The sequence below is a fragment of the Anomalospiza imberbis genome, chromosome 4 (assembly GCF_031753505.1).
Source record: "Anomalospiza imberbis isolate Cuckoo-Finch-1a 21T00152 chromosome 4, ASM3175350v1, whole genome shotgun sequence".
NCBI lineage: Eukaryota > Metazoa > Chordata > Aves > Passeriformes > Viduidae > Anomalospiza > Anomalospiza imberbis.
The window spans coordinates 3,023,809-3,145,704 of NC_089684.1; the positions used below are offsets into that span (position 1 = coordinate 3,023,809).

The 121,896-nt window shown below is 35.6% G+C and overlaps 2 long non-coding RNA genes across 2 annotated transcripts; both read right to left on the bottom strand.

The window, feature by feature from the left end:
• Nucleotides 1-10,397: 10,397 nt before the first annotated feature.
• LOC137473341 (uncharacterized) lies at nucleotides 10,398-20,958 on the bottom strand. The gene is made up of 3 exons (XR_010998695.1): nucleotides 20,768-20,958; nucleotides 16,413-16,531; nucleotides 10,398-11,306 (listed from the first exon to the last, which is right to left on the bottom strand). It is a non-coding gene; the product is annotated as an uncharacterized lncRNA (long non-coding RNA).
• A 35,355-nt stretch (nucleotides 20,959-56,313) lies between these two features.
• Nucleotides 56,314-120,040, bottom strand: LOC137472106 (uncharacterized). Its single transcript, XR_010998021.1, has 4 exons — nucleotides 119,896-120,040; nucleotides 58,158-58,231; nucleotides 56,598-56,652; nucleotides 56,314-56,488 (listed from the first exon to the last, which is right to left on the bottom strand). It is a non-coding gene; the product is annotated as an uncharacterized lncRNA (long non-coding RNA).
• Between the last annotated feature and the right edge of the window lie 1,856 nt (nucleotides 120,041-121,896).

The window sequence follows — 121,896 nt, forward strand, 5'->3', positions numbered from 1 at the left end:
TGGCAATAAAGTACATGTTGAAATATTCACAGATGTGACCAGTTATTATAATTACATGCATATTAATTGCAACACATACTTTGATGTAATTATATATATATGAAATCATATAAAGCAAAAAATATATCACATTCAGAAAGTAAAAGCAAAAACCTATTTTGTATTCAATATTTACTGCTACACCTTATGCACATATCCATGGGTTTGTAAAGTTTTAAAAACAGAGTACTGTCACAGATAATTTTTTACTTCACATCCTCTATATATGAATGGAAAGCAAAACATGCATTAAAAAACTTGAAACTGGAAAATTCTTGCTTTTTTTTTTTTTTATGTAGGTGTGAAATGACACCATTTGTGACAGATAGAAGGCATTTTTAAATGACACAATGAAACAGATATCCAGTCGTTATTTGTGCCTAAATGGACACGATACCTGAACAGAGCTGGCAGGCACAGATGAGGTTTTTGTTGCATGCAATAAACCCTAATTTCCTTAGACACATAAGCAATCTGCACTTGTGATTTAGGAACATGCATATGCGAACAAATGTGTGAACTGAAAAATCTAAAAAGAGCTGGTACTACTAAACCCCACCTACTTGAAGAGAAGGAAACATCATTATAGGTTCTGAGTTTTAAATACTTCTTAAAAATAGAAAATGCAAAGACAGCAATATCTACTAAGAAAAGACAAAAAGTAAAATATGTTGGGACTCAAAGTCCCTTGCAACCTATTCCATTCTATTATGCTACTTTTCTTTCTGCTATAAATTTACATGTATTATTTTTTCTCCCCAACTCCAATCCTGCAGCAGTTTTTCATGGAAGATTTTCATGCATCTATCAGTTAGTGAATAAGGCTTTAGCATATGAGGTGAAGCATGCAGGTAATTGTGGTTTATATAACAAAAATCTGCCCTTATCAAAGTTACTATATCATACAATCTTGTGCAGAGACTGCAATTAATTGTCAATATAAATTCTTTGACCAGAATAAACATGTTCTGTGCTTCTCCAAAGCAATGAGAGCTTCAGCGAATGAGCAGAGACCCAAGACTATATTAAATGATCAAGTAAGGAGTGGTTTCACTGCAGCAGGATTTCAGAGGTGAAGAGGCTCATAGGAATGCTCAGAAACATCAAAGTCTAGCAAGGAGAAGACTAACACAAGACACTGGTGGGTATCATTCTGTAAAATACCCTTCTGGAAACAGAAAATATTTTGGACAGGTGGAAGCCTCCTTTCTCAGCCAAATAGGCTTCTGGGTTTCTGAAGGTAACAGACAGGAAGGTAGAGCCATTAAAAGGAACCAGTTTGGAAATGTCAGGGAGAGTAATGTAATTGTTTTCTCCACCTATATTAATGAAATAGGCAAGAGGAAAAATTTCAGACCCAAAATACACAGTTCTAGAAAACACAACCAATGTCTCTGCTAGCATCTCTGAAGTGTTGCGAGTACCCACACTTGTTCAGGAACACCAATGGATGTACAGTTTCAGAACTTGCTGTAAAAGAAGGATTTTTCAATTTTTCAGGAACTGAGGGCACTCTGGACATAAGCAAAGGGCATGAATTCAGCTCTAAGGAGCCAAGGTGCAGATGATTAAAATGAACAGGGTTGACAGTGAACTTTATGCTGAGTAGTGAGGGCAAGCTGACAGGAAAAAATACACAGGGTTTAAGATAACATTTGTACATATGAATACAAAAAAAATCTTTATTCCCAGAAAAAAGGATAGGTCAGGGGACAGAAATAATCAAATATAGAAACAAGAAGCAAACAGCCATTTTAAAAGAGTGACAACAAATGCAACCAATCAATGGCATGTCTTCCATTTTGTAAATGCTGGAAGCCTAAGAAACAAGATGGAGGAATTGGAATATGTGATCCAAAATAAAATACCAGATTAATATACCATATGTGTTGGAAACTTATGGGAGTCAGACAATTAATCTGTGAGAATCTGCTCTCTGTGTGAGAGCAGAGCATAACATATTCAGGAAAGGTAGAGTAATTTGAGTTATGAGAACAGTAATTCTCTGTCTTAAATTAATTATCAAATCAAATTAACCAACCTGTAAATTAACACAAAATCTGCATGGTATAAAATTCCAAGCCTAAATCTGAACATTAAGATTTGGAGTTTATGTCATCAAAGAGCCATACACCCACACCCAACAAATGCAATATGCTTAGAGAGATAAGTAGGCCACCAAAGGAGGCAAATAATTTCTGCCAGATAATGTCACTGTTGAGGCAGGACGGGAACAGAATGACTCCAATTCAGAAGGTGAAAGAGAACTGATTTATTTCAAATGTACCGCTCTACTTGTAGGGAACATCGTGCAGACCGATTTCATTGGTCTTAGAGTAAAAACATCTCACACCATTGGTGCGCTCTGAATGATGCACGGTGGCAGAACATGTCTGTAAACAATGTGAACAACAAGAGAGATAGATAATTATTTACATTCCTTTCCAACTGTTTCCCAGGCGCAGCCTGGCAGAAACCTCTCTCTTTCTCTCTGACTGAACTGAGAACACCCATAAGGTAATTTCCACTGTTCTGAAAATCTGCACAAACCTCATTTCGGAATACCATCATATAGAGATAATTTCCACTGTTCTGAAAATCTGCACAAACCTCATGTCGGAATACCATCATATAGAGATAAAACTTGTAAATGCTATTGAGTATTGTATCAAGAAAGAGCTAGTTAATGAATCTTAAGGTGGATCTACACGATGTATGAGATTTAAACAAATCTCATAAAACTTTCAAATCTCTTTCAAAAGTGCCAGGTTTTAAACAATGATCACAAAAGCATATATACAGCAGATTCTGGGAAAAAAAGCTGAGCACATTAAATTTCAAAGAGGTAAATAATGGAAAATAAGGAAGTTTATAAAAATTGGGTTTAAGAAGAAAGTAGAATAAAATCGTAAGAAGCAGTGTGGAGGTTACTGCAGACACTACAGAAGTGCACTCCCCTTATTAGAAAAATAAGGATTTATCATTGCTAATCTCCTATATGATGAAGAAATTGTAGTGAAGTTTTCTTTCATTGTTTCTGCTTTTGAACAAAAGAGATCAAGCAGAACAGCTATTTTTGTGCTGTCAAGTTCAAGGTTAAAACTGCACAGCTTTCAGAAGCTGTGTATGATACTCTGACTATTCTCCATGTGATCTGATTACTTACCATTAAATATTACTTTAATACCTCACTGACTTGCAGATAACTGTTCCACAATTCAACTTTTATTGTAATAGTACTTGAGGTTGGTATTTTTATATGTCCATTAACTATCTTTCATTTTCCAGCAACTGGAACTCAGAAACACTACTAAGTTTTATAGCTGAATAAATGTATCTAATGTTTCAGGGATGAGAATAAAGAGAACAGAAGAATTTCTGAGAAGAAATATCAGGAAGATATTGACATTAATTGTAAGAATTGATAAAGATGATGAAATTTCTTATATGGATTTTACGGTAAATAGGGAATTTAACAAAGAATACACGTTCAGTTTCAGGATGCATCTAGCTATTAAAAAGCAATAAAGTATTTAAGATCAATCAGATGTCATAAACATCGAAATCCTAGTGGATTACAGTATATTTTCTGTTACATGAAAGTTAGTAAATGACAGATTAAGTACCCATAATTTAAAAGAGAATAGGATGGAGTCAAGCAGAAATGTTCTAAAATATCATTAGGAACGTAAAACTGTCAGTGATTGCAGTATTGTTTTCGGAGTGAATGGAAACAATGGAATATTACTTAAATATGCAAAGTGGAAGAGATCAATTAGGAAAGCAGCTGAGCCATAAGCAACTGATGATACAAATTTATACATTTATACAGTCTTAGAAGACAAATTAAATTAATTCTTGTAGTCCATATTCACCAGGAAACTTCAAAAAAGAAGTACAAGAAATATAATATGATCTTCAGTGAGCAAAAAACAAAGAAAGCTGAGAGTTATGACAGCAAGAGTCCATTTCCTCTTTACTCTTCACTATTAAAAACTTTATAAGGTCTCCAAGAGGATGGGTTGCACAAGAATCTTAAATAGCTATTAATTCAGCTTCTTCAGGTATTAGAGACCAAGTTTGTTGGGATACAAATCACAGTCTCAGCTACTGAGTGGATGGATGAGCAATACAGGCATGTAGAGGAACATTGTCACTCAACTGCAATAATGTTTCAAATCTGAAAGAATTTAAAGCCAATTAAAAGAGCCATTATTGCCTCAGTCCTTTCATTTTTCTTTTCCTTTTAGTGTAAACAGAACACTAAAACAGGTGTGTATTCCATGGCTCATTAAATGATTTGGCAACAATTTCCAGTGAGATTTTTAGAATTGGCTACCTGTGATAAGCATATTTAATAATAATGTAAGACACTTGGCAAAGGAATTTCTACACTGTTTGAAATGTCATTATATTAAACTAAGAACCACCTTAGATCTCATGGGAATAGTCTGAATTCAAGATAATTATTTTAGACTTAAATATAGAAAAAAAATTGCCTTGGAAGCAAGATGGTGTAGGAATAAATAAGTTTCAGAAATAGTGGGCAACAGCATACCTCAAATCTGAAACAAAAAAGATGTGCTGTCATCTTAGAAAAAAATTACCAAGAGAATCTTGGTAAAACAAGAATATGGGCTTGCATAGACAGCAAACAGGGAACATCTCTGTAACCTGCAACTGCTGCCACATGGGTTACTCTTCCACAGGGCGCAGTCTCTCAAGGACAGGCTGATCCAGCATGGGCCCCTGTCATCTCAGGTCTTCCATGGGATCAAAACCTCCTCTAAGGCATTCACTTGCTCTGGTGTGGGTCTCTCCCACAGAGTGCAAGTGGATCTCTGCATCCCTGTGGATCTTCATGGGCTGTAGGCGCACAGTATGTCTCATCATGGTCTTCACCAGAGACTGCAAGGAAATCTCTGCTGTGAAAACAGAAGCACCTCCTCTCCCTCCTTCTCCACTGACATGGAGTCTGCAGAGCTGTTCCTCTCATTTATTCTCACCCCACCCTTCTCTGGCCACAATTATATCTGTGCAATACTGGTTTTTCTTCTTCTTAAATATGTTATCACAGAGGCATTACCACTGTTTCTAACTGGCCCAGCCTTGACCAGCACATCCATCTTTGGAACTGCCAGGAATTGGCTCTGCTGGACATGGAAGAAGCTTCCAGCAGGGTCTCACAGAAGCCACCCCTGTATTCCGCCCCCTCCACTACCAAAGCTTGGCCATGCAAACCATACAAAATTTATAATCCCAATTTCATCCGCTAATTGACAACTGATTTCAAAAAGAAAAATATCTTGTCCATTGTTTTTTAAAACATTTCAATTCCTCTCAATTTAGCTATGGATTGAACGTATCTAAAAAAAACTAAAATTTGGAAATGAAGCAACTACAATCAAATGGATCAGAATGAAATGAAATAAAGTGTAAAGGACCAAAACTTACCAAAACTAACCCAACTGAAATAGCAAACTCAAGGGAAAAAAATGAAACAAGAATACAGAAAAGACAGGAGAAGAATTGTACAAGACCTACCCAATATAAAAAAAGAAAAAAAATCTTCACTGAAGGGAAAACCATCAAAAGGTGTGGGATGCCATGAAGTTTAGGGACATGGACCATAGCTTGCCAAATTGATCCGCATTAAAATCACAAAATTTCATTTCCTTTCACTCTCAAGCAATACAAATTCTCTAAGCATTTGTATCCTAATATATATACAGGCCTTCAGGAATTCCCTTTATGAACACACAAATAATTATTTCTGTCTTCTGGTCTAGCCAAAACTAGCCTACTGGTAGGTCACTGTCAAAAAGACAAGGCAGTGTGGCAAGTCTGTTTTGGCATTTTTAAAGTCCCTGCACATAGAAAACTATCAGCCACAAGAGAAAAAGCCGAGCAAAGCAAGACTTCATATGAAACACTGAGATGTTCAGGACGCGGTGGTTTATGACATCAGTAATCCAAAAGTAGCATTAGTAAAGTCTGGATTTGACCAAAGGGAGATTAATACCTACCACATCTCTTAATGTTATCCTAGAGATGACCCAAACCTAAAGGAAGGATTTCATTTTGTCATACAGTTTTGATAAAGTCTGACTGTCAGAAATGATCACAAATGTAACAGTTTAAATCTGAAAGTTACTTTCTATTCCTTCTGTAGGGTGATAATTGACACAGGTGGCTAACACTGCAAGGTAGAAAAACCTGTTTGTCATGCTCCCTTCACAACATTCAGTAAATCAGGAGTTCCTCAATGGATCAAGAAGTAACTACAAAGAAAAAAAATATATTTTTGGTAATATAAAAGGGTTGGTTATAGCATTGTTTTGCTTTATAGCCTCAGAATGCCCAGTGCATTACAGACAGCAAGCTCAGCAACCTGCCTACATAATTTTTTGTTCTGGATGTCACAGTTCAGCACGCTGCTTGAACTTATGTGCAAAATATGCTGTGAACTAAAGACTTTTTACTGTTCAGCTTGAAAATTCAATTTGAATAATAGCAGCATTTTTCTTCTGCATCACTGGAAGTTAGACAACATCATTCAGCTTCTACAATTAACTGAAGTGACACTAAGATTTTTGCAGCCATAATGGCAGTGATAGGAATATATTATAGAGGAAATTTACAGATATTCAGTAACACATGGTTCAGGATGCACTGTAATGATTATCATCTGCTACAATTCCAGAACACTGGCAATATAAAACAAAAGACTACAACAGTGCATGGCAGAAAAGGACTAAAATGATTGCATCCTCCAATCTTATTTATTGCTGATGTTTTCTGCAGCAAGTAGGAGTTTTGGTTCATGACAAAATAGAGTTGCAATCGTCCTATTAGACACACCTTTTCCTGACACTTTTACTCAATAATACTTCCTTACTAATATAACAGATGGCTCTGCAATTCATTGATTGAGCTGACATTATTATGATGATAAGGACTATTCAGGTAAGGGAAAAAAGAAAGTAGTCCCATACTTTGTCAGACTGCAGGAATACATTGAACCCTGAAACCCTAACTGATGAGTTTTTTAATTGCCTGCGATTTTTTTTCTTAAATTCACATTAAGTACAAATGATGCATTATTGGATAGATGATATGTGTAGAATTTAAGAAATGAAGAAGGGGAGAACCATTTATTTTTCTCTTATTTTTTGCTGTGTGAAATTCAGACTTCCTCCAAACTAAGCAGAGTATGAAAAACCTCAGGCATTATCACACCAGTAGCTATAATTAAAAGTTTTCAGGTAATTACTGTAACCTCTGGTGTGAAAGTTAAAGTGCAAGGTCTTGCTGAGCTTAACCTCTTTTCTTGTTACTATATGGGTTTCCATACTGATCCAAACCCATGAAAACAACACAAGTTTTTTTTTTTTCCTTGTTCAGTGGACTTGCTTAACAACCTGCAAGTAATGCTTGGTCATTTGCATGACCAGAACAGCAGTTTTAGTCGCATCTCCGACATCAGTGAATGTCAAATACAATCAATGCATTATTTTAAAAGGCATATCATGGTTTAAAATTTGTAATTGGATAACAGCTGTGTCAAAATTGGAGGTATTAATCGCAGCAACCTGCAGTGCTGATTCTAGGGAGGCCTGGAAAAAATATGTTCCCTATCCCTACTATTGCATATTAAACCATTGTGCTTTCCTTTATATAAACTGCAGGACATTCAACTTGTCTAGAGGGTCACAGAGTGCTTGTCTCCTCCATGCCTTACCTAAAGTTGCTTGTAAAACACAAGGAGAACTAAAAAGTTACCCTTGCACTTGGAAAAGATAAGCGTAAGACATGTTACTAAATGAATTTAAATCATCTTTTAAAATACACTTGATACTGGAGAAAATACAGAGATTAGATAAATAAACATGAGGACTGAAAACATCAAACCTAGTATTTTTCCATCCTTCACAGGTATCAAAAGCAATGAGACAACAAACCTTGAAACTTAAGAATCTTGCATGGTTGCCTCAGCTACTGATATCAGTAATTTGTGTTTAACTGAAGTATGACTTGTTCTCAACTGACATGTTCCTTAACAAAAAAATCTGGGTTTGATTAGAATACACCAAATGCAAAAACCAATAATTTATTTGATAGTTTGTACTGCTGCTAGCTCTTTCTTGCATAAAGAGTATCAAGCATAATTGTGAGTGGCTCACCCATTAAAATCCATTTGTTCTACTGACATCTTTCCACAGTGGAGTTAACAGCCCTTTAAAACTCAGTATTATCTTTCTATTGGAAGAAATACATATCTACAGAGATACTTTCTTTAGAGTATAAAACCATATTCTTCAGACTCCTGAAGGAATAGTTTAGTAATAGTTTTTCTATATTTTTCTGTATATCTTTTGGCTGAAAACATGGAAATATTTTTATTCAATAGTATTTTTTGATAATTTCCACACAATATTGTTGAAACTGTTGCACAAATACAAGAAAAATAGTGATACGCTATCAGTCTCACCAGTTAATGACTAATTCTACATCTCTAATTTCCCAGATAATCCAAAACCAACACTCCTATCCATAATAGTTCCTATTCATAATGGAAATTACAGGGGAAAACTGGCAAGGTATTCTATTCTATCGAATTAAAAAATATTAAGAAAAATATAACGGACAAAAGTTCTTCGCATTGTCATCTTCAGATGAACAAGGAAATAAAACCTCTTAACTGAGTTTTGATAAACTCTTAGCAAGCTGTTGCCCTAGAAGAGTCCTGAAAACATACAAGAGGTTTCTACAGACCAGCAATGTAGCAGTCAGAGGCCCTGTGAGGCCTCCCTGGTGGTCACTTGCCTAAGATAAGAAATGCCTAGTCATGATGACTGCACCAAAGAAGCCCCTCTTCCACATTCAGACCCTTGTTATCTCTCTGTAAGACCATAGGTCATGTTCTCCCTGTCCCTGGCCATTGGGCAATTTCCAACACCCCTGTACCCTACATAAACCCCCATTTCTGCCCAGTTCGGCAGAAGAGCTGTCACTGGAGCCCTTCGCAGGAGCTGCCAATAAAGACACCGCTGTGGAACCTCATACAGCCTTCTCCTCTCTCTATCCCCATGCATCTGCCAAGGCACTTAGTGAGCTAAGAGCTGGAATCACCAAGAGCTGAATTCACCAAAGAGCTGATCTCACTTAAGAGCTGCTCGCTAAGTTTGCCTGCGGCTGGGAGCTGCCTGAGGGACCCGGACGGGTTGTGCCAATCAGCCCAGCGCTATCCGGGACACCGATGGCTGCCCGGGGTCAGACGGACCCCTGGGACCCCAGGCTGCATGACTACAACATAGCTTGGAAGATCAAAAAATACTTAGATGCCTCTTGAAGAATTATCTAGTAATGGTAGAAGTGCCAATTAAATAATGATGTTTTCCAAATGAAAAAAATCTGCTAATAAGTATAAAATAATTTGGCAAACCATCGGGTGCAAATGTTAAACTGATAAATACCAGATAAAAGCAAACAATACAAAGTTTCACAACGATGTGCCAGATAAAAGGAACAGAAGAGAAATCCCTTTCAAGCAGTAGAGCAGTTTGAGTTACTCTTGTGGAGGAGAAAGGAGGAGGAATTTTATACATTACAAATGTGAAGGTATTAAGAGCAAAATCTCTTACAGGAATCTCACAATTTCCATTTTCAAGTCACGCCTTGGTATTGTTATCTAAATAGGGTACACAGACCTTACCTTCTGCCTTCAAGGACTTCTGCTTTAAAGAAGATATGGGAAGGAAGAAGATCACTTGAATTTCTTCTTTCAGACAAGGGGAGAGTAGCTATTTTAGCACATTTGAAAGAAAGAAATAACATAAAAATAAAGCTTTCCTTTGATGTCTTTGTAAATAATTTCATTTTATTATGTAGAATTATAAAACTTCTTTTAACAGATAATGGAGTCAGACTAGATCTTCCAAAACCAGAACTGTTGCATATATTTAGAAGTGAAGTTCACACACTGACTGTAAAGCAATTTTCCACTTCAAGGAGCGGTCACATTTCTTTTATTTAGGTCATATAAATTGTGTAATTGTCCTTCTCAGATATAGATGGTCTTGCTTACACCACCTATTCAGCATTATTTCCTGTAAAATCAGCAAAATACAATGGAAGATTGATTCCTTCAATCAGCTGGTACAGCTTTGCAGTTTTAATACCACTTCTAAGTAAAAATCAGTAAAAATACCTTAAAATAATGCTAAAGCTAACACATTGAATTTTCTTTCTTTTCTGCTTGTTCACTTAGTATGCTCTCTGTCTACAGTGAATGATATACAAAGATATACTGTATCTATATTTTACGATAATATGTTGTAAGATAATATCAGTATTAAATACCATCTCCTAAGAAAATCAGGTGTCTGAATCACCCTTGGAAAACTGTTCCTATAGGGACAACAATCTTATTCAGGTTGTTTATATTTTCCCAAGAGAATTCAAATTCTGGGCCCCTGAATATCCTGCCTATATGGTTCTCTACAATATCTCAAGACAAGTTCAGGAAAAAAACCTCAGTCTGACTTTTTCAGCCAAAATCCACAGCTCAGGTAATATCTTGTGAACAGGAGTCCAGTGTGAATAAAGAAACAATTCTGTATCACAGAGCTTTTATATATTCTGATTGTGATTACAGAGCAGGTAATTTTTCAAAATGTCAGACAGTTTCTTATCAAAATGAGAATGACACAAGATGCACTCTGTCTTGTGTGACTTTGAGTCTCAGACTAAGTCACTGAATTAAGTAAATTAAAAGTAAATTGTGGTGGATATATTTTGCAAGACTTATTCCTTCCCTAAAATCTGTGCCTGAGGTTGTCTTCAATGATTTGAAGTAGTGAACTATTAGCAGAATTATTACATGCAGATAAAGGCACCTAAAATTGATCTCTCTCTTCTGCCTGGTCTTTTTAGCACTAATAATTTCTCTTAACCAATAAAAACATCCACGCAAATATAGAGAAAATTTTGCACCACTGAAGTTATGAAATTTCTTGGTCAAATGATGAGTAATTATAGAATTCAGAGCCAGTGCTGACTGTGGCATTTACAAAGTTATCTTTAAATCTTCCTGGGTTCTTGTCCAGTTCACACACTACCCCTAAGAAAATTTGTCGTGTCAGGATGCCATATGTGATGAAGCACAGATTTTAGTTTTAATTTAAAGTTATCCAGAATGCTGCAGTTAGAGGAGAAACACTAGTTGTTCCTCATGGATTGTGACATTCTTGTTAAATTTCTTCAGGCTGTGAACACATCAATGAACATGTCAGACTCAAATACTCCTGTCCGTTCAATAGTACTGGAGGTTGTAGTTTAATTGCAATTACTTGCCACAGCTGTTCAGCTTCAATTAGGCTACTGATAAATATGGAGCAAGTATACTTTCAAAAGCTGCTAACAAAACAAAGTAAATAAAATTTTAAGGTTCAAGAAGAAATCATGCAGTTTAATATTACAGAAAGTCATAAACATTTTGTAATACTGTAAAAAAATAGAATTTACTGTCATACACTACTGTTCTCAGTAGATCTAGGGACCATTATTTTCAACAAAAAATGGGATAATAGAATTCAAGATGGAAATATATAAATTTTTTTCATTTTTTTCATATTAACTAAAAGCAGACTTAACATACACAAATGCTATTCTGAAAATTTAGCTACAAATCCATTAGCAGGTTTACCTCTTATGTCCATAGGATTTGGTCTGCCAAACAATTACACAAATATGTGCATGAATACAGAATGGATTTTCAAGAGGACTTTCATTCAAAGTCTGTTAAAGCACCTAATTTCATATTTCACACATGCATTCTCCTTGGGAGCAAGACAACACAGATAACTAGATTAAAAATAAGAAGATCAAAGACAGAATTATAAAGATAATTTTCTTTAAATTTCCTGTGTGACTCAGAACTGTGACTCTCATCACTTAAAAAAACTTACACCAGTATATTTCACCGTAGCAATATTCTTCATGCACTCAGACACTTACCTCCCTGAGATGCTGAGTGATGTGCATTTCCATTAGACATTTCCTTCCATTATGTACCTTTTGTCTACACTCAACACTTGTTATTCAGCTATTTGTGCAAAGTGTCTCTCCTAGCAAAAATTAGATTAAAATTACTATCTAATCAGGTAACATATTCAAAGCTAATTTAAGTGAATGTCAAAGTGCAAAGCACTGTAAAGCAAAATTAGTTACACTATTGTTACCTGCTAAAGAATTCCTAATTATTCCCAGTAGTAATGAAACATCGGAGGCAGCAGAGAGCAGACTCCAACTTGATCAGAAAGAAATTATTTCATAAATGCATCACTAAAATAAATTAATTAATAATTGATGTCTAATCCAATCAATTAATGAGTTATGAAAAATCAGTTTCTGAGGTTCTAAAGAAAGCCAGTTTTCATTTTAGAGAGAGATTTGCCCAACTCAAAGCTGTATAAGGACTGCAGAAATGGCCTCAATAGATCAGAAATATCATTGGCCCATTTAAGTGATATTTAAATTCTTTATTATTCATTTAATTTCTAATCTTTACTATTGATTAGAATAAAAAAGGAATATAAAATTTGGAGGGTGACATCAAATTTCCACAAATAGTCCATGAAGAGATATTAACATCTTCTGCTACATACTGCGCCAGTACTCAGTTCTGTTCCTGGGGGAAATTTATTCATAAATATAATCTTACAAAAGGGAAAAATTACTTTGTCCACCAAGTCCGTCCCTTTTGGTTTTCTTATCTTAGCTCTCCTGCTTTCATACAATAGTAATTTATCATTTCTTCATTTGAAACTTATCTAGCACTTGGCCTAACTTTCTGCATTCAACATAACAGCTTGATATTTTGCAAAAAATGGGGTTTGTTCATTGCATAACACCGTTTAAATTAAACTTTCTATTCTTCAAAAAGTCATGTATTTTTGTATTGCAACTTACTGTGACCTTGCCTCTGTGAAAAACTTAGCTGATATGGTTCTGTTTCTTTTGTTGTATAAGGAACAGCTGCTTGAAAGAAGAGACAACTGGTTCTCCTTTTAAACCACTGAAGAATAATATGGCCATCACAGTTCAAAACAACAATACTTATGTACCTGAACATGAGACTGAAAGTCACCTAGGCAAGGTCGCTGCAAGCACAGGAAAATTCATACAACATTTCAAATGTGGAAAGGTCAACGGACATCCAAAGAAAATATTTTTCAAATGGAGATTGTAACCGCATATTACCTCAGGGGACGTCTCTCCTGTAATCTTTAATTAGCAACATATGACAGAGCAAATGACATGACAAAAAAAATTGTATTGAAATGTAACACTATTTATTCCCTATAAGTGAGACTAATGCTATTTTAGTATTTATATTGCTTTGAATTTCATGCAGTACTAGGAATTTTAAAGGGCAATATAGCATTAGTTTCCTCACTCCCACTCTCATTTCCCTACCTACTCATCCTGCACTACATGCAGCATAGCCAGTTATTGCAGTCACTGACAGTGGGACAGGAATAAAACAAGTTCCACCTGTCATATATTCAAAAGCTGGAATCAGAGCACCAAATGGGAAACAGGTCTTTAATATCCATTTATACCATTCAACAGGCAGGTTTGAAAAAATCTTTTCATTTCACTTAGGTCAAGGTCTCAGGGTACACATGCGGTTTGTGTAACTGAAACAAACCATTTCAGAACTTTTTAATATAATGTTATACTTTAAGGATATGATTCATTAATATTTGGCTCCTAGCCCAAGCTGTTAAAGACCTTGCCTTAAAAAAAAAAAAACCAAAACAACAAAACCAAACACAGAAACCATAGGTTATTCCACATTAAAAATACCACATATCTTTAGTATTTTTCTCTCTAACTTACTGATATGAGTAACTAATTAATTATCCTCAAACTGATTGAACATGAAAAAGTTTCAAAGAACCAGCAAATTATTCTGTATTCCTGCACTGAAATTTTGCTTTTAACTTATGTCACTGTCAACTAAGATAAAATTTATTTTTACCTCTAATCACTCTATACAGTATTGGTAATGAAATACATTACCCTTAAAGGCATTATTTTTCTCATAGAGTGGGACCCATTAAGAAGGCATCATCTCAAGCATCTAAATAAAATATTTTAAAACCATTTGGTAATTTTTTTATTCCATTTTGACCACACTACATATATTTACAGAGATAAATATTCACCCCAAACAGAAACTGAGTACAGATTTGAAAGATGTAATGGAAATAGACTGCAATGCAAACTTCTCCCTCATAATAGTATTAAAAGTATCCTACAATACAATGAAAATTAACAAGTTGCACATTTTTTGGAGATCTTACTTTTACAACAGTTTCAAAAAAATCCTCAAAAAAAGCATGAAAACCTGCACCTTTCATGGTAAGGTTGCCCACAACTAAATTCCTGCACGTGCCCTGTTAATCACAAGTGGGTGTAGGATTAGGATTGAAGTATCCACAGAGTTTAAACATGGAGCTGAATATCTTCTTTCAAAATGTAAATTAAATAAAACATTTCTTTCAAGTCTGTACAGTTTATGGTTCTGTAATTGTTAAAAATCAAATCCTAAATGTTATCTAAGCTTCCACTGTGAGTTTAAAAGCTCAAAACAATAAGGCTCATTTAGCTGAATACCAAAGTTGTAGAGACAAGGACATCTACACTCCAAACACACAACTATGTCTTTTAAAATTAATTTATTTTATAAATTTTGCATGACAGAATTTTCAAAATTTTTAACTTGTTAATATTTTATGAGTTTTTCTTTCTGTAATAAAAGTTATCTTTTTGCAACAGTAATTTTTGGCATCAATGGGAGCAATCACTGGAAAAAGTCATGAGCATTCCGTTGTCTTAATTTACGCTATTATCTTTAAAATTAAATTATTGTCCTGTTTTCCTTCCACTCCCACTTTTTAACAGGTGCTTAGTTCAAAATCAGATACAATAAATGAAGAGGAAACAGAATTTCATAGGTGAGCTTCATCAAATAATTCAGAAGATAAAGAATTCCACATCAGCAATGAGTTTGTCTCAGAGCCTTGAGGGACGGAAGAGTCAGCCATTTTTTCAGATGTGAGAATGATAGCAAATCACAGTGCCTGCCAGAATGGCACTTTGAACAGAGAGGGGGAGGAGGAAAAAAGCACACCTATTGGCCATCAAGGCAGAAGCATCACTTGTGCTAGTGTGTACTGAGAGAAAGAGTGGTTTATTTCACTGGCCATATTCATAAGCCAACCCCAAGAGAAATACTTTATTGGACCACTATTAAACCTGAGAGCCGCCAAAACTCCAAGAATCATACTGCCCTTCTAACATGAAAAATTAAGACTCTGGATTGTACCTGAAATTTAAATAACAGTGGGGTCTGAAATGAGAGCCTTTTATTTGTCAGATATAAGGAATTATTAACTTCTCTGACAGAATGCTGAGACAGCAAAGCAAATATATACAATGCATTCATTTTCCCACCTACACTGCAACATGCTGGTGACATCTACAGCTCTAAAATTTCTGAGGCAGCATATTATCACCCCTCTCACATACACCCCTCCTTGAAAAAAGTGTTTAATTAAGTAAACTTGTTCTTCCCATCTTTCCAGCTCCAAAAGAGCTAATTCATGCACTTAACCATAAGAACATTAAATTATACATGAATGGATATTTATATCCTTTAAGAAAAACATCAAATATAAAAAAATATCAAATGTACCAGTGTAATTTATCTCTTGGTACCTGCAGAAAAGTAATTCTTCATACAATAACCTTTCCTTGCTCTAAAGAAATTTTTCTCTCAATGTACTAGAATGCTGGTAGATTCTTTAGCTGGTATAACTCAAAATACTTAAATATAGTCCAATAATGCTGCACAATTATGTGGCAATGCAAACTTTCACACATTTGATAATCAAAGTTTAATCCTGTGGTGCTCTGATCTACAAATAGTTCTTGGTACTGTTATTGGTTTCCAAGATTGGTTTGTTAAAAATATAAGAATTTTCACATCAAAATAAACATTATTTCTTTGGAATCGTAGAATCATAAACTTTGGAAAAGACCCCTAATTTCATCAAGTCCAACCTTTGAACACAACAATGTCAACTAAATCATAATACTATATACCAGGGTCAAAGAGATCTTGAGTTTATTGTGGAGCAGATGGAAGAAATGGCTCCCTTTATTTTGTCCATTAGAAAAATCCATTAGAGATATATAATGTTTTCAAAATCCCCTTCCTCTTACACTCTTAAACTGTGGATATTGTTCTTGAGGAACACAGTTCTCCAGCGCTGCCACAGTTAGAGAAGAAAAATCTGTACCTGACCCAGCTGAAGATTATCCCCAGGAAACACTTGAACAGCCCAAAAGGAGAAATATCCAGAGGAGAGAGCGAGGTGGGCAGAGGAACAGCCACGCAGGTGGCTCACAAACCCCTGTCCTGCCAAGAAAAATGGTTGCTGCTTTTCAAAACAGCAGAGCATTTACGACACATCCAGTTTAATTTTAAACCAGATTTTAGTAATCAAACCCGGATGCCTACGGGGTAGGTATCACTTCAACTACATCTAACATCTTATGTGACCCAGCACAATGCACTGCATTCAGACACAGAACACAACTTCGTGTTACATTCCCACCAGTCTCCTTAAATTTGCCTGTAAAAGTTTAGATCATTCATTGCAAGCTTAAGGTTTCCAAAGTGAAACAAGTCTGGAAATAATTTTTAAAAACTTATTTTCCCTAGGAAAATTGAAACAGGAATGGAAAAGGTGGGAGTGATAGGAAATGAAATAATTTTACAGAAAGAAAATACACTCTAAAATGCAGCAGGTACAAGACAGGTACATAAAGTGCTGAACACTGTTCAGCTAAGACAAAAAAATAACTGCAAAGTAGCCATTACAAAAATCTATCCTCTAGCAGCCCTTTTTAGTTGTTCATGAGTGAAATGGTAGTGTGTCCCATTTAAAGAGAGGAAGAAAAATTAAAGTGCAAATTACTTCTAAAAGCTATAGTTAGGGAAGACAGACCTCAGAAGCGGCTTTTGATCAGAAACAAAGCATCTACTGCTACTATCATTCACATTCATCTGGAGTCTGCATTTTTAAAGCTTAGCAATTTTAAAACTTTTTTTCCTCTTTCTGCTATTGTAAACTTCATAAAAGATAGAAGCGCTAAAGAGTATTAATTTTCTTTGAATTACATTCAGCTGAGAAGTCACAACAGTGTCAGGTATTCACCAGTCAGTGTCAGGTATTCAGGTGTGCAAGACATTTACCTTCCTGGTGTTTAGGGTTGTTTTTTTTTTCCGTGTTCTGGTTTTAATTTTTCCCCTCCTTCTCAAGGGAAATCTTGGAAACCCTCATTGCACTGACTATTTAAAGTAGAAAGCTTTTTTGATAACTGTTGTTGAACACCTCTGTGCTATGCTCTACATTACATTTGAGTTGTTTTTCTTATTTAATTCTTTTCCTACACTTCTTAAGTCTTCTTGAAGGGAATTCACTCCTACCATGAATGAAGTACATAGATGTTTGCAGTAAGTACTTAAGCCTGTTTCCAAATGAAAAAGCCTCAAGCATCAATACTTTTACGGCATTGTCCGCTGATAGACTGAAGGAGGAATTGGCAAATCAGTCAAGTATTTTTCAGAAAAATTTCATTCATTTCCTACTGGTATTTGGCCTAACTTCAATTAAAGTGCAAGGCCAAGGCCGTTACATTTTTAAAACTGACTAGTCATTTTGAGCAGTTACTGAACTGAGTTACTGAACATTTTGAGAGCATGTATGGGTATCACATCTTCAGAAAATGCTGAAAACCTCATCAAATCTGGTTCTATGAGGGCATTCAAACTGGACAAAAAAGTCCCAAAAAGTGAAAGTGTCACCTAATTACGCTACTTTCAAAAAGCAATTTTGCTTTCATAATTCTTGGGTCCATTTGGGGGTTGGGGGAGCAGCATAAATTGACACTGCTGATGTCCATGACAGATGTAATTTATATTAGGCATAGATGATTTGCAGTGGTTTTATGTACTTTACCAGTGCATATTTCCTTAGCACATAAAAAATAATCTTTTAATATTTAAGAGCATAGTTATGAAATACATCTTCACAAACAGGGTAAATAAAACACTTCCTAAGGCATCATTATCACTTACATTTCTCCCCTAGTGCCTTCATTGCATACAGTCACAAAACTGCATCAGATAAAACCGACTTTATTACTGCACATCAGCAAAGAAGGAAAAAAATATATAAAGTACATCATGTATTCTGCATTTGCCACCAATTTCAGTCTCAGCAGGAACAATTTCTGTTGGCATTCAGAAAGCATTAGCTATGCTACAGAACTACAGGAAGGAAAGATCCAAAATCAACTGTATTCAAGTTCATTTTGATGGTTTGTCAGGTTTCTGGGTTTTTTTAATCATCCACTCAGGAATACAGTAATGAGTCTGACCCATTATACCCAAGATTTAAGAAGACATCTATGTGATAAGATATTCAGTTCATTCAATTATTTGCATTAGAATTGTCCCATATTTTCTCAAGTCTCACTGAACCCCTATGGCAAGAGCTGACATTTCAAAGACTAAAATAAATTGATTGCATAAAAAAAATACCTGTTCTCAAACCCACTTTCTATGTGTGCAACAGCAGTATCCATCCAAAAACAATGAGGTCCCACTGTGCTGGGCACTGTATGCATAGTATGAAGAGTCCATATTTGAAAACGGAGCAATTTACATCAAAACAGCCAGTGAGGGATTGTGACAGTGATGAAAAACACGAAGAACAAAAATTAGAACCATGGAAACAATCTTTCTGTGTATGTCTTCAGGGAGAAGAGAGGGAGGGCTGAAAGAGAACAAATGCATGCATTCTTACATACAGATGCCTGAATAAACCATCCATGATTTCTAAGGCATGCTGCCATTCCTGTGTCAAAGTAACGCTATTCTACATCTTTCTACTAAAAAATTTTGTAAATGCCAACTTACCTGTGTGAGTGAAAATTAACTCAATGTTAACTACTTCTAAAAGCCTACTTGAAATGTTGAGATGCTAAACACTAATGGCAAATATACATGCACAGAGACGTTAAAGATAACTTTTACTTCACTTTAAAGCCTCCAGCATCAGGTTGGCAATAGTTGTGCACCTGGGCTAAGAGACAGAGTTGCTGTCTCTCAGTCCAATGGCCACACTGACAGACTTATAAGGCAAAGCTAATAAATAAGTGATCTTTTGGGGCCCTGCATGGATATGAGTGTTACAACCCACCCCAGAAGGCTAAGGGAACCCAGATTCTTGTTAATAGATCACGTGGGTTAGATTAGAGTGAAGCAACACTGAATAATTGGTGTTTATAATTATTGGTACATAGATGTATCATATATATTATTAATATATATCATATTTTATACATATATATATATTTATGTGTATACATACTCATATGTAGGGTTTATTTTAGAACAATTTGGCTGCAATGTAAAGCAGGTATGTGGCCATTTTGGTTATTATTTTCTATAACAATACAGCAAAATGAAAACAAAAAAAAACTCTTAAGAAAATACATAAGGAAAAGCACTAAATAGAAAGAAAGAATGAGTAGAAAGATATCACCACCTGTGGATTCAGCAAAGTGGGAAAAGTTCATTACTGATCTTAACAATGTGTAAGAAGATAACCATCAGCATCTCAGTCTCTCACCGTGAGATATATTATACATATTAATCTTATCATGTCATCAGGGACCTTCTTACAGCTCACCTCTGTTGATAGGTTTGGAATTGACCTTACAGATACAGAATTTGTCCCCTGAGTACCTCTACTACAAAAACCCATTGTGCACTATATCCCGTTTATAGAAGTATTGCTCACAGGTAACAATACATGTGTATAAATCTTATTAGTTTGGTCTTAGAACTAAAAACAATAAAATTCAGCTAAGATAAAACCAAATGGAAAACTTCTTAGATTTCTCATAGAAATCAGTTATTTTTGAAACTTTAAATTGTCTAAAAATATGCAAAGATCAAATTTCAAATTAGCCTCTACTCCCCAAAACAGCATTTAAGTGCAGCCCTTTAGATTATCCTGCAGTGAACAACTTTATTAAAATCAAAGCTGCAGAGATATCCATAAATATCCTTGTGAATAAAGAACCTGAGTATCTTATCACCCAGGTGAGTGATGTAACCAGGTTATTATGGTCACTCTCACATACTTTCAATCTGCTCTAAAACCAATTTTTTGTTTCAAATGAAAAAACATCAGTTGTAGAGACAAGCAAAGTCTCCAATTCTCAAGTTGACTATTTTCTTAGACACTGTCTCTTGCCCCCAACCCAAAAAAGCCAAAACCCTCCAGGAGCCATCCTCAGAGAGCTTACCATCTCACTGAGAGCACCATCCAAAAAGAGGCTATAGTCTTAGGCCACTGGACATCATTCAGTCATTCTCCATTCCCTGGCCAAATGGAGACTGTTAAACCATAACACAGGCAGTAACAGCACAGCACTGCACAACAAACTACACCTGTAAAATAAAGCCTTGCTCCCACTTGTTAGTGGAAAAAAACATCCTGGCTACAGAAAACTCCTGATAAACATACCAGCTGCTCTGGAAAATAAATCATGAGGAGCATTTCTGGTAAAGAGTTACCTGAAGTTGATGATTATGTCCTCCTCTATGCTGACTCCAGTTTTACTTCTCTTTCTTCTACTGCTGAGACAGCTGTGCTAACAAACAGTGACAAGAATTTTTTGTCATGGTTTGCATATTCCTCATAATCAAGGTCAGACAGACAAATACAACATGGTGGTGGCTGGCACCTGAATGTTGCAAACACCTCCTGCAGGCTGTAAAATGAACATCTATTTTATACTCATTCAATATTTTACACTTCAATTAATGTCTATGTTATATTTGGCCACTTGGATTACTGATTTGGCTGATAAACATTTAACTTATCTACTACTGAGTTTCTTTACTTGTTCCCTTGCTGCATATGCTTGGAGGACATAGCTCACCTCTCAGAAAATACTGAATAGCCATGAGAAAAAAATTACATTATTTCAAAAGTCTAAACCCCTTAACTAAAAATTTAGAGGAAATCTGTAATTTTCACTGTGTTACCATTCAACTGAGGATTATATGTATTTATATGTAACATTTTCTGCTTCCGATTTTGACTGATCTGAAGATTCATACAGAACCCAACAGTTCAAAGAAAACACAGCAGAAGAAACCTAGTTTCCCCACTGCTTTCTTGTAAGATATACATTTAAATGAAAAATTACTCAGGTTTTTGGTGTAATCTGTAGTAGCAGTATAGATCATTCACTCCTAAACTCCTATAAAGAAGGGTAATAAATTTAACTCCTGCTTTATTGTCAAGCTGAGGAGTTGAAACTTGAGAACAAAAAAAAAAAATCATAGTTAGAAATAGGAATATTCATTTTCATTTACTGACTGAAATTCCACAGACATTCTCATTTCAATACAGACCTAACACCATTCTTCAGTTTGTATATCCTGGCCTGTGTAAGGATATACTTATTTATTTTATCTGTAATCAAAACACTTCTCCAACTCCATAGGCTATCCTTTCAATATGCATTTCACTTTTTTTCATTTGTACATTATTTTTTTTTATCAGACCCCATGTCACGCTTGACTTGAAAATCAGTTAAAAGGCAAGAGTTCATTCCTGTGGTTGTGTCACTCCCATGGAAGAGTCACATAAATAGTAAGTCGTTTACCAAAAATCTATCCTCCTTTCTCTTTGAACTCATTTTGTATCAGTCAGATATTGCATTGATTAGTCTACAAAGAATCATTAATTATCAAGTAACAAGATATTTCAGATGTTCAATTAGCCACCAGATGGAGGCCACATAGTCTCAAAATGCAGTAAAGACATATGGCCATCAAACATGAAAAATGAGTACAAGTTTTGTAAAGTGGCTACAGAATATAACCTGTAAATCAAACCAAGCTCCTTATGTGACTGAACTTCCATAGGATTTAAATTAAACTCACCGTATGTTTTTAACCTGCAAAAAACCGGTCTGTGGTTTCATCAGTATGAATCTCCCCTAGCAATAAAACTCCAGCTGAAATTGTTTTGCAATATAAGCTTTTAAGATAATAAAAAATTCTGCCTCACCAATCTTAGAATAGAATGTTTTACATTTTTCTTCAGTAAACGACCAGTGTTTGCCTTATTGTCTTTTTAAAAGAAAATCTTTTCAATACTTAGATGGGATCCAAGTGTCAGTGTTTCCATAAGGCAATATAAAACACTTTGCACAGATTCACAGAAGAGTGCAGGTAGTCAGTGTTGTCTCACACAAGAGAGAAAGTGAGACAAGCAGGAAAAATTGTCTTCCTATTCATTGCAAATCTAACAAAAACCTGGGATTGCAATGCAAGAAAATTTGAGCCAAAGCTAGTGAGACTTTTTTGCAACGCAATCATATTACTCCACAAATAAGAGCATGAAACTACCAGGAGAAAAGACAAGAGTTTGGAGACCAGGCTTGCTGCTGTCATCACTGCTAGAGGGATGAGAAGGACTGGAAAGGACAGCAGCCAACAGAGGGGATTAAAAATTCCCTGAGAAATAATCACTGATCTACCTTCCTTTCTCTCCTCCCAGAGGCAGCAGTGATAGGCAGCTTGACTCTCCTGGACCTGATGAAGAGAGCAGGCACTTTGCTGCAGGCAGCAGCCTGTTCCCCAGCATCCTGCACATGCTGGGTCAAGACCTCTCGTGACTCCCTCTTGGCCAGCCCAACTGCTCCACTCGAGCACTCTGAGACACCTTGAGCAAGCAAGCGTGAAGAAAAGGTTAAACAGTACCCTCTGCTGCCTGGCTTTACATTCCCTGCTTTAAGAACTAAAGCTAAGAGTGAGCAGAGAAAGACCTTGCTTGGCTGTGGTAAAAGTAGCAGCAAAAGGTGCAAGTTTTGCACCATAGTTTGAACCACAGTTCAGTCACTGAAAATGCAGCTCCTTGTAGACAGATCTGGCTAAGCAATCCTAGGCCAGAACTAGCTTGTATTTCAACAAACTATTTCTCTCACTTTTCAAAATGCAGAGCAGCTGGACACCAAAGTCAGAGAGAGGGAAAAGAAAAGTCTTCTGACCACATTCTACCTTTTGTTTCTCATACACAGCCCTCTCAGGATCAAAGATGTAATACACAAGGGGCAGCGTGAAATTAATTCTGAATTTGTCTACAATGAGAGAAGTTTTTGTTTTCCCTGTAGGAACTTTAAATGTCTCGTTTCCTACTAAGCACTCCACAATTCTTTTCCATTGCTATGAACACAAAAAAAATTGTTAGTTTTGTCCAGTTTGTGTAATCACACAACCAAGCAACTGAATTTAAAACACAACATAGTGACAAAAAGGATTTATCCTTCTTATATTTAGAAATTATACAATTTTAATTTCATTTTATGCTTTGTCTCTGGCCCCTAACTCCTGCTGTGAAAACGAGTACTCCTGTTTTATAATTGTTACACTCCTGTAAAAAATACTATTAGAACACAAAGAAGCTGGAGAAGAAAATGTAAATTTTAATGACACTTAATCACAAAAATGGACAAAATTAAAAATAAAGTCCCTCTGACAAAGTATGTATACAGTTGTTTTTTATAGTTAGGGGAAAAATTCCAATATAAATTGGTTAGAAAATAAAGATTTGTCACCCATCTACAACTGAAGTTCCCATTAGAGCCTTAAAATACACACACCCACAGTTAAAAGCCAGTAATACCATTTCATTGCAAGGACACATGACCTTATTTTGGAGCAGGAAAGCAAATTGGAGTCTTATATATCCCAGCCATACTTGGCCAAGATACAGATGTCTCTGTCTCTCAGAAGAGAGGTAATCAGCGGCTGGTGGGTCGAGCACATTGCTGCAAGACCACTACTCCTTCCCTGCTACACTTGTACCACCTGACTACTCACCCACAGGACTGGTTTGTTAGGCAGCCCTTTGGAAGTGCATTGCATTGGAGATGGTGGAATACTGGAGAAGGCATGAAGTAGCAAACCCACTTCAGACCATATGATCCTATGTGCTGGGCATTGTTTAGACTACAGGAAGGAATTGCATGTGTATTTTTAAAAGATGCATATCTTTCCCTTTTCTTCTTAATTCATAACTGTCTTTCCAGATACTGTTACCATGATTGTGACTTTAATCAGATTTTACAGCCAAATAACATTCAAGTGTGGCAATAAGTGCCTTTTAACACTCACGGTCTGATTTGTGAAACAGGATTTTAAGTAATAAGCCATCTGTTACTCTCAATTTTAATTGTTGCGATAATTACGAATTTTTAATTGTGATCCTAATTTAGATCACAATTTATCACCAGGAAATAAAAGACACTATTTGTTTTCATCAATTTACTGAGCTTCTTTTAATATTTGAATCTGTTCTGGTACAGAAACAAAGATGAGTTCCTGATGAAATAAAAGCATACTTTTGTACTTGAAAGAAGTCTGCCCATGACAGAAGCCAAATTCATCTTGAGACCTCCATTTATAGAAAGCATTACTCAAATATTTGTGTCAAGCAACTGCTATTCTTGCTAAGAGACAAATAAGCAATAACCCATAAAATATAGCCAAAATTATCTATAACCATTATAGACTCCTCGCTATGCCAGAATCTATATTAAGCCCACTAATGACCAGAGAACTACTCCCAGTTTAAGAAAACCCTTTGACATAAAGAAAAAAGAGGGAGTTACTCTCTAACTTCTTTGTTTCCTGCTAATGGGAATAAATCAGAGGAAACACAGGTTCACAAATGGAGAGGTTCCTCAGGAACAGGCCCTGCAATCTCTGCTGTTTGGAAGATGACACAGTTTGGCCTATTTGTTGATGATCCCCTTGCCAGGAGCACAGCCCAAAGTGATCTGAAATCAGACAAAGCCCTAAGCTTAAGAATCAGATCACAATAACCTCCGCACAGTTTCAGAGAAAATCATTATGCTAACACCAGTCAGAATATCTACTAAAACAGGCAGTTTGAAAGATAGAATATTGCTTCAAACCCCCTCTGAAAATTTATAAAATTTAATGTATCCTAGAAAGAGACTGGATTAGTTTGGAAACATACTTCAAACTACATAACTATATATCTGCTTACAAAAAGCTTCTATACCACTGTTCCTATAATGCCACGACAGAAACTGGAGCATAAGAGCATAATATCTTATATACTCCAAAGCCATTTAGCTATTTAGAAGTGTCTTAATTGCAGGACAGTATCAAAGATATATATGTTGTTCTTAGAAAGTCTACTTCATATTTAAACTCTGAAATCTTGAGATAAACTTTATCAAAATATGAAACATTTGACTTTCTTTTCAGGCCAGCAAAAATTTAAAAGTATTCAGCTACTTAATTGAAATGAGAAGGAGTGCATGAATTCTAATGCAATCTAAAACAGACACTGTCTAAAGTCAGAGTGAAGAAATAGGTAGGCTTTAGCTTTTTTCCAGATTTATATTTTCAGTGTTTCCCTTCATAAGCATAGTATACAGTCCTCACCAATCTATCCATGAGCAGCAAAATCAATTTTCAGTAAAACAAACATTTTCCATATGAAAATCAGAAGATAATGAAAAGGCTTAATTTTATAAATAAATTAAATATCCCCATGAGAACTACTGCAGATAATAAAAGAAGATCGTGTTCAAACAGATGACCAGATTCAAATAAAGAAAGCTGCTCTTTTTTTTTTTTCAGATGGATAATAGATTTCAGCTAAAATACACCTCGTGCTTCTGAAAAAACTCTGCAAATTATTTCCATTGAGAACGCTTTTCCTGTTTGATCATGAGAAATACCCTAAGCCAATCAAAAAACCACAAAGACCACTGAGCAACTCTCACATAAATTGCCAGATTTACCTTTCAAGCTGAACTCTAGTTACACCATTAAAAGTTATAATTTACTCGTGCTGAGAGGTATTTGAGACAAGCATAGGAAAACTCAGAAGGGCTCTGAGCTACCACTCTGTGGTACCCATTGGTAAACACTAAGTTTGAATGGCATCTCCACAGGCTCAAGCTTAAAATGCAGCCTGAACAGCAGCATTACAGGCAATGGGCAGTGGGCAGTGAAGAAATCAAGACATGGGAAGAGTCAGGTTGAGGTTATTATTCCCCTTCTGATCTTTTTAACAAGGTCAAGTTAGTCAAAGCTCAAAAACAAAGCAGGAGTGATTTATAAATATTTTCTGTGCAACTGAATGCTTGGAACAACTGAAATAACTGCTAATTGTTTGTTTGTTTATACATATTCAGAAGCAAAATAAACAAGGCATCATTTTGTTTATTTTATTTACTTTAGCCTTGCAGAACTGAAGAGAAATTATGATAATTTTTTGTTCCTTATTTGTTAAGTCCTTTTTACGAGACTTAAACTGTTTCAGTGGTGGAGTGTCTATGTTGAAGTACAGAGGAAAACACACAAAATGCACACTTGTCCCTGCCCTCAAGATTTAACTAAAATTTAATTACTATATAATCCATATGCTTCTCTTTTAACAGTACTTGTAGATACATCTTTTAATTTGTCTCTTTGCCAGATAAGTACAGGGGGAAAAAGGGATAGGGGGAAAAGGGTGAGGGGAAGGGATCTTGTTCTGCCTAATATCATTATTGTTTTTAAAAGTACCAAATCCCAACAACAGTCTATCCCCAATTTTTGAAGAAAAAAAAAAAAAAAAATCAGCACCACAGCCTGGCAGTGGAACACAATTATAAATTTGAATCAGACAAAGCATAAAACAAGCATTAAATTCTTCACAATCACAACTTTACAACTCATGTTCTCACCATTTATTTTATAGCGGTGTTTTACACATTAATGTGCCCCAGCTGGCAGGCTGACACATCCAGTTTTTATACCGCCCCTGAGCTCCAGACAAGAGAGATCAGGAAGCAGCAGCTATAAACTTTGCATTACAGTGACTGAAATCACAGTTGTGGGAAGTTGGTTCTTCTGCAAGTATTGAAGCCACACATTAGAACTACCTTCATGGTACTTGTGAGAAATTTTAATGAGAGAGGCCAGTTAGGTAATGAGACAGAAACATCTTTATTTTAAGAAATGCTTTTGCAGTGATTCAATAAAAAAAGAGTCCATGTAGAATCTCATTGCTTTACAGTGTAACTCTTTTTTAAGGACCAAATGCTCTCTATTTTATCCACATGATAAAAACTGCACAGTGAGCATTTTTTTTTCTGGTTACAAGTCTTAAGCAGACATACTCATCCCTTTCGTCGTATAACTCTGAGAAGAAAAGAGTGTTAGTGGGTTTGGCAGAGCAACGTAGGCAACTCTACCAGAAGATAAAAAACATTCACTTAATTGCTATCCCACTTCCAACATCCTTGTCCTCCGCAGAGAGGAGTAGCCATCCCCACTGCACTCCCAAAGCACCCAAAGTGCCTGCTGAGCTCATCACCAGGAGGAAGTTTGAACATTACTGCTTGGCAGTATCAGAGGACAGAACATTCCCTGTTTTCCCCCAAAGTCAGGCAGGACATTAGATTTGCACTAGTGTCCACAGGACTTGTGGCAAAAGTAAAGGTGCCTGGCAATGTTTCCTCTACCAACAAATTAAGACCTAGGTTGCTATGGCAGAATTGTTACTGATCTAGGAAGGGGTAGTTTAAAAAAATTCTACACAAAGCTGTCACTGCTTTGGCAATTTCTGCTGCAAGCAAACATTACCTCCATTAACTCTTTTCCTCTTAAGTCTCTCCTTAGTGTTTTGAGTTGATTTTTCTTGCATATGAAAGAATATTCTGTTCCAGGCCTGTATGCATCTAGAAAGTATTGCCAAACAAACAGTGAATCTTTTGATGGTCCTAAAAGCAAAACTACTTCTCTCAGGAAAATGTTACATTGGTTGAAGCACTGGAAAAAGTCAAGAATATATTCACTTTGATGACAGATGAAATGTAAAAAATACTTCAGAATTAGGAGGTGTTGCAAACAACACAGCATTCACAATACCAAGATAAAAAATGCCAACCAGCAGCAGTTGCACACACGTCAGATTTTATCTTTTGTCTTCTCACCTGGCTTCTACAGTAAACAGGTTATCTTTGACAAATGCTGCATTCTGGAGACACTACAAAAACTGAAACTATCCAACTTCAGGGTTCATAAATTTACAATAATGATATAACAATAAAATTATATCTTAGGATTTCATACTGCTGAACTTATATCAAACTTTTACTATGCACTTCTTGTCCTGGCTAGATTTTTATGAATGGCTGAGTGTTGAAAATATTTCTGTATTTATTTAGTGATAAAGTGGCTGTTGTGCTTATTAAATACATACTATTTAATATATAAAATTTATAAAGCAAAAGCATTTATCCATATTGAAGAGGTAGAAGCATAGAATCAGTTAGGCTGGAAAATACCTCTAAGATAATTGAGTCCAACCATTAACTTAACTGCTATCTTCACCACTAAACCTTGTCCCCAAGTGTCATCTACACAGTGTTTGAATGCCTGCAGGAATGGTGACAAAAACAGCCTCTTGCTATGTCTAACAGCCCTTTCTATGAAGAAGTTTTTCCTAATATCCATTCTAAACCTCTAACACGACTTAAGGCCGTTTCCTCTCATCCTACTGCTTGTTACTTGAGAGAAGAGATTGACACCCATCTCATTAAAGCCTCCTTTCAGGTGGTTGTAGAGAGTGAGAAGATCCCCCCAAACCTCCTTTTCTCCCTCAGCTGCTCCTCACAGGACTTGTGCTCCCACGCCTTCCCCAGCCCCTCAATGTCCTTCTTGTAGTGAGGGGCCCAGAGCTGGACACAGCACTCGAGGCGTGGTCTCACCACTGCTGAGCACACGGGGACAATCACTGTCCTGATCCTGCTGGCCACACTATTGCTGATAAAGGCCAGGATGCCATTGGCCTTCTTGGCCACCTGGGCACAGCTGGCTCATGTTCACCTGCTGTCAACCAGCACCCCAGGTCCTTTTCTGCTGGGCAGCTTTCCAGCCGCTCTTCCCCCAGCCTGTAGCACTGCAGGGAGTTGTTGTGACCCAAGTGCTGGGCCCAGAACTTCACCTTATCGTACTTCATACACATGAAGTACACTGATGATGGCCTCTGCTCATCAATCCCACCTGTCCAGGTCCCTCTGAAGAGCCTTCTCACCTTCCAACAGATCAACACTCCTCCCACCTAATTTCATTTCATGTGCAAATTGAACTTGCTGCTAGAACACTCAATCCCCTCATCCAGAACATAGATAAGACATGAAACAGGACTGGGCCCAGCACTGAGCCCTGTGGAGCACTGCAAGTAACCAACCGCAGTTAGATGTAATTCCATCCACAACCTCTCTCTGCCCACAGCCTTCCAGCCAATTTTTTTACCCAGCAATTTTTTTTACCCTTGCATATCCAAGACATGAGTGGCCAGTTTCCCCAAGAGAGCACTGTGGGAAATGACATTCATAATTTCATGCTAAAATTTTCAAATCACAAATTAGGATAAAGAAATCTCCATACTGTCAGCTAATTCAAAGTCACTGAAGAAAATCAGTGCAGTTAAAGAGTTTTTGAAGGAGGTCATAAAAGATGCCATTTTTGCATTATTTTCTCAGTCTTGATTTCTTATACAGTTTCACATGTATTAATGAGCCTGCTCAGAATTATCTGAAGCAGTATAGGCTTGGAAAATAATACATACTACTAGTATTGGCAAGAGTTGAAGAGTTAATGTTACTGCTGAATGATTATTTGGGGAACATCAATAAGTGAAGAATTCTAAATAACTAAACAAATGGATTCAATGGGATCAATTAAACCGAGACATCCTCTCAGCGAGTTCATTTTCTTTTTTTAATTTTCTCTCAGTTTTTTTTTTTTTTTTTCCTATGTATATACACAAAAAGCACTATTTTCTGCTGGAGATATTTTTGTTTTCCATTGCATCCAGGTAACACCCACTGGGACTCTACTGCACTGAAGGGGTGAATGACAAGTTACCGTGCCCTCTAGTGAGACTACCAGCTTCTCCAGCTGCTAGACTGATACCTTATCAGGAATCCTGCACCACACAACCACAGGATTTTGTAGTCTGAATGCAGACTAGAGAAGAAATACAAATCCTTGGACAAAGCTTGCTCTCTGCTGTAAGAAAAATGTCACAAGCTATCACATGAAATCACCCACAAAAAGCATAAGACACAAAGGATAGCAGGAAAAATATTTCACAAACTTCTCAGTGACAAGCAGAAAATGAAATGACAAGCAAATGTAATTTACAGAGAAAACCATAAAGAATATGAAAATTTTACTTATAAATATGAGCTTTAGCTCCTAGCAAATATGTGACAAAGATCAAACTTGCTGACAGCTAGCATCAGTAGTGGTCAACAACCACAAAAGCAAACAACACAGAAGGTATAGAATAGTGATTCTCAGTTGATTGCACAACTGAGGCTGATGAAATTCAGTCTACAAGACTAACTGCTAGAGAAGTCAAACTCAAATTTGCTTTTGAGAAACAGTAAGGGACTAGAGGGGTTCAGAAGAGTAGAAAAATTACTTGGGGTACCCTTAAAATGCAGTAAAAGTAGGTAAGAGCAAGAGAATTATAGACCAGTTAAATATTAATTGTTGGGAAAATACTGTTAAATTTTTTTTAAAATAAGCTGTAAGCACCAAAAAGGAGAAGACTGATGGGCACCATGAAAAACAAAATATGTTTAACTTATCTAATTTCTTTCTGCAAGAGAGTTATAGGTTTTGGTATACCAGCAGATGCAGTAGGAGGAAGATATTTTGCCTTTATCCAGGTTTTTGACACTTGTTTAACATAACATGTTCATACCACAAAATAGGGTAAAACAGAATGATAGGGTTGCTCAGGATGAGTCATCTCCAGTTCATTACCAGATGGGAGAACACACAAAGCAAGCTTTTGCATGAGTCTGTCCCTCTATTGGTACTATTCAGCACATTTTCAATGATCAGGGTGGGAGAGTACACACATTCCATCTGCAAGCTGAAAGCAGCAGCAAACACATCAAACAGCAGAATCAATTGGGATTTGAACCACACGTTACACTGGGAGAAGGCACATAGAAAACGGTGCAGTTTGTTAAGGATGGAGGCAAAATTCCATAGCACACTCTGTGGAGGCAAGGGAGATACAGTGAATCGTCATGTCATCAGGAACCATGAACATCAAGCTGCTGAAACACATACACACAATAGAAACGTCATTTTAAACTGTGAAATAACCCTCCTACTACCCAGCTAAAAGCTTACAAGCAAAGATTATCACACTTTTCAGGCTGGTCACAGCAACTGAGGGATAGAAATAAAATGGTGCTAGGATGGTTGAGTGTTGAGAATGATCAGTGATTCAGAATACAGAATGCTTTCCCTTAGAGAATTCTTCAAAAACAAGAAAAAATCTTCAGTAGTAAGGAAAATTATATATTGAAAGAGAACATGGAATTTTCATCACTGGTTATTTTCAGAAGGAAGTTGAACAAATCCCTATCACAAATACAGTTCATCCTGCCTTTGAGCAAGGTCTCTACTCCAAGCCTTGTTTTCTGTAACAGACTGATGTGATTTCTTTTACAAGGACAGGAAATTGATGGACAGAATTGCAGATGAACCTCATCCCTAGCTGGGCAAACTTTTAGTGTGTAAAATCTCTTCATTTACAATGACACACAAGGCCATGTACATTTCCCTGCCACTAAAATTGAAAAGTGGTCCTATTTCCTCTCCCTAGGAGTAAAATAGAAGCTGGAAAAAGAGGTTACACACACTTAAAATCTCTCTATGCTAAACACCAAGTCAGCATCTTCCAGTTATAAGAAGTTACAAACAAGTTACAAAGATTTAAAACTTAATCTACAAAGCTGTTATTAAGACAATGATTTGAAGTTTTACAAAGATAGAGCTTTATTGTAATTATAGTTTGCATTCCTGATGTGAAATCTCCAGGTCATATGACCGAGTTACTCTATTGCTCTCCTTAGAAATACAATTTACATTAACTATTGCTTATAGGGCTCATCTTCTCTCAAAAATCAATAACTGCACATAATTTAGACTCAAATAACCTTTTTGGTAGTTATTTAATTTTTCTAGGGATACTTTGTAATTTTTCTTTGGATTTAGTAGACATTTGGTCTCAGTGCTTTGGAAAATAAAACCAAAACTTGGTCACCTCTTGAGCCCAAATTTGGGGAAAATTTACTTTTCAGGTGCTGTTTTCCTCAGAAATCCACATGTGAAGGGGCCTTCCTTAAATAACTTCTTGCAAAATCACAGCTAATCCAGGTATCTAATTCTTTTCTGTAACTCTTGGTGACTCAAAAATATAGCAGAAATGTTATGAAACAGATGATTTTCCACTATGTATATTGCTTATAGGGTTAGAAAAATTTTCTTTGAAAGTGCCTAGGCTGAGAAGCTGATATATTGTTTGCTTGTCAAACAGCTTGAAGACTTAGACAATACCATTAGACACAGTATTGAAATGGTGAATGGATGGATGGATTATTCTCACCTGCTGTGTTCTGTTTGCTAAAGACATTTTAGTAAGACTTTCCTGCTTCCTTTCAGTTCTAAAAAATTTTCTCCAAAATGTGCAGTCATCTAATTTAAAAACCAGACCCCCAAATCAGAAAATTAAAAATCACAGCTGCAAATACAGGTAGAAAAGTATGCTGCATTTTGCTAGAAACTTTGCTAGAAAAAAAAAGAACTTTGCTAGAAAAAAGTTTCTGTATGACCTCAGTTCAAAGTCAACTCTGGAATATAAGGTATATTGTCTTTAAGGACCTGATAATTAAACTCTAAATATTTAGACCCTTTATGACAGTCCATTGCAATTGCTAGCCTTATCAGTTTCTTTTCACCTTTTAGTCCTGTTCATTTCTTATCCTAGACATGAGCAGTTACTGTTTCATGGCTTCCATTCAGTCTTTGAATGCAATATATTTTATTACCCTGATTTCTTAACATTTGCTATATTTTTCTGTCTCTTACAAAATTTACTCTGATATCTGAATGTCTTCACATGTGGGATAGCTCTTCTATTATGTTTCATCTCTTTTCAACACTTTCCAAGTCTCACATTGAACAGAAAAGAGAATAAATGCTAACAATGAAATGAAAAAATAATTTTAAAAAACCGCTAAAGAAAATGACTCCTCTATTATCTTTAACTGGGCCTTAGCCAAACCTGTTGTCAACACCTATAAAGAACTAGATACCAAAATCACTAAATTCACAACTCTCGTTTTCCAGTACTGCAAAACTTCATGATTACTTGGACCTTTATCACTTGAAGGTAGACTATGGTTCACAGCTGTTCTGGTGAAATTTCTCATAATAAGCCTCTATATTTTAATCAGTTAATGCATATCCATCCAGGCATCACTTTCCTAATCTTTCAGAAACTGTCCTCTGTAATAGGGTTGATAAATTATTCAGGTGGATCAAACTTCATAACAGAACTTAGCACCATTTGTGTATCTGGTAGGATGAGAAAGTTTGGAAAGATGGACAAAAGAGGAAAGGCTTATACAACAAGTAAGGCTCATAGGGCCAGTTTCTCTGCCCTTACATACCTTTGCTCCTTTAAAGCTTACATTAAGGTACTATTAATTATCTGAGACTCAAACAGATTCAAAGACAAAGTGTTTTAGAGACAGGTACTCATGTATTGTAACAACTTTAGAAGGGAAATCCTGGATCCAGCTTTTATTGCAGCCTTGGAAACTTATTTTTAGAATAGTCAAGAGACCTAACAGCATATCAGGAGACCATGTTTCTGATTTCAGTTACCATTCCACAAAGATAATAGGTATCTCTTCTATCACTAGTTAACGTAGGTCTCTATGCCCTCATTATAACTTAAGATCGTTAAATGTGGAAGGGATACTAAAACTAAAGGAGGCATAGACTTTAATATTTCCACCAGAGAGACATTTGGTCATTTTTAACAGAAAAGTAGGGCATTTTTCAAAGGTTGATTCAGAAATAGACTGAAGGCATGAGTCAACCTCTCTTTTGTCTACTCTTCTGTGTCATTAGCACTGTAATGTTACCTTCAGTGAGGACTGAGTGGTCTGCTGGGTTGCAGCCTGGTAATAGAATTATTCACGTACTTCATTGACCCACAAATCTGTAACAGATCTTTTGCTATCATTACACGTATAATGAGAGTTTGCCTCCTAACTAACGTCATACACTTATTCAAACCAGCTGGTTGTGTTTGTATAGCAGCAATATTTCACAGTTTAATAAATAATTTTCTCTGCTATCCTTAAGTTACCTAAGGGCTGCAATATATATTACAAAGTAGTAGCCAGTAAAATATTTTAAAATAAAAAACCATGAGTTAAGAGTACAGTAGAACAACCAAAAGAGTTTTCACTCTACAGAAATAATAGCATCTCTAATTTATCCCGACTTTAGAACAATATATGCTTGAAGAGCAAGACCCCTTCATTCACAGAACAAAATCTGAGTGTTAAGATTTGAAAGACCACAGTCCTTCAATCATTTAAGTTTAGCCAGTGTACTTCTCTCATGTGGTATTTGCCTCAGAGTTAGATATCCAATATAGTATTTTCAGGAATTCTTAGGCATGTCTCTCTACAGGAAAATGCATCCACATTAAAACAGATGTTAACAAATTGCTTTCAGAAGCAATTTGAAGGACATAAGAAGGACCACAAAACTATTTTGGTTCGAAGGAACATCTTGAGAATATTTAGTCCACCTCCCAGCTTAAGCAGGGTCAGCTGGAGCAGGTTACACAGGACCACTTGAGAGCACACATCTCACCTACACATTTGTTACATCATGTCCAGCAGCATCTTAGGAGATGTACCACCGAGCAGCTTCATATCAGCTTCACATCAAATGCCTCTGCAATCCCATAATGAGGTATATCCTACAGCCCTAAGACCTGGGCTACTCAGAGTTTATTATTGCACTCCTATATATTTCCAAGCCTTAAACACTGTACAGGTAGAGATCCACTTTTCACTTCCTTTGCTTTGACCAGTTTGCCAAAATATATTTTGGTTAGATGTTTAATACTTTGCAAGCATCAGAAAAGCGATGTGCCGGACCTCAGAAGAAATTTCTAGATCAAAAACCTAATCAGATTTGAAATAGAGGTTAAACTACTCCAGGTGATAGTGTCAGGTGGCTATGGTCACAATACAAGAGATCTGTAGATCTGTACTTAGTGGCTCAAGGATTCTCTTCAATGCAGCAGTCCTCTTGTAGTCCCATGCAAAACTGAACAGCTCTGGTGGAAATAACTAAAAGACAAGTAGTTCTCCCCTTCTTAAACTAAACCCCGATGGTTCTGGAAGGCTGGCTTTAAAAATTGTCAGAGTAAGGAATGTAGGAAGGCTAAGATAGGAAAGAATGTGAAATCCACAACAATGTATAATTGAAAGGATGCATGCACATTGTCTGCTCTGTATATGGGACTTGGTGCACAAATCCTGCAGAATGGCCTTCCCTGAAAAATATGAGTTAACTCCTTTCATCTCCAAGCTGGAGGCTCAAAAAAGTATGGAATGCATCTTGTATTAATGTTTCCCTCCTATTATTTAGCATGTTAGACATCATCCAGTTCAGCACACTGACTGTTATGATCCACATCCTAGCACCTAACTGACCCACATAACCACTCACTGCCTAAAATTTCTGGCCACCTACCACAGAGCTACAGACTCTGGTTTACAAACAACATACAACAAAGTTCACTAACAAGGCTCAGCATTTTTGAGACTTGTCTCAATCTGTTGCCCATTGTGCTGACTTCACTATCCCCACCAAAATGAGAATTTGTAGTGGGACCATGGACATAACCCTCATTAGTGAAGTGATTTATCTTCAGTTATAAGCATTCACCGATCACTGTAATATTCCTTTTAGTCCTGCATAACCTGCAGTATACTTATGTGAGTGAAAATAAATTTTGGTTTTGTACAATTAATCAGCAAATATTTATTGAAAAAATAAGTCCCATACACTAATACTGTCTTTGATACTTAATGTAAATAACAGAAACCCATCTGACAAACATATTTACACCCTACTTGTCCTAATGTATTGCCTCTCATCATTCCAAACCAGAACCCATCAAGCTGAATCAGGACAACCCATTCTTTTCCCTGCATTTAACTCTCTGCATATTTGTTTCTACACCATACAAACATAAATCACCCACCCCTTAAAACAAGACAGAGTTTTTTACATACAGGTGTGTTATTTCATGTCATGGTACTAGTATATTTGTTACTTCCACTGTTTATGTGGATGACATTTATACAGAATAGAAATCTGTAATGAAAGAGATGGACCTGTGTCTTGATTCTATCCTTAGGTCATGGCATCTCAGGAAGAAAGTAAGACAGGATATTTTCTTCCACAGTACATACTTTCTATACTATCTTCTTTAGGTCAACACTATGCTCCCATTTGTAGCAAGGGAATTAGGGGAAAATAGATTGTTAAGGATCTGATAAAATATTTAATTGGAATATGCCCACCTCTAATTCTCTGGACAGAGCTCAAGAGACTGTGAACTCCACAGAGAGCTCAGTACATCAGGAACAAGATCAATGTTAATTAGAGCAAGATATATAAACTTCTTCCAAAGCGTACGACACATGATAGGGAATTTAATGCATAACTTTAAGAGACTGGTATAGATAACTGAGTCAGGGGAATTGAGTCCACTTTTGTTAGTGTTTCCATTAGTAACAGAAACATTTATTCTGAGGTGCAGCAAAATTAGACAGTAAATAAAATGCACAATAAGAAATTAAGAAACACTTCCATCATGTGGCCATTAAAAGCCAAGTAGTTTTTCTTCTCTTGGTGATTACTATAAGTATCTATTCACTGCAAAGAAATAGATTTTCTGCTCAGGCAACAAATAATGGGATTTCACTGCAGCTACTGTAAAGATTTTTCACTCTGAGAAACGATATTTCTGTAGGGTAATATTATACTTAAGAAAATACTCTGAAACTGTACCTTTTCTTAGGAAATGAACTACACAGTAGAGGTAACTGATAAAACACAGTTAAAGGCCAAAAGACATAAAAATAATAATAAAAATATATCCTAAATGCATATTTAACATCATGGGTAATTTGATATCAGCTTATTGACATAAAATCCAAAACATTTTTATGCTACAGAAAGTCCTCAGCCATGATAAAAAAAAAATATAAAGCTATAGGTGATAGACTAGAAAAATCACTCATCTTGCACAAACTTTTGCAGTAAAATAGAAAAACTTGGAAAAAAACCTGTTTGTATACAGTTGTAAGAATTGACACAAGGTGACCTGACCAGGATCATTTCTTTAGGTATTTCATTAGCTATATATAGTTTTGCTTTATTGTTCTGGGATTCATGCACTCCTCAGTTAACACAGGTATGTACATAGAGCCACAATACTGTGTTGTGCTGACTCTGAATAATTGCTACACTGATCCCATACCACAGAACTGCAGAAAAAATTACAGTAGCTGATGCCCTCCTTGTAGCAATCTATCTTGCCTTGTAAAGTTTATATGCTAAAATAATGTTTCAGAGGGTGGTGCTCTTCCTGGGAACAGTGTCTAAACAAACATAGAAGCACTGTTTGTGGCAGCAAAAAGCAAATTAAATTGAGAGGCAGACAGTGGAAGGAACAATACGGAAACTGATTTTAAAAACTTCTGCCTGGATTCACCATCTTTCAGCACCAAAAAAGGCATAATCTCAGTTGATATATAAAATGAGCTGGGTTTCTGTTGTTTTGGTTTGGGTTTTTTGACCCATCCAAGCATTAGTTCAGGAAGATAAATATTTTTATTCAGAGTTTGAAAAATTATGTCAAAGGGGCAAGTAGTTTGACTATAAATTTATATATCCTTAATGAAGTCACAACTTCAAATTCAAACATTTAGACTGCAACTCTGTAAGTGGATTCATTGAAAGTAGTGCTGAGAAAGGAATTTATAAGAGCACTGCAGAGCACCTCTGTGGTATACATAAATAGATATTCAAAATGAATATACAGCTAATGGATATTCAATGTGCTTGGCGGTTTTAACACTGTTCACTCTGCTTCAGAGCCACATTACTGGTTTGGGGCTCTCAGATCACTTTTCCAAGTGCCTTGAGAAAAAGATGGCCTTCATCTTTATTTTATTTATAGCACATAAGTACCAATTATTGAAAGAAACATTTATTTTCAATGTAAACTCCTCCTTATTCTTTGTATAAGGAAATACTGAGTAAAATAAAAAAACTATAGAAGTTACTGCGATTTTAACTTGATATCCTACCCATATATTTTGTGATTTTGTGCAAATTTAAATAGTCAATTTAATTAGTATTTCTAGATAATAATATATTAAGTGTTGTAAATATATACCTTGAATTTATTTGCTTTTACACAAACAAGAAAAATCTGAGAGCATTTTGATAATTTTTATTAACTAATAAACCTATGGATCTTTTTTTTCTCCATGAGAATTGTCAGTTCACATACTTTCACTGCTGTTGTAATCTAATCTCCAAGAGTTTATGTTTGTCATTACCAAAACTGACAAGTGAAAATTACTTCATGTAGAAAACTTCTGGTAAGCTTTCTGATGGTAACTTCTGAGGGAGAAAGCCAAAGATTTGGACAGGAAAATTGTCTTTAAATTAGAGTTGAAATATCACAGCGTCTTCATTACCTAGCAGTTACAATCCTATTCCAAAACAGATTGCTAAAGAGATAACCAGAGAACTTCTTAATTAAAATCTTATTGATGTGCTGTATCTACAGAGATAATTAACTACAACAACAAGTTTTGCATACAAAAACATATTTGTCTTGCCAAAGGAATAATTGAGAAAAATTACTTGGTGGCTACGACTTGATGCAGATATTTTTGTCAATTTGCTTCTATTATCTGCATAATATCCTAAAGAGCTACAATGACTGCAGATTTTTTTTTTTAACTGACCAAGAAAAAAAATACAGAAGAGTAAAATAAATGTGCGCCTCTCAATAAATTAACTCTAGGAAGATAAGTTCAGTTGAACTGTGAAATGGTCTGTGTAACTGACATTTTACGTGCTATCCACATTTATCAGCAGAAGCTGTAATATGTTTCCCTATTTTAAGCAATCAATGAACTACTAAATGTACTTTTCTATTTATAGCACAAGGTTCATAAAAATTCTCTGCAGACCTACCCTTGCTGGAATGTACATAAGACTCAAAAGAGAGTTACTCACTGTTTTTAACCTTTGAGCACTGGCAATATTTGTACACTTGTGTCAGATTTTATTCTTGCTGCCAGAAAGTAAAATAAAGGGCAAAAAGATATATTTTAGAATTTACCCATCTTTCACTGGTTATTTTTAAAAATTAGTCCCAGAAAATACAGTATCAAGAAGTGCTGAAAACACATTCAGTTCACACACTATTCAGGGTCTAGTAGGAAATAAAGTTCAGGAGGCAGAATTTTACCACTGGCTGCTGAATGCACGAGTATCTTACGTTAATTAATGCCAAGATGCAGCCCATGGGAACACCTCAATAGTGTTATGACTATATTTGACTCTGATGATGGTCCTACTCTAAGTTCAGATACTAGGAAATATTTTCTAACAACTGTATCATCATATCAGAGGGCCAGAAAACATATAGACTGGAAGAAAAGATGATTTTCTATTTCAAACAGATTAGGATGCAGTGGATTCTACAATAAGTAATCTATAAAATACTGACATTACAACTCAATATTGTGAAAATTTATTTGGATCTGTAGGTGACCTTACTGAATTTTACTGGACATTGTCAAGGAGAAATCAAAGACGTTTCTTTCCTCATATAAGCACTTGCTGAGTCTTCAGGGATTATGTTTACTTTTAACAAGTTAATAGTTATGCTTTATTTTCAAAATTAAAAATGGATTTATTGGTGAAAATCAACTAACTCATTTAAATTTACAGCCAGTAAATGCATTACCAAATAATTGTCAAGGCTTTAAAGATAAAAGTCCTAACTGAGAGCTGATTACTGATGCAAGCAATATGATTTTCTTAGAAATTTTTCTGTCCAGTACTGTATTCTGGAAAATTATATCCAAAATAAATAAGCATAAAATAGTATGCTTATTGCTTATTGTATGCTTATTATATCCAAAATAAATAAGCATACAATATGATAGATAACATGCATAGCCAGAGGAACCTTTTCCTGCAGTTTTTGCTTTGTGTGTGTCTTTAGCCTTCACAAATAAACACTGTGCATTGTATCATCTATTTGATTACTCTAAAAGCAACATAACTGAAGTTTCCCTTTCCTGATAGGAGTGACAAAGTAATTATTTGAAAAACTTAATGATCATTGGAGCAGCAGCTGAGAATCAAAAGTAGACATTTGAAAATGGATACTCAAAGTTTTTGAAGTAAACAGTCATATGGCCTATTCCATATCTAAATGTTCAAATATAGCTAGAAGTCTTCAACAGAAGCAACTAAAAATAAGTATTCCCTCTAATCACTTTATTTTGCAATTATTGGAACTTTCACATAGATGGGGAAAAAAGAGAGAACAGAATATTCTACCTCAATGCCCCTAGAAGAACCCATGGAAAAAAACCAAAAAGGGATATTTTATTCTCCTATACCTTACAATGAAATAAAGATTTACTGACATCAGTAAAACAAATATTTTTCAAAATTAAGACCATTTTAATGTTCTTCATAAATATATGGATGTGTGTAACTCATCTGGGATGTGGAGGTGAGCAAAACACAAACACTACTATATGGAAGGGAAAACATGAAGTGGTCTGAGAAAATCAGACCAAACCAGGCAAATATCTGAGGAAAAATTCACTACATCCCAAGCACAACCAAGGAGATAATGACAGCATAATAAAAGCAGCAGACCAACAAAATAATTAATCCAAATTTTCACTGGACAGAAATAATCAAGAAGCCCCATTTAAAACCTCCCAAATATGAAAGATCAGAAGAGGACTGGAGAAAATTACATGACCAAGTTAAATTTTTCACAACCCCCAATTATAAACTTTCACAATGGTAATTTTAAAAGACGTGCAAAGGAAAATATTGCAAAAGATGAGCATAGAAAGGATGCACTCTGCTTGACATTCATACCGCATAAGTAGTAACATGCAGATTACACTTCTCCCAGAGCACGCCTGATCCTGAACTGATTTAAATGGAGAGTGAAAATCACAGAGGTGTCTGAGACCATTAAACACATGCTAAGCTGTAATAGCTTTTGTAAGAACAGAGATTTATTTCATGGGGCACAACAATAATCTTTGGTACTGCGGGAAAAATAGTACATTCATCCTACTCTTCCTAACTTTTGGAGGCCCAACTAGATGGCAGAGTTAATTTACTTAAGGATTCAGCCTAGACAGAGTAAGAGTAAATAGGACTTGAAGAAGCTGAAGAATTTCCTGAGGAAAAGAGAAACATTTTCTAAAAAAATGTTAGAAAACTTTGTATACTTTCATACAGGTCTTTCTTCAAGATTCAAGCCAAACACTTATTAGATGCCTTTACCTGAAGATGCAATAGGCAAATAAACTGTTTCCAGCTTTTCAGATCTGATGGAATTTGGCTGGCTTATCATGGTGAAGAAAAGTGGTTATTAACAGCTCTACATATCCCTGTTTTGGGTTGTGATATATTTATATTTCATCAAACCCTTTCAAACAATGTAGATACATCATGTAGTGTCCACCAAGAAGCATTAAGGCGTACACTGCTGTTTCTAATCATGTTCCTGTGTGGTGACTTTATTCCAGAGGATATATTCCAGAGAGCTTCTCAATTTTATTTTTTTTTTTTTAAATTTATGCTACTCCTGATTAAATGCATTATGGGAAGAACAGAATTCAGCATCATTGTTTTCACTAGAGTGGAGAAGTCGAGCTATATTGAAACAGATTCAGAAATTTGAGAAGGAAATCTTGAAAAACACAGAGCAATAGCTGCATTCAAGGATTTTGAGATAAATTTGAGGAGGGATAAGCACAGTCACTTTGGAGTCAAACGCATTTTCTAAGAAATGCTGTTGGGAAATAGCAAACAGAACAGTGAATGATACTTGACGTTTCAAAATAAAATGTATCAGAGGGCAAGGGAGGTAAGAGAAAGAGACAACAAGCAGAAAAAAGAGGAAAATTAACAGAGTGTTATTTCAGCATGTCCAGCTACCCTTAAGCTGTTGGGATATTTTACTTACTAAGTTATTTGAGGAAATATTAAGGGACAACTGGCAGAGAGTGAAACTATGCCACTCAGTGTTTAAATACTAAATTTAGTTAATTTTTTTCAGCTCTATTATACATAACTCTATACACCATCTGTAAGTCAGTGTGCTGATTCGCGTACCTATGTATATGTGTATGTATACAAGCATATATATTATATACACAACCCAACTGATATGTTTATTCAGAGCAAGTCAAACAAGCCCATCACATCAAATTAACTAAAGTTTAATAAGCTCTGGGCACAGAACATATGCATAACCCAGAAAGAATGAATTAATGAAGTACACACTGTATGATGCTTAAACATGTTTTTCTGAGAAAACCTTGAGTAAGTTTGATGATCTGTGACAAAACTGATGCTTTAAAAAACTATGAAACCTCAGAAATCCTTTCTTCCTATGCTGTTATGAGCTTTCTTCACATGTGTATTTCTTGTGGTGCAAAAGTCTTAAAACCTATGGATCCAGGATAAACTTCCTATAAACTCAGTGAATATCATCTGGTAAAGTTATCTCAACATGCATTATCTACCTTACCTGGAAGTAAAATTGCTAGATACCTGAAGAACAGATCAAGCCCTCTACATATATTAATAGAATTGGGGTTTTTTTGTTTATGTACAAAGCTGGGTAAAAAAATCAAGTGGTTTCCTCCACCTCTTTTTCCCAGGTTAGTGAAGTTATTTATGCATATTTCCCTGACTGGTGAGTTTATTTAAGATATTCAAAATAAAGTTCCCATTATATTGTTCTGTCAGAAAAAGCAAAAAGAATGCAACTATTTAAAAAATGTGAAAAAGCATTTTGCAACTACATATTAAAAGTTAGACACCAGGCCCAAGTAAGTTTTTACAAGGATCCAACACATTATACCTATTTTACTTTCATTAAGTTGAACCATGATCACAGCATGCCTCATGGCATTCAGCAAGGCATGAGCCATATTTAAGGGTTTTGCTCATATCTTAAGAGAAGGAATTAATATGGCTTGAAAAGCTGGCCAAATGTGAAAGACTAACCGTATTCAAAAATTAAATGTACCTTGCATCTATGTAAATATATGTTCCCTTACAAAAAAAGTTATGACCTAGCTGACACCAAAACTACGCAAGATTGATCTTTGCAGGCAATGGAAAGAGTGCATTGGGTGAAAATGTAGACAGATTGTGTTGCAAAATGGGGCATCTTGTAAAACTATTTGCATATGGAAAAAAATCTAATTTGGGTCAAAAGAGAAAGATGGGTATTTTTCATGTCTTTCATCTTAAGCAACACAGCCTTCTTGGTTTACCTAATTTTGTAAAAGAACTAAAGATTAATTTCTTCCAAAAATTCTGTGTGAGTGATTTGCCTCCTTTTTTCACAGAGGGCTGTTGAGTGCCTGGCAGCAATTTGTGGGTAATAGACTAGAGATGGCCATTTTGGTAAATTATTTCTTTAATGACCCTTTGCTTCAGAATTTGACTAATACTGCTGCTTTCATTTTCCAGTTTCTGCACTCTTTGTTGTATAACCTGACATAAGTCAGGAATCCCTAGCCTTTCAAAGCATGGCACACTCCCTGGAAATTGATGAATAGAAGTAGCATTTGTTTTGTGAAATTACTTTCAGAAACAAGAGAGTCAGGAAAGCAAAGTCTCCTGATACGCACTGACAATATGGAAACCCGTTCTCAAGAAAGGTTTTTATGCCAAGTACTCATTTTATTCTACCATTGGAATTCCCTAGAAAATACCTGAAAAATAGTAAGTGTAAAAATCCTGGTTTATTTCAGAAATAGGAAGACTAGGAGGGCAGAGAAGCGACGAATTTGTAGATCTATTAATGTAGTAAGCATTATAATTTTTTCATACGTATACAAGATTGATTAATAAAGCCAGTCTTTGAGAGAGGTGAAAAGAAAGGAAGAACATAATAGTAATTTTGTTCATTAAATTTACACTATTTTTCTGTTATTGTCTGGAAAGTCAATGAACAGTCAAAAAACAGCTCAGTGACTAGGCCTTCCAGTTATCTTTTTTAATAAAAATCAGTTCAAGTAACAATGTTCTGTTTCTTTTCTTTAGCCCACCTTAAGCTGATTTCATATACTTGAATTAATAATTTTCTGTCATGGTCTTAATTGAATTGAAATATTATTATGATACATAAGCTATATATCTACAGTTTTTATTTGGTTCACAGTTTTAACATTCATTTTTAATTCTATCTGTTAGGAATATTGTGGTGGTCCAAGAAGGAGAGATTAAAAAAAAAAAAAAATCAAGTAAATAGAGTGCTAGACTTAATAACACATGTTTTCTTTAAGCTTGTGTGATCTCCAGTGCTCAGTATCCTCCTAGACCCAAGCAGAAACACACACTGGATCAGAAACAGCACTTACAACAAAAGCCTTTCCAAACATTTTTTTTGTTGTCCCAGTGGTGCTTATCAGTGTTATAGCACATTCCTCATTCCAAGCATCAATAATATTTAGAGACTCACCAGCAGCTCACCCCAAGGAATCTCCAGCTGGGAAAAAAGTTTCCATATGAACTTTTCAGTGCTCATACTCTGTATTAATAATTGATATACCTCAAGACTTCACTCTAAACTTCTAGCTCTAGTTGCAGTACATTTCTCTTTTTAGTCCTTGTAGAATTTTAATCTGAGATTTTTGACTGTTTGCTGCATTGCAACAAGACTTATACGTCTCTTGGATTTAAAATAGCAGAAATTTTAGCTGAACTTTTATTCATATTCTTGATAATTATTACATTATTTATGGACTTCAATTTTAAATTTCATATTAAAAAAACTATATGCTGAACATTGGGGAGGATGAACTTTATGAATTCAATATCACATGAGGCAAACTTTGCACAAAAGGAGTTAAAAGATGGACTCAGTGCATGTCTCTTCCAATTTTACAGACCAGAACTATCCACGGGTTTGATAACTTAATCCTGTAATTGAAAGCTATATCAGCATTAAACACTTTTTGGTTTTAAATTCTAGTTTTTGCTTATGTTCCCATGCATTTGAAGATAAACAAAACCATACAGGAAATAGTAATTCACTAAGCAAACTTTTCCCATGCGAGAAAGAATATGGAGTTACACATGGCAATAGAGATATCATAGTTGATTTGCCTTTCATATGACTTTAAATATCAAAAACACTCTTAGTGGAGAAGAAGTCTATTTTATTTCCAGACTTTGGCAGCTAGGAATTTCTGCTGACCAGTACAAAGAGAAGGTTGAGCCAGTGGCCAAGTGTCAGTGCATCATCTAATGCCTCTTCAGAGGACTCGCATCTCTCAGAGTGCCAGTACACAAGAAACTTTCCTCAGGGGCACCTTACATTTTAATGAAGCACAAGACAGGGATAGCTTGATGATATGCCTGTGATCTATTGAAAAATTAACTCTCTGATCTTTTTTAATCTATAATTCCACTTTCTTATTAAAATTGTGCATATGCTGGAGAGGAGGGAGGTACAGGGAGTGGATATGTCCTTCAAAACCTAGCTGACAGCTTCAGCCTGCCTGTGACAACAAATAGAAAAAGAAAGGAAAAATAAAATACCTAAATAAAGTCGGGATAGCTCCAGGTTACTAGGGCTTAATGAAATTCTCTTCTGAATCCTGAGCTTATTGCATTCAACAGACTCGTGGAGAAGAGTCTAAAGGGGATTTGAAAGATTTCATTAGACCACAAAAGGACAGAGATAAATTTACAGACAATTTTCTCTTTAGAGGGGAAAAAAACTTCATCAATTGCATAAGGTGTTTGAAGAGAAGTGACAAGCAATAGACACCACCATTTTTGGAAGGAATCAAGGGGAAAAAGTGGTGGGTGAGAGCTAGATCAAGATAGGCCTAGGGAAATATGAATGAGGAGCCCGGGATCCTGGGATTCCAAAGCAATGTCTGATTCCCTGAGAAGCTCCTTAAGGAGGTCTTTATTCAGACATACAAACTAGTATGAAAACTGGTTTTAATCATCAACACCACTGAGATCAAAGCAGTCTAAATTCCTGACCAAATGGAAGAGCTGCAGCAAGTGGGGCATCTCTCTATATCTGTACATTTTTAAGCACTCTCACATGATATTTCCGTACGCAATGAAGGTAACAACTGCATGAATCTAGTTTCAAATGGGCAGTAACCTCTTTAGTCCTTATGTTTTCAGTTATCTGAGAGTTATCAGAGAGAGTGGATTTGATCCATTTTTCGTCCAACACCGTTAAAAACTGTATTAATATTTGGATAATAAATTTTATATTTAATAGTCTATTAGTGATTAATAATTTGAAATATTAAAATAATTGAACTATAAAAATAATTATAAACATAATTTGAAAAAATAACCTGTACTCTAAGTACTTTGGAGTGCAAAATGAGAAAGGAAAAATTATGTTGATAAGCAGAAAAAGAGCTCTAGGAGATTCAATAGAACCCTCTTCTTTGCAGTTGTCACAAGACAATAAATGCGAGATATGCAAAAATGGGAAAATTTCATCGACAAAGTGTCTTCTTGGTGGATGGAGAGCTATACCTCAACAGAAGGATCCCACCTCTCATTTCTCACATAGTCCATAGTAATGAGGTGGTAAGAGTGAGGTTATATGGCAACACATGGAAATTGATACTGAAAACCAAGAAACAGCAATTTTAAAAGCACCATCTATTAAACATGAGCAGGAGATGGCTCGGGCTATCTTCTCGAGCCATTCATGTATCTCTCTACATTCACATATTGCTCTAATATGATTTATTTGCTCATCAGCCTTAAACCACCTTTTGTTTTGTGTAGGGACATTACGTTTCAGAACTACTATTCCTTTGCACAAAGTGGAAAGGCTTGACACAATGTTGGTGCTCACACAAGCTGGACATTAGATGTATAATCCAGTTTTGCAGAGGTCTGATGAAAATATTAGAAAGACTAAAAATACAAAAAACTAAAACCAGCCCCTCAACTATTCTGGTGAATATATGTTGAAATTACTACTAAAATTGAGTTCCACGGTTATAGAAGATTGTCTGCAGTAAATAATCAGAAACCCATTGTTTCCAGGCCTATTGCTCTCAATTCAGAAGAAAATATGTTCAGTTCACTTTTGATTTTCCTCCTAAACTCTGCAAAATTTTATACATATTTTTGACAATATATTCCACCAAGATCCAGTAACATATTTGTGATAAATCAAAAGCTGAATTGACCCAAACTTAGAAGTGTCCCATACAATCTAATTTAAAATAAAACCCCCTAAATAGGATATGTTAAATATTAAAGGAACCAGTCTTATTCAAGTAGCTTAAACCTGGAATCCCTCTCACCCTGACAACTTTGACAGAATATCTTTTATCAATTGATTGTAATAGGTGAGGTAATGTAAAACAAATTTCCAGGTTAGAAGGTTTGAGCAACTGATGGAGTATATAAAAAAATATGGTGACATCCTAGGGTTCCCTGTTTCATATTAATTTAGGAGTAATTTAGTGTGAGCAAATGAACATGAATCAATTTGTCTGATGAGTAAAATACCTTTAGAAAAACATATGTTAGATCTTTAGCAGAGGAAAAAAGAGCATCTGTTGAAGTGACACAACTGGCTGCTCATGTGAATGAGGGGGTTGGGACCGTTACAGGGATTGACAGAAGATAACACTGTTTACAATAGGACCACTTTTACCTTTAGCAACCTGAATCCTTTTTTCTGCCACCTACATGTACCAAAACCAGTTCTGTTCAATTTAATTTAATTAATAATTTAATTAATTAATATTATGTTAAACATGTTTCATCAGAGTATTGAACTGCAAGAGTGTCATGAAGTAGCATGAGCACAGCCACACTGATGTTAAGGAGGGAAAAACTAAAACCAAAACAACATATCTGAAATGAGGAAAGAAATTCAGAGATATAGAGTGATATCTGGCTAAGCAGCTTTCTTTCCACTCTCTCCAGCCACCCTTTCCTTTTTTATTAAAATAAAATTATAGCATTTTAACAACAACTACTACATCCTGAGGAACTCAAAGGAATAAGAAAAGTTAAACAGCAATGAATGTAAAGCAGATAAATTGTGGGTATTTACATTTCACTTAGGAAAACAAAAACACCTGTATAAGTTTGGAAGCCCAGAGCCTCAAAGATCATACTTTTCTGTTGCATCATTTTAATGGCAAAAGTAGATGACAAAGTAGAGCAAAGGAAATATAAATCACAATCGACTCCAGTATTTTCTACTCTCTGAAGGATTACTAGAAAATTAGTAAGGCAAATGAAAAACACTTCCAAAAAGAAATGTTGCTAGCAGAAAACATGGCTATATTTTACAGATTTAAGCACCCTGTATTTTCTGAATATTTATGCACCAAAAGAAACTCAAAACCTGTTTGTAATAGAAAAGGAGCTGCTCAGGCACTGCCACACTAGGTTTGTAAGAAGTTCAGAGTAGAGAGAATCTTCTCAGTTATTTCAGTGTCATAAGAAGAGGAACATCACAATCTGTCAAAAGACCAGAGTGTCAGAGCAAGGGTGTAGGACCAGAGAACAGTGGGAATAAATGCAAGATTCAGTTTTGTTGATATTCTGTGCAACCAATGCAAGAAAACATGCACCCGTCTGCCTGACCAGACATCTCCGTATTGGGGCATTAAAGTGCTTCCATTGTTTCAGAACTAACAAAAAGTGTAACTCCTTCAGCAGGAGAAGAGAAGACACAATGATCATCTTGAAATAAGGGGAATATGCACACTCCTATATCAGTGCAGAAAGGAAATAAAACAGAAAATAATTGTATTTGAAGATTGTATATCGTACACAGATTCATGAGTTTCTGCAGATCAGAAAAACACAATTTTGTCTGAGTGAAGAAATGAGAGTTTTCCTTGAAATAAAAAAAAACCTCTTTAATAATACTAAACCAACTTGCCAGTCTGATGCTAGTCTTCCTTCTTAAAAAATCAATTTGCTTTTCCATTGGAGTCAACACACACCAAATCAGCCTTCACATCTAAGAATTGGATTCATTATATCTAGAGCAGATTTCAGAGAGGAACTTAGACAAGTGAAAAAAATAATTTGAGGAAAAGCATAGCACTGAAAGTGTATAGAACTAGAAATCATCCTCTCTAAGCAGCCTACATGGCAGCAAGGTTCCATCAGGGAGTCTGACAATTTGAAAAGAGATTTTTAACATTTTATTTATTTTTTTTTCTACTGAAACCATAATTCTAAGACCAAAACCAAACTGCATTTCAGACAAAGTACTAGAATTAGCTAAAAACAAAGTATGAAACCATGCAGACAAATAGAGCTTTTAAAAAATAAGAACTTTAAGAAACCCACGTTCTCACTCAAAGATTGTTTCTTTACAAGGTTTTAATCTACCCTATCTGATAACCAGTAGTAAAGGCATAGATGTCCTTCCATCACTTCAAAAGGTAGCCCAAGTTTGTGATAATGAGCCAGGCTACTGAAACACAAAGAATAATTAAGTGTGAGAAAAAGTGCCAAAATAAGTAAATAGTCACAATTGTTCATATTCAAGGAAATAGTATATAGCAGACACTGACCTGACCTCAGTTCCAGAGTTTTTTATTGCTCTGTTGAATTGGTTCAAGTTTGCTGCAAAAAACTTCTTTTCCTCAACTTCCCATCTGTGTTGACATCTGTCACGAGGCACTTTGTTTTTTACAGATGTCAAGAATTCAGAACAGCTTGATATGCTAAGAATTCAGAACAGCTTGATATGCTTACCATTGAAGTCAGAGACAAGTAGCCTGATAATAAAAGATAAAACGAAAGGTCAAAAATCTTTTTTCTCAAAGAAAACTCAGGCTTTTACATATAAGTTATATGTTTGCCTCAAAATAGAGAGCGACAGGCCTACATGAATACTGCAATCAGAGTTCCCACTATCTCATTTCTTCTCCCTCTCAATAACTCAAGGAATATAAGAACTATTCAACTTAAGGTTTTTGAACAATGACAGCCAAAAAAGAAGGCCTGATCTGAAATCCACGGATTTGGATAATAAGTTCAGCAAAGGTTTAGGCGTAAGTTCCAACAAATCTGCAACATTTTGAACATGAAAGCTCCTAACAGCAGACCAAAGACTGGGATCTAGAATTGCTTCTAGCTCATACAAGTGAAAGCACAAGACAACAACGAGTGACAACAGTTTTTATACATAGATGCCTATCTGATTGCCATTTACCTGACTCCAGACTCCTGGATGACAAGACTTCCTCCATAGCATTCTCCATGGCATCTAGTCATGCCGCATGCAACAGAAGAGTTTTATGTAAACAGAAACATCTAAAGGTAGAGATGAATAAGCAGTCTCAAATGCTTACAGAGCCTTACAGAGCACCAGGTCACCATGTGGCACAGTGTGGGATGCTTCTGAGATTGGATCTTCATACACAGCAATATTTCTATGAGCAAGTAGCAGCAGGGGCTTCGCAGAGTTCTGGGAAAGTAGTCATGAAGCCTTTCCTACAAAATGCGAAAGCTCCAAATATAAATATTTGTTAAAAATTTCTTTTCTCATCTCTTTCCATGCACAAGGAATAAATATATCCAGGATCAGAGAGATTTCTATCAATTGGGGTTTTTTTCCTTGTCTTTGTTTATGCAGTATAGCTGTGCTACCTCTCCATGGAATAAGAAAGCACATAAAAATCAGAAAGGATGAATTAAAATGCAAGCCAGCGGAATAGAACACTCTTTTTAAAAATGGAAGGATGTTAGAATGTATGGCAGTTGGAAGTGTATGTGCTAACGTCACATTTTACATAACACCTGTTTACACCTGAAACAACTGCTGAAAATGTAGACATGTCCTTTCCATATTGCAACTGCAATTAGAACCCAATCCAGGGATGTTTTACACCCTAATAATGTCAGGAAGTATTACAGATTAATCTGATGGAGAAGTTTTAGGTAGTACATTTACTGAGTGTTTTTAAGACACAACCTCTTTGTAGACATGAGTGAAAGAAAGGAGAAGGTAGAGATGTATAAAGATCAGCAGTAACAATAATACCCATAGCAAAATAGCCCAAGGGAAAAATTCTAGTGCAACACAATCAGACAGATAAAAATAAATGAAAGTATCATTTGTGTTCTGTTTTCCCTCATGAGATAAGCAATTCTTTATTCTTGCAAGCAGAGCAGTAGCAATACCCTTTCCACCTTAAAAATTTAATATTATTAGCTAATTCATCTTCTAAAATTTAAAGTCATGATAGCTGGAAAATTTCCTCTTGATTAAATCCACATGAAATATAAACATGCTTAACTTTTACAAAAGTCATTCTGTCAATATAAAATATTCCCCATAAAAAAGGGAAAGGTAAGCATTTTTCTAACCAGTGGTATACTGGAATAATTCACTACTTAGCCAAATCAAAAAGTTTTTCAATGTTATTGAAAACCACAAAGCACCATCTTTTTCCATGTCTAAGACTTAGAGAAATGTTCTTTAATACTATGTCACAGATCTCTATCTCCCAACATTGAAAGCATCTCTTCTGAACTACGCAGCACAAAACCTACCCACAAGGACTGAAGCAATTTCACCTGCATCACATCGGCCTTTCTCCATGGCTGAGTACAGTGCTATGATTATTGGCATGTTTCCTCCCCTCTCCCACGAATGTCAGACTTGGAGTGTAAAAAGACATAAAAATGCATTGAGGAAAGGAGCTACATTCAGCTGTGCATATTCAGTACTTTCATCTACTGGAGATGATCAGAGAGCCAGCCATTAACAAAAATCCAAAACTGAACATTTCTCTTTTGTTTTAATTCTTATTCTCAGACATCCACCCTCTCCCCCAGACTTTTTCACCAAAATCCACGTTCATGGCACATATGTGCAAGGACTATGCTTGCCTGCCTACATAGCCTGTCTCAAAGGGCTGGAGATTAATTACATTTCTTTGGCTACAAGATTTCTTCAAATAGCAGTAAGGCTATGGAATATAGATTCTAAAACATTATCAGGATCTTGTTTTAATGTGGATTTTGTGCAAAAAGTAATGCTGAAATTTGTGTTTATGTGATACTTTGTATACAGGGACACATAAATGCTTATGCTTCAGTCTAAAACAGTCTACTGTAGAAAAGTCTTTATTTCTTCTAGTATAAACACAATAAATTTCTCAGTTATAGCCTGTCACTTAGCTGCTTGGAAAAGCATAATAATAAGATTTTGGGCAAATATGGTCTGTTACAGAACTATAAAAATACACATTCTGTATCTGATGGACCCTCATTATTCTGAATCTTAGTCTCCTTTCTTCCTGTTTGTATTACTAAGTCATCATTAATTCAAAGATTCAGCTTCTACAATAAACAGTATTTTAAGAACTTTTGTTAAATCCAGATTTTCAACATCCAAGTGCTTTTTAAATTGATCCATAAGGCCTTTATTTCATGCTTTAAAGCATGGTTTTATCACTAGTTTTGCATTGTTTGAAATCTAATAAATTATTGAATTCAGGCTAAACAAAGGTCAAACAATGACTCATTGTTTTTGATCTGGAAAGTGTTGCTCTTTGACTTATTCTGTAATTGCTAACAGCTTTTTGATGTAAGTGATCATGGTATGAAGAATTGATGGCCATGTTTCTAGTGGTTTTGGATTCATTGGTCAGTATTCCAGAGAGTTCCAATAATTATATTATCCAGTGGATTTTGTACTCAGTCTACATTTCTGCAAAATAATATTGCATTGGTTATGTAATGGCATCTTTTATGTACTTTAAAATATTAACATATTGATTATTATGAGGTGTTAGGGAGAGGCTATAAATCAAAACTTAGATCAGAGTAAAGGACATCCAGCTCTGAGTAACTTTATTTTTAATCAGAGCAGATGTAAAACAGCCTCAAAAAATAATCTCTAAATGGCTCTATAGATGGAAGCATATGGAAACATAACATAACAGAAGGGAAGAGTCCTTCTTAGTAATCTCAATTAAAAAAAAAAAAAACAAAAAAACAAAAAAAGAAAAATAGACTAAAGCAAGTTTGATCTCCTGATTTGATCACACTTTCCTCCCAGAATTTAAATTTGAGAGGTGTGCCACAGTTACAGAATGGATTCTGCACTTGTTGCCCTTTCTTCTGTAGTTTTGGCTCAAATCAATTTCTCTATACAAAAAAAAAAAAAAAAAAAAAAAATCATAAATTCAGCCTACTTTGAAGTCCAGCATCACAATTCTGCAGATGGAGAGAAGTCACAACATGTCTCACAGCACAGATCTTCAGTAGAAACGGGTGGCTAGGATGGCGCCCGGGTACCCTGCAAGTTAAATTCATATCTGCATTTATTACTCAATATCCTTGAAATTGAAGTAGTGAAATAAAAGAAAGATAACCCTGACTTTTAAGGTTTTACCTCGAAGTTGCTGCCAATTTCCCAGATAACAAGAGTGCTTTGAAAAACAGTAAATCAAAGACTACTTTCATGCCCACCGCTAGTCCTTGCAAGACCCTCAACATCAAAATTTCTATTATAAAATACCTACCACTGTAACAATATCACAGCAAAACACCAAGAGACTGAACAGTACCTGCAACATAAGAACCAAATTTGTCAGTTTATCACAGTGCCATATTAATTTGCCACATTTTTAAAGCTTAAGGCATCATAATATGTATTGCTACAGAATAATAACCCTTAAATGGCAGGGAGGTTTAAACCTGTACAAGTAAGCTGCTCCCCCTGCCAGTGCACAAGCTCCTTCAAGAGGAAGAGAACTCTACTTTTAAAATTTGTTTAATCCTGATTAGGAGGATTATCTTTTACAAACCTACCTACTGAGAATATAAAGGAAAAAAGTAAGCAGAAAAATATAAAAAGATCACAGCCCTTATGACTTTAACATAGGAATAAAATCTCAGTTAAAATCATTACTTTCCATGGATTGTTTACTTGCTAAACAAATGGAAGAAGCAAATGTATTGCTTCTACTATATAGAGAAAAATCTCTAATATCACTTTTTATGCTTTATTGAATATGACCGTAGACTTCTGCAGGTTTGGGGTTTTACATTTTGCTTTAATACTTAAAAAAAAATCACTCAACTGCATCACTTTTTAATTATGCAAAACTTAGATAAACACTCACTTTTCTCAATGTGACCTCATCAGCTACAATTCCACTCTAAGCTGTTTGAATTGATGAGTCATTAGATGTAACTGTGGAAGATTATTTAGTTCTACAAGCCTTACAGTGCCATGGGCTACCTTTTATTCATCCCTTTACGTCCTGTTTTGCACATTCTGCTTGGCCAGGGAGGGTGTGCAGTATTCATCCCCAGAACGATTCAAAAGGCATCTGGACACAGTCAGTGACCCTGTATGAGCAGGTGGCCACACCAGATGACCTCAAGAGGTCCCTTCCAATCTCATCTGTTCTAAGATTGACATGACATTATAAAAATATAAGTGTTTTGGGGAAAGAAAGCAATCTGGAGTAAACATACTACTAATGAAAACTTCAGTCTTTAGCATTGATGGATGTTAAGACTGAAGACTCGATCTAAATTCTTTAGTAAAGAATTTTTGCAAACAGTAAGCAAATTTATAAGCAGGTAATCTGCCAAGACACAAGACCAAACAAAACCCAGAATGAAAAACCTACAAACTGCAACAACTGACCTTAATCAATATCACAAACTTTTGAAACAACAGACCTACCAGTATGTCATTTTTATTGCTGGCTTAATACTTGTTTCAGAGCTTTCTACTCAGTTTATTTTCTTCTGTGGATATACTGTCTACATGTATCCATGAATTAGGTACATAGATTAGGAACTAATTTTGTAGGCTACTAATCCTTACAGGTTTTGTTTCATAATTCTTATGAAGGGATACAAATAATTAATTACAAAAGAAAATTAACATTAAAGACTCCTCGGGACAAGAGAGACATGGAGCTCCTGGAGCAGGTCTGGTGGGAGCAACAGAGATGGTTAAGGGACTGGAACATCTCTCTTAAGAGGGAAGGCTGAGGGAGCTGGCCCTGTCCAGAGCAGAGGTAGCTGAGAAATTATCTCATCCACATCCTTTAGTATCTGAAGGGAAGGTATCAAGAGGACAGAGCCAGACTCTTGATGGTGCCCCACAATAGAACAAGAGGCAATGGGCAGAAACTGATGCACAGGAAGTTCCACCTTAACAAGAGGAACAACTTCTTCACTGTGTGAGTGCTGAGCATGGGAACAAATTGCCCACGGAGGTTGTGAAGTGTCCCACACTGGATATACTCATATGGACACAATCCTGTGCCCCTTGCTCTAGGATGACCCTGCTTGAGCATGGGGGTTGCACCACTGTGGTCTCTTCCAACCTCATCCATTCAGTGATTCTTTGATATAGAAAAGACAGAAAAGGTATAAGAAGCCAAATCTGCCTAGTTTTTCTAAAAGACAATTCTTATGAAAATAATTTGGTGTTCTAAAGATAAAAATCATATTGAAATTAAATATAGTTCTGTGAGATAAACTGTCTCTAGTACAAACACTGAGAAAGTAGAACAGCATTCCAGCTCCCTCTACTGGATTAGACATATTGTATTTTTAACACTACTTGTAAAGTATTTTCCTTCATCAGACTCTTGGATATATCAGGCAATTTCTTTCAACAAATTATTTTTCTTTTCTCTAACACAACATCTAAAAAATCAGTTCAAATGGTATTGTAAATCCTGAACACCTTCTTTTTCTAAAAAAAACCCTAAAACTGAAAAAGACAAAGACAGATTTTATTTATGGAATAATTCATAAGAAAATTTCACTTTGAACAGTTATTCAAAGTGAAATTTTCTTATGAATTATTCTATAAATAAGTATCACAAGTCACTAAATGGTTCTTGTATTATTGTCCTTGTAAAATTTATATAATTTTTGCCTCTTGCATCTCCTGGGTAAGCTCTTACAGAGACAAAAACCAAAAAATTCAGTAGAAGGTGCAAGCCACCAGCTCTTGAGAAGCAAAACCAGAGGACTGTTACATAACTGACAATTTAAAATATGTATTTCTGTACACTGAAAGACTTTTGAAAACCCAAAACCAAAGCTTCCACTATCTTACATTGTAAACTCATCTCCATCAGCAATCTAGATCACAGCCTTTTCCTCTCCTTCCCCTGTCAGGAACGAAACAATAAGTTTGTCATTTTTACATGTGTATTTTCCAACACAAATACAATATGACTGCTCCTCCCTTAATGACAGTGTCTCTAGGTGAAATCTTTATCTCTAAACCACTGAAACAACAGCTTTTCTTTCTGTGGCCTTCAGTAATTCTTTTTCTAAATTAAATAATTGCTGACAGTGAATCTGCTTAGGGACAAGCAGACGATAGAGATCAATTACTACCTCAAGAGGTGAAAATTCAGAGGAGCCCAGTGATACTTTAGTTGGCCTTTGCTCTACATTTAAATCCCAATCCACTTATCTGGGGGGGAGCTCACGGCTGAAGGACGATTGGCACAGATGGAGGGATGCCAAGTCTAAAAAGGAGTCTGGTTCTTAGAAACTGCCTGAAACTGTAGAGGCTTTAACTGTAGTAGAAGTGTGGAGGATACTTTCATTTTCAATAATGAAGAATTTATTTCCATTGAGCCTCCTAACAGTCAAAAAAAATCACACACAATTGCAGCTAAACACAACAAACTTAAGAAAACAAATTCTTCTCTAGTATATTGTGGTGTCTTTCTTTCCCTTTTCCCTTCTTATTTACTTTACCAATTTTCATTTCATAAGAAAAAAAGAAGTAGGTACAAAATAAATATATAATTTAAAAACTATTTCAGCCAGAGAAAAGACTGGTATTTCAGCCAGCATGGAAACAGAACACATAGCTGTGAAGCAGAAATTTTTTTTAAACAAATAAAAGGGTTGAAAGTTATAATTACAAATCAAAAATTACAGCATGTGAAAGACAATGAGGATGCCCACTAAGCCAATACAGACTTGAGTAGTGATATTTACAAACACATTACAGAAAAAAATGCATATTGTTATCAAATACATATAAAAATTAACAAGAAATTTGGAAGTTATTTTTGTCCATCCACCAAATCACACTGAACATTATTATTCTTATTATTTCACCTTCAAGCAGGGAAGAAAAAAAAAAGTGAGAACAAGAAGTAAATGTTGACATCTTACTCTCCACTTTTTTACAGCTTCTTATCACATTAGGCAGAAACATAATATTGTTTGTTTCAAAAATAGTTTGTTAATAAGAAATAGTATTTTAAAGTAAATTAGTAATAAGTGTTCTAAAAAAAAATCTCGTACCACCGTTTAGAAGATTGTGAATGTGGCAATACAGTCACGTCAGGAAAATAATTTCACTTCTTTCTTCATGTATTTGGCTTGCCAATATGGCTTCAACCTGTTCAGAGTGTCTGATAAACACATATAGCTAAAAAAGTTAAAATACTGCATCCTGAGCAGCAAAAATTTAGAAAATTTAAAATATACCATGCCACAGGTTTATATTATTACTAGATATTCCACAGTTATTCAGATATTCATTATGGAGGAAGGACAGAGGGGGCTGGTGAGGAAAGATGGAAAGAGAAAGAATGAAGAGAACTGCCAGGGAAGGACACAAAAATGGTACAGTATTGATATTTCTCACCTTCACTATTTAAAATCTTTACTGTTTCTCATCCTGATTTCCTGCAGATAAGATCAAATACTTTTAAAAGCTTCCTGGGGAAAACAAAATATGACAGAGTATGCATGTGTGTTTATATGCACACACATTCATGGAAAGAAAAGGAATACAACTAAATTTTTCTATAGACCCGAGTACTGCTAATAATTGTGAATTTAAAACAGCTAAGCTCTGGTTACTTCATCAGAGCTTAATGAAAAAAAAAATGTACTTCTCAATCTTTAATGTCCCCTTTGTACTCGAATAAATATGACAGAAGTATGTTGCACCTTTGAGTAAATATCTTCAAATACTTCTAAACCTTCAATGTTTTTCCAAATAGAAACAAGCTAAATAAGACCAAATACAATCTTTTATCATGTGGCTGAATTCTTCTCTCTGGGCAATTATATCCCATTTCTTTTAGAACTAAAACTGCTTTCTGAACTGACAGTGTGCAAGTATGCTGCATAGAATTAAAAGTCTATGAAATCAAATTATCAGTATGTCTGATTTAGAGAAACACATCCATTCACCGTGTCATTAACAATGGACACTAACCTTCCTACACTTTCAGCAGAAACTGAGCAACTCTTCCACACTTTTGAAAAACCTGAGTAAACACAGAGTAAAATTTCTTTCCATCTCCAAGGTCATATCTCCCACAACTGCATTGGATATGAACTGCATTGCTTTTTAAAAGCAGCACCTGACTCAATTGTACAACAAAAAGTTGAGCCTCCCAATCTCTTTCACCCTTTCCCATCAAAATCTTTATATACAAATTGGAGGCTTGCAGGAGTATTCCCTGAATTAACTACAATTCCAAATTTATGAAGAAAGCATGTCTCTGTTATGTCAATAGGGAGAGGTTTTAGACAAGGCTAGTCTGCTTTTTATTGTGGCAGTTCGTGATTTATTAAATTAGTGCAAGTTATTTCAGTTTGAAGACAAAAATTGTAGGTAATTTGATTAACATGAGGCCACAGTCATGATGAAGAACATAGTTTTACTAGGAAAAGAGAAAATCAGAACAATGTTTTAAAGGTTTGTTTTTTCTAAGTGAAGCAATTTTAATAAAAACTATCAACTGCAACACATTGTTGATGAGTTTAATTATATACAAATATGGATAATTCCAAACTCCTGAAAGCATATCTTTCTAAATTTGAAATCAATCAGAAATGGCCCACATTTTTTAAGCCACCTATTCTTTCACCCTGCAATTTGCTTTGAGGTGAAGTAAGACATCTGTCACAAAAAGCAATGAGGAAAAACAAGTAACATAGCAGCATCTACATGACACCCTTCAGGAACTAATAGCACATTGTCCCTTTTGTCACCAGCCCATTCATACACAAACAGATATGACATACCTGTAGTTCAGAGGTCATTACATATTAATTATTCAGAAAATGTTTTAAAAGGTTGAACATGCACATGCTCCTGGGTAATTATGAAGAGCAGTCTAGCAGATGTGGATGAAGTCTAACAGGAAATTCTCCAAGTGTTCTGGAAATTTTCTGTCATCTGCCTTTCTAAAATCCAAGTCAAAAAGGAAGAGAGGAAATGGCACCCAGATTTAGATAAATAACATAAATTTATAAAAACAAGTAATGAAAAGTGACATTACTCATATTGAAATCCAGCCAATTACTAGGATGAAATATACTTTAAAAAATATAATAATCATATCTATACTAACAAATATGTCCCATTTAAAGGATGTCCACGTGGGTTTAATTAATACAAAACCATACACTAACTTCACTAGATCTGCAGGTTCCCTAAAAGACCAACATTGATTGCCTGTCTGGACATCATCCTCATGCTGCATTAAGGCCTTTTACCTTCCTGGCTGTCTACCAAGACAGCTACTGATATTTATTCCAGAAAAATTTCAAATTTTCAAACTGGGTTGAACTCTCTTAGATAATCAATACAGCTACAAAAAACAGAGTACCCAAAGGGCTACACTGCATGGCGGGTCTGAGCTGAACCATGTCACTAAAGAACTTCATTAGCTACAAAAATGGGAGCACAAAGATTGGGAAGGAAGTGGGGGCAGCGAGCAAACTATTGAAACAGATGAAGGCAATTTGAGTGCAGTCAAAGAAGGCACAGAGGGATGAGCTTTATTGTGCCACTGTTTCACTGTGCTTAAGAGCCTGGAGGATTTCTGGGCAAAGTAACTGGGAGATTCTGAGAAACAGAACCCCCCCACTTCTTCAATAATAAAAGCAAAATTCAAACCAAACATACAAGTTTCATTCCACAGTCTGTTCACTTTATACTAATGTTAAGTTTGTCTGTAGAGGACAAGTGGAAGTAAATGTTTTGGTGGATTATTGAAGTTTTAATAACTCCCCAACTAATACTAGAGCTGGCTTCAGTAATCTATATAAATATTACACATGCACTTAAGGAATGCTGTATTTTTCACACGGAGTTTTGAGTAGTTGAACACTTTTTTCATATGCAGAGTTTTGAGTAGTTGCACACTTTTTTCATATGCTGGGGATCAGACACCAGATGCTTCAGGCTCATTAAAGTTAATTTGGAATTCCCAATCAGGAAGAAAATCCAAGGATATGGAACGTTTTTATAGAGCTGGAATCATAAAACACTTCAGTCTGCAGACATATTATTAATGTGTTGCTATAATATTTACATTTCTGAGTGAAAACTCCCTATTAGGCAGCTGGAGACACCTCATCATCTCTTATATGATTTTTTTTTTGTTTGTTTCACTGGTTTGAAAAATGGGCATGTCCTGAAAGTGCAAGAATTTTACACATGCCTCTAGATTACCCAGACACACAGAAGCCAGAAAGTCAAGACCTATGGTGTCTAAAACTAAGCCATTCAAGTTCTATTTTGTATCTCTCTTCACAATGACTAGCCAAGGTCACACAGAATGCCTGTAGAGCTGGAAATAGGATTTATCCTGCCTTTGGTTTAAAGCAAAAGAAAGTAGTACTCTTACCCACACAATATCCACAGTATTTTACCCAAACAATTTACAAAACAAATATGCAGAGGACATGGGATGTGGAAAACACAGGAAAGATCTGAAAGGTCCATAGATTCATTGTACAAGTCTGTAGAAGGTAATTATGCACCATAGTTGGCCTTTCACTATTAACTCAGGGAATAACTAATTCACTGATTGCCAGAAAAAGCAAGGATGTGCTGGCAGTTGGATCATTCCAAAACGCCATTTTTCTTTACAGTTTCCCTAAGCATCTTCTCCTTGTCACTGTCCCACACAAACATAACTGAAAAGATTATTTGAACTGTGTGGTTAGGAGCTTCACAGTAGAGAGAAGGATAATGGCCACACAGTGACAAAGGAAATCAAAACCAGACAAGCCTTATAAGCATGACCATAAGACCACTAAAATGTATTGCAATCTGCATGAAAGCTCTGCAAGTGTCAGTACTCTAGAAAGTTAAAAGAAACTTTTTTTTCTTCGGTGTAAGTGGTTCTGCCTTGCAATGGCCTGTTCAGCCATTCCTCATCTCAGCAGTAACAACGCAGGAGGCAGTACAAGAGGAAATTAGCACCCTCATGCCAGAATGCAAGGCTGCCAGGGCCAACGTTTGCACCACTGCTCCTACGAACCCCTCGAAACCTGGGCTCCCTGCAGCAGGAGCGTGAGAGGCACAGCTACACGACTCATTGCGGAGTTTGGTGCCAGCATATTCTTCAGCCATTGAACAGAGCCACCAAACATTTGTCACTTTCACAGCCTGTATTTTATGAAAGGGGAAGAAAGCAAAAGAATAGACCGTGAAGGCTGGATGTGAACTTTCCAGCTGATTACAGGCAGAAGAAACTGCTTGTACAAAGCAGAAGAGAAGATAAAGCCTTGGCTGCACTGCAGAGATTAGAAGAGAATAATGAGGTAAGAAACTTTAAAAGGGGGGTTTCACTGGTTTCCAGTTCATTATTTACTTGAAATTCCAGATTAAATCTTTGCTAAAAGGGCTGGTAACCTCAAAAAATAAGCTTTACCTTTCGTACTGTTATCAATTATAGTGAATTCAAATTAAACACATTTTCCATATGGGTTCTTTTTTTTTTTAAAGATAGTCAGGACTATTTGATCTATGAAAGTATTTTGGGTTGTATTTTTCATCCCTAAAGAGGAAGAGAATAAAGATGTTTCTTTTAAAAATACAATGACTTTGAGAAAAATACTAAATAGTCTGTCACAGCTAGTTTCTCAAGACATTGAGGCATTAAGATTTCTGTTAAAAGAGGACAAAGTAACTAGGATCAAAATATTTTCTAGTAACATTCCTTTTGCCTGCTTTGGCCTTCAAAACATCTTACATTTTTTAATAAAGCAAACTTTTATTTGAAAATGTTTTTACTCTTTATTAAACTAATTCTGCCTGTTCAACATAAAATGATATTTTAATGAGCAGATATGTTATTGGGGCCTTTTAAAAAAAATTTAAAAGACCTGTTTGTCCTGAGAAAATATTAACCTGTCTCTCAAGATAGTTGGTTATTATTCATTATGAGGAAAGTTTTCAGTGACAAACATGTTCACGTTTTCCTTTTATTTTTAAATTGTGATGTTATTAAGAAACAGTTCTGCCACAGAGAGCTGCTTTGCTTTGCAATGTAAAAGTCCTCCTGGAGAGAAAGCTGTTGGATTTTTAAAATATTAATGTCAGTATTAATATGTGTTTCTACATGGTTCAGAAAAAAAATTTGAACAACATCACCCTCGTTACTATGACACTCCACTGAGGAAATTTATACAGGAAAAGACACCCAACTGGAGAAAAATACAATCCTTTTTTATGGCAAAAATTGCTCTAAAACTTTTGCAAATATCTGAACACAGCTATCAACTTACTGTAAGCATTTCTTGTTCTTGAAAGTCCCATTAAAAGACATGAATAAAACATTCACCTTCCAAAAGGTAAAATTTCCTGTTCAGTTAAGCACTGCTATGAAATGCTAGTTGTACAACTGAAACTACTTCATACTTGTCCAGAGGATGTGAGGACTGTCTGGCATGCTGGGAAGCAACGGAGCAGAGGCACACGAAGGGCTTGCTTCTTTGACAGACACATTTACCAGCAAAGAACAGAGATGTTAGCCCCAACATAAGAGAAAGCTCCAAAGTCTGAGTCAACCCAGTTGATTTCATTATTCCTGCCTTCACTTACCAGGTTGGTTTTTGTTCCCTTAGGTGTCTCCCCTCGCCATCTCCAGCACAACTTAGTGGTGCTGAGCCCCTGATGTCCAGTGACAAATGAGTTTATGATCTGCATAGTGCCTCAGAGTTCTTAGTAAAATACTGAGCTTTTGAGCAAAGGCACTCTAAAATTCTGTATTTAGTGTGTATTTGATCTTCATATTTGTTCACAGAAAGTAGAACTAATAAGCAAAAAACATAGTGTTGCTATTAAAATCAGTCACAGACATTTGTTCTCCTCAATTAATAGAAACATTTTCATTGTACATGCGTGTATGACAATTAAAACTGTTCTTTGCTCACTGCACTTAGCAGGCCTCAGATTATTAACATTATCCTTGAAAGGACAAAAAATTGCATGAACAATTTTTCACTAAATATTGCTTAAATAATACTAACATTAAAAAGTCTTTTTTTTAAGTGGGAAGGGAAAAAAAAAGCAACGCCTGAAAACCAGCCAAGTTTAGTCTTAACACTGCTACTGAATTAGAAATGCTTGATGCCTGCCTTGTCTGACTTGACTATTCTTCCTAGCACATATATTAGGCAAAGATTATTTCATCAAAATAAAATTTTTTTGCAAACCTTCATTCTATTTTAACCTCGCAGAACAAAGAAATCAAATTTTATGTTTGAGTAAATAAAAGGTGATTAATCAGCAATAAGATGAGTGCAGAGCATATTCTGGTGTACTCAGCAAAAGGAAGCAATATCTGCCTCCACTACTCCATGAGCTGGCCCGATGTGATCAGCACAACTGAATCTGGCCTCTGCTTCTATAACTTGCTACATAATTTCTGCAAGATGAATCCCTATTTTATTCCTCTTGGTATATTTTATATTTTGAATATATTAAAAAAATATTCTATGGCATTAATAGTTATTAAAAAATATTACTTGCTCATTTATTTTTGTTTCTGTAACATTTTTTAATCAAATACGTTTTTGCCTTGATTTTACTTTACTCTGAAATGCTTACTGATGTCTAGTTTGCATCACAAACTAAAAATACCTAGATAATATTTCTATAGCTTTAGTATAAAAGACCACATGTCATGGCTGAAAACAAGAAAAACCATTAACAGTAATAGCGTATTTATGAAGTAAAGAAAGGCAGTATTTGCAGCACCCACTAGCACTATAATTTCAAAAAATGTACGAGTTGCAAACAGAAGTCATCTTCCAGAAAACACACACAAAACAAGTTTGCTTACTCTAACAGCAATTCCAGTGCTTCAGGAACATAGATCTAGTCTTCATAAAAAAAAAAAAAAAATTAGGACGATAAGCCCAATTAGACAGATAGCAATAAATGTGAATATTTCCAGCCTGATTTAGTAGCAGTATTGGGTTCTTTTTGTTCCAACAGGAACAGGGCAGAACGGAGAAAACAACAAATAATAGCGCTTCACAAATTCTCACCAAAAACAATACCTGGTGAGTCCTTGATTTAGTATGGCTCAAATTTGCAGTCCACCTACTTGAAATCAGTTCCCGTGCTAGAAAGCTCGTATTATATGCACTACCAAGCTTTTCCTAACTTTTTGAATGGAAAATCTTGAAGGCAAGGAATATGACTGAATAAATACTCCTCAAAATTTGCTTATAAAGGTACAATAGGAGACCAGAAGGAGACAGGTGGCCTAAGGGTGGCAAGAAATAACGAAAGTGTCTGAATTCTGGTATTGAGAACAGATGGAGCCTGCAGATATCCACAAAATACAGAGCAGAACAAAAAAGTTTCCACTCCAATCATGGACCATTGGCCAGCAAAAAGAAATTAAGAAGGTCAAAGAATTACTGAGTTTGTAATATTTGGGAAGAAAAAGGTTTTCTAGCACTAATTGAAGGGATTATAAGCTCTAGAAACCAAAAATATATATTAGTATTCACTTTGAATGCTGCATGTGCATTTTTGAATGTTGCTTTACATTTTTTTCTATTTACTTCTAGAAAAGAACACGGAAATATTAATAAGAAAACAGTACTAAACCATTTGAATCAGTGAAGAAGAAAGAATAAAGAAAAATAGACGCAAACAAATCATAGCTGGGGATAAAGACTTTAAAAAATGCATGCTAAAAATCTAATAAAAGCCTGCACCTTCTTTGAGAGATTTTTGCAATTTCTTATTTATCTTTTTTTAAGATGCTGGGAGAAACCTGTCTCACAATGGGAGTCTTTGATTCAAATGAATCATTCTCACACATTAGGAAGATGTCAAACTGTCTTAATAGGTTTTGATACCTACTGAATCAAGCAAGCTCCCTATTAAATTGAAAGATTTTCAAATGCTCCTGTAAAGTGGAGATGTACTTCAATGCTCTCAACCATAAGAGCATACTTCCTTTTTTCCTTTATCTTTTTTCTGCAGAAATTACACATTTTCTGTAGAAAAGACAGCTCTGTTGTAATTGTGGATGTTTGCTAGGTAGTCATTATCTGACCTTTTCACACAGGAAATGAAGCAACATTGTTCTATCCCTCTGCAGAGAAAAGTGGTAATCATTATGAAGTCATTTCCAGGGGATGTTAGTATGAATTTTGTCAAGTGCACTAAAATTCTAAATTTGGTATATAAATAAATAAATAAATAAAAACCCCAGAACTTTGCTTTGCTTTCTTTATGTCGATGACACATTTGAGCTATGGCATTGATTTATATCATTAAATAGCACCAATTTAGAAAAATATTTCTACATAAAAATCTTACAAGTAGATGCATCAGTAACATGCTACAGAGTTCACTAACTCACTTTCCTTTAATTAAAAGACACTTACTTGAAAGTATAAATGAGGTATTAGCAGACTGATATTTCCAGTCACAGCTCCAGAAGAAAATTATTTATTTATTTTTATTTACATGGATGAGCACATGTACAAGTACAAAGAAAAATAGCTTATCTTACTGATGGAATGCAGCAGGTATCCATTGAAAGAAGAAGGCAAAAGGCATAAAAATGGACTTTGAGTAGAAGCCTGCAAAATAAGACCTGTTCTGGTATCAGAGTTTTTGGGGTTCAGACCGAGAGACAAGCACATGTGAGTCACAGAAAGAACATTGTTCACTACATATATTCAGACAGTTCATTTACAGGCATTTTCTAAGCATACCATTCACAACTATCATCACCATAAATTCCGATACCTACAAATCCAAATGCTGTCTTTAAGGTTCTGCTCTTTAATACAATTAATTGCTGTCTGAAAGGTCTTTAATTGCTCCACTGCTGCCAATGGTTACAAGATAGTGCTTGACTGGTCTTTACTCTTTCACAAGTAACGTCATCCTGCATTTCAGAATCCTTACATATATATCATGATCACTGAACACATTCATATTTCCAAACACTGTCTTCTTACAGGGATTTCAAGTCAAGCTTTTTTGGTATTTCTCAGTTTACATGATCTAGAGAGTTGAACTTACAGCAATTCCCTCCTATAAATATATAAGGAAGGTTTGCCTTTCTCTTTCCTTTCATTCCTTCATGAACTATTCAAAATAAATAAAATAAATATACAAATCCTTTCAGTGAGCGAAGAAATTCATTAGGCAACATTCTGTTGCTCCAAATTGCCAAATGATTTTCACATAGACCGCTTACAATTTATTTCTTGAAAATATATTGAACATTTAGAAGAGAACACACTGCTTACTTATCTAATACTTTTGAATCCACATAGCTTTTTTCATTTTCTTTTTCTTTGGTAAAACTTGGAGTTTTCAGCACACCTAAAACTCATCAATGTTCTGGCCAGTTCTCTTATAGACATACTTCAGATGATGAATTATATCTACTCTATAGTCAGGCAAAATCATAAATTGCTAGGTGCAACATAAACATATTTACTTTGATCAAAAATAATTCTAAATTTTGTGGTGATTCCTCCACATGGATGCTTTCATTCTAATAGGTGTCTGTATATTTCTAGAGATGTCTGTCTTTATGATTGAATACTGTCCCATGGTCAGTCACCACATTCAGATCAACCAAGGTTGTGAAATCCTGGTATTGATTTGGGCCATATCTGAAAGGGAACAATACCCTGCAACACATTTCTGCCTTCACAACTTCAACAGCTGCAGTAAACAGAGCAAAGGTGGTTATACAGAACAGCAGACTAAATATCTCAGAGTGTCTTTGGCTGTATATTGGAAGTTAAACATTCCCCCAGTAATCTCCAGAGTTACAAGGGTTGTGGAGGCCATGAGCACAGTCTTTTAGTGGACTATGCCCAACTCACAGAAGAGATTTGGATTTTTGCCTTTACCCCAAGCAAATGTCCTGACCACTGAACTTTTAGAAACGGGAATGAAAAAGATCATTCTCTAAACTGTTCTTTCAAAGGGCATTAAGAGCATTCAAACCTTCGAGAATTAGGCCTGAAAAAGTACAGCACTAAACATTTCCAAGATGAGAAAAAAGGTCCTCCTCTTTCCTTTTGGTTTTTCAGCCTAAATTTAAAGACGGTTTTTTAACACCTGATTTGCCAGTCATCATCTGTTGTTAGTTTAGGCTGATTTCAATGGAATTGCCACACAGCAGGCAAAACCAAGCCTTCTTATTCCATCTTACTGCTCTTAGAGAATTCAGTGTAAACTGATGAAAAAACAGAGCATCAAGAGCAGAATGTGGGAAAGGGACAGGACACAGCAGAGAAGCATTCAAAATAAAGAATAGAGCATGTTTCAATAGCCACACATTTTAATCCCCAAACAAAAAGGAAAAAATAAAATTAAAACAGATTAAAAAAATAAAAATTACATTATGACTATTAAACACCTCAAATAAACAGGAGATTGGAAAGCTAACTTGAGACACTGAGGAAAGTTGAACATTACTGGCAGAAGTATGGTTTATGCAATGCCAAGCAAGGTCTACTATGTTCTTAAAATCAGGCTTTGTCCTTCTCATAATCATGAATCTTGTTCTGGGATTTTATAGACTGATATGTTAGAAAACCACTTCTTATCTATTACAACCTTGTTTTTACCTCAATCCAGATCAGAAAGCAGATGTAGAAAAGTCAGCTTAGACTTTATCCATAAAACAGGAGCCAGAAACGTAAGTCTTTATTTTCATTTGAAACATACCCAAATATAATTCTATTATTTTCTGAAGAATATTAAATTCTGTCTCTATTAAATAGTTATGTTAATGAAACTCTTCAGTCCTCCAACTGCCAGTTAACTAAGGTTAGAATAGATCATATGTTTTGTGCATTTCAGAAATAACTAAAAGAGGCAAGCAGCAAAATAAGACTGCAGTTTCTGGGGGCAAAACGAACTGAAGGAACCAGGTTTATTTTTTTAATACAAAGATGGATTTTGGGGTTTTACCCTCTAGCAACAGGCACTACAAAACATTATAGTGTATATAGATGTATACAGACACCAATGAATAAGGCAGAATATCAGACCCTAAACTGACATACTTCATTGGTAGTAAAGGTGACAGTAAACTGTTCTATCACTGAGAGCAGCCTGCACTACATATAGCTGTGGCATGCTTTCATGCACTTATGCTTTTTCATATTCAGACACTATATATCTGTCCTTTGAAGCAGACTATCCAATTCATCATCCAGCTTCCCATTCACAGTTCTAAAGATACCTCAGGCAAAGGGTGTTCTCTCAGTTGATCTATTTGTTGTTGCTGCACCAGTACATTTTCTATGCATAATAGATTACTTAGGGCCAAAAGAACAATATAAATAATAATAATAAAAAAATTGCTGTACAGCATTCTCCAGGATGCTCTTAAACTTATCCAGCTGCATCACAAGCAGTTTTCACATGCCTTAAAGACAACTCTACATTTATCAAAGTCTTAATACAACTGTATATCTTTAACTGATTCACTTTGAAAAAAGTAAGCAAGAGTGTTTCCTCTAGCAGTACTAAGCAACATCCACAGAGCTCAATTATTTTGGGCAGACATGGTTTCACTAATATTTTGAGCATGTTTACAGTCTTTCTTTGATGGCCAGGTTTGATAGTTGCATGTGACTTTTATTTTAGGTTATCCAACAAGTAACACTTATATGCAAATGTCACAAACTTTCATCAGAAAAACAAAAGAATAAAGAAGTTGAAACAAATTTCTAGATTTTCTCCAAATTCTAGCTTCCACTTAAAAGACTGCACTCACAAACGTTTATTCACATGCATACATCATGCTGGGATCCCAAAGATTTGTCTATTGAGTTCTCAAAGTTATTTCTACAATTTGTATAGTTTTATATCAATCATAAAAGTGGTCCTGCAAAAGTGTTATCCATTATGCAACTGCTCATGGCTTTGTAAAATAGCCTAACACATACCACAGACTTAAAGCAAAAGGACAATTTAGGCTTGTGCAATAATTTTTCTTGACAGTTGACAATACTTTTTGAGAAAAGATGCTTTTGCTAAAAACTCAATTTTCCTTCATAGTGACAGAGAATGCCCAAATTTAGCATTAATCTTTTTTTATAGTGGATTAAGACCAATAGAAGCTTGATTTAACAATCCAGAGGAACTGCAATTTAAAACTAGGGTTATTAAATTATTTATGGATTACATCCTTTTCTAATTTTATTTTTCCATTCTAAAGCTACAAAGAGAAGCACCCAATATAGACAATTCTCTTATTTAGTGAAAGTGGAAGTACAGGTTGAGGTTACTGCCTGTGTTACATCAGTGAAGTCAGTTGCTAGAGAATTAACCTGTGCAACACACAGGAAAGAATAACTATTCCTTTAACCTGCCCTTTTATTAGGGCTTGTGACATGTTTACACCACCTCCATCAAGAAATACCAGTGTTCTTGACTGATAAAAACACAGGCAGTGTTGCAGGATTTTCATTCATCCAGAGATTAAGTCAACTCAGATGTTCCAATTCATCACCAGATTGGACTTCATAATTAATAAAAACATAATTCAAAAGGCCCAAAGTAATGAGAAACAGTTAACTTGGTATTTAATTATTAAATAATAATTTCCAAAAGAAAAAACATTGGTTCACTTCCATGTATCTCAGCTTCCCCATTTAAAAAAAAAAAAAAAAAAAAAAAAAAAAAACCATTGCAGATAAGAATGTTAGTACCATTATTTAGTTGCCTATTTAAAATAAAGGAGGGGGGTGGAATTAGCTAACTCCATACAAAGTTTTCATATGAATCCAAATATTTTATTTTTGAAGTTCCAACATAGTGGCTGAGATTGAGAGTATTTTCTTAAGAGCCAGTAATTTCTACAGGCAATCTCCTTACCTACAATTTCTGCTCATAGTGCAATATCTACACCTACAAACTTGTGCCAGAAAACCCCTCCCACAAAAGCACAACCTAAATTAGAACCCTCGAGGAAACAAGAGGGGCATTTACTTCATTATTTATTTTTGCCCCCATTCATATGTGTGTGAGAATTCATGCTTAATGGCATGTTTTGCCACTGGTATTTATTTATGTTGTTATACTGCAAGAAAAACCATTAGGATATGCATCATTAAAGCAGATTATTCAACAATATTGCACTACTCTGAATTAAGAGTTATTTGAGACCAAATAAATGCAGCTTGTACAGAAAAAAAAAAATCCTCACACATTTTTAGCTCATTTCTATTCAGTCTCTAATGTCAGCTTTCAGTCACAGTCAATACTACCCAATTACCTGAACCTATATGAGGAAATTACTTTATTCTGTCTTTAGCATATCTGTCATATTTCCTTGTTCTCACAGGAAAACATGAGGCAGAGAATCTGTTGCATGATCTTTCCAGGCAGAGAGGTGAGGCTGACAGGTCAATAGTTCCCAGGGATGTCTTTTCTTCCTTTTTTAAATGTGAGAACTATGTTTCCATTTTAGCCCTTATCCCACTTTCTTCTCTCTGGGTGTTCTTTTACTTTATGTAAAAAAGAGGTAACATATGCTGTTAGTTGTGAAATTTGATAATAAGCAGTAGACTAGATTTGTACACAGGGTGAAATCACTTTAAGTTGGTTTATATGCATTTCCTAGCTCACAGAATTTGCACTTGTAAAAATAGCTATTGCTCCTGTCTTGTAATGGGATCTGTGGGCTCTCCTACAAAGCACCTTATTAAAACTTAATTTCTGTATAAGCAGATCTCTTTTGGCTGAATAGTCTTCATATGCATAAGCTGTACAAGGGAAAAAGCATCTGCAAAGAGAGGAAGTTGAAACCTCCCCTGGAAAATTCAGGAGACACAATGAGCTGTCAAAGTCAATTTTCCCTTGTTTACTCCTTCACAAAACAGCACAGGATGTTGAATTCAGGGCAAGCACAGAAAAGGCAAACCGACAGATCTGCTGTTTCACAATGATAGTAAAGGTTTCCAAATCAGCTCCACATTTTTTAACATGAATACCTGCTTTGTAAAAATTAAATTCTCTATAGAGACATGGATTTTAGAAATCCTACTGGCTAACAGTATGTTCCTAATGGTTAAAAGCATGTTTACTTTAAGGCAAATACAAGTAAATTTTTCTGGTTAATAAAAAACTGAAGTCTTGTTCACCTAATGTTATATGCAACCCAAATGTTCAGTAAGACACATTCATGTTGGCAGGGAACACAAAAATGTGAGAAAAATATAAAGTTTTGAAATGCCAAAGATAAATTTAAATTGTATGCAATTTTCCTTTTTTTCCCTGTCATTTTAAAATTAGTAGTTTTGTTTATGTTTTCTGATAAAAAATAAATGTCACAAAAGAAAAAATAAATGTCATATACAAGAGTATTAGCTAAGATTATATGGGATTATCGAGAGAAAACTGCAAAGCACTAGCAAAGAAAAAAAAGGATGAGTCATAACCTTACAGGGGTTGAGAAACAAAATTCATAATGTGGAATGAATTGGAAACATTCTGTATCTAGGAAAAAAACAGGAGGAAGAAGCACAGAGATAACTGGAATTCATCAAAAGAGTACATCTAAATTGAAAAAGTTGTTATTCCTGTTACTGGAGACGGCAACCTAATGACAGCCTAATTCATGTATTATTTTTTGCCGTATTTTTCAATAACATTTTTAACTTTGTTTTATTAACTTTTGTATACTGAACTCATATCCTATTGTCTTGATGTTACCTAGCAAGGAGCTAAATACCATACCAGCTTCTCTCCTCCCCCAAGACTACTTTCATCATCTTGGCATCTACATGTTCCTAAGAGTAGACAAAGAAACAACTGAGTGTAAGGGGAGAAGTGAACCACAAAATATTCCCAATCTGAAGATACCTGCATGGGTCAAATTTTACAGATATCTATCAGAAAAATGAAACAAATGCAGACCAACAATTCTGTTTATTGATAAAGCTGAGCTGCAGGAAAGGAGGACAAAGAAGCATTAGCTGTTTTTTAAATACTTCCATCTTTACCTAGGTTTATTCACAGAATACTATCCTTCCAGAAATAAGAACTTGTGGTTTTCACACGACAAAGCCAAAAGTGATACATCTCTTAAAAAATATTTCTTTTTCTAAGCAAAAACAAGGCAAAAATTTTAAAAGTAGATCCTGTAAAATATATTACTATTAATAGAAGTTTAGATCTTATCAAGATAAATTTGTCTTTTCAAAGAACTGGACATATCAGTTCTATATCAGCTCTAGTATCCATTAAGTAATATTTTCCAGAGATACGCCTACCAAACTTTTTTTTTGTCCTTCATAAATGAAAGCAGATCCAAAAAAAACCCCCATGATGAGCTACAGATCACATCTGGCAATTACCCGCTTAAACATTTTCCATGAGAAAAATCCTTCAAGCACACTTCATGAAGTTTGGGATATCCACTATTTAATAGTCTTTTAGCAAGGACCAACTACTAAAAGATACTTCAGGAAGCTGAAAAACTTCAGTAAATTTTTAGGGTATCACCTTGGAAATCAGAGTTGTCGCTTGATGAAGATTTTAAGATTTTTATAATAATGTAAGCACAGATGTTAAGGGAAACAAAGATATTGTAAATTCATTCAAAGAGCAGAGAGAGAAAACAGCAAATGTAGTGAAATCATAAGTTAAAAGCTATGCAACTACAGGGCAGCATTTGTATTTATGTAAGCACAAAAAACATTACTTTTAAGGTGAACCACTCAATTCTATGAGGGTATTACTGAAGAAAAGTCAAAAATTAAAAGGAGAAATATGTTCTACTGTACACTTTCCCATAGTATTGGAAAATCAGACAAGGACTCAAAGATAGCAATGAAATGAACTGAGAAAAACAGTGTTAAAAAAATCCAGAAGACACATATTGACATTATGACACAATATTTAGATATTATTACCCTGTGCCTTCTTCAATTACATGTCTTTGTACACTGAAGAGACGCTGAAGAAAACAAGCTGCACAGATAAACCCTGCAACAGTGCTAATATCTTTCTACAAACTTTATATTTTCAACTCATCTCCAAAATTCCCACAGCCCATTCTGGATCAAAATAGCACAAAAGAACAATTAACATGTTCTTAAGGAAGAATAGGCATATATATTTCTTCAGCAGTCGACGCACATTTCCTCAAAGGTATTTCTGCTACACAAGGGCATTAATTAGATGCTACTTCAAAAAAGCATAATATTAAACAGAAGGTAATCAACGTCTCTCTGCATCAAGTAGATTAATCTTAATATGGCTCATCTTCATGCAAATATCACAATGAGTATCTGGAGGATCATAATTTCCTCTGCTGCAAAATCTGTGGAAGCAGTGTGTCTCAAGTCTGACTTCATGAAGAAAAGCAGCAGCTTCCACTACATCAGCTGTTAGCAAATCTCATAGATTATGAATTTTCCCTAGTTCTATATTGCTATCTGTGTGTATGCATGTATACACCAAAAAAATTCCTTTCATTCATTACTTAGTGAGAATTTAACCACACAAAATCAGTAACTGCCAAATTGCATACAAGTATTATGAATCTAGATTAAACTCTTCTTTAAAAAGAAAACCTTTAAAAACCTGACCAATGTTTCAAGTGACCTGAAATTTTCCACAGCTTTAATCTATACGATAGCACAGATATTTATACAGAACCTAGTAATTTTTTCTGCAATCCAAATAAGTAAACGCTTAAATAGATATTCAAGTAATTCTAATGTCTAGAATTGGCTTCAGAAAGTAAAAAAATTTAAATTTCCTTCATTGTCAGGTGGACAGAAAACCCTACATGAAAAAGATAATATGACAAAATTAAAAATTGCTACAATACTTGCTTTTCTGATATTTTTTCATATAAAATATTTAGATATCACTTGTAATAGCAGGTTATTATACCCTGTAAAGGTAATGGTACATTTTTGTCTTCTCAAAATATTTTTTTTTTTAATTTTTATGAAAGGGTTTTCAATTATGCTACATCCATGTAGGAAGGTTTCAGAATGCCCTGTCCTTTCCTGTGCATGCAGATGAGCACAGCTCTAATTCCTTCCATGGATGGGGAGCCTTATAAGTAAGCTCTCCCACAACAGTGAATATAGGATCCCCAGGTCACAAAAGTGACACTTTGTGCTTCCCACCCTGACCTTTTACCTTCATATTCATTAATTATGTAAAGCAGGAAAAAGAACAAAATAAAAATGTTTCCTCATGCCAAAAAATCATCGAGTAATAGAGCTTTATAGCGGACAAAGCCAACTGTTGTATCCACTTGCTAAGGAGTCTCTCAAACCCACAGGAACTGCTGTATCCATTTATACTGCTCTATCCAGCAATACCTCCTTCTGTATCAAACCAGGTCATCATCAACCCAGTGGAGTGAATATACTGCTCCTTTACAACAGGAACTTTCCCTGCAAAAAAGAATTAATATTTCTAATACCTGCTATTGGACTGATACCAACAGGCACGGAATTGTATAGTGAGAATACGCTTGAATTAAAATATGCTGGAGGAATGTAAAACATCATCTACTACAAGCATACAGCTACTTCAGGGGAAAAAAATTTAAAAATAAAAAACCCCACCAAACAACAAAAAAAAACACCCCAACAAGCACCTCATCATCCAAATCTTTACAAATATTTTATTAAATGCACTTCCTTTAATCTTATTCCTGTTCAGACTGTGAATATAAAAGAGAAAAAAAATCATTCTCAGGGTTCATTTATATGGAATTTGTTACTCAGTTTCTCATATTCATTTTTCTTTATCCTTTTGATCAGAATTTTATTTAAAGAAAACACATACAGGGACATTAGAGAATGGATTCAGCAAGGAGTAATAGAGAAAAGATGAGCTGCTGCAGAGGTTGCAAACATGATCTAATGGACAGCCTTGGAAATCTCATAAATCACAGAGATTACTAGATCACAAGTAACAGAAATTAATTACTATAATTATATAGTTTGGAAACAAACACAAAGTCACACCGAAACTTTTCACTAGAGTTAACATGACCCCGAATTCCCAGTGTCTGCCCCAGGGGCTCCACATAAAATATTAAAAAAAAAAAAAATAGCCTTTTTTTCTCCTGTAGAAAGAAATACCATTTTAGGATTTATTGATTTTGTTTAAAATATTTGCAGTACCATACAGCTGAGAGATGATTATGTTCAGTGAAGAAAACATTTTAGTAAACCATTATACTTTGCCAGAGGAAGTATAGAGTTCTCTACCCAATTACAAATGATGAGAATTTTAAGTAATGTTTACTACACTGATTCTTCTATAATAAGACAATGCTGAGATCTTTTCTAGAAAACATAAAAACGTGTCTTAAGTATATTTTTCCCAATATTGACCATCTAATCTTTATGTAAAATAAGTTGTATCAGGTTTTCTTTTAATAGAAACATGATATCAAATGATTATTAAATCTTCCAGGCGATAATTCATTTTTCTTTGAGGTTTAAAATTTTTTAAAGCAAACCAAGTTAATTATTATAGGCACCAAAAAAGTTTATTTTCTTTTTTTTTTTTTTTTTAAGAACCCTGCATCTTCCTTATATTTCTCCATTGCAGAAGCCTGATCATTTGTCAGCAGTAATCAGAATGGCAGGATACACCTAGAGAACAATGTGAGAACTATTTTCAAAACAAATCCTGAAAGATACCCTTTAAATAGCTTAGAAAAGTAAGAAAAAAATTTAAACTGCATCAATAATGTAAAATTTCATAGCTTGATGCAAAATGTGACATCACACATAGTTTGAGGTGAGTAGTTTGTGGTAAAATAAAGAATATCCCAGTGAACAACAATTTTCTGTGCTAGAAACAAGTAAACTTCTTGACGAAATAAATCAACTGAAATTCAGAATGCTTTGCATGAGGTGTGTGGAGAGATTATGCCTGAAACAGTAATTATTGAACTACATTTTGAAAATTGCAATATTTTTATGGTAATTCTGGTAAGAAGTATTTTTTTTGGGGGGGTTCCCTCATTTTACAAAATGTGAGCATAAATTATCATCTTATTAGGAAGACGTCTTGTATAGCATCACATTCCCTTAAAGTTAACTTTCAGTCTGTATCTCCCACTAAAAGTGCTGTGTGATGTATGAAGACAACACTGAGTTTTCAAATTAGATTTTCAACAGCTAAGAATCAGTATGAAAATTAGAAAGTCTATTTTCTTAACTAATTCACATTCTCTTGCAGGGAGTTCGCAAACCAACCAATATCCTAAACTGGATTTTGTTTAAATGGATGTATAAAATTGGATTTTAGTAGTATAAAAAACAGACAAACCTTAATTGGTTTAAGCTGGACCATTCTCTTCAGAGAAGCATAAAGCTGGAACATTATTTCTTTAAAGAGGAAACATTAGAGGTGTTGTATTGTATTGTGCTGTCACCTAAAATACAAACTATTTAACCATTACTGCATTTTAAGCTCACAGTTTTACAAACTAAACAAAAATTTCAAGATTTATAACAGACAAACATATAGTTCACAGTGTATTTCCTGCATTATAAATCAAAAATATAAAAATAGCCTAATATCAACTGTAATTCATGAATCTAGACCATTCTTTTTTAAAGTTAGTAGAAAAGTAAAGATACTGACACAGAGTAGCATCTTAGAAAGCTCCAAGGGATCACTGAAGAATGACAATAAGTGCCAGAGTGACGAAAATCATGAAGTCAAACTATTAAAGTCAAGGTCATAATCAGCAAACAGCAGAAAATAAAAGCCTAAACAATATACTTGTGCCTAGGCATTTCTTCCTGAGTTAGTGACTTGATCTAAATGGTCCTGGCACTGTAGGACTTGCAGTTTGTTTATGGCATCCTCCTATCATAAAAAGTGAAAGATAATGTTTTTGCTACTTGCTGGAAGAAATTGCTACCGGTAGGGCAAACTGGTTATAAAGTGATCCTATATTAAAATATAGGGGTCTGCCTTGCCTTAGCTGATTCATCTCAAATATGTCAGCTATCAGGTACGTAAAAGTTTATTAGACTCATTTTTGTCCTTCACAGGCTTACGAGCAATACAAATCTGAAATTGAACCTGGCAATACTACACTTTTTTTTTTAAATAAACAAATAAAGACTCCTCTTTTTCCATACAAGGTATGGTCTTTGTGTGACTGTTTCCCACAATATATATATATATATATATATATATAGTCAAAATGAAATTTGGCAGATTATTCTGAGTTTTTATTTTGTTGGCAATACAAGAGCCTTCTGAAGACTGGACTTCTAATTTAAACATTCAACTTTCAAACTTAGCATCAGGTAAGACAAATATCTCATTCTCTTACTACTAAGATGAAACAATAGTGTAGGTTTTGCCACAAAATCTCACATTACTTCTTTTCAATACATTTCAGATTCAAGGAATAATGAAGATCAAAGCAGAAATGAGTGAGTAATGTATTGGGCCCACTTCATCTCAGAATAAAATAGCCATTCCAGTGGTTCAGATTTATACCAAATTATTGACATAATTTGGATGAATGATATCATGTAGCTAAACCATAGAATTAAAGAACAATTTAAGTTGAACAGAACCTTTGGTTGTCTGTTGATCAGAGCAGGGCCAAGTTAAATTAGGTTGTTCAGAACCATGTCAAATCAAGTTTTGACTGTCAAGGGTGGATAGTCAAGCCTCTCTGGGCTACATATTTCAGTGTTTGATCACCCTTATGATTAAAAAAAAAAAGAAATCCAGATAGCCAATATGAATTTGTTACCCAGAAGTTTTTCAGACTTGCTATCCGGTAGAAGCCCCAGCACCTATTTTCTAGGTAGTGGTCTGTGTATTGGTGCACAGGGCTGTACTAGCAGTAAGAATTTTGCTTTCTCTCAGTTTTTTCTTAACCAAATTTGGCCCATTATCTACTTACATGAACTAATAATCAGCTTTCTGAATTATTTTCCCACTTGTCCACTAAGACAGAGAAGATTTCCCTTTTCTCAGGAACAGATGGTGAGCACTTACTAACTGCTCATTATAAGCTGAAAGTAAACATTGGCTGGGGATCAAACAAGTTCTCAGTATAACCTCTGAGGCATATGGCTGATTGAACCATTATAAAGACAATTAAATACTTAGAATGTTAAATTAGTAAAACATACCTAGTGAAGAGTGTATTGAGCATGAACAAGTACAGCCTCCTTTTCCACCTACAGAGACAATTGTAGCCTACAGAAAGCTTAAGAAATATGTGCAAATATTCTCCAAGTACTGTTGTATTGTGTTTTTATATCTTTGTAATAGTTCTGTAATGGTTTGCCCCTTCACCCTCCATTTTACCGCAATGGTTCCACCCTGAGCTCTCCCGCCCCTCCTCCAATGCCACCCCTCCCTGGTGCCTTGTCCATCACGCAGCTCCTAATCCCACCCTCCCAAAATCTTCCACCTTGGGCATCGAGTGAGTGGACAAAGGCCACGGGTCCCTTCCTTAACCTTCCCCCATTGGTTTGTGTTTCTGTCTGTCCTCCTGCCTTCCACTCCCCCGAACTCCCCCATTGGGCAGTGGGTGTCCTTCCCCCTTGTCTCCGCCCCGGTACTTAAGGTGATTGTGAAAGCCATGTGAGTCACTTTCGGCTGCAGGGACATGGAACTCAGAGCTCCCCTGAGCTTACAATAAACCTGAGACTTTTCCCGGCCGTGAGTCGACTCCCTCATTACCTCTCGGCCGCTGCCTCTCCTCCATACAAGGCAGACAGCGAAGCGCTCTGTCTTAGCCGCTCCCCGAATCCGCCACGAGACACAGGGGAGAGTCCCTCACTGCTGACCCAGGCGAAGCCAGGGGGCTTCAAAGAGAGCACAGCGGCAAAGAACTTTCCCCAATATATAGTGTTCAGGGCAAGTCTCAAACAAAACAAAAAAACAAAACAAAACAAAAAAAAAACCACAAAAAAACCCCACCAAAAACCAAAAAAAAAAATCAAAAATTATTATTCCTGTATACAATTGCAGGTTTTTTTAAAGCTGTGTATGAAGTCATGAAGTCTTTGACAGAGAAAGCGAAGACCTATTTCTCATGTTGCAGATTCTATTAAAGACAGTGATTGGAATCTTATTGAAAATCTACTTGTAATTCATTGTTATAAAATACAGGTTACCTTAGATGAGACTTCTATGCTCAAAGAGTTGTCCTATCATCTGACATAAATTTCTTTGAGACCAGAAACAAATTTGTTCATAGAATTTGTATACGCTTGTTGAGAGTGCTGTCAGTTGTATAGATTGTATGAATTATGCAATCAAATAAAGCACAGAAATAAAGCCTGAATAACTTCTCTTGCAGGGAGCATAGCAACTAACAATAGAAGGCCTGAAGAAGATATTTTCAACAAAATTATTCATTTTTTGTTGTCCTCTCTCTCTTTGTAACATGAATAGTGATTTAAAGCTTCATTCCATGTACTGATGGAGTTCTTGATTCCAACAGAAACTTCATATAAATGTTTAAGATGCAATTGATCCTGCTTTATGGTTTTAGCAGGATAATAACAGATGTTACTAATTATTTTTTTAATGTGAATCTGATTAAATACTTTAGCAAAACATCTAATAAAGTCAATACGCATTATTCTTATATTAAAACTTCAGTGTTTATTATGTTTCCATTATTATCCTGTAGGGCTGTATTATTTATTTGCCCTGTTTGAAAATATTCAAGTATTCATGATGATTCTCCTGACTTTTACTGTCCCTATTTTGAGTACAACAATATATTAAAATTAAAGTGTTACTACATTAATTACTTCTTATTTATTTTTGGAAATTGGCTAATACATATGACTAATATTTTCATTAAAACACGTTGCAGTATGCACTTTTATATTCATGCTTCAAAAGTTTTGTCGTTTTTCCTTATATTTATTATGAGAATTATAAAAATTAAAAGCATGATAAAGAACAACATTAAATTTTTACTGAGCCATCTGAGTTACTTGGTTAGCAGAATGCAGTGAAAAAATGTAAAATTAGCAGAACGAAATACTAGTTGGAATTAAAAGTATACACTTTTAAGATCATAAAGATACTTCTTCAAAAATAAACTTACCTCATAGATTTGGACATATTTCAGTCAATAAGAAAACAAGACACGCATTGCCTATTTGCTGTTCAGCCAGAGACAAACATGAAGCAGCAGAGAATTCAACTTAATTGAGAGATAACTTTAAAGTGTAAAGACATTTCCAAAACAGAAATACTGCAATCTCGTTTAAGAAAGGTAATTATAGTACAGAGTCATGGTTAATGTTCTACAGAAGTAATTCCATCCTTAGCAATATTTTCACTACCCTTAACTTTGAAAACGTCCCTATTGGGATAAAATTTCTCATACATAGTTTCAGCCCAAAGGGTTATTTTAAAGTTTAAATTTAAATGTTAAGAAAATTGAGTTACTAAATGAATTTTTGCACTCAGAGAAATGTTATAGTTTCTAGTCTTCTAAAACTGTTGCTACTACTCAGAATAATTTATTTTACTTCCTACACTGACATGAATTCAACTTATGAACAAAGCTTTTTAACATGGACTCTGACTTCAGCTAAGTTTGTATATGATATGCCAAGAGCTCTGAATGTTATATAATAAATATTATCCTGGGGTAGAAAAGCTGTCACTGTCACTTCTAGTTACTGCTCTCTGAATTAATTCCTTCAAAGCCAAACCAAGTGGCACTTTTAGGGTGAGGAAAGAGCAATTAACAGCTCCAGGCTCAAGAGGGGAGATATTCTGGGTGTCCTGTGATGACACTGTATCTGGCAGTGGCTCAAATCAGGTGCTCTGCAAAGACTGTATAAAGGAGATGGTCACTGGTGAAATGCCTGCTAAAACAGGCACAGCTATGCTGGGAACTAAGGACTGGTAACTGGAGAAAAAAATTGATGCTTTACACCTAGCCTCCCAGCCATATCCTCGCAGAGATCAAAATCCTAAATATTTTATAAGACTTCCTAGCGTTGTCATCTGCTTCTTTTTCAGGACTCTTCAGCAGATTAATAAATGTAAAGATTCACCTAGTGGTTGATCCAGACCATCATTCTTCAAGCAATAACTACTAGTTAAAAATAGCTCAAAAAAAATACTTCAGAAAGATGTCCATGGAGATGGAGAATCCACCACATCTTGTACAAATTACTACCAGAGTTTGTCATTCTTCCTAGAGAAAAAGGCACATTAACCTGAATTTGAATGTGTTCCATTAAAAGCCCTTAGAGTTAGGTTTCACCTGACATATAGATGTCTAGTATCAGAAATCTGACTTCTATGAAAGTATTTTCAGCTGATAATCTGACATTTTGAAATATCTCTCCAAAATTAAATCGATGGAACTTCCTTGATCAGACATACAGAGACCTAGAAACATACTGTCTTTGACATACAGGTCAAAAATGAGATTTTTTTTTTTTTTTTTTTTAGTCAGAAGGCTTGAAAATTAAATGGAAAACAATTTTTTTTTTTAAACAAAGACCTTCATTTTACTAGATCATATTTTAATTGATTTGTTTTAAGATTCATCTTCAAGTACAACTAGTAGCCAGAGAGATTATTTTATTTAAAAATCTGTTCAAAAGTGGTCACTCCAGAGAAAGAGAAGCTCTTTTGCTAAGCATAGCAATGGTGTGAGAGGAGCTTACAACCAAAACTCAGTATGAAGGGGCAGAGAGAATAGGAAGCATAAAGTATGGAATACTGTAAAACACAGACCTTGGTGAAGGGAGAAATCAAAAGAAGATTTTAAATGCAATCCATAAAGATAAGCATAATTATTTTGACATTTTCTGTGAAATACAGAATTATTAATTATGCAGTGGAAAAGCTTACATGTCATATGAGAAATACTCAAATCTGAATTATAGCAAGAACTGAGCTAGATAAGCAGTAACTCATAGTTCTCATACCAGCAGGTTAAATGTTTATTGTAGTCAAAGGGTTATTAAATTCATGGCATTCCCTTAGCATGGTGCATCACTTTTAAAAGTCGCTCATTTTATGGAGAAGTGTAAAAGCATTCGGCCATGATTAAATTAAAAGTCAGTGTACCTGTACATATCTTTTAAAATACAGCAGACATCTTTGTCTCAGCTGCCTGATATTTTTATATGATTCATTTCACCGCTAAACAGCTATCAGATACATCCCCACCCGCATCTACTTAATTCACTAGAGATGTAACTTCATTGTTTGCTGCAAGCCATGAGATCTTTTGGTATTCTTTCTCACAAGGACCTTCAGGAGTGAGTGATGGAGATTGTCACTGAAGAGGGTAGGGCACTTCTAGCCTTTGGCTACAAACCTGGAAGATGAGATTGTCAAATAAAATATATACAGGAACAAAGCTTAAAAAAAAAGAAAGAAGTAATAGCTCCTATGCCTTGGGAAATAACCTTTATTCACCAGCTGAATCAAAAGGTTTTTGTGACCCACTGAAGTGAAAGACAAACTCCTGAAAAAATATTACTGGCACCCTTTTTCTACAACATTTATTCCTTCCAAGATGTATAGAGTAATACAGTCATTAAGAACATGACTACTTCTATTCATATCCATCAAATGGAAATTCACGTGTCACTAAAAAAAAGGTAGACAGGTATGTTTATAAACTGCATCTTTTTTAGTAAGGATCAGGACCTAGAAGTTTACAGAGTGCAAGAAAACATTTTGCTTTTGATGTGAAAAAAGGGTAATGGGCTTTCTTCATTCTAATATGCTAACTTAGCTATCTGTAATGTATTCCAGACTAGAAAGATGAACTGAAATGGGAAATCAAAGCACACACATTACATGAAGAATACTAGAGCTATGAAATGTGAGACTCAGCAGTCTACTGAAGAACATCATCAGAATATAACGATGACATGGATACAGACTGTACAGCTTTTGAGAAAGCATGGAATAGTTTACTAAGAGCTCTCTTTTGCATGGCTATAACATAATACAGCATCCTCGGTTTACATTAATAGTATGGTACTTTCATAAGTTAATTAGATTTATGGAGTCAAAGTCAAAGTCCCATTTCATGTCAGCATACAATTATAGCTATCATGGTTTCAACAAGCTATGAAAATATAAAGGAAACATTATTATTTCATTACATTATAATCAAATTAAAATTAGCTTAGTCACAATTCACTGTGTGATTTAGTCACTGCAGGAGAATGATCAAAAAGGGCGGTTACAAACCTGAAGCAAATGGAAATAAAACAGAAATAAATGATTAAAAAATAGGAGTAGGATATTAATCAGCATGTGAATATGTCACTCATTTAAGATATCTGGGAGGGTTCATGGTTACTACAGTATATGGCATGGAAGAAAGCCTCTGTGGGTCAATATGTAAGAATGCCTGACAGTTTTCCCTAGGAATAGTGTGCAGCTCTAAATAATGCCAAAGAAAAAGCCTGCAGTTACACAAGGTCATTAAAAGTGTGCTATTTTAAGCAAATACAATGCCCAAATACCTACTGAAAACACAAACTTTCTGAGTATTGAGATGAATTTTTGATCTATTTAGGATGAGTTTAATGGAAGAGGAGTCATGAGGGATGGATACCAGGAAACACACATAATTCTGGTATCTGCAGAGAATACTGCATTCTTAAAGTCTCTTGCAAGTTCCAGCTCATGCCATCAAGGTTTATGTACAGTCAATCAAGGGGAAAAAACTAAGATTCAATAGTCAAAAATACCTAAACATTGTTCATGTGAATTATAAACCAATGCAAAATACACCTGCAACAGGAAAGGGGGGTTGTCCAGAAATTTCTGCTGATTGGAGACAAGGAATAAAGAAAGAAAGGATTTCATATTCAACAAGGCTGAACAAGACAGAACTCTAAAAAAAAAGAACTCTACAGGTTATTGTCTGTACATTTTTAAGACTCAAAGATATTAAGTACTCCTCATTAATAATTTTAAAAAAAAAAAAAGAAACTAGCTCAGGTAAATCCTAGGTGGTCTAAGACACCTGTCATTTTTTCAACTCCATGAATGGAACTGTTATTTACACCATGTTAAGCACAGTAATGACATAGACCCAGCCAGAAAAATAGACTGCAACTAACTTATGAGTTCTTTTCCAAACCAGAGTTCTTCTGTTTGCTTCAATATGAATTGTGTGTTCATCAGTTTTCTGCTAAATGCAACTTGCAGATGCTGATGCAGAAGTCATCAGCACATCACCATTTCTGGCCTTGAAAGTACAATGCAGAAATGTTTGGCTTTCATTGCCATAAGAAATAAAGTACTTATAAGCTATTTCCAGTACATGGAGACCCCAAATGTCAAAGATCAAAGTCTCATTAAAATATATTAAATTACAGTTGTGCAATAAGCTATTAGAATGCTATTTGTACATGCTCAGTGCTGGAAAATGAAGAACACTAATGTATCATCACTCTAATTCTCATTTAGTTCACTCAGCATTTATAAAGGCAAAGAATCACATTAATCAAATATCCTTAAAGGTCTACCAGGTCTGCCTCAAGGGTAAAAATGCACTTGAGGTCACCTCCTGTAAATCTACCTGGGGGGAAAGGGGACGGTGTAATGAACTTTTAAGTTTGCTATTATGAAATAAAAAGCATTGAAAACATCAATTGATGTCCAGAACTTCTCTCAGAGAAAAGGATCTTTTCAAACTATGTCCATGCAGCCATCCTTCACCCAATCATCTACTCATTTCCTCCGAGTTAGCACAAATCTTTCACTTTGTATTTACAATATGAATTATTTTTACAGAATCAAAATCTTGCTGGCCAGCAGCTTCAGTTATGAACATTTCCATAACTATCATAACAGTATATCTAACATACCTTTTAAAATTAAATGGAATTTTTTTCAATCTAATGAGAAACCCATTGTTTCTATTTCAAAATGCACATTTAGAAGGAATATATCTGCAAGCCCATGGACCCCCAAAATGAACACACACATTGAATTTTAAAGGCAAATAAACTTTTCTTTTAAATTTAGAAAAAAAATCACAGACAAGTTAAGTTAGCTTAGCATCTCTACAAAAATACAGCTAGGTTTAGGACAACTTGTTAAAATGGAATAGGTAGGAACCAAGCTTATTAGCTACCGTTGGATGTTCATATGAAATACAATTTGTTTCATGCTGAGTTCTTTCAGTCTCATATATTATGTCTCACAAAGGTGTTGCAGGGCATATTAGGCTCTCAGATAAGCTTGAAAGTTTGTAATAGCCCTACCTAGGACATTAAGATTTTAAAATAAATGGGCAACCTTGAATAGCAGATGAAGCAAGAGATAGGAAGGTATTAAGATATAGCTGAATAATCCCATATTGTGTGGTGTCATTAGACCGGTTTGCTCATTTGCAGTGTGAGGTCAGCAAGTAAAAAGCAGCCACCTTCAAGCAAAGCTTTTAATGAGAAAGCCTTGTTCTCAGAGGCCTCTATTTTTGCCCGGTCATCCAAGATTGTAACACCAGTGCCTCCCGCCTTCCATCTGCATGTTTTGGACTTTGCCTTTCCACCTAGGTTCTGTCTTTCCATCCCATCTTATCACTAAGATCTGTTCTCATTTTATCCCTGGTCCATGGCTTACCCAACAAATTATCGTGGATTTATTTTTAGTCACTTTCAACAATTTAATCTTATTTACAATATTTGTTCACCTTGGTAAAGTACTAGTGTAGTAAGTTGCTTTTTTCACAAAATCTCTTGAAATCTCTCTGCTTACAGGAGGCAGAGAAAATGGAAATGACAAGAGTGTGGTAGGTGCCAGAGACTGTTATAGTTAGCCATAGTTCTACCTTCCCTAGTAATTCATTATCATCCCTATAAGGCAGCTAGCAGCACAGATCCCAGTGCTTCAGGAATGTGGCATATCAGCACTGGCTTCCAGCATAAATCAGCTCTCCAAATGGAGAAATTAGCTGCATGTTACTCAATTCACTGCATCAGCATCTTAGTGGGCGCTAATTAATATTTTATATCTGTTAGCATGGCTTGAGCACAATACATGCATTTTCATCTCCTCTTAACTATCTTTCCTTTCAGGGAAAAGTCCATGATAACAATACTCTGAGTTAGAAAAGTTTTATAAATAACATCATAGGTCAGTATTTCACCTGCTCAATGAATGGCATTGTGATTGTAACAAAATGGATATATACTGCTTAAGTCACATAATCTACAATGACCATGTTCTTCCACTGAGTAACCAAGGCTATTTCTCTATGATAGTGTAACTAACTTCCCAATTTAAAAAAACGCTTTAAATTATGCTGTGTCCACACAAAATGCACTCTGGCTAATTCAAAACCTCAGATCAACATTTAAGTTCTTACTTTCTAGACATACCAGATCAACTCCTAAGAACAAAGCCTTAACACTTCAGATGGCAGAAGTAAAAACCACCAAGTGCTGTTCACTTTTTGCTTATGTAAAAAGCATTCAGAAAATAGCTGCTGGCATTGTTTCTCACGGATACACTTTAAACTGCTTGCAAACATCAGACCCTCTGATCTCAGAGTCCCACCTTCCCCAACCTTCTGCTGCATGGACCAGCACAGGGGCTGATTTACAAATCTTATATGTAGTATTCTCCAGATCATTATTCCAGGGTGCTTCTCCAGACAGAGACAGTTGAATCAAATCACAGAACTGCAAACACAACTTCCCAACAGTTTCAGTGTACTTTTAAAGGGGCTTGTTATAGTTAAATACCTACGCAACTGAAATGTCTTTAAATACCGTGAGCAAGTTTTCAGCCATTTTTGGTGGACACAACAGAAGGAAAGAAAATATACGATTAATTTAAGTGCATTACTTTCCATTGGGCCATGCTAAAAAACAGTAAGTTATAAAATTATAAAAAGGTTATAAAACTTGAGCCCAGAATCCAAAATCCTGTTCCAGATTCTAAAGGTATATTAACACACCTGGAAAGGTCTTAAAAAGCCTTAAACCTGCCCCCAGAGGTATCTAAAAACACTGCTTGCCAATACCTAGCTATTTCTCTTTTGCACTAACCACAGAAAATATTGAGTGTTTCAGCATGCATTAGAAGGACAAAGAACTGTAAACTACTTTCTGCACCTTAGTCAGGCTGACTTGTGCTGTTAAAAGTCTTAGTGAAACTAAGTAAATAAACTTCACATGGAAATACATGTATATCGGGTCTTGGCCTTATGCCCAAAATACAGTGAGAATAACTTTAAATATTATTAAAATCCTTTTACAAGGTTTTTATTTTTTAATCAGCCAAAATCCATTATTTAGTCATTTGTAGTTCATGCACAATAAATATAAGGACCTAGTAATTTCAGGAAATTGGCTGGGCAATATCTTTACTCATATGTTAGAGTCTAAACCATTAAGAGAAGCACATGCAGCTGTCACTCCAGGCAGCTCACACCAAGCTCAAGTAGCACAGGAGCTGTAAATCTCCAGGAAGCAGGCTTACTGGAATACAGACAGAGAGAAGGCACACTGGATGTAAAAGATTGTGAGCAAATTACTCCCTGGCTGGAGTCTGCCAACAGCTGCAGCCATTCTAAACTTAGCCCATTGCTGGGGCTTGGTTCAATGCTCGATGTGAATGCAAAGGCTAACACAAAATCCTCAGGGAGTTCTCATAAGAACTATGCATTTTCCTTTCCTTCTGCAAGGACATGTTTATACCTCAAGTATTTTAACAAGCCTTCTGGGCAAAAGTCAGCAAATCATAACTCCATTTATTTATTTTTTAAGATTTCAGTCAAAGTGAAGTTTTCAAAACAGCATGTTTTACCAGAAGGAATCAGAAAATATTGCATATCTTCTTGAAAAGATGAAGAGTTATCTGAGGGCATCACATAGTTGGATTTAAACCTTTGCTTTCTCCATCCATATGAACAACATTGTTTTTCCTTCCTATATGATTTATAGCAGTCTCTTCATGGTCTTCATGGATCATTAGGAAGTGCAATGGCATTCAGTAGATGTTTTGTTATAAAGCCTGGTATGTCAAATAGTCCAACCATACTCAGGATACCAAAATAAACAGTTTTAGGCAGGTGCTGATGTTTTTTAAGTATAATTAAAAAAAAAACCAGTCCATTTCAAGTGAGCAGTAAGTTGAAACTTTGCATTATGTTTGCTGCAATGATATATCTTAAAAGCTAATCTTAACACTAAAATGGAGTACAACCATTTACCTTATAAATTTCAAAAATCACTTCTTTTCATGACAGATTATCCATTCACTGATTTCTAGTAATTATTACTTTCCTTAAGCTATTAATCATTGTAGACCTTCTCTGGTTAGATTTAGCAATAAAATGTGAGCATTTTATCTACTCTTTGCTTAATGAAAAGGAAAAGAAAAAGCAAAATCACAGTGATGTGATCTTGATCTTCTCAAAGATGGGGGGTGGAAGAAAAAAGCCATATTTGAACATTTACAATTACAATATCTGATTGTTTTGGAAAGTGTGCTGGAACATACCCACAGATATGAGAAATGTACTGGGGGAAAGAATTGCAAATGAACAGCATCTGAATCTTTGTGTTTTTTGACCCACACTCCAAAACAAAGTCAAAAATTTTAGCAGCTATTAAAATATCAATATGTGCATTATTAGTTTACTTATTAATATTTAGAAGGTATATTAATGATAGGACATACAGTATCAATGCTGTTTACCATGATGTAAATGTCTTGATCTTTCTGAAAAACTTTATCAACCAATAGCAGTGGTCTTATAAGCAAAAATATACATGGATTATATTGGAAAAAAATAGTGAGTTGAAGAAAATTAGTTCCTTCATCAAAGCTCACCTATTTAAGTATAAGAGATGCATCTCCAACTCATTAATCAATTGTGTGAAAATTTGCAGTCTATGATATTGAATTCTGCACTCGTTCTTAAAAAACAACAACAAACCTAAAGTCAATAAGAATAGAGTGGAAATTAATCTTGATTTATCAATAAACCCTTTAGTGTTCTTTGGGGAGCTCCTTAATGTTATGTGAAGTCTGAAAGTCAGAAAAGAGATTTATGTTCCATTTAATTTGTCATCAGAATTCCAGGAAGTTATTTACTAACTTTTTAAAAATATGGAAAATGGAAGATTGGCTAAAAACCCAACAGTCTCTACATCAGAAGAAACTGAAATTTGTATGTCTACCAATGTTGACCATAGTAGAAGAGCTTAAAAAGTTCAACTATGCTATGATGATAATTTTTTAAAAAAATAAAATTTGAAGATAACACAAGCATATGACCCTTGAAAATGCAAGAAAACATGCAATAAAATTTTTTCAACGGTGGCCTGCAGAGTGTCATATATTTCAAAGGATTCACATGGGCTCGGGCTGTATTGATGGGGAAGCAATCTTTGAGGAATACACTAGACACTGCAGAAAACACTGCTCATGAACACACCAATATATCTGAAAACATAAGACATGAACCGGCTTTGATCTTATAAGAAAGCAGGGAAAGTAATAAATACATCCTACAAGGAAATGTGATGGAGTAAATCACTGATAATATCAGTTTTTGCACTTTAAGCTCTTAAAAAAAACCCCAAACAGGACAGTCAAGTAACCAATTCAGCCCTTCCAGTGCATCAGTGCTTCCTCACTCGTGATTCTCTTCAGTCATAGTGATCTAATATGTGTAAACAGGTCTGTGGCATTTGACTTGGTGTTAATCTTCCCTACGTTTTAGTAGTGCAAAGAAACAGAAGGACGTTTGGAATGTTCTTGTATTACCTACAAAAAAAGGGGCTTAGAAGAGCAAAGATCACCCGTGGCACAGCTTTAGTAATGGGGTAAGTGCAACTGAGAAGTAAGGCTGAGATAAAGACAAATCTAGAGAAAGCTGGGAAAAGGACTAAAGATCTCCTACAGGGATAACTGGAGTTAAAGCAGTTGCTGGAAGGAAAAAAAAAATAAAAAGGGAAAAAATGAAAAAAAAAAAACCAGAGAAAAGCAAAGCTTTTCTGGCAGAAGAGATGAAATAAAGGACGTGGGAAAGGCAGGACTAGCTCTAGCTAAAAGTTGGTATAGCAATGTTGTACTCAGGAAACCTAATGCATGAGCGCAAAGTCTTAGATTGAAAGATAAGAATTTTAAAAAACCAACCCTCCTGGAAGGAAATTAATGAAGAGCCCATTCTCTCCAATGCTCATTCTATTCCCAAGCTTGGAGAGAATTCCAAATAACTGAACATCACTATTTCTCTGTAGATATATTTCTCAGCCTATCCAGCATGAATTTTTGTAGCAACTGAGAAAATAGTTCTGAGGACCTACCCTAGTGTAATAGCAGTTCAACAATAATTTAGTAGAACCAAGACACTAAGACACTTCGCTGCAAAAAGTGGAATACACCAATACACCGGAGGCGCATCACTGGCATGACTACATTTTGTCCTGCCTCATGGAATATGCAAATAAAATCAGCAGCAAGTTACTGCATGTTGTGCCTGTGGGTTCAACGAATTGTTCCACACATTCCCTGCTCTGAAATCACAGTAACTCATTTTTCTTCTTTTTTTTTTTCCCCAAAATCAATTATTTTTCTATGATCAGCATTATTCACACCTGATCTTCTCAAAAATCTTAAATATTAACATATCAATGAAAGCTAACTAAGTGAATATATTGATATCTTAAAAACTGGAAACTGGGGCTAGCAGAGCCAAAGCCATCCACAAAACCATCACTTTTAGCAGAGAACTAGAGTTCATATTCATCAGCCTCTTTGGGGAAACACCAAACACCACTCAATCATAGAAGGAAGAGAAAACCCATACAGTGCATTTTTATCAGCTTTTAGGAAGAATAGAACAAAGTTTTTCCGTTTCTCTCAGTCTTTACTTTTAAGTGTTTGAATATGAAGATTATGTCACAGAGGTGATGGTAGAAGATACAGCAAAGAGCAAGATGTCACACTTGGCATGTCAAGGAGGGCTCCATAAACAGGGTTTGATTGCTTTATGAGACAGGATAAGGGTGGGAAACAGGCAAGAGGAATGCACAGCAGTTATGTTTCAGCAGTTTTTAACCTTATCAGAAGCAAATGTGTTTCAGGTGAAGACCTGTACACAACAGAACAAAATTCCATTAATTCTCTTTCTCCTTCAGTACTATTTAGAACTGGAGTCCTACTCCATAGTTTTAAAAAGCATCCCAGCTTCAAAGGAATTGAAGAGACACCACAAAAGAAATTTGATTCAAGTAAAATCAAAACCATAGGAAGCAACCCTGCTAAACATTAATTCAGAGTAAATCAAATTGAAAAGAAACACTAAAAAAATTGAGACATTAAAACTTCCATTGATTTCTGTAAGCTTTGAATTTAGATGTTTTGAACCTAGATATTTCAAAATTAACAAATTAAGTAAAAATTGAGGAAGAAGATTCTCAAGTTAGAAAGCAAACCTGTGACTGTTCTGTCTTGGAGCTTAGGCTGGACTATTTTTCACGATGTGCAAGATATTAATTTATCTGAGTATCTACTCCATTTTGTCACTGTCTGGATGGAGAGTATAAGTAATCAATTACCTTGCCAGAAGAGTCAAGATAATGAAAATTAAAATTCTCATATAACAGTTCTATTCAAATCAACTTGTTTGATGAGAAACGTCATCGAGATCATGGATTGCAAAAGCTAGAAATATCCCTTGAAGCGACTTAGAATAAATAAGTGTACAGTATAGCATCTGTGGTCTGAGGTAAAGACAGTAGTAAAATACACTCTTGAATGAACTAGAATTAGGAGCAAGCTCTTAAAAATGAATGCTATACCCTTTGAGGCAAGAGTTATAAGCTAGAGAGGACAGTTCCTATTTTTGTATGTAAGATTAAAATAGTGTTTCTCTCTCAGATAAGCTCAAAAATCTTTAAAGAAAAATTTCTCCTTGGTAATCAACTCACTATAAAACTGAACTATCAAAGAAATATTATGGTAAATAGGGCTAAAGAGAACATGTAAAAAGTACATCACTCTTTCCCCTCCCTATGAAAGCATCACTGAATCCAGCAACAGGATAGTGGTTAGACAGATTCAGAAATATAGAGAAAGAAGTTTAAATCACAGATGAACAGAAGAAATATATGGGGAAACAAAAAAAATAAAAATAATAGCATAACAATATAAAAAAAAATAAAAACAATATAAAACAATATAAAAAAATAAAAACAACAGCACAACAATCCCACAGTCATGGAGCAAAATTAAATAAAGCATAAAATAAAACATCATGGGAAAGCAATTTGAATCCCAAGCAACAGACTTTTTTTTTTCTGTACCCAAACAATGGGGAATTGTGCACCAAGAATGCACTCAGATGGTTTTTTTTTCTACCTCTGAATGCAGCTACTGGTTCAAGCATCAGGTAAATTTCAACCACAGCATCCCTGTTAAGACTACCTATATTGCACAGAGACTGTATTTACACAGCCCATAATTTTACTTATTAGCATGATAGGGCAGCTCTTTGAATCAAAGTCACATTTATGCCACATTGAATAAAGTCTTAACTACTGCCATATATTAAAATGCTATTAACACGTGCATAAGATGTATCTGGTACATAATTAAATTCATTAAGAAGAGCTCACTCAAAATTTTGCATTTATATTTTTTTATTTGTTTATCAAGAGCTGAAAAGTAGAAATTAATATCTTCCCATATACCTTCTATTGTTAATCCAAATCTTATAAACTCCTCTGTGAATTAGATCAGGTCTGTGGCAGCAGAGACTTTCAGAGCAATTCAATGCAGCACTTACAAACTGTGCTGATAAAAGAGACAAGAGTCATTTCTTCAGTGTAACTCAATCTGGCAAAACAAAGCCAGGGCAAAATGAAAAAAACATATATTGCCTGGAAGACAACACAAATAACCACACTGGCAGAAACCACCATTGCTCAAGCATGGGTCTGCATCTTTTACAGCCACAAGCTTTCAGTACGTTCATACTCACCACGTCAGCAAGCAACAAAAAGTTAGGAATTACAAAAAGCAACATAAAAGTTATGAATTGTCTTAGAAGTGAAAATGTCTCTTCACAATTATCACTTCATTACTGTGCAGGTACTACTTTATCACCTACATAGCTACGTAAGCAGCCTGTTCTGGTGACAAAATGCTTTTCAGTATCAATAACTACTTTGGCATGTTATTACAACCTTAATAGATAAAAGTGTAGAATGAAGACATGACCTACTGAAACAAGTTTTGGAAGCATGTTTGATGTTTGAGACTATGACTAAGGCCTTCTTGCTGTTTAATGACTATAGTCTAAAATTAAAAAGCAAAATATAAACTTCATTATTTCATTTCATCAGTTGAAAAATCTTCAATACTAGTTTGCTCACACCATCTGAGACACGTGTATTTACTTAATCTTTAAGGATATTTGGGAAATAAGAAATGCGAGTCATTCTAAATTTTGCATTAGTTGCAAAATCATGTATAGGGAAAGAGTACAAAATTTAGGATGAATTGTTCCCATCTGTCACTACTTACATGAATATTGATACTAGTTGGTAGCTTGAACTTATATAAAGTATTATCCAGAAAATTCAGTTCTAAGAGAGAGATTTCAGTTACAATATCTGTTGCCTAAATGTAAGTTCATTTAGTCAGCTCTGTAAGTAAAAATCCAATAAACAAGTACCTATTCAGGCTGACTTAAATATCATGAATAACAGTTGAAAAGATAAATTAATGAAGGGAATGCAAATGTTTATCCAAGATATGTATGCTTCACAAACACTTTACATTCAAATATATATGTATTTAGTATCAGATACAGACACAGCACATTCACAAGGGGATGTAATGACCCTTTGCATGAAAACATTGTGAATATAACTCCACACAAGTCAAGAGCAAATATGTCACCAGTCCAGAGGAATTTGTTCCTCTGATGAATAGTACCATACTTCACTATTAGCAGCTCATATCTAAGCTACTCTACACTTCTGCAAAAGCTGCAGAATAGAGGAAGAAAAAAGAATCTAGAAAGTAAGGCAGCAAATCAGTAATCTGCCAGGGATATGAAAACATAGGTTTCCTGATCATTAACCTTCCCATTTATTAGGGCTTGCATTTCATAGCAGCGGCACATGCATGCTTCAAAAAGCGACATCATCGAATTCTCAAAGCCTACACTGGTTATGCCTCCACACAATTCATGAAAACATCTACTGTGTGTATGTGGAGAGTCACATAGGCACACTAATCGAGCTATTTGCTGTAGTACTCTTTGTACTGTGGTACCTGCTTGGGAGTTTTCCATTTCAATGTTACCAATCAATTACCCACAGCAACACAACGCAAGGCCTTCTATTTAAATGAAAGAAGCAGACTAAATTTCATCCCATGTTACAAGTAAATTGACCTTTTAGAAACTCAAGGAAGGTCTCCTCTGGGTTTCACACTAAGGGCATTAAAAGTAAGCACAGTCAAACATCAAAGGATGTGTCAGCTCCTTCTCTTCATGAATATACTTCCAATTCAAATCTATCTTTTCATATGAGCTTTAAATTTTGAGTCACTCTATTGTCACCAAGGTTATTTTGTTTGACTGCAAAGGAGATGGCCTACACTAAAGGTCAGCTATCTTTAATTCCAGAAACCTCCCTTGGGATTAGCCCCAAACAAGCCCCTATACTTCAAATGTTATTCAGTAGAATTACTAGTCATCAGTCAAGGCAACACGGAGTATCCTGCCTGGCAGCTGCTTGTTTTCATAATGCCAAAGCCAATATGTAATTTGCCACTGGATCTAAAATAAGGAAAATTTGTTGCTGTTTTAAAGCTTAAATAATTCTAAAAGTATTTAAAAATAGTTTAAAAGTTCTTCTCTAGGCAACACTGCCCCTTTTGCAGAGCCTTGATACTCATAGCAGAACTAATGAGTGTTCTTCTCTCCAGAAGACTGGCACCAACAAGAAGAGGGTTCAGAGTGGTAAATCAAATGCATGGATTAGAAAATACCCAGAGATGTTTTTTGAGTGTAGGAAGTCAAAGTTCATACACAGAAACTATTGCAGCACAATGGGAAACATAAGGGTACACTCCACTTTCTAAAACAATATTCAGAAACTGGAAAAGAAATTAGGGAATGCAGCTGAGACTAAAGTCTATTAAAGCTACTATAAATTCCTCTAATGCTTCAGTAATCACTTCAATATATGTCTTTTTAAGACTCCATTAACCACATTGTGAGAAAATTTTGAAATATAATCTTAGCATTGGCTAAACATTCTTCATCTCCATTTTAAAAGTATGCAGAGAAGTAGAAAATGAAAAGGGGATTAAATGGTTCAAAGACATTTAGGTCCAGGCTTTTGAACTTTTGTTACCTCTAACAGCAGAGAAAAATGACAAGTGTCCCTGAAATCAGAGGGAGAACAGATTACTGCCTATATTTCAGTTTGCAAACTCAAGGATTTGTCTAACAGAATGAAAGATGTCAATTTCATACATCTCATCTGAGCTACACACAGTGCCTCTGCATCAGCACATTGTCTCTGTACACCATTATTTTTTATTAATTAAGTACTGACTTGTGTGCCACGTCATTAACCAGATTCAGATACCATGGAGAGACTGGTTCAATATTGACACAGAGGGACACATTTCCATCTACCAAATCACCAAAGATCTATTTGTTTTAAAAAGACTAATGAGTGATGGAGAGAACTGTTAGTAAAAAAAGAAGATATAAGCTGTTAATGCAGTCAATCATTCAGCCCTCTGAAAATATAATTATAAAATTGATATGGACTCTTCTACATAAGCATGAAAACACTGAGGTCACATAGCTTATAATGCAGCCGAGATTTAGCTCACAGCTCTTAAAGCATCACTATGCCACCATGTAGTCATTGAAGTTTTGGTTGTTTTTTGTTTTTTTTTTTAATCATAGCTGCGTTCAAATAATTTCATCACTGCCCTACCTGGAATGGTATTGCTGTTTTCTCAGTAGCCTGGGTGTCTTTTTTGAAGATATAAATGTCACAAATCCTCTAACTGCAGTAGCTGTTGCTCTTAGAGTTCACAGTAGCACTACTTTCTTTATATGTAGCTTCCTGCTTCTGTTCTGAAATATTAAAAAAAAAGAAAGAAACTGTCCTTTTTTCTGTGCAGAGTACTTGGCCTTCACTTTTCCCTCACCTTTACTTTCTGCCATTACCTCTGTTAGATACTTCCAGATTTCCAATAAACTCCTGTCTGTTCACCCATGCACTGAACTTCGTTCATTATGATTGCTGCTTACCTGCTGCCTTAATGTTTTCTTCCTGCCTCTGGTCACAACTTCTGCAAAGATCAGCCTCCTCTGGCCCTTTTTGTTGTTTTGTTATTAAAAAAAAGTATCACACAAACAATGGCCTAAGTAGTGCTGAAAATGAAGATGAAAAAGTATCTGATAGCTGGAAGCAAGGTCAGCAGGAATTGCTTTTCTAACATCCCAACTGGGTCCTCCCTTAGGAGGCAGAAATCTTCAGTCCTTATCAACTCAACAAACAACAGAACACTAAGAAAATGGTTTTGTGAATTTATCTGGGAAACATTTTAGTTCTATGAATTACATTTCTGGCTTCTCAATCTACACCCTCTATCTCTTAGAGTAAAACACATTGCATTGGAAACAGTAGCACCAGAGTTAGCTGTCAAATCCATTTTTGGAATAAATAAGTTCTTTTCCATTCTTCCTTAGATATAATTGTGTACTCTGCACTACTTTTTAAAGCTCCTTCCAAGCCAAAAGACGCAAGTGGTAAGCTCTTTAACAAGCTGTAAAGTAGTAGATATCCTTAAATTCCTACAATTTCTTGCAAAAGACGAAATCTGATCTAACACGGTCACCCTCTGTATCCTTCAAGAATTCAGTGTGAATTTTGAATATCATCTTCTGTTGATTTCCATGCACAATTCAATTCATTTAAGTACATTATACAACTATCCTTTTTTTCCACAATCACAGCAGCTACAGAAGCTAGGTTAGTTTTACCTTTTTCATTTAAATTTTCATATAATTACAAAAAAAATTATGGTTGGGAATTATACCATGCATCTTTTACATAAAGGGAATATCTATTCTTTTCACTTTATACTCTGAAAAACTGAGTATGTAAAAGCCACTGCTCTCATTAATTTTTCAATATGTTGTTTTTATTCTGGTATATTAAGCCACCACTATTATGATGTCTAAACAAAAACTAATGCAGTTATCGGAACATGAAAATAAAATCAGAGCCCAAAACACAGATATTCTTTGCACTCACAGTACAGAAGTCACCTGAGCTACATGAACACACAGTCACTAAAGGGATATAAAAGAGAAATCTCTAAAGAATTTACTTCAAACTTTGGCCCATGCATTGTCTCAGCCATGCATATCCCAGTTTTCCCATAAGACAGAGGCAGCTAATTAAATCATTGCCTGGTACAATACTGCTCTATTGATATTATCTGTTGTTCTTTGAGGATAATTTGACTTCTGTACAAGCATAGACATGGTCAGTTCCTATTTTCTCTGAAACTACTTGTACTCAGGGGGCAGGCAGAACAAAAGTCTTTGATTTTTTTATGTAATTCTTAGTTTTGAAAACTGATGCTGCCTGAAGGCTATAGGGCCCTGAATGCTACTGTTGCTACATTTAGAGAGCTTTATAGAAGTGCTCATTCTTAAGGCTTGGTGTTGCTGACGTGGAATTCTTCTGCTCCATTTGAACATTTACAGCTCTGGTCCTAAAGCATTTTTTAACATTCAGAACTGATCTGAAATTTACTTTTTCATGTCACTTCACTGAAGCTTTGCAACACCTTTTTTGTCTATTAGAAATGTTCTGAAATCTTCATTGGCATCACTGGATATATGTCACTTTAGCCTTTCAGATTCTAAGAAGGGATTTCCTCAGTACCTCCTACGGCTATTTTAGCTTCAGCTGAACTAAAATACTAAAAATGGTAACACTTTGTCCTTGAAGAAGACTGTGATGGATATTGTAGGTAGATGTTGCCAAAGTGGAAATTGCATAGTTTAGGTCAAACCTAAGCCTTCCCTGGCCCTTTCAGCCACAAGTACAGGGACTGCAACGATGTGGAGACACTGACTACAACAATTACAAAGAGTAATTACTGGTACTTTGCTGTATGCTCAGCATGGATTTGTTCTGATCACCTGCTCTGCCAGTAGAAAAACTATAACTTCATTTCCTTTCACCTGAGAAATAACTACATTCCATTTTTATTCTCATTTGCTTCTGCCTTCTTGTTTCTAAGAAAAAAAAAAAAAAAAGACTCTTCCCAAAAAGACAGCACTACCCTTTCAAATGTGTAATTATCTCCTACTTTTGTTACTCGCTCATCCCTACTTCATAAAATCAAAGCTTGCTCCCTAAAGACATACTTAACTCTCAAATATTTTACAAGATTCAGAAAGAAAAACCTAACACAATGTACACTGCAATGGTTTTCTAGTTCTGCAATGGCTTCCCAGTTCACAAAACAGTGAATGATCTTTCACTATTTGGAACAAAAGGAAAAAGGTTGAAGCTATGCCAAAGTATTGGTTTTGCCACAGTTGTTTTCCTTCTGATTTTTAAAAGGTGAAAATCTTTAGTCAAGGCTAAATTTTAGCACATCTCTTACAATTCACCACCATCACAGTAATTTAGAAGGTGCTTCAGTATGCCAGCTCCTTCAAAAAGTGACATATTCTGATAAGGAGTCTCCTGCTCAGTCTTTGAGCTGTTTGGCTTCTCTTTGCAAGGACTATGCTTTTCATGCAACAGCCAATAAGGTACAGAAGAGAACAAAAAGAATTCTGTGCTCTTGCAACAGAAGTCAGTCCTCCTCTCACACACACTAAATGCTAAACTCTAAGCATCAGTGATCTGACCACTGTTTTAAACAGAGATTTCAGAATCAGAACTACAGAGTTCAGCAATTCTTAATGTTAAGGTACTTTGGGAGAAACTGGAACCATCAGAAGATGGAGTAAGGATTCCCCCTAATGGAGAAAATGTAGACTTTCCACAGACTCCACATTTTTGGCTTTAAATCATCTGGGAATGTTAGCAATATTTTTAATGCATGAGGAGTAGTTGCAGTCTTACTAACATTGTTAAGGGATGCTGAAAATAGCCATTATTAAGCTTGAAGAGAGGTGACTGCAGGAAAAACATAAAATCACAGGGAAAAAAGTAGCATGTTTTATTTGTCATAAAGTCAGAAAAATTAAAAGATTACTAAAATTAAAATGTGACTAAATTAAGAACTGGCCATATCAAAGCATTATACCTGCTCTCCTGGCCTCATATTAATTATTAATACAGTCAGAGGACTTCTTAAAGACCCACTGGACATAATTTTGATTTCATAGTGCTGCACTTAAGGTGATATCTCATACCCACAGCATGGTCTGCCATGCAGGTTGGTCCATTTGCTACAATCATTCTATTATCCCATAAGATATTTCCAAATAACAAACTAGAATACAGATAAGGTCTCCAGATTCTAAATTGCATACATCACCAAATATGAAATTACTAATTTTTGTACTTAAGTTTCATATTCTATTTATTTGTGGCTGGTTTTTTAAACTCTCTTCTTATTAATACTATTGAAAAGTCAAAGCTGAACCAATGATTGCTTTGGGGTAAAAAAAAAAAATTGACACTTCGTTTTGGAAAGCTACGTGTTAAAAGTACTTACATAAAATATTTTGTAGATTTTACAAGCAAGTTTTTCACTATGTAGACTTTCTTGAAAGCACCTATACCTACAGAATAATTCTCCTTAGTAGTATCAGGTTAAAATGTAACCCTGTGTAAGGTAAAGCCAGACCTTAGAAGAACTGTTAGGGTTTTAAAGCTATAAGCAGAACAAAAGTTTTCCAGACTTACTTCCATAAATGAAACTTCAAATATTTGACACTCTTCATCTTGTTCTTTCACCTAATACAATCACAGTACAAGATAACAAAAATATTTTTATGAAGAAAAGGATACTTCATCCAGAGATGAAAATAACCTTATTACTTCAGTCAATAAGGCATTCTTTGTTTTTTTCAGAAATAGTAGTTATTAAACATAGCTACATTTTTTTGTAATTTTTGTCTGTGTAGAAAATAAAGATGTTTTAATTAAAAGCAACTACCTGAGGGACTGTTTTTTCTCCTCCTGTAAATAAGAAATATTGAATAAAAGCATAAGGGCAATGGGAAACTGGTTGATATAATGGCCACATGACACCCTGTAGGATTCACATATTCTTCCAAAGCATGCAAAAGCAGTTAAAAAAAGTTAAGCTTTAGTAATCTAAACATAAAATCTATAGCTTTAATATCCAATAACACTGCAAATAACAGGCTTACTTCTGAAATGATGATGACTTATGGATGTGCCATTTTCTCCCTGGCCATTCTTTCTATTTTCAAATATAAAATAAATGTAAGCAAAATTTTCCAAGGTTATCGCATACCTTGCAGGAAAAAGCTACTCAAGCTGTGTCTTTCGCAGATTGCTAAAGACATTTCAAAGCAGTGCATGTAAATTAGGGGATTTCTTCAGTCTGCATAACTATAGAAGGACCTGTTTAGTCAGAGATGCTGTCTTTGGAGGCACAAATTTACTATTAGCTTTATTCCCCAAGAACTTGTCCTTGATACCAAACCTGGCTGGCAACAGCATCTACTGGACCCCCTAACAGTTCTTTATTAACTGCTTCTGAAAAAAATTACATTTTGAGTTTGCTTCTTCCCAGATCAGTTACAGGGAACGATGTAACATGCAAAGCACAACACATCCTCCACTCAGAAAAATCACAGCTAACAGGATGATCTGACAGATTCCACAGATCTATATTTCACGTGTGAAATTCAAACAGCGCTTGCAGGCAGGTATGTGGAAGTGTATAAATACAGCTCCAGGGAAAGGAGAAGTCTATCATATAGACTGATAAACTGATTTTAAAATCTTTAAGTCAAACACATGTAATGTAATGCATGTTTACATTTGGAGTCTGATTCATGGCATGAGCCCAGTTATGATATTATGTTCGTCACTTTTTTTTTTTAACAGAAGGAACTTCATCCTCTGTTCTTTTCTCTCGCTGCAGAAAGTAAGACTTTGCAAAGCTGTATGTTGAGAAATCTACAACATGATCAGAAAAAAATTCCTGTAGTCCATGAAATTTTTCAATATCAGGAAAGGTGGAAGAAGATAATTTATTTTTATCTTTGCTAGCTTATGATTCTTGCACTGATTGACAGTTAAAGATTTTTCTGAAAAAAACCCTAACTTTTCAGAGGCATAAAGGAGAAGTGATAGTAAATATCTATGAAAATAAAAAAACACCATTAAAGACATACAGGAAAAACCATAAGAAAAATCAAAGCAATTTTTATGCTATGTTGTTTTGCCCTGACATCAAAAAAAATGGTTAATAAGTGTAGAGGAGAAGACCATAGTACTCACATTTGCATTCTCATTAAGCTTTGTTATTCTGCAGATCAAAATAAAAGGTTGAAAGATTAGAATATTGGAAAGTCAGCTTTCTCTGTAGACATGAATTCATCATACAGCATGATGCTATGGATTATTATACAATTGGATGATTTCAAGGCTTAAGGGAATATTGGTTTTCATTACTACATCCTGCATAACTTTGTTCTGGGGAACTAATTTGCCTGAAATGGAATAATTTAATTTGAGGCAAAACAAAAGAGGTGAGATCCCTCCTTTGGCTTTTGGAGTTCATGGTCACAGCACAAGATTGCAGAAACATCCCTCCTGGTGTGGCGGGACAGCCAGGGAGACTACGTGTCCCAGTGCAGTTGATGCTCAAATTCAGTTATTAATGAGGTCTCCAGTGTTGGTCCCCTTCTGCTGATCTCACCTCTTAATCTTTGAGGTGCCTTTTAATCCTTTCAGATCACCATGATCTGTGGCCTTTTGTACTTTCTCACTCTGTCCAGGCTGACTGTTCACCCAGGGATAACTGCTCACTTTGTACTTGCTCTGCAGCTGTCTTAGCTGCAATGTTTGTCACATTATTTACCTTATGGCCTGCTAAATGTTAAATTAGCAATTTGCTAGATATGCTTATGCTAAATCCATATAACCATAAGGCAGTAAACAAACAGTTGATGTAGCAATTCAGCTAATATCTGTCTTGCCATTGGAAATGCTACATATATCTGTGCAAGGCTGGCAATTCATCTCAGCTCGAGTCCCCTTCCCTTTGCCTTGGTCCTTAACCTCTTCCTGCTTTCAGATCTTTTCCCATACAAACACAGATATAAAGAACCTAAATAGGCAGCTACCAGAACATAGTGCCAGTTTGAAGTGCCTTCTTATTTTGAGGGGTTTCTACCCAAAAAATATTTTGTAAAAATACAAGCACAGAAGCCAAAACAAGCTGCTGAAGGCAATCAAATTTCTGGTGGACTGAAACATTTATAGCTTTCACACCTATGACTATATACAAGATCACATGCTGCATGTAAATTTTAATTCTCCTGAATACAAACACAAAAGAAATGGGAAGCAAGCAGAAAGAGCAGGGGCATGGACAGCAAGATGTGCAGAAAGAACAACAGCAACAAAAGCAACAGATAAGGAGAGGAAATGGAATGAGAAGGGATTTTGATTTCTCAGAGAAGGGTGAGTGTGCAGAAAAGGTTCCTAAGAGGTCACTTAGGAGTATATCTGAGGAAAACTGAGGACAGAATGTCTGTTTGAGGTTTAACACACAAATAACCACAAAGTCATTTTCCATAGTTCATCGTGGGGATGAAGGAAGGATGGAAGGTGAAGAGTCAAATTCAGATTAGTACAGAACTGTTTTGTCTGGAAATGAGTCAGTGAAAAGACAAGAGCTGTTTCAAATTTTTTTGGCTATCACCATAATACTGTTTTCATAATTAGGGTTATTTTATAATATTTCCAGAATCACATCTGAATCTTAGCTTTCTAGTAAGTCTGTATTTCTTTTGCTTGTAGGAAAATGGAATGCAAAGGTGCAAATTGTACAAGATCAAAATAATCAAAATTTGCTTGCTTCCTATAATTAATATATTTAATAATAACTGAATTGTTATATGAGGCAATTTCTCAAGATGTTTTTATATATCAGACAGCACTACAACACATCTGAGAAGTTACTTTTATATAAAAGCACAAAAAATACTGTGATGGGATGGGTTATTACTAGTACATGAAACCTTATTCCTTCTTTTCTACTCTGAAAATGAAGTGTCTGTATGGGAAGTCCTGAGCAAATCCAGGAGTGTTTAGGCAGCAGGGTGCTGCTGCAGGGTGCCCTGTATGGGAGAAGGCCATGACAGGACCAGCGCTGGTCTCACCTTCTCCAGACAGTTCTGAAGCAGCTGGAAACCACTCATTGTTCACCAAAACTTACACCAGCTGAGGAGCTCATGGTGCCTTTGCTCAAACACATTAAAAATGATGTCCACAGGGGCAGAGATGTGTAACAGTAGAAGGAGAGGACATGCATAAGAAGATAAATGAGGCGAAGGCCTTAGAGAAGTGTAAGGGTGAAAACAGAGGAAGATAAGCAAGAGAGACGGGTGGAAGATATTTTGAGGGATGCATCTGGAGACATGCTCTTGGAAAGAGCTGCTCCATGTAAGAGGAAGGAAGTCTGAGATACAAAAACCCCAAACCAAACAACCATAAAAACCCCAGCCAAACAAACAAAAAAACCCCAAACAACCCAAAAATACAAACACCACCAACAGACTTTAACTGGGAAAAAACTAATGAGACTGGCAAAGCATTGACATTTGCTTTATGTTTTGTGCCCCTTTTGGAAACAAGCATTCTGTTTCATCTGGTGATGTGTATTTCAGGCAGCAGAGGGAGTCTTTTATTCAATGGAGCCACATTCAGGTCCCATCATTTACTCTCGAGCCTGGCATTTGGGGGATAATTGATTTAAAGGTCAAGGCCAGCAAACCAAGAAAAGATTATGCAGCAGAATGTTTGCTCTTTCTTCTTATCCAGGAGGGATGGAGAACTAAGATCTTTTGCCATCTAATTGTCACTAATGTTTTCTTCCAAAAAGAAGAAAAATGTTAATCCATGCTTATCTTTCCTCATCTCAGCATTGGTTTGCAAAGGCCTTGAATGTTTTCAACAAGAGGTAGTAAAGATTTGGCTGCAGAAGACAGGATTTCTTTTTTTCTTTCCAGGACATGAAACAGCAAGTCTTGCAAATAATGGCTATTTACCCCCAACTCTTTGCACTGTTGCCTCCATCTATGTACTGTTGCCATTAGTATTGAGAAAGCCATTGTTCATTGTAAGAAAATATAAAAGAACGTCATTATAAGTTCAGATTTCTACAGTGGCTTTCTGGATGGGTTTTGATCAATGCAGAAGGACTGCCTGAAAAGAGAAACACTCTCCAAGGGAGTGTATTACACAGACAGAGAATGCCCTGACACTGAAAGGAACCTGGGGAAAAAACCATACCTACCACTAGGCTAGACAAAGGGCACAGGTCGAGGCCTTTTCTTTGAAAACACTGATTAATGTGAGGTCCTGTTACCTGCTATAATCATCGTTTTGTTCTGAGTGAAAGCTTTTCTACATTCCTAATTTGTCTTAGGGATGGTAAAAAAGAAAAAAACTGTCTACCTCAGTCCAAGGGTGAGACAGTTTCATTTTGCCTTCAGTTCAAAGTGATGGATACAAAGGGTTCAGGTTGTCGTACAAATGTTAACCAAGTGGTTCCCGTGACAAGCAGCCCCATGGCTCACATCACTCAATTATTTAATATTTAGCTTGATAAGAAGAGTTATTTAGGTTGTTTATAAATAAAATGTTATTGTGACAGAGTTAGCAAGAACAGTTACATTATGTAAGAGAAAAATCTCCATTTACATGCACATGTGTAGTCTCATATTAAGGAGAAGCTAGATAGATGTTTGCACAAATTAAGTCTCTGAACTTGATTTTTCACTGTGAAATATAAAACATGCTTGCAATCCCTGCTTTCTTAAAATTAGTCAACTAGGCATGCAGGGGTGGTGATGCTGTTGTCATGAAAGCCTATTTCCACTTGATTAAAACAGTATTTACAGACATTTGAGGCAGGAGGGGAGCTTAACACCTTTGCTAGTTATAGAATAGCAATAGGGAACCCAGGACAATCAGGCTTTTAGGACTCAGGTGCCTAAACTAATATAGAATGAACACATGTTAAGAGCCACAGGATACAGAAAGTAAAATACAACAAAAGACTCCATTAGTAGCAGTTGTGGAGAGAGTAAAGTCAGTACTCACATTTTGTCTACGTCAACAGCAAAAAGGAACAGTTTAACTACGTCTAATACAAGGAGTCACTAACACTACAGATGTGTCCTGCCTAGGGTGGGAAACTTTGGAGCTATCATCACACAAAATATAATTACTTTCTCCATTATCAGCAGATATTTTGCCCAAAAGTTTAAATAGATTCAATAAGGGTGTGATGTCCCATGCCACTCAACCTTCTACTTTCTTCAAACTCTGCCCAAAAATGGGAGCCCAGTTTTTTTTTATTCCATCAGAATATTCTGTCTTTCAACTAAATGCTGGGATTTGGAGGTGGCACAGAGTAACTGACTCGTGTGCTGCTCTGAAGCATGGAAGTTATATTAATCACAAAGCACCTACAAAATCTGCCACCGGATACAAGCATACAACAAAACAACTAGTTTTCAGAGGAGTATTTTAATTGAACACTACAAGAAGAGTCAAGAAGGAATACTCTCACAGGCTGTGAGACCATAAATCCCTGAAACAAGTATTGCCAGGGCTAAAGAGAAAGTGTGAAAGTCCCTTCACAAATACAGGGAAGGTGACAGCAACAGAAACTTTCACCTCTGCTGTTACTTCCAGCAAAAGCCATGAACATCATTATTAACTGGAAAGGAATATAACATTTTGACTGTGAATGAGCAAGCCAGGCAAAATCAAGAGATAGGAGACTCGAAAAAAGGAAACAGAATCCAGCATGTTCTGGCTTTTAGAGTCAACTTCACCTGCATACCTTGGGCAAGGGCTTTCTAGCCATTCTGCACTTTTGATGGTTAGCCCTACTAATCAAACAGTAAACAAGTTTTTAGTTAATAATAGTGGTTAAATAACAAAACTCAGCAGTCCCAGTGCAAAGTACAATGCACTTTGTATACTAAAGAATATCCCTGCTCACCTAACATCTCAAGCTACTGACTGAAGAGTTAACTGACCATTTATTGGACTGATAAATCAGGTGAAGTATTGCTGATGCTTTATACAATACTTCAACTTCCATCAATGGCCCTTTTAAACTAACTTCTAGAGTGTGAGCAGCTATTCTTTAGCATGAAATAAGCTTTTAAACCGAAATGGGATTTAAAAAATAAAAGCATTTTCTTATACAACTCAATGTTTGGCCACCATCTGATGCCTCGGACATTCCCCAAGCATTTAATGGCAAACAGTGACATGTAATGAAGATTAAATAACATTTGCCATTTTACTTTCCTTAAAAAAATTGAGAAAATGCCCCCTGCCCAGGTTGTTTACTTTTGTAAAACCTCAACTGTATCTGTTAAAGCCAACCAGTCATGACAACATAACAATGCTGTTCTCCTCCTCCCTCTCTCCACACACACATACACATATTTAAAGACAATTACATATCTTTCTCATTCTTAAATCTTTACATTTCTTACACAGATGACACTTTTTTCAGATACTCTGTCCTCTATTAACTTTATCACAAATACTGCAACTTGCATGGAAGCACCCCTTATGACATGCAAACCTCTCTAGTCATCTCAATGGAAATTCCCCCACATTTTGCCCACTTAAAAGACCAGAGAAATCATTTGGATCATCTACAACACACACTTGGTAGTATTTAGCTGCTACAGATAGTACCAGAAAGCTATCCAAGAGAGCTAAATAAGCCAGCTTATATACAACAAAGTAGCATTGAATCAGGTAAGTATCCCATTCTTGCTGACTATGAAATAGAGACAAATGAAAAATGAGACCAAGGAAATGAAACCGATTTCCACTCTGTACTGAACAAGGTGAAAGTCCTGATACAAGTTACCCCACATTGCCAGTAGGAAATGTAAATTTTGCATTGTCTTTTTCTGCATTTCACATTTCTGATCTCATGTCAGAATACTGCAATTCAAACACTCTTAAAAACCAGTTACATGCTTAGACAGGGCAGCACTATGTCAGAAAAAGATTGCATGTACAAACTAACTGACAAAATATAGAAAACATGAAACTTTATTTAATGTATCCTGCAGGTTATGTGAGGGGTTTTTTTTTTGTTGATTTTAAGTTTGTGCATGACTCTTTATTTTATCAATAAAAATATGTTCTGATAAGACTGCATGCTACCTTTAGGTAAACCAATTTAATTCACTGATTTACGTTAATCTGCAGTGAGGTGGAGCATAGGAAAACAGATATCAACCCATGGCATAGTAGGTCTGTTGTATCCTCGACTTGCCCTGATGCAAGACATTTCCTCATGATGTGTAGACAGCTCCGGACTTTTAAGGGGAAGGCACCCTTCAACAAGGCCAGATCGAGTCACAAGAATGTGACTACAGCTATCTGCAAACCTAAATGCCATTTTCTATCCTTTCATTTTCACTGGAGCTTTGAAGTAAATACGAAAAGAGCCAGAACTGAGCAAATTACCTGAGGACTGAAGCATTTCTGACATAAGCCTCAAATGCAGTTCAAGCCTTTTATACTTGTTCTTCGTTGTTCTAGTTTTGTTTCATCTCAGAATGCGAGTGATGGCAGTGATGATGGAAAGATTGGACAGCTGGCCTCTATTCCCTATGTTGGATAGGGATAGAAACACTGTGAGATGCCCTCTTTCAGGAGCCTCAGAGCCTGTGCAGCAGAAACATTTAACTATTTTTCTGAAGGAATTGTGCAACAGGAAGGATTCATTTCACATCCACTACTTCAGCAGGTTCTGTATGCTAAAAGATTTCCTCTCTAAGTGAAAAGGCTGTAATTTCAAACCCAATTTTAAGTAATGTGCCGAATTTGCTGTGCCAACATGAAAAAATTCTCAAATCCCCTTACTGCCATAAGTCCCAGTTGCTCAGCAATCTCTACTTTGACCCATTCATACAACATGGGAAGATGGTTATATTTTAAAAAATATTCACTAAGTCTAGGATAATGAAATCTGCAATGAAATCTGACTTAGAAGTCAAAGCAATTACTTATTCCATGTGCCATCCTCTATAAAACAGTTTTTAATGCATTCTGTTTATCACTATCCAAATGATAGTTGCCCCTATTAAACTACTTTACCAGTCTTTTTTTTTTTTTTTTGCTTCAATTACCACCAACCATATGTCCTATGGAATAAGAATAAGGATTCCATCACAATACAAAAGGATAGAACCAAGACTGGACTCGTATTTTCTGCCTCAGCACCTTTACAACACACAGAGTAAGGTAACTGGTCTAAGAAATCAATTTATTTTTCCCCATGACATCACTTACAGGTTGAAGCAAGAAAAAGAGCCTATCCACACTCCAGCTGGCACAGGCAAAATAGGGAAATACAATGAAAATTTATCAATTTTTTTTTATAAAACTTTGACTCATATTTAAAGCACCACAGTTTAGGGTTTTTAATATCACCTATAAAATGTGAGCAAATATATAACACTTGATGGACGGGGGAGTGTTTTTTCAACACTCTTACTTAGTAATTACACATCCTTCTGGAATAATAAGATGTAATTATTAGATACATTATTGTATGCCATTCTAGAGGAAGCAAGAATGGAGCTGCTCTACAAGACAAGGCCACTGAAGAAAGCAGGACAGTGCCCTCACTGCCAGGATACAGTTCCAGGACCCCCAGGACCTGAGCATGGCACGGGCTGTGACTATCAAATACAGGCAAGGCCTGAGATCAGACCAGAAAAACCATTCAGGATCAGCAGGGGCAAGAGAAGACACGACTCAAATCTGCTCTTAGCTCAGGTAAGGGCTGAAGCCCAAGCCCATAATAGTCTATGGGTTCTGGCAGGGGCTGGGCAGTGCAGTTTTTAGGTTTATCTCCCTAGAACATCAATGATTATTAATTAGAGCACTGTTTGCATGAATACTTAATAACCATAAAAGGCCAAAATATTTCACAGGTGAAAATAAGACAGAGATGTTAAGTATTGTTTAAAAACAATAATACCAGCAAAAACATCTCCTCCTTTTCTTATTCAAATAATACTGGATAATAATAATTCTAAAAAAAAAAAAAACAGCAACTGTTCAGATAGTAATATTAGGAAGTTATTGTGACACCTTTCTCTCCCACTTCCCATTTTTAATGTGGCTTCTGAAACCAAAAAGGCAGGGCATTATATTCAGCCTCATTTTACTAGCAAACAACATCCAGAGCATAAGAACAGATATTATACAGATGGCAGTGATAGAGAGAAACTTAAAAGGAAACAGGATAAAAATCATAACTACACACGGAGGCCTCTTGCACAGCTGGCATCTAAGAGCCAGACTCAAACGCTGACAAAGAATGCAATCCAAATTCCTTCATTTCACTGTGATGCTAACACCTGACATGGTAGGCTTTCAGAGATTGTGATCAGTTCTTTTATTCTTGCAGCACGTTAATCTTACCTCAGAAAAGGTGTGGCTTTTTGGGGTTTTTTTTTTGAAAATCTATGTCGACTATTTAATACTTACATTCTATTGACAAAACAACTAACTTCTTATGGGAAGAACCAAAGTCCATAGTGTTCTTATTTCTTTTGAAATATCATCACCTCTGTGAGTTCTTAGACACCTGTGTACTAGTAATAATACACAACAAGGCTACATTCATTAAAAAAAATATAGAAGAAAGCTCTGCTCCAAGGAATGTACCGTCTCCATACAAATGTAGGGCCAGCAAATGGGTAAAATACCAGATTAGAGGACTACACTGCCCCAGGAAATGAAGGAACTTTATCACTTGAAGAAGCAGAATAAGAGATATAAAGGCAGAAGAGGTAATGTACTGCTTGTGCCAGATTCCCTGTGGTATCCAACTTGAATTTTATTTTACTAGTGTTAATTGTAATATTAGCTGCATGATAATCTCTTCATACTCTGTTGCTTCTAAAGGGGTTTGCCACTGCAAAATATTTAAGCAGGCTATTTTGTTATTAATTTTTATAACATTTGTATTTATAGCTTCATAAGCTACAAATGTAAAGCTCTCCGTATGTCAGAGAGCTTTGCCAAATTAAGTTTAGCTTACCTGTAATATCTGAAGCACAAACATGTTAAATCATAGAGTCATAGCATGGGGTGGGTCAGAGGGTTTGGTCATTTAGTCCAACCCCCTGCAATGACCAGGGACATCTTCAAGTCAATCAGGTGGCTCCAAAAGTCATCCAAGCTGACCTTGACTCTTTCCAAGAATGCAACACCTCTGGGCAACCTGTTCTACAGCTTCATCACCCTCATTATACAAATCTTCTTCTTTATATCTAGTCTTATCATCCCTCCTTTAGTTTAAAATCATCATCCCTTGTCCTATTGCAATAGGCCATGCTAAAATAATTTCTTCTAAGTACTAATTTTTTTTTTAAGTACTTAATCATTTCTTTAAGTACTAAAAGGCCATAATCTGGTCTCCCCAAAGCCTTCTCTTCTCCAGAGGTGCTCCCGCCCTTTGATCACCTTCATGGCCCTCCTCTGGACCTGCACAAACAGTACTCCAGAGCAGAGAGGGAGAATTCCTTCCTAACCTGCTGGCCATGCTTTTGATGCAGCCCAGGGTAAGGCTGGCTCCCTAGGCTGTGAGTGCACACAAGCAGCTCATGTCCTGTTTTTCATCCACCAGTACCCCAAGTGCATCTCCACAGAGCTCCTTGCAACACTAATTTTCTGAGTGCTATAAAGTGGAAATTAGAACATAAATTTCCTAATTTTTGATCCTGGGATCACAGTTCAAAAGTAGGCAATTTTGAACAAGCAGGATTTGGAAAAATTAATAAGCAAAATAATGTAGCATATGCTTGGAATTTGGACTAAGATCATTGTTCAGCTGACAATATTAGATGCTCTTTTCTCCATCCTACTCATGAAGAACCATGGCTAGATAAACAATTTAGTTACTTATGTACTTATGTGCCAAGAAAAGGCCTTTAGGTTATAATTTTTCATATTTCCTGTAGCAAATTGTGTCATATCTTCTAGAGAATTGTGGATGTCTTAATTTACCAGACATTGCAACTCCTATTTATGTTAAAGTCCAATCATGAGAGAAAGGGAGTAGATATGTGTTGGATCAAATTCCCTGGAGCAAAATGGACTTTCAAATATTGCATGGAAAAATAATCACACAAAAGCCCTTTCTAGAGATGTAGTAGTCTCAGCAACTGGGGTCCAGTTTTCAAAAATAAGTTACCCCTCAAAAATCAGGTAAGTAGATTTCCTTACGAGAAGCCACAGAGGACAGAGAAAAAAGAAAAGGAAGGAAATGAAAGGATGGAGACTTACTGATAACATTTTGTGGGAAACAGAAATATTTTGTGGATTTCAGAAAGGTAGCCAGACATTCAGATGAAGATTTAGCTAAGTCTTCTTTTTTTAACTCAAGAACATTGATTCATCATGTCCTGGTTTTGGCCAGGATTGAGTGAATTTTCTTTCTAGTATCTGGCAAAGGGCTATGTTTTGTGTTTAGGATGAAAAAAATATTGACAACACATTGATGTTTCAGTTGTTGCCAAGTAGTGCTTATACAAGTCAAAGACTTTTAAGTGCCTCATGCTCTGAGGAGGTGCCCAAGAAGCCATGAAGTAGCATAGCCAGGACAGATGACCCAAATTACCCAAAGGGGTATTTCAAAGAGCAGAACAGAATGAATAGTGATTCCTAATTGAGAGATATTTTTTACTGCTCAGGATGGAAAGAAAAGAAACCACTTAAAAGGGCATAAACACAGAATTCTCTCTTTCCTTCACCTCCTCCAATGGTTCTGTGTCTTCCTGCAAATCCAAAGACATCTGCCAGAGGCAGAAACCACCAGAAGCAAGTGATTCCTCCTGTCTTTGCCATATCTCCTCTGGGGCAATGGCAAGACCCAGAAGGAAGTTACAGGGAGAGTATACAGGCACAAAGGCAGAAAAGGAAAAAAAAAAAAATCTACATGCAGCTAGAACTTTCATGAGAAACCTAAAAGGGAAGCTAAACATTTTCATAGCAGTTCCTTTTCATCAGTGAAACAAAGCAGTTAATTTATGCCATAAATTCTAGCTGAATTTTGAATTACTGAATTGGCAGCACCATAGGTTCACTAATTCCCATCAAGCCACTTATTTAATGTACTTAGATATCGGGGAAAAGAAAAGTACGGCCTTATCATACAGTTTATACAAAAACAGAACAAAGCCAGCTCCAAAACATTTTTCTATATTGGATGGTCTTCAATCTGTGATTTTAAAACCAGCATATTTTAAGTTCAAATGCATTTTTTTAAGAGATCAGATCTGGAATACAAAAATTATTAAAGAATGCTATAAGAGATTGAATTAATTGTGCATCTATTCTAGACAGTTGTAACTGCTCTTAGACTGGAGACATTTTGTGTGAAATAAAATATTTCACTTTGAGATTACCTGTTTTTAAAGGTTTTTAACAACAGACAGCTCTATAATACTAAATCCAGATACTTTTCTATTTTTAATGCCACATGAACACTGAAAATAGCTGTTAAGAGTCATCTTCAGCAAATTTATATTTCTTCTGGTTTTAACATTCCTTTCACCAGAGACTAATCACTGACAACCCTGTAGCTTCTTTCCCTTTCTGTTCAAACTTTTCTGTTCAATAAACTAAGCCTCTTTGCTTTTCTTTCCTTTCTTCATTATTGTGCGCAAGTCCTCATGCCATCCAGCATTCAGTTATCCTAACAGCCTGCTTTTGATAACTTGATTTCACTTTCTAAATTTTTTTTTGCCATATCAGGTTATTCCTAACATTGTGTTGCTTACTATGATGCATCTAGTAACAAAATGTTTAGGTAAAACAGATTGAAAAATGCTATATTCCTGACCTGATGTTACTGACATTTCAATTTTTCATATTATCAATATGTTTACTGATGGCTTGCTGTAGAGGAATATAGAAAACACAGGTAGATCTTCATTCACTCTTAAGCAGGACTTAGCATTTCTTATGGAATTTGTACTATTCAAATCAGATTTGCATTTTATCAGTTAAGGCTCATCTCTTTCATACTTTCTATGCTACAGACTGTCAAGTATCCATCAAGTGCTAAAGATGGCCAAAATGGCTGATCCTAACTGCTAACACAGACAAAAAAACAAAATTAAGCAAATAATTTGTTGTGACTAGAGGGAAGAGTTCAGGGTTTTCTTCCAAATTCTCCATGCATTCTCTTTTTTCTGGTCATGCCATAACCACTTTTGTTTGTCTAGTCTGCCAGACTGTTAAAGCCAAAATGCTGAAGTTGGTAGTATGATACAGCTGAATTGCTGCCTATATAGTCTTTTTCTCAATTATTTGAAAAATGATGTTTATAAAACAGATTTGCACTTGGTAAATTATATATTTTCTAGCATGTGCCATAAAACAGATGGGTCTGACTGGCACAGTTACAATTAGTGACAGTGAAGCATATGGTAAATCACTCAAACAGTGGCAACTCAAACAGTCAATTCAATTAGCCAGGGCCCTGTTAAACCTTTTCAGACTGAAATTAGTATTGTTAGCATTGCTATTAGCATTTGCAGATAAATGCCAGATCTGCTGTTATATTTTCATGCCCTTGAAAGTAAAACTGCATTTATGTCCAAAGCTCTGAATGTAAATTTAAACATTCAAGGATTTGCTCAGTTAGTACCTCTAATTTGATAAGCATTTCTCCTCCAAGCTCTATCCTGAACTCAGAGAGCTCTAGCTGTAAGTTCCTGTTAAACTGACTCTACATGCTTAAAACCCAGACTTGGAAATCACCTTATTTTAATAGATATCCTGTTTTTGAAACCTGATTTTTACTGAATAAGAATTTGCTTCGAACAGCTCAGTGCAGTTATCAAGCAAATCATGCAAATACTTTTGCTGTTACTTCCCATTCAGCTTTGGCAGCCTTGTCTCCATCTGTGACCAGAGGGAGCAGAGTGCCTTCTGCAATGTCATGGGTGAATATTTTTGTCCCTCCCAGGCTTTCAAAGCCTTAACTTGACTTCTTTTGTCAACTAAAACAATTTTAATACTTGAAAGATGTTGAAGGAATGAGGCTTATCAGGTAAAATAGACATCAAACTAAGTAATGTAAGGGCCACTCCAAAAATGTTTAATTCCATGTCTCATTTCAAAACCTCTGTTTTCCTCTATTTTTCCTGAAATGGATGTAACATTTCCAGATTTTTTTATAATATATATTTATAGTTAAATCCATCATCTTAATTATGATACTGAATCCAAACACAGAGAACACACATGCCTTTCACCACTCAACATTAACTACACAGCACTGACATCAATAATAATTTCTATTCTTTGACTTACAAGGTATGATAATGCTGTAAAAATAGGAATGATACTGATGTGTACTGCTTTATTACAGACAATGAACAATATTGCAAAAATGCAGGTTTACTGTAAAGCTCTGGCTTTAAATCTTTGAGACAACTACTTTGTCTTTAAGAACATTGCAACAAATTGGGATTTTGTTCAATTTAAATTTAAATTTACCATTGCAGGGAAGCATTAAGAGCTAAGAAGGGACTGAATATAGCTAATAGCTTCATTAAATTTGGAGCTTTGAGGCTTGTTATTCAAAAAAAAAATCAAAAAAAGCAAAGTCCTGAGAAGGAAACTTTGCTAGTAACTGGTCAAACAACATTACCTGGCATGACAGGAAATCAGCATGCGGCAACAAGCCAACTTCTAAAGCTTTCATCAGCTGTTTTAATCACCAAAGATTATTATCCCAACTTTAAGAAGCTTATGTGATTTATCTTCGTGGGTCAGACAAAAGAAAGTCAGCAGTCATTCCAAGAGAGGCACTACTATTGTGCTCTGTGTTATTTTAGACTGTCAGGAAGTAGTACAATGTACATGATACACTCTGTGTAATCCTTACATTCCTGATTGTATAAGCCTCAAGAGAAAAGCTCTATGTGATTATGATCACATAGTTAAGTGGGAAATTGAACATCATGCAGGACCAGTGTTCCTCTCATTTCTTCAATACATAAGTACACATTATTAAAATACAGCAGAATCTTTGACTGAAAGAAGAATGTTCATTCTTCCTCTTAGAAAGGTTACCACAGTTGTGTTTTCTTAGTACACTGTTCATCCCTTTTTTGAAAGGGCTACTGTAAAGAATTAATTTTTTAAGAAGCTTGTAAGAGAAATAATTGATGGACTTTTGGTAAAAACTACATTAGACTTTGTGAAGAAAGTCTGTCAGCTTTCACTCCTTCCTCTATTTTTATAGCAACCACAGACACAAGCTTCAAGAACATTGTAAAATCTTTAATTCTGTGACCATGCAAAGCCATCTGGCCATTATTATGAAATTCCTACACTTCCACTAACAGAACACTGATTTTGATAGTAATGTCTTTTAGGGTATAGGTCTACCAACACCTTCACAACCCAGAAAACAGACAACTCTTGCATCATGCCTTGTCAGATCAAATAGGCAACTGAACGCCACAGCAAAGGGACCGCACACAAAGAGCAGCTTGTCAACACCTTGCCCCTTTTAAGCTGAAGTGTCTGCAGATTAAACTCCTCTGTCACTCATAACTGAGAAAACAGCAGACAGTAAAAACAAAAAATCCTATCAGACCATTGAGACTAAGTCTGTTTAATAGAGTAACAGCATGAACAGGAACAGCTTAGCTGAGAATACATGACAGTCAGAGTAATACCTGCATTTTGACCCAAAGTGTTTGGCCTTTCCCCCTTTATTTCAACTTCACACTTTTTCATCCTTGCTTGCTCTGTTTACCTCCATCTCACATTCATTTTTTTTTTCATTACAACTCTTATTCCCCACAAAAAATCCTTTGGGCTGACGTTTCCTACCATCATACTGCTCCATCTGTTCACCCATTATTACCCTTTCTAGATCAATCTACATCTATGTTCCATCAGAAATTGTAGGACAGTGGGAGGAAGTGGAAACACAGTGTGTTTAGATGTTTTGCATTTGAAAAACACTGCTGCAATTCATATACATTGTACAGATTTACTTTTGCCTGCCTCTGGGACCATTGAAATATTTCTTGTCCTCTGTCAATTCCCTCCTTCACCTGTGGTTTACTCCCCTTTCACAATGTGTTGGGACACTGATCACATATAGGAAGCTCAGCTCCAAAACTGATAGCTATCATTTTCTGCCTGTTTTATACACATGACTACTACCCCCTTTGCAGTAATTGCAGTCTAAAGTGAAATGGTTTATATAAAAATGGGCCAACACCAACAGGCAGAAGCCAAGAAGGTGAATAACAGAGTTCATCTCAACTTTTTTAAAATGTTTGGCAGGAATATTGTGAACAGCGTGCTCACCTATCACAAAAATCTTCGCATGTACACCTTACAAAACATGAAAAAGAGAAATGGAAATTTGTGGACCCAGTTTCTAAATCTCTTTAGTAAAGAGATTATCAGTAAAGAAAAGAGCTTTTTATGACAAAGCACAACCTATTTGTAGTTAAATTTCTGTAAATATAACATAAAATCACTATCTTACCTGAAATTGTTCAGAATTTACAGAATCTGGCATAATCGGTTGCCATGGATTTTCCTGAAAACCTTCCAACAGATTCAAACTTCAGCTTCAAATTACACAAAGTAAACTATTGAAAAAAAAGTATAAAACTGAGCAGGAATAGCCCTTGTTATTTTTCTCACAACCACTAGTGTTACCATGTTTTCATGTCTCATGGACAGTGGAGGAGTTAAAAATGGCAAACCTGACTACATCTGTGGTCAATGGCAAGTACAAATGTCAGACCCTCCCCTTTGAACACTCCCAGTATTTGCAGTTTACTGTCTCATTGGCATTCACTATCCTTTTATGTGCTCTTGTTCCACTACAACAGTGAGAAGGCCTGAAATAGAGCTACAGTTTCATTACGTATTTCAGATTTTTAAAAATTACTGTCTTCTATTTAATACAAGAGTAAATAAGTAACATTTATCCTGAGTATAATTTTTAAATTATATGAGGTCTACAACAACACAATTAAATTGTACTGATATGTTAACATTTTTTGTTTCATAGAATTTCCTTGAGATAATCTGAGTTGAAAAAGCACAAATTCACATATAAAGGGAATTATCATTTATCTTTTTAGGATATTAGAACTTTAAAATTTCTCATATACACCAATGTATGAGACATTGTTTTCTCTGTATTTGTATCAGATTTCCCACAACTAAAACCATCTAGGATTACCATTAAACATGCACATGTTTTTAAAAGGAGGCTAATCTTACTCCAGTTTGAAGTAGATAGGGTTAGACATTAAAGTCTGCATTAATAGTCCATTTCCTATTAGGACTCATGCAAGCTACCTGTCCTCTGAGGCTCCAATTTTGCAGCTGTCATCTTTCCCAGCATTTGGGCAATGAAGGAATCTTTTGTTCTACTGAAAAGTGGTGCATTGTTCCCTGCTCAGGTGCCCAGAATAAAACGTATAAGGCAATACAACAAGCTTCTCTCCTGACTGGCTTGAGGCTGGGTTTTTTCCATTCTCATGTGGAAGATTTTTCACTGAATGAAACTCTCCTTGCTCAGGTGAAGAAAAATTGCAACTTCATATTTAAGGCCTTGAAATAAACAGTATAGATCTCAAAATATTTTTAAACAGCATTAAGTGTGTAAGCCATACCTAGTTCCATTACAAACATAACAGTAGAATGAATGGTTTTATTTTGCTTTCTGCATTTCCACAAAAATATCCAGGTAACTTCCATACATTTCCAAAATACTATTCATCTGCTTTTCTTTTTTCCAGTACCTAATGAGAAACCCCAACACTGCCCATTTCCCTTGGCTTGATCCCCTCTAACTGCTGCAGAAAAGGCTTTCGTAATTACTTCTGCCTATTTCATATATTTTTTCAATCTCTTTACAAGATGGGGGTCACCTCATCATCTCTAATCCATATGGGCTGTGGAAGAAATTCCCGGTGAAACACATTCTGTTATTAATTTTTCTACAAGGCAGGCAGAACCCTCTAGAAAGAGACAAACATTTCTCTACTCTGAGGAGCAACTGTCTTCATTCCCAAGGGAAAGAAAGCATCCAGCCACAGGTATAAAAAATGAGCACTCAAGGAGATGAAAATCTGTAACTCACAGACAGCAAGTCTGCATTGGTATATTTGCATATTGGCTTTCACTATAAATGCCCTTTCAATGTAAATCTCTTCATTTTTCCTCAGTTAATATGCTTTTATTTGCACCAGACTTGTCTCAGACTACATAAAATGGATCCCTTTAGGTGAACTAGGTATATGCGCGCCTTGATAACGCCAACATAAACTTGGGTCAGAGTGCTCCAACCACTGATTGGCAGAGAGATATGGGGACCAGACTAGACCTAGCCTGAAATAAAATGTCCAAAGCACACAAAACACGGGTTGTGGGTGCTCAGAAACAATTGGTTTTCTTTCTGGAACTGTTTCTGCTTTGCCGCTTATTAGTCCAGACATAGTGTGAGAGAACCAGGCAACAAATAGGCCTTACTAGACCAAGTGTGCTTGCAGCAAAAAGTGCTGCACATCATTTGATGAAACTGTAAATGTCACACAACTACTGCAGCAGAAACCTACAATCTATCAAAAATGCAGTTATCAGGAAGAGACTTAAGGATAAACCACCTTTATTTCCAGTCTGTCTGGATGTCCCCTGTTACTGAAAGACTCAGTTATTCTTGTTGCCATTTTAATTAAAACTGACCCCTGTGAAAACACTTAGAGGCTTTTAAAATCAGGAACTCGCTATAAAGCACAGATCTGTGCCTACCCATCTCAAAGTCTTACCTGACCACAGAACTCCTTGGACGAGCACTGCCATGGGATTACTGTATCAACCTGAAACACAACTCTCAAAAGTCTAGGGACACCTCCCACACTGCAGAAAGAAATCTGGAGGAACACGAAGCATATGAGTGGTGCATACAGCATTAAGCCCTTTATCTAATTTACACCCTTCTGAGCTCCACCCATGCAGGTGTGTATGCTCTGAATTAAAGGGCACAGCATGCAAAAGCCTTTGTGTTGTAAGTTGTGGCTAAATGCAAACCATCGATTGGGTTCCTAAATACTAAATATAATTAAATAAATCACATTTAATGCAATATATTCTGAAGATAATATTAACCTCTGTGTCAGGAGAATGTGGTGAGGTGTTCTTAAAGGTTATCACATGCATGTCTTAGCTGCAAGCTAAGTGTAAGCTCCTGCTCATCACTGCTTTGCCTGTTTTGTAGCAGAGGATGGTACAATGCATGGTGTGTAATGCCATCAGCTCAGAACAGCAGTGTACTCATCTTGACCTCAGTCACATGAGAAACAGAAGGTTGATACAGGTCATCAGGTAGTTAAGGCTAGCACTTACTGCTAGCAATATTTAGTATTTGATTATGTTTATCCTGACAAGCTAGAGAGGCTATGAAATGTGGTTAACATGAAAACACTTTTGAAAGATGCTCTCTGAACTTATGATAATTACCTTTATTTGCCAGCAAATATAGATACAATTTATATAACTTTAACAGTTCTGTGAAGTGATCAATGGCTTCTGCATCTGTTACATTAATTAAAGTCCTTAGATAGCTGTAGTTAGTCAAACTCTGCTATGGAGTCCTCTGTGAAACATTTCAATAACAGCCTCAGTGAAGAACCTTCCTCTGTTATCCTACAGTGATCATGTAGTTAGAACTACAATGGTTTTGCTTGCAGGGTATTTATTTTCCATCCTCTTCCTGCTGTTTTCCAAAAAAACTGATTACCCATGCAAACTGCAACATGTTTTTCCTCCTTGGCTGCTGTTGTTTTCTACCAGCTTGCAAACTGCTTATTGCTGGATTTGCTTACTTTTGATCCCTGGCCTACAGGTGCTCAGAAGGTTTTCTATAGCAAATAGTGGATTTATCTTTTAACTCATTTAATGCTAACACTAGCTAACCCTTCTTATTAATTGCCACATTACATATTTCAGATCATGAATTTTGTAAAGTTCATTAATATATTGGAAACATAAAGCTGGCAAGATCAGCCACAACCATACATGGGAATGGTAGGTGGAAGAAAAATTCTCCTTCAGCTCTACAAAAAGATAATCATCTGCTAACAGAATTTAGGAGAAAACTTCCAGTAAATACAGACTTTTAGCAATCCTGCCTGATAATATATTTTTTGTAATTCACCATCTGAATGGATGAAACAGCTCCTAATGGGGCCTTTCCTCTTGGCATTTGCCTGTTATATTTCTACAGGGCGAAAACCAGACTGTTATACTGTTACCTCTGGCACAACTTCTTTTCACTCCAAATCTAGTGAATGAAATGTAGAGAAATGAATTTGCTTTCTGCTGATTAGGAGCAGCAAGTCTGTGATGTGATGTGTGAGAGAAGCAATCTTTCTTGCAGTTGTGGCTGTCAGAGAGGGTAAACTACATGAAATCCAATCTCATGGCCGCCAAACTGGGCTTTCTGCTCTTCATTTCTGTCTCCAGAAATGTCTTCTGTCTCCATTTCTGTCTTCCTTTGCATTAATGACTGTGTGGCTTGAGGATGTCAGCTCAACTGACTGATTTGATAGAAATCAACTGACAAATTTCATAAATTGATAAATCAACAACTGGAACAAACCACTGAAAAAAATTGGCTTTCTGTCAGCAAGTTAACTGATTCATCCCTTGAACTTGACTCCAATAAATTGATTCATATCGATACAGACAGCAAACATCAAAGACATGCCCTTCTGAAACTGCTGCAGAGAGTGAGGTGTGAACATGTAGCTAGCAATAAGAAAAAGACA